We start from the raw sequence: 144,179 nt of genomic DNA on the forward strand, positions 1-144,179 counted from the left end.
AAGATAACAACGGAACAACAGAAACACTAAAGTGCAACAAAAACAAACGCCAACAAACATATATAGAAACGAACTATTTGATAACAACTGCCATATTCCTGACTTGGTACAGGACATTTGAACCTGGTTTTATGGCTAACCAAACCTCCCGCTTATATGGCAATGTTAAAAAATATCGCTAAAATGACAACACCATGTGACAGGAACACAGCACAAACAAACGCAAGAACACCAGCACAGAGAAACGCACACACAAATAATGTTATAGTCGTGACAACATGTAAACCGCAGAAAAAACAACGAACATCTTCCATTAACAACATCACAGGACAAAACAAACAGTGACGTATTTTTGAGACGAATATATTATCTTGAAATTCATACAATTATTTTCACAATACTAGTCCAAACAATTATCATGATTATGACGGTATTGAAAGTCTATTTTAAATAAATGCTGTGACGACGTCATAATTATTTGGACTAACACAATACTTATCCATGGAAAATGGAAATTAACTCGACTATACTGACAAATAAGACATATGTGAAATGTACCGAAAATACAGAATTCAAGCCACAAACGATAAGACATAACACAATATCCAATCAAACACACAACAGAAACATCATAACTAAATACATGAATGTTGGATGTATTAATACCGAGACACGCTGTAATCCAATGCAAATTCACACTCGGCAAAACAGTCATATTCGGGAATAGTTCACGTTCGGTACTTAGCAGACAGACGACATAGATGTTAAACTACAATCTAAGACGTGACAAGGATTTGTATAGTTCTTGCTTATCAAATCCTTGGACGTGGTAAAATGTCGTTAGTTAGATTAGACACAGACACATCGTATAGATTAACCAATTGATGATGGTGTTCATAAAATTTACGGAGTGTCATTTTTAATCTTCCCTCCTCATAACTTTGTTGGAGCAGAGTCTTACCGATATCACCATTTATTTCAAAATGTCGTTAGTTAGTTTAGACACAGACACATCGTATAGATCAACCAATTCATGATGGTGTCCATAAAATTTACGGAGTGTCATTTTTAATCTTCCCTCCTCATAATTTTGTTGGAGCAGAGTCTTACCGATATCACCATTTGTTTTTGAATTTTACCATACATGTTTGCATTAAGGCTTTAAACTTAAAACTTCTGAAATAGCCTCATTTTGAAGTCTTTTCATTATTAGCTCACCGGGGCCCGAAGGGCCCCATGTGAGCTTATGCTATCACTTGGCGTCCGTCGTCGTCCGTCGTCTGTCGTCGTCTGTCATCGTCTGTCGTCGTAAACTATTTCAAAAATCTTCTCCTCTGAAACTACTGGGCCAAATACCTTCAAACATTAACTAAATGTTCCTTAGGGTATCTTGTTAATAAATTATATCCGAAGTTTTGATCCATCTACAAACATGGCCGCCATGGCTAAAAATAGAACATTGGGGTCAAATGCAGTTATTGGCATATATCTCAAAAACTAAAGCTTTTAGAGCAAATCTGACATGAAGTAAAATTGTTCAATTGGTCAAGATCTATCAGCTCTGAAATTTTCAGACGAATCGAACAACCCATTGTTGGGTTGCTGCCTCCGAATTGGTAGTTTTAACAAAATTTTGCAGTTTTTTGTTATTATTTTGAATATTATTATAGATATATATATAAACTGTTAGCAGCAATAATGTTCAGCAAAGTAAGATCTACAAAAAAGTTAATATGACCAAAATTGTCAATTGACCCCTTAAGGAGTTATTGCCCTTTAAAGACAATTATAAACAATTTGTTCATCAAGTTTGCTAACATTTAAAAATCTTCTCCTCTGAAATACAGGTGAGCGATTCAGGCTCTTGAGAGCCTCTTGTATATATATCTAGATGTGAGCAACGGTTTTACATAAAAAGATATATTGCTACAACATTTATCTTACAAAGATCTTTATTTGTGTTCAATATTTGTTTTGAGTTCGGCTATTGCTCGTATCTATTTTGTCCAACAACTGTGTGTAAAATGACCATTTTTGATCAGATATGTCAATTTCGACATATTTTAAGACACCATAGTGACATCATAAGTGACCTTTTTGCACCAAAGTGTCAAGATTATATTACCCCGTTTGTCTATCCGGAGCACCTGTGATCACCCCAGTTTTTGGTGGGGTTCTTGTTGCTCAGTCTTTAGTTTTCTATGTTGTGTTATGTGTACTTTTGTTTGTCTGTTTGCCTTTTTCTTTTTAGCCATGGCGTTGTCTGTTTATGTTCGATTTATGAGTTTGAATGTCCCTCTGGTATCTTTCGCCCCTCATTTTTAAATTACATGTACCACAATTGTTTTAATCTGACATAATTCTTGAATTAAGTTTTCTTTATTGTGTTTTGTGTACTGTTTGATTTTTCGTCGTTTTCGTTTTTTGCCATGGCATTGTCAGTTTGTTTTCGACTTGTGAGTTTGATATCTTTCGCCTCTCTTTTCAAGGACCAAATAATTGCTATTATCATACCTCTCTATTTTTTTTTAGCTCACCTGGCCCAGAGGGCCATGTGAGCTTTTCTCATCCCTTGGCGTCCGTCTTCCGTCTTCGTCTGTTAAACTTTTACAAAAATGTAATCCTCTGAAAATTTAACCAAACTTGACCACAACCATCATTGGGGTATCTTGTTTAAAATATGTGTCCGCTGACACCGCCTGCAAACCTAGATGGCCAACATGGCTAAAAACAGAACATAGGCGTAAAATGCAAGTTTTGTCTATTATTTTGAAAACCGTTATAAATAGAGAAAATCTGACACATGCAGATGTGTTCAGAATGTTGAGCTCTACCAATTGTCCATATACGTCAGAACTGTCAGACGACTTCTTTTAGGAGGTATTGCCCTTAAATGACAAATTTTACCATTTTTTTCATTTTTGCCTATTATCTTGAAAACTATAATAGAAAGAGACAAACTTTAAATTGCAAAAATAATCAGCAAGACAAGTTCTACAAATAAGTCTCATGTTCAAAATCGTCAGTTGACTCCTTATTAGAGTCATTGCCCTTTGATGACGATTTTTACCATTTTATTTTGCAGTTTTGCCTTATATCTTAAAAATTATAATAGATATATAGAAATTTAAATAAGCATAAATGATCAGCAAGACAAGATCTTCAATTAAGACAATAAGAAGGAAATCGTCCGACGACTCCTTATTGGAGTTATTGTCCTTTAATGTCGATTTTTACCAATTTGTTTTGCGTTTTGCCTTATATGATAAAGATTATAATAGATAAAAAGACACTTAAAATCACAAAAATGATCAGCAAGGCAAGATCTACTAACAAGTCAAATTTAGCCGATATAGTTAGTTGACTGCCACTCTTTAAAGCAGTGATAACCCTTTAATGAGGATTTTTTTACCCTATTTTGTGTTTTGAGCAAAAGTTAAAGAAGATAGAGAGAAACTATACAGACTAAATGATCAGCAATACAAGATAAAAAAAACCCAGAGATTTGTGTCATGAATTCTATTCTCGTCCACAATGTTGGAGAGTGTCCTTTGTTGAATATGCACATAGACCAAGGTGAGCGACACGGTCTCTTTAGAGCCTCTAGTTTCAAAGAGTGTCAGAAGTAAATCTAACAGTTTATATAGTTTAATACGAATTTGTTCAAAGTTTGTAAGTTCTGACTTTGGTGAAGGTAGAATTAAACTCATCACGTCAAAAGTAAAATGCAATTGCTGATTTAAATTTTTAATGTAACAAGTTGGAGTTTTAATATTTATTAAAATGTCTGGATATTTCCGAAAATGTTGTCTAACTTTGTTTTTCACATTTCGAAATCTTTAACAAAAATACTTGACACAAATGTGAAATTTGCATGAACAGATCAATGTGAAAGTCATTTGAGAAGATAAAAGCCTTTAAATGCCCCAGTCACCTGTTCTAGTTACACCTGACTTAAATGAAGAATAAATTTACAATTGATGCAAATGGTGTTGCCATTTGTTCAGTACTCTTACAAAATTATGAGGATGACATTGGAAATCTTGTTTCAAATTTGAGAACACCTTTTTACGAACGGGGTTCAAACCTACAACCTCAGTGTTGACCAGTTAGTGGTTACTGTAGATAAAAACTTAGACCACTCGCCACTAACGAACTTTATTGAGTTTAAGCTTTTCTTCTTTTAATGTAAATCAGGGGGAAGATACAATGAAAGCATTCAAGTTTAAATTAAAATATATGTAAATCAAGGCGACAGTAGTTTACTGATGTTTAAATTTCGTATATCAATTGAGAAGAGACCAATCAAGTCAACAAACAAAAACTGAGGGAATGGGATGGACTCTAAACGGAACGAGACCGGGTGCGTCGACAGGTTAAATACGTCTCCTGCTATGCATGTATCACTCGCCATTCGAATTCACACGCAGTCAATATATGTCACTATCGAGAATAAGGTAAAATCGGGTTAATTATAGATCAGACGACTATTGTGGTTTCTATGGTCATAATTATTAATTACCTGTTCACAAAACCTTATTTTTTTCTCGAAATTCTTAGGATTTTCTACCCCAGGAATAGATTAACTTAGCTTTATTTGGCAAAACCTTTCGGAATTTTGGGTCCTCAATGCTCCCCAACTTCGTAATTTATTTGGTCTTTTTAACTTTTTTTTATTCGAGCGTCACTGATGAGTCTTTTGTAGACGAAACTCGCGTCTGGCGTACACATGTTTAATCCTGGTATCTATTTTGAGCAACCGACACATCGTATCGGTCAACCAATTGGTGATGGTGACCGTGAAACTTGTGAAGTGTCGATTTCAATATTTTTTCTTTATATCTGATTTTGTCTGGCCTGCGACGAAAGTCGCGGAAAGCGAGACATAGGGATTGATTTTCTGACGAAGGCGATGACGACGATGACGGCGTCAACAATGGTTAAGTTGTCTGCTTAAGTTAGTTTGATATGAACTACTTGTGATACTAGTACATCTTTGATATTTAATATGAAATTGCATTACTATCAGTATAAATCAATTTGACGACTACTTGGAGGCCCTGTCCCCTAGGTCATGGTCCAGTGACTTGACTATTTTGAGCCTCTGTCCCATAGGTTATGGTCCAATTACTTTGACTTAATTAGCAATTTTCAATGTAAAGTTTTCTGCTAAAGTTAGATTGATAGGAACTGCTTACTATAGACAACGATATTTTCTATAAAGTTACATTACTGTATGTTCATCTCAGTTTGTCGACCATTTCGAGGCCCTGCTCTCTAGATCATAACCCAACGACTTTAAATTATAAAGCAATGTTGCTGCCAATCAGATTGTCTTTTCTGAATTTTGCTGCCGACAGCCGAGACATATCTCTGTTTCAAAAGTTAATGGTCGAAGGAGCTTACCCCTATTACAACTTTTATGAGCCACATTACAAATTCCGCAGCTTTATTTGACCTAATACACGATGGAATAGTCTGGGACTGCCATTGGTTGTAAACAGTTTATTGGTGGCAACCATGTCCATGCGACACGAGTGATATTATTCTATTTTGTAGTAAGTAAATTATTTTGATAATGAATCGCCACAGAAGCCAAATACCCAAAATTGAATCATATTATTCTCTGTTATTGCAGGAACAAAGATCAATTTTGCACCTTATGTACTGTTATTGCTAACGTGAGTGACTATGTTGTTTGTGGAAGTAAATAGCAGATACGATTAACAAATCAGCCGTCTTTGGTACTCATGTGTCATCTTCAGACATATGCATTTATCTATATATTTGTTTACCTACAAAGCTTTATTTACATTACAAATGTTTGGCCTTTCTCTAGCTTTATATGCAAAATTGTATTTTACGTCTTTTTATTACTTCTCAGTTACTTATACTGACCTACAATCAACTTTTAAAACTGATTAGTGAGGAACAATTCAGCATCACAATGCAAAGACATGTTGTACAGGGACTGTAAATACGAACCCATTTCCCCTGTGAAGATCCCGAATAACATTTAATATCTAAGTGGTTATCATCTTTGTGTATTTTTTAAATCTAGTGTTTATTTTCCAACAATTAATCAATCTTTTCTGGTTTAATTGTGTACCCTAAATGACCTGCGTTGTTTCTCATTGACTTACACCCTACTTCTAATTTTATTTATATAAATTAAATCATGCCATTACCAAAGCATAATTTGTTACTCAAAACAATGAAAATTATTCATATTTTTTTATAATTTAAAAACTGTAGTCCACGTGATACAATAACTATATTTGTTTTAAATGAATATTATATATCATATCTTTGAGATCTGTATCACAATTCAATGCATTAGTTTATTACGACATATATTTGGCAATCAGCTCCTATTAACATGATTTCATATATACGATATAACCGGACAGAAGTTAGTTTAAATACCAAAATGGTGGCAAAATTTGTAAGTTATCTTTTACTTAAATTTGTGTATTACTTTGAATTTGTACTAAAATGTGTAAGCAACCCAAGATTCTACATCCCTTATTTACCAGGCAAGCTTATCAGTGTTTCAAACCTGCATATATACAAATGATTGTGATCTGTAAATAAAAAAAAGGCTGGAAAATTTTTCAATGTTGTAATTTTTAAGCCAATGCGTTAGCTGATACAATATGAATACTTGAAATGTCGGCATTGCACTATTAAGGAGATAAAGAATCTACATATAAAATAGGCGAAATTTAAATTGAACCGCAAATATTGGCGCTCTAAAGTACGTCCTTCTTCCACATAATTTTTCAGAACAAAATGATGAACAGAGAACGGGATTGAGGCTACGCAAATTGGAACATGATATGCTGAAGTTCGTCAAACTGTTTTTTTATTTACATATATATCTGACTTTTAGGTAATATTCTGTTTTGTTGCTGCTATTTCGGAAGTCAACGGAAGACAAGAAACAAGTAAGAAAGTTATATATTACAATTTCCAGAAATCAAGATTTGATTTAAGTTGAAACATATCCTGGTAATGTTTATACTCCTCTTGTAAACAGAACCATTTCTCTTTTTTAAAAAGAACCATAAATATTACTGCAATGTATTGAAAGTACTTTTAAAATCCAAAGACCAGGAGCAGTGAAGATGACAAAAATATAAATGTACATATAAGGCCAAATATATGTTAAATTTGTTTTTGTGGATAAATTCCGATTGTCAGGAATAATATGTTACGATGACATTCATTGTTTCCTCTGACAGGACTCAGCAAAGAAAATGCCTTGTCATTCCTCGGCCGGAAGATATTATCGTCTGCGAAACACGCAGAATACTCGTCCTGTGCTGATAGCTACTACTGTAGCATGCACCTAATGGAATGTTCGGTATGTAATTTTTTAATGACATCAACATCAATGCATGAAAATAAGCTCATCATAAATACCAGGATTAAAATCTTGTACTTCAGACTACAAAAAACTCACCAGTGACGCTAGAATAGAAATTAAAAAGGCTAAATAAAGTAAAAGAATTCTTTGGTACATTTAGAACAAGGTCGACAACACATACTTATGAGAGGAACAGATCCGCGACAATGATATAAATAGTACAAAATGAAAGAAGGAAAGAATGAAATGGTGTTCTGTGTTCCCACAATAATAATTTTTTAGGCCAATATTCATTATAAGTTTTATAAATATTGAAAAAAAAGTAAGGATACAAAGTAAGGGCGGAAATGGGATCAAACACAGTTCAACCTGACCACCTTTTAGGAAAGGAATCCATGTTCCATCGCCTTAAAACTAAATACTCACTGAACCGTTACATTTCAACAAGGAGCGTCTGATTTGGTGCAGGAAAAACAAGATGTTTTCTCCCAGTCTTGCTACATATTTATTCTGAACCTAATCACATATTCAACAAACTATAGTACCTTATATTGTTCATAATATAAAGGCTTGATTAAATATGTTTTAAAATAATTATTCGTGTGTATGATCCGTATATTTTCAACATGATAGCAGTATACAGTTATCTTTCTAATAACTTAAATGGTATTAAGGCGAAGTGTACGTAATTGCACGCCTCTAGCGGAATTCAGGATAAAAAACGTGCGTCGTTAGTTACGCGGGTTATCTCCCCTACTCCAAGAAAGGAAAAATGGGCACATGAAAGAAAAATGACTTCGTGCGGTCTATCATGAATCCAAACAAGTATTCATGTGCTATCTCAAAACTTCAAAGAAATTTTTATAATGACTCCAATCAGAAATCTGAGTATCCTATTGTGAGTTAGTCTGACTCTATTACCACTGTTTTTGTTTTAGACACGCAGAAGCAGGTACACAATACGACTCGTGTTTATTTCAACAGAAGGTAAAAACGCCTAAACAACAAAATTATAACCAAATAAACAAATAAACCAGTGACAATTCTGCTTCTATTCGTACCAAATTCATTAAAATCAAACCAGAATTGACCCCACAATATTTTTTGAAAAACCATAGTTTTGAATGAAATTCAGTGTAGCGTAAAATTGTAGGTAACGAATAATCATATTGCATGTGAATTTGTGTGTTGAACAAGAAAGACGTTGGCATGTCCGATTTTATGCAATTGATGTTTTATATTTTATTATTTATGTAAAAAGTATAAAAGATACTAAGGGTAATCGACCACTAGTACAACATTTATAAGCCGAAGAAAAAGCCAACAGCAAAAAAAAAACCCATCAGATTCCGTCCACAAAACATTTCACACTCAAAAACTAAGAATTGAGCACTATTACTTTTATCTCAGAATAAGTAAAATCTATGTCATCCAAATCTCAGTTTTCAAGGTGCAGAAAATAAACAGGTGTTTTCTATTCCGTCCGCAATTTTTGGGGAAAGTAAAATCTAAATTTAGAACCATGGTTGAAACTGAAACTACACATGTATGATAAAAATAGAACGTGTTATTTTTTCTTTATCAAATTCCAATTTCGAAGGGATAGCGAAATTTGTTTTCTTTTGTTGTGGTTTTGTGTATCATTCAGCAGTAGTATAAGGTAGGGGAAGAAGGGGGAGGGGGTGAAGAAAATAGGGTCTATAATGTCGGGGCTTTTTATAACCGACCATACGGTATGGATTTTTCTCATTGTTGAAGGCCGTATGGTTGCCTATAATAATTACATCCACATGATTTAAGGTAGCTGGGGTGTCTAAATATTGGACGATAGATTTTTCTTCAACTTCTGTAAAAGACTTCGGGGTCAATGTAATTTCAAATTTCAATACAAAAACTGGGGATCACGGACCTTGTTTTTTGTAATAACACATTGAAATTAACGAAATTTGGGTTATTTTATATTGTTAATATAGAGGAAACTTAAGTTTTCCTTATTGCGGAAACATTAAACGATAGAATTGGCTAAAATTCGATGAGAGAATTGCTTTTCATTAATAACTCCGAAATATCAAATAAAAAAAAGGGGTCACGGGCCTTATTTTCTTGAAAAAATCCCCAAAAATTTTAAATATACTTTACGACACTTAATGTTTTGATAGTTCAATCTTTAAATTTCAAGTTTAAGGTATTTTGTTGTATATTAAATGATACTTGGTAAAATATTTTTAAAACAAAAAAGTATTTTTGCAACATGATCAGAACGGACGCTCAGAAAAAGACACCCGGTCTACCTTAAACTGTGGCAGATAGTTGTCTAATTTGCAATCATACCACATCTCCTTATTTTCATATTATATTAAGAAACTGCAATTCATTTGCATTATATACAGGAACAATTTGTATGGCACTACACTAGGTAGACTCGTATAGCATCGCCCTTGGTACATTCTTATAGCATTACACCAGTACATGTATAGTATTACACCAGTACATTTATAATATAACACCAGTACATTTATAGCATATCACCATGCACAAAGCTTTAGCATTACATTATACACAATGCTATAGCATTATACACAATATACACAATGTTAAGGCTAACACTGGGAATGATCTGTGCTACGGGAAGTTATATCAAAAACTCCGATCTGTTTTACTTTGCTAAAATTCATATGCGTGTTCTTCTTTTGACCTTATTACAGCCATAAAAATTCTAAAGATAATATGCAGATGCAGTTTTCTTATTTTTTGGGAGTCATGCATGTGGATATTTAACAAATAATGGTACAAGAAATTATTTCCTTTTTTACTTAAAATCTCAAGCAAACATTATATCATGCTTTGTCGTGTAGTAAAAGAAAAGGGAAAGCGATTGAGACAGGAAATTTTAAAAATAAAATTGCAGAGTTGTGTCACGTGCACGTGTGTGAACCTGACAAATAAAATATGTTTTGTGCGCAATACCTCGAATAGCGCCGGTAATGGCGAGGATGAAAAGAAGCAGCAAATTATATTCACTTTTTTAAAAAACAAACATGCAGAAATAAGATTTTAAAAAAAGACGTGTATACGCGATAATTATAACCGATTATTTAAATACATATAGAATCATTCTGTCAACGCTGTGTTAACCGGGACAATTTCGAACTTGATATTTGATTCATAATTATTACTATATATATAATAAAATATTAATTTTCGCGAACCATTTAGGTCACAGAAATTCCAAAAAATGGCATCAGTAAGGAGAGTTGTACAAATGATGTGAATACACAGAACCCGGATCCAAATTATCTTTTACTAAAAGTATTCATCATTTTCTGTTTTGTATGTACTAACAACATTTCATTTTTCTACAATTTCGATTAAAATATTATAAAACCTGCAGTTCAATAGGTCACATGCCCCAAATAAACATTCCCCGATTGGTCGAACTACTGTGGCCTCGGTGTAAAGCAACGCAAGCCTCGATGTAAAGATCACGCTTCCAAAAATAGAGGTATGTCCCAACTTAACATTCCCCGATTGGTTGAATTGCTGCTGATGTAAAGCAACGGAAGCCTTGATGCAATGAAGAAAAGGGGTTGACAGGATAAACGTAATCATTATAAATTTTAACTTCATGGTTCTTATGCAAGCAAATTTAATAAACAATGATTTTATACAGTTGTGTTATTGTTTTCATTTTACATAGGGCTTTATTTCTGATCTTATTTCTGTGTACACAATTCTGAATCTACATATTTCACCTATATCAATATTAGGTAATCCGTTTGGACGATTCCATATACTATTATGTTATAGGTTTTTTTAACTTCAGTGTCGAGTTGGTGTATAGTATTGAGGGCTATCTGCGAGAAATAAATCCTTTTTTCCGATAGATTAACTAAATTCAAAACCAATATAAAAATAGTTAACACATATATTTTATTTAACTGAGTAAATTGATCGGAATGTGAATGATACATAAACCTAAAATTCGTTTTGGTCTATCCCAGTGATGACATTTGCGCGGGAATTTAGTCCATTGACATCGTAATATAATTTACTTTGGATTATAATTATCTTTAGATGTAATGTTACAGGATTTAATGTGAAATTATTTGTCTCTTCTTTTATAGTACACGAGTTTGACGTCAGGTTTGTACACATGAAGTCTCTAGTCTAAAAAAAAGCCAGTGACAGAACGATAAACAGATAAGCAACTGTCTAGGGCCAAGTAAGGGAGGTGAAAAAGCCAGTATTACGCAGAACGATAAACAGTTACATAGACGGATCCAGGGGATGGGGAAAATTTGGTTGATTTTATTGGGAAGCAGGGGCGGATCCAGCCATTTTATAAAAGGGGGGTTCCCAACTCGGGACAAAGGTTGGGGGGGAGGATGTGCTCCAACTATGTGTCCCCATTCAAATGCATTGATCGTCCAAAAAAGGGGGTTTCCAACCCTCGGAACCCTCCCCCCGGATCCGCCACTGGGGAAGCATGACGAGAGTGGGCAACCCTTAGGTCAGTCAGCGGCCACCCCCCTTTTATGAAAAGTTGTGGATCCGCCACTGAGATTTATATAAGCAGGTTTTCTTTGTGTAGATACCTTAAAATATCACCAACTATGACTGAGTTCACAATTTGATTCATTTTAGCTCATTAGCTGGGGTCACTCGCTAAAAAAGTTCATTGCGGGCCTGCTCACTGGCTAACATTTTACGATATTCATGACTCGTGTAGAAAAGCCAATAATCTATACATGTGTGTGAGGAGTAGTTATCAAGCTTGCTTTCGTCTGTAAAAACTGTCTTTGGCCAAGTTAGGGTGGTGAAAAAGCCAGTAATAGAACGATAAACAGATGATCAGGTTTTCTTCATATAGATCCCTTAAAATATCCCCCACTGAAGACACAATTTGATTCATTTTAGCTCATTAGCTGCGCTCACTCGCCATAATAGGTTCATTGCGGCTTACTGGCTATTATGTGTAGAAAAGCTGATAACCTATACATACATGTACATGTATATGGTCAGATCATATGTTTTCGTACGTCATATGAATTTGTACTATGCATGCCTTTTCAATGGAAATTGTGACGACAGTATGCATTCTTAATAGCATGAAAGATGATGAGAAGAGGATACATATGTCAACCAAAATTTTTCAGCAACGTCAAAATATGTGAGGAAAACCTATCAAGATCTATTAAGCTTGCGTTCATGTTGCGTTAAAACTGTTTTAGGAAGGTGAAAAATACCAACAATATAACAATAAATAGCTATAGATAATCGATATTGTAAAACCATAAAATAAAACTGATTTAATTTGCACCACAACTGTTGAAAAAAACCTTTATGTTTATATAATTTATCTCATTCTAGTCCATTCAACTGACAGAATCGGTGTACATTTCATGAACTCTTTAATAACAATAATCTTTATGGACTATTCTTTATAGCAATATCTGTTGACCATTTAGGGGTCTTTTGCATTCAAAGTTTAGTTTCAGTGGGTTTATTTTGCGAAAAAGAACTCAATTTCCAGATCAAAGTTAACATTTTCTATATATTTTGCTGTGTCAAAATGACCTAATGAATATAAAGGACAGTACCCATATAGACCCAAAAATGGTATATCACATTCTACACATGACATTTTAGCAGGAAAGACTGCCATTGGAGTATATAACTTTTAACCTGTGTATATATAATTAAAATATGATAATAAAATTCATGTCTTTTTCAGGACTTCTGATCGAACCATGTAGTATGGCATGTTTGTGAGATATGGTTTTGGTGGATAGGATGTTCATGAAGGACCTGTAGTACAAAGTATATCACTGGATTGAGCTCTTTGTCTAAGTGTATTATTAAAGTGCTTTGCTTTGAGCTCAGTTCATTGTTATGCAATTCATTCTTTGTGAAATAAAGATTTGACAGACAACTCTCATGTACAAGGATTTGTCAGGGTAGTATCCATTCTATGTACAATGTAACAGTAAGTAATAAGGAGATAAAAGCATTTTATTATGATTTGAACCAAACATTTTTTGTCCATTAACCAAATTTAAAAAAAAGAACAAATTTACCCGACAATGCTACACTCGCTACTAGCAATATGATGCTAGGTTGTTTTAGTACATCTGTACTGCCTACTGATGACTCGGTCCTGAGTGTAAATGGTCATTCAGTATGTTAAAAAAAAAATAAAATTTATAAGGCCTATCTGGCCTAATTGATTTCTAAAACTATATTTCATTGTACATGTTCAACATTTTTCATTCATTTGTTTATTTCTTAATTTGTGTGAATTAACATTGTTACAGTCATGACAGTAAATGTTAATCACTACACTTTCATTCCACAACAAATACTGTATTGGTATCACTTATATTTGTATCCATATAAAAAAAAAATTGAAAGAATAATTTTGCAATACCTTTTTCATATTGAATACTATAACTTTTTTGATATTAAGACATATTAAGTAGATTTTCATAATACCCACTTGACATGCTTGAAATTCTATCAGATTATTTTTGGAGCAGTTATGAGTCTTTGAAGCATGCTCACAAAGGTTTTTTTGTTGATATCGTTTTCATATTGGTCAAAACTTTTTTTTGCTTCGGCCAGCTTTGGAGGAGATGTTATCAAAGAATTGATAAAAAACAACACAGAAGTTTACTTTCTAGCTCATCTAGCCCCAAGCATCATGTCAGGCATTTTCATTACTAAAAACCAATAAATGTCTTCTAATCTGAGAAACAATTTCGACATTTTAACAAAATATTTTACTAATGATACTGACAATCCACCACAAAGTAATATAAATAGAACCATACAAATAGTGAGCAAATACATATAAAAAAGATGTGGTATGATTGCCAATGAGACAATTCTCCACAACAGACCAAAATGACACAGAAATTAACAACTACGGGTCACCGTACAGCCTTCAACAATGAGCAAAGACCATAACGCATAGTCATTTATGTTATTTATGTACACAAAATAAACGAAAAAGAAATATTATGCAACACATAGACAAACCACAACCACTGAATTACAGCCTCCTGATATCATGTTCTCAGATATCATCTCCCATTTAAAAAAAAATCACATGAAAAAATGAACCTATTATGTGTTGCTCTCCTAGCTACAAAATGTATCCAAAATCAAAGATGTGGAAAATATTCTATCATAATCATTTGGTCATTAATGCAATTAGTGTCTCTTCAATGCCCTCTTGAACATAAAATCTAAATATTAAATAAACAACACTCCTCATGCTCAGGTTGGTTGTCATCGTGCAACACAGTTAATAACACCATATAGGAAAAACATAGAACTCCTTTTTTCATATAAAACACTGTCAAACATCCAAACATACTATCCACATTCATCTGTGTCCACACTTGTTAGAACAATACAATATAAAAATAAGAAGATGTGGTATGATTGCCAATGGGACAACTCTCCACAAGAGTCCAAATGACACAGAAATTAACAACTATAGGTCACCGTACGGCCTTCAACAATGATCAAAGCCCATAGTCAGCTATAAATACAAGCATTTCAAAAAAAGATGTGGAACCCTGTCAAATTAAGAAAAGATTGAGTTAAAGTCTATACAGTAACTTTCTTTCACTTGCAGTATATTTATTTGCCAATTTGCTTCTTTTTTTTTTTTGGCAGCAGAAATATCCTTAAAAAATACTCAGTTTATTTCCTTATCAATTGATTACGCTTGAGCATTTGCAATAATTAGGAAAATGGGTTATAAATCATTCGTAAATATAAATCAACATGACATGTAGACATCTTATACGTTCAGGAATTTCACATCCAATATTTTATGGTAATATTCTTTACAAAGCACAAAAATGTCGGCATTCACCTCAAAAGCCAACCAAACCTTTAAACAGACTTATTCGGAAAGGATATAGTTACGATACTGTTGTCAGGTCATTAAGGATTGCATATTTTGGTATTAATATTGATTCACTCATAGGGTCTTTGCATCGGAAATAAACACTATTATTCTAAAACCTGTTGTTGGCATGATACGGGTTATGTTCTTCTCATATATTTTATGATTGTATGATACTAAACCCCTAACGGGAGGGATTGTTCTTGATTTTCATAAGATGAAGACATAATCTATCAATCAGTTTAACTGAGGTCTGGAGCTGGCATGTCAGTAACTGCTAGTAGTCCTTTGTTAATTTATGTATCATTGTCTTTTTGTTTATTTTCTTTTGTTACCTATTCTGACATCGGACTCGTACTTCTTTTAAACTGAGTTTTACTGTGCGTATTGCTATGTGTTTCTTTATTCTACATTGTTAGAGGTATAGGGGGAGGGTTGAGATCTCACAAAACATGTTTAACCCTGCCGTATGTTTGCGCCTGTCCCAAGTCAGGAGCCTCTGGCCTTTGTTAGTCTTGTATGTTTTTTTTTAATTTTAGTTCATTTATATGTTTTGGAGTTTAGTGTGACGTCCATTTTCACTGAACTAGTACACAATTTTATTTAGGGGCAAGCTGAGGACCACCTCCGGGTGCGGGATTTTCTCGCTGCGTTGAAGACCCATTGGTGGCCTTCGGCTGTTGTCTGCTCTTTGGTCGGGTTGTTGTCTCTTTGACATATTCCCTATTTCCATTCCAATTTTATACACACTCACGATTTTGTTACGACACTACATACGGTTTAATAGCGTTATAGAGTAGAAATTGTGATGACGTTACAGTAGACATCAATAACGTCGCCGAATGTTTTTATTTTTTCCGCTAAAAATCAAACTTCCACAGGATATAGCTTGAAAACTAGCACGGTTGCTAAGGACTTTCTTTGCACCAATGGGTTCGTTGTTCATTTTTGAATCGCATATCGATTTTTAAAAAAAATTCTGTGGACCAACGAATTAGAAAATCTTGATAAAGTAAAAATATCAGCTGATTTTTATGATTTTCCCTATATATCCTTTGTATTTTTGGCGTATCAAGCTGTTAATTTCAACAGCTTGTATCTGAAAAACGAAAACGGTTACCCCCTTTTTTTATTTTATTGTCTGATGTATTTTTACAAGCAGAATCCACATGTAAAATTTTAAAAAATTCTGTGGAGTAGTTAATTACGTACACTTCGCCTTAATTAAAAGACACACTTTAATTTGAAAAATAAGGTAAATCACATCCACAAGAAAATGAGCCAGATCATGTTCATGGACAACGTAGGCATCTCCTTCTATGCATGTATCACCCGTCATGCAATTCGGCCTTAATCATGATAAGTGGCAATGGTCAAGACCAAAATCAATTCAAACCGATAATAAATCGTAATGGACAACATTGAACATATTACTCTATGATCAATGACAGAGTAGTTTTAGATACCAAAAAAAAAAAAACCCAGTAGCATTTAATAAATTCCTTTGTTCTATTTGTGTATAAAACTATCCGGATGTGATTAGACGTATATCCGCCTTTTCAATTTAAGGAGGACGTCCACAAAATACAAGAGAACGTACAATTTAAATATGACAAATTTTTAGTGGAAAAAAAAATATTATGGATTTATCAAACTATTTGATAAGCATAACAGTGAAGTAAATGCCTATACAACGAAACAGTGAATCTTATATGATTTTACAGGCCTACACATAGTATCAAAAATGTTCAACCGAATTTTATATTTTCAGTCTGAAAATTGGGGTTGTAATTGATTTTTCATTCCCATTTCCTCGTATATGTCAGTTTTAATTGATGGTGCAATCTTTCAAGGCATACATAAAGAAACATTAACTATTATGACCGTAACCAGGATTAGAAACCTTGAACTAGTCGAGTTGGCGTATTTATAATTTTTACAGGAAAGTATGTTAATTGTCTGTTATTTGTCTTTTTATAGACAGAAGAAGCTAAAGAGGACGTTTGCCAAGATCAATGTTCCTATTTCCAGACTTGTTTTTTCCACTTAAATGGAGCTGATTGCTGGAGTCAAAATACTCACTGTAGCAGTACGTACAATTAAACTGTAAAATAAGAAAAAAACCATATAGTTTTAATGGAGGCACAAAATATAGCATATATATAAATCCGACAAGCTATGGACTCAATAGACTGAAATTAAATTATATTTCTTCCTATAAAACCCTTGTCCCTACTCATAGCCTAATCATTTCATGTTCTGGAGGTGGGACTAATCAGATAATATTTGTGTGGAGCAAGCCGCTGTTAATATTCATGAAGCCTGCGATTATAATTCATTGGAAGGGAATCCGTTTCCTGAAATGTTGTTTGCAACTATCGATAATACTTCTTAATACTAAATATTGTTCATAAAAATAGTTTGGTGCTTTCTACAATTAATATGCAGGATTTGTGAGTGAGAGCAATACCTGCTGTTTTATTAATCAAATAGAGATTTGAGTGTTATATATTTTCTCCCGAATATTTCCGAAAATACACACTAGATGTATAAAACTCACTAAATCTTCGTCTTAGATTATTTCCAACATAAGACTATATGTACATGAAGAAACACGAAAAGAAGCAAGTACATACCTATTCTTTCTGCTCTATCATCAGTTTAATGTCTTAAAGTATTTACTTTATTTACATTCTGTTTATCAAATTAAAAAACATATAAAAGATATATATAAAATATGGTTACCCATGTATATATGATAAACACTGTATACATTTATATATATTATAGAAAAAACATATAAAAATATATTTGAAAATATCTTGTACGTTTAGATTGACAAAATACTAAATATTATACATGTTGATGTAAGGATAGAAAAAGTCACAGTTGTCGTCCTTCTTATACGAAATATCTAAATACACGTTATTTTACAGTAGATATTCATTTATTAAACATTCTTTTATGTGAAATATTCTTCAATACATATTTTCAGTAAGAAGCTCGAAAAACGATATAAATAGAATGAGAAGAGACTGCTTGACAAATACTGGTTGGGATAACTAATGCTTTGGATTAAATACACATAGATGGTTTGGTAGTCTAGCTCTCATCGCTGTAGAAAAGATCGCAAATGCACATACAAATGTAGTTGGCATATTTATCAATTCATTAGTCAAATTCACACAACCATGCATATCAATTTTGTTTTGTATAGACAATAACAGAGTTGGCTTTCACTGTTGTTACATTGGTAATTACAATTCAGTACATGGATTCGTCTTGTAAAATCATCACTTTGTAATAATTTGTGATAAAATGGTATACAGTACATCTCTAATTATGTAATTTTTCAGAAATAGAACCTTTCAAACAAGGTAAAGGAAGCTTTGCCTTCTTGATGATACTCACCGTAGTGTGCATCAGCTTGAGTATTGCCCTGGTCGTCATATGTATAAGGAAATGCAAGAAGAAGCGGTCAACATCTCCGATGAGATCCTGGCCGACATATCAAAACAGTTACATTGGACATGAACAATATGTTCAATTTGTCAACCGATATCCAGGTACATGTAATATTTAACTGACGTCTTCTGGCAAAAGACAATTCCCTATATTTATCGTATATCATTTAAGCATAAACTTACAACAATGATTGAAATCGTCCCTGTTTACTTTGAGAAAATACGTTTATTTATTTAATTATAAGCAACTGCAAGTAAATTATCGCAACACGAACACAGATGTTTTGATAAGATAACCATTGCTTTTCGAAACAATGATAATTATTCGGTTTTGTTTGCAATTGGTTTCATTTAATTTAATAATACAGAAAAAAAACTTTTTCAGAACAAAAAGATCTTTATGTCTTATTCCTGCTATTAACACTGATTAGTTTTTATACAAAAAAGTTCAAGTCCAAATGTTAATAGGGTTTTTGGATTACGTGTTTATATGGCATATTGTTTTCTTAAATATACCACAAAATAGTTAATCAATATTATATTGCAATACATTTTTGATAGAAAGATTTAGCACACATGCTTTATTTTTATATCTGATGTTAGTGATTATGGAGTTATCTGGTATAACCCCCTTAGGACCTCTTTAGATGACAATATCAATAGTGATAAAACATGTACCTAACTTCAAAGCATTTTCTAGATATTATGTACATGTATACCGGATAGTCTTGGAAAAATCTTTAGAAAAGATCATTAAGGAGTAATTGGTTACGTAGAACAGGCATTTTCGTAAGAAAGTAAATCAGGTTATACAGCACGCAAAACCATCTACTTGTATGACAGCCATTTCAGTTCCAATTACGTATCTTGGTGTCATCAATGTCCCAATTAGGGTGTGGTTGTTTTATTCGCACAACTAACCGGACACGACTATTTACACATCCCATACAGTCAATTCTCCCCAGAGAGTACATTTGTGCGTCTAAAAGGAAAGGATGGTGGTATACTATCACATATGCATTGGGTTTAAAGTCCCAAATAAGCACTGGAAGTAAGCCGCCACACGTATAAAGGCTACGAACATATCAAGTTGGAAGATGTAGAATAAATTTTTAGAACGACGAAAAACTAAAGGCAAAATAGTTTTTTTTCGCATTCATTTTATATACTTTCATTATTTTGATAATTCATGAAATTAAGGACTGACAATTTTTAGACACTGTTTTTATTTAAATCGTTTCTTTGTATATTCAATTGTTATAGGTTGCTTATAAGAAAATGTTTTATGGGAGTGAGGGGGCCCTGCGTTTTTCATTGTTTGTCAGGTTTTACAGCTATTTGGTAATCATTAAATCACATGGGATCACCCCGGTTTTTTGGTGGGATTCGTGTTGCTCAGTTTTAGTTTCCTATTTGTGTTTTGTATTCTGTTATTTGTCTTTTAATCGTTTTACGTGTTTTGTTTTTGCCATGGCCTTGTCCGTTTTTCATCGACTTACTAGTTTAAGTACCCCTTGAGTATTGTTCGCCTCCATTTTGATTTTGATGATATGTTGAAGGCTATTTAATGTTGGTGTTTCATGTGTTGCTTTTGTAGTCAGCAACAATCTTGGAAATCAGCAAATACCTGGAAGCAGTGGAAACAATGGAAACAGCAGAAATCTGCCCACATATGACGAGGCGGCAGGTGAGTGGATTTTTAAAGTTCATACGTGATTAGCTTCAAACATTTTCAAAAAGTAAAAACAACTAAGAAAATGCATTTTTGCAGGTTATTATCTTGCTTGTTTTTATATTTGTTTACATGAATATATTTTAAACTTGAACAATCCCAACATAAGTTAGTGCAATTTGTACAAAATGTTGATGAGGTTATAGGGTTTATGTCAAAGGTTCTAAATTTCCATGTAAGTTATGAATATACGATCAAAAGAAACAAATGTTTCATTCGTTTCAATATCAAAAAGTCACTTCTCTTATTAATGAATTCGAAGATGCTTACTACTAATTTTTATGTCCCTCGGAATTTGAGTTGCATTATTTGTACACCTTCCACTAATAAATGTCAGGTGAACTCGTTTTGTGAAAACTTAACCAACCTTATATTTAATCAATTAAATCGTTTTTCCTGACAAACTAAATTACCCGAATCACATGAATGAATATTATCGTGTCGAAGAATATTCATAGTTACTAAAGGCAAGCACATAATTTAGATACTTTTTACCACCACAGTGCCACTTTTCATGCTTGTTTTCCTAGACTTTCGACATTTTTCAAGACACTATCCGGAATATTTTTGTTATTTGAAAAGATGTCCATGCCATCCCTAGTGTGACCATCTACATTGATGATACTATAATACTTCTTGTTATCATTTAGGAGCAAAAAGGCCCGAGGTGAACGTAAGAAATAATCAACAACTAAGAGAAACCCCGACTGCACCTGGTCATGGTAAATATGTAACTCATTATTCATATTATAATCCAAGTCAGAATACTGTCTTAGCCACTAATTGTTTTAGTTTGATAGTTATTTGCATAAATCAGGTCGTTGTTTTTAGCTTTTTAAAATTGTTTCATATTATTCATGTCGGCCTTTCATTGCTTAATATTTGGGTTTTGATCATTGCTGAACCTGTCCTCGTCCTGTGGTCTATGCTGGATAATGATCTTATCGACAATCCTAGCACATCTCCTAATTTTTATAAAAGTAATAGTAAGTATTAAAAAAAATAAACTTACCTAGCTAATTATGCCTTTTCAAACATGATTTGATTTAAATTAATTTGTGATCGTATATACAGCTAGTATAACTGGAAGGGATAATTGCTGAATCACTTTTTTATGGTTGTATAGAATAGAGAATGGAAACGTGGAATGTGCCAAAGAGACAACAATACGACCAACGAGTAGAAAACAGCTCAACGCAAACAATGGGTCTTAAATGTTTGCAATGTTGCAAACTGGTGTAATTTTGGCAACGAGAATGACCGATGAAGACTGTATTTCTAACAAAAACCTTTATTTTCGAATTTTTTTTATCTACCCTAATATAGTGTATTTATATATTTTATACGGTGTACATAATACCCAGAATGTCAAATAATTACTGAACTGGATGTGCAGTGTAAACATATGTGTGCTTATAGGGGAGATAACTTCAATTAGTAGTATTTCTCTTCGATCGGTTACTTTATAGGATCGTATTATAGTCTCACACTTATATATTACTTGGAGAGGAGTCTGTACCTAGTTCGGCTAAAAAAATGTTATTGCAAACGTTACCAATTTTTTACTATGGTGTTTGTGGTTTTCAACAACTGTCTTTTGCAATACGTTATAATTACAATGACAATATAAAAAAGAACAACCTCACATGATGTGAGTTTCATTGTAGTAATAGAAAAAACAAAGGATATGGTTTATCCACCATGACACAAAATCAGTACATGCACGGCAAAAACACACAAATTGCAAAGGAACAGCGCTTTTATTGCGGTTCTTCATCTGAAAGAGCGAAATTCTTTGCAAAATGAGATTCAGATAGACTTTGTAAGCATACTGGTCCGGGTACACAGTTATCGTCCTTTGATTTTCGTTGTCCACGAATATAGTCCCTAGTGTGGACAGTGTGTTACTTGTCGATTTTTTTGATACCCCTTCCGAATTTATTTCTCTATGTTTTATGACTCAAATAGTAAGTAGGGGGGTGAAATGACACTGTAAAAAAATTTGGGTCATGAATTTTAAAGTAAAGTAGTGATTTGGTCCAGCTGAAAAATGTTAAAAATTAGCACTTCGGAGGCTGTCAAAAGATTTGAAGACCCCCTCAGCATGAAATTGTCCATATTTTGAGTTAGAGCCGATGAAGTTTTCTATAATTTTGATATAATTTGTCCCAAAAGTAGTACAACACACTGTAAAAATATTATTGAGAAAGCGCAGGTGGGATTTTTTTAATTTTCATTTATTGTCTAAAAGAAATGCACTACGAAATAACTGTGTACTCGGACCTAAGAGGTGAAATCAGGAAATATAGAATCTGTACTTTGGCAACTTCCCTGAATGATTTGATGGTGTCAATTTATCAAATAGCATAAAACTAAAGGATTAAAACTTTTATTTGATAGAATTTCTGCAAAAATGACCAATTTTGGCATTTTATGGTCAAAATAAGCATTTCATAGCTTTTTCAATTTTGATGCATAAGTGGCATTCTGACTTTCTATCTGACAGGTTTTTATGTGTCAATATTTGTGTTTCTATGCTTCAATCCAGTTGTATTACTCATTTGTGAACTCTGAATCTACAGAAAAGAAGATTATCTCAGACAATATGTTCAAAATGTGTTGTATATATGGTCCTCGTCTAACGCCCTGTTTGGATCGAGTTAAATGTGAGGAGCTTGGAACATAAAAGTTGAAGTCCATTATAAAGACCTCACTAAACTTGTATAAAAAGCACTTAACAATGTCTTTTGTACCTGTTTTATGTCACATAATATCTTTTTTTTCTTCTGTAGGATAGCAAGTGGTTCAAATATAAGCCTGTTGAGACTAAAATTGCATGCATGTTTTTCACTAAAAAGTGAAAAATCTTTGTATCAGACCATACTGTTTGCAAAAAAAGTTGAATTCAAGAGTCTTTTTGTGCTCAGATTTATTGTATCATGTCACCTGAGTATAGAAATGATAGAAAAGACACAAAATTTTATTTCATATAGCTTCAATATGCATTTTTAAATGTAAATATGTGATACGGCCTAAATTGACCCTAAATTATTTTCAGTCTTACTTGGCCTAAGACCCTTTTAAACTAATGTGATATGTTATTTGTAAGTTTTCTTTCCATTTAAAGTACATTAAATACATATATAAGGATTATTTATAACCAAAAAGCTTTACAAATTTAAAATTGCTGGAAAATATTACATCTTCCTGTAAGGCCCCCCTTCATTGGAAAACCTCCATTTTTAGCCACAGGCTCATATAAATTTGACTTTTTAATAATTATGATAAGTCTGATAAATCAAATGAGTACTCTATTGCTTTTAATACATAATATATTATATATTAAGGCATTTCAAAAGTATTTTTTTGCAATATTTAAATTTTTTAAGCCCCAAATGTTGATAGTTGAAAATTTTCAATTTTAACATCTAAATTTAACACTCAAAGTTGAATATAGAATTAGTCATATTGTCTATAATATATATCCTATTGCCATGAAACTTTGTAAGCAGTCTTATAATTTAATATGCTTTGGTCATACCAAGTTTCATTAAGATTGGTCAACTTTTTCTACCCTATTAGGTCCGGGTACACAGTTATCGTCCTTTGATTTTCGTTGTCCACGAATATAGTCCCTAGTGTGGACAGTGTGTTACTTGTCGATTTTTTTGATACCCCTTCCGAATTTATTTCTCTATGTTTTATGACTCAAATAGTAAGTAGGGGGGTGAAATGACACTGTAAAAAAATTTGGGTCATGAATTTTAAAGTAAAGTAGTGATTTGGTCCAGCTGAAAAAATGTTAAAAATTAGCACTTCGGAGGCTGTCAAAAGATTTGAAGACCCCCTCAGCATGAAATTGTCCATATTTTGAGTTAGAGCCGATGAAGTTTTCTATAATTTTGATATAATTTGTCCCAAAAGTAGTACAACACACTGTAAAAATATTATTGAGAAAGCGCAGGTGGGATTTTTTTAATTTTCATTTATTGTCTAAAAGAAATGCACTACGAAATAACTGTGTACTCGGACCTAAGAGGTGAAATCAGGAAATATAGAATCTGTACTTTGGCAACTTCCCTGAATGATTTGATGGTGTCAATTTATCAAATAGCATAAAACTAAAGGATTAAAACTTTTATTTGATAGAATTTCTGCAAAAATGACCACTTTTGGCATTTTATGGTCAAAATAAGCATTTCATAGCTTTTTCAATTTTGATGCATAAGTGGCATTCTGACTTTCTATCTGACAGGTTTTTATGTGTCAATATTTGTGTTTCTATGCTTCAATCCAGTTGTATTACTCATTTGTGAACTCTGAATCTACAGAAAAGAAGATTATCTCAGACAATATGTTCAAAATGTGTTGTATATATGGTCCTCGTCTAACGCCCTGTTTGGATCGAGTTAAATGTGAGGAGCTTGGAACATAAAAGTTGAAGTCCATTATAAAGACCTCACTAAACTTGTATAAAAAGCACTTAACAATGTCTTTTGTACCTGTTTTATGTCACATAATATCTTTTTTTTCTTCTGTAGGATAGCAAGTGGTTCAAATATAAGCCTGTTGAGACTAAAATTGCATGCATGTTTTTCACTAAAAAGTGAAAAATCTTTGTATCAGACCATACTGTTTGCAAAAAAAGTTGAATTCAAGAGTCTTTTTGTGCTCAGATTTATTGTATCATGTCACCTGAGTATAGAAATGATAGAAAAGACACAAAATTTTATTTCATATAGCTTCAATATGCATTTTTAAATGTAAATATGTGATACGGCCTAAATTGACCCTAAATTATTTTCAGTCTTACTTGGCCTAAGACCCTTTTAAACTAATGTGATATGTTATTTGTAAGTTTTCTTTCCATTTAAAGTACATTAAATACATATATAAGGATTATTTATAACCAAAAAGCTTTACAAATTTAAAATTGCTGGAAAATATTACATCTTCCTGTAAGGCCCCCCTTCATTGGAAAACCTCCATTTTTAGCCACAGGCTCATATAAATTTGACTTTTTAATAATTATGATAAGTCTGATAAATCAAATGAGTACTCTATTGCTTTTAATACATAATATATTATATATTAAGGCATTTCAAAAGTATTTTTTTGCAATATTTAAATTTTTTAAGCCCCAAATGTTGATAGTTGAAAATTTTCAATTTTAACATCTAAATTTAACACTCAAAGTTGAATATAGAATTAGTCATATTGTCTATAATATATATCCTATTGCCATGAAACTTTGTAAGCAGTCTTATAATTTAATATGCTTTGGTCATACCAAGTTTCATTAAGATTGGTCAACTTTTTCTACCCTATTAGGTCCGGGTACACAGTTATCGTCCTTTGATTTTCGTTGTCCACGAATATAGTCCCTAGTGTGGACAGTGTGTTACTTGTCGATTTTTTTGATACCCCTTCCGAATTTATTTCTCTATGTTTTATGACTCAAATAGTAAGTAGGGGGGTGAAATGACACTGTAAAAAAATTTGGGTCATGAATTTTAAAGTAAAGTAGTGATTTGGTCCAGCTGAAAAAATGTTAAAAATTAGCACTTCGGAGGCTGTCAAAAGATTTGAAGACCCCCTCAGCATGAAATTGTCCATATTTTGAGTTAGAGCCGATGAAGTTTTCTATAATTTTGATATAATTTGTCCCAAAAGTAGTACAACACACTGTAAAAATATTATTGAGAAAGCGCAGGTGGGATTTTTTTAATTTTCATTTATTGTCTAAAAGAAATGCACTACGAAATAACTGTGTACTCGGACCTAAGAGGTGAAATCAGGAAATATAGAATCTGTACTTTGGCAACTTCCCTGAATGATTTGATGGTGTCAATTTATCAAATAGCATAAAACTAAAGGATTAAAACTTTTATTTGATAGAATTTCTGCAAAAATGACCACTTTTGGCATTTTATGGTCAAAATAAGCATTTCATAGCTTTTTCAATTTTGATGCATAAGTGGCATTCTGACTTTCTATCTGACAGGTTTTTATGTGTCAATATTTGTGTTTCTATGCTTCAATCCAGTTGTATTACTCATTTGTGAACTCTGAATCTACAGAAAAGAAGATTATCTCAGACAATATGTTCAAAATGTGTTGTATATATGGTCCTCGTCTAACGCCCTGTTTGGATCGAGTTAAATGTGAGGAGCTTGGAACATAAAAGTTGAAGTCCATTATAAAGACCTCACTAAACTTGTATAAAAAGCACTTAACAATGTCTTTTGTACCTGTTTTATGTCACATAATATCTTTTTTTTCTTCTGTAGGATAGCAAGTGGTTCAAATATAAGCCTGTTGAGACTAAAATTGCATGCATGTTTTTCACTAAAAAGTGAAAAATCTTTGTATCAGACCATACTGTTTGCAAAAAAAGTTGAATTCAAGAGTCTTTTTGTGCTCAGATTTATTGTATCATGTCACCTGAGTATAGAAATGATAGAAAAGACACAAAATTTTATTTCATATAGCTTCAATATGCATTTTTAAATGTAAATATGTGATACGGCCTAAATTGACCCTAAATTATTTTCAGTCTTACTTGGCCTAAGACCCTTTTAAACTAATGTGATATGTTATTTGTAAGTTTTCTTTCCATTTAAAGTACATTAAATACATATATAAGGATTATTTATAACCAAAAAGCTTTACAAATTTAAAATTGCTGGAAAATATTACATCTTCCTGTAAGGCCCCCCCTTCATTGGAAAACCTCCATTTTTAGCCACAGGCTCATATAAATTTGACTTTTTAATAATTATGATAAGTCTGATAAATCAAATGAGTACTCTATTGCTTTTAATACATAATATATTATATATTAAGGCATTTCAAAAGTATTTTTTTGCAATATTTAAATTTTTTAAGCCCCAAATGTTGATAGTTGGTCCGAGTACACAGTTATTTCGTAGTGCATTTCTTTTAGACAATAAATGAAAATTAAAAAAATCCCACCTGCGCTTTCTCAATAATATTTTTACAGTGTGTTGTACTACTTTTGGGACAAATTATATCAAAATTATAGAAAACTTCATCGGCTCTAACTCAAAATATGGACAATTTCATGCTGAGGGGGTCTTCAAATCTTTTGACAGCCTCCGAAGTGCTAATTTTTAACATTTTTCAGCTGGACCAAATCACTACTTTACTTTAAAATTCATGACCCAAATTTTTTTACAGTGTCATTTCACCCCCCTACTTACTATTTGAGTCATAAAACATAGAGAAATAAATTCGGAAGGGGTATCAAAAAAATCGACAAGTAACACACTGTCCACACTAGGGACTATATTCGTGGACAACGAAAATCAAAGGACGATAACTGTGTACCCGGACCTAATAGGGTAGAAAAAGTTGACCAATCTTAATGAAACTTGGTATGACCAAAGCATATTAAATTATAAGACTGCTTACAAAGTTTCATGGCAATAGGATATATATTATAGACAATATGACTAATTCTATATTCAACTTTGAGTGTTAAATTTAGATGTTAAAATTGAAAATTTTCAACTATCAACATTTGGGGCTTAAAAAATTTAAATATTGCAAAAAAATACTTTTGAAATGCCTTAATATATAATATATTATGTATTAAAAGCAATAGAGTACTCATTTGATTTATCAGACTTATCATAATTATTAAAAAGTCAAATTTATATGAGCCTGTGGCTAAAAATGGAGGTTTTCCAATGAAGGGGGGCCTTACAGGAAGATGTAATATTTTCCAGCAATTTTAAATTTGTAAAGCTTTTTGGTTATAAATAATCCTTATATATGTATTTAATGTACTTTAAATGGAAAGAAAACTTACAAATAACATATCACATTAGTTTAAAAGGGTCTTAGGCCAAGTAAGACTGAAAATAATTTAGGGTCAATTTAGGCCGTATCACATATTTACATTTAAAAATGCATATTGAAGCTATATGAAATAAAATTTTGTGTCTTTTCTATCATTTCTATACTCAGGTGACATGATACAATAAATCTGAGCACAAAAAGACTCTTGAATTCAACTTTTTTTGCAAACAGTATGGTCTGATACAAAGATTTTTCACTTTTTAGTGAAAAACATGCATGCAATTTTAGTCTCAACAGGCTTATATTTGAACCACTTGCTATCCTACAGAAGAAAAAAAAGATATTATGTGACATAAAACAGGTACAAAAGACATTGTTAAGTGCTTTTTATACAAGTTTAGTGAGGTCTTTATAATGGACTTCAACTTTTATGTTCCAAGCTCCTCACATTTAACTCGATCCAAACAGGGCGTTAGACGAGGACCATATATACAACACATTTTGAACATATTGTCTGAGATAATCTTCTTTTCTGTAGATTCAGAGTTCACAAATGAGTAATACAACTGGATTGAAGCATAGAAACACAAATATTGACACATAAAAACCTGTCAGATAGAAAGTCAGAATGCCACTTATGCATCAAAATTGAAAAAGCTATGAAATGCTTATTTTGACCATAAAATGCCAAAAGTGGTCATTTTTGCAGAAATTCTATCAAATAAAAGTTTTAATCCTTTAGTTTTATGCTATTTGATAAATTGACACCATCAAATCATTCAGGGAAGTTGCCAAAGTACAGATTCTATATTTCCTGATTTCACCTCTTAGGTCCGAGTACACAGTTATTTCGTAGTGCATTTCTTTTAGACAATAAATGAAAATTAAAAAAATCCCACCTGCGCTTTCTCAATAATATTTTTACAGTGTGTTGTACTACTTTTGGGACAAATTATATCAAAATTATAGAAAACTTCATCGGCTCTAACTCAAAATATGGACAATTTCATGCTGAGGGGGTCTTCAAATCTTTTGACAGCCTCCGAAGTGCTAATTTTTAACATTTTTCAGCTGGACCAAATCACTACTTTACTTTAAAATTCATGACCCAAATTTTTTTACAGTGTCATTTCACCCCCCTACTTACTATTTGAGTCATAAAACATAGAGAAATAAATTCGGAAGGGGTATCAAAAAAATCGACAAGTAACACACTGTCCACACTAGGGACTATATTCGTGGACAACGAAAATCAAAGGACGATAACTGTGTACCCGGACCAGTTGAAAATTTTCAATTTTAACATCTAAATTTAACACTCAAAGTTGAATATAGAATTAGTCATATTGTCTATGGTGAAATCAGGAAATATAGAATCTGTACTTTGGCAACTTCCCTGAATGATTTGATGGTGTCAATTTATCAAATAGCATAAAACTAAAGGATTAAAACTTTTATTTGATAGAATTTCTGCAAAAATGACCACTTTTGGCATTTTATGGTCAAAATAAGCATTTCATAGCTTTTTCAATTTTGATGCATAAGTGGCATTCTGACTTTCTATCTGACAGGTTTTTATGTGTCAATATTTGTGTTTCTATGCTTCAATCCAGTTGTATTACTCATTTGTGAACTCTGAATCTACAGAAAAGAAGATTATCTCAGACAATATGTTCAAAATGTGTTGTATATATGGTCCTCGTCTAACGCCCTGTTTGGATCGAGTTAAATGTGAGGAGCTTGGAACATAAAAGTTGAAGTCCATTATAAAGACCTCACTAAACTTGTATAAAAAGCACTTAACAATGTCTTTTGTACCTGTTTTATGTCACATAATATCTTTTTTTTCTTCTGTAGGATAGCAAGTGGTTCAAATATAAGCCTGTTGAGACTAAAATTGCATGCATGTTTTTCACTAAAAAGTGAAAAATCTTTGTATCAGACCATACTGTTTGCAAAAAAAGTTGAATTCAAGAGTCTTTTTGTGCTCAGATTTATTGTATCATGTCACCTGAGTATAGAAATGATAGAAAAGACACAAAATTTTATTTCATATAGCTTCAATATGCATTTTTAAATGTAAATATGTGATACGGCCTAAATTGACCCTAAATTATTTTCAGTCTTACTTGGCCTAAGACCCTTTTAAACTAATGTGATATGTTATTTGTAAGTTTTCTTTCCATTTAAAGTACATTAAATACATATATAAGGATTATTTATAACCAAAAAGCTTTACAAATTTAAAATTGCTGGAAAATATTACATCTTCCTGTAAGGCCCCCCTTCATTGGAAAACCTCCATTTTTAGCCACAGGCTCATATAAATTTGACTTTTTAATAATTATGATAAGTCTGATAAATCAAATGAGTACTCTATTGCTTTTAATACATAATATATTATATATTAAGGCATTTCAAAAGTATTTTTTTGCAATATTTAAATTTTTTAAGCCCCAAATGTTGATAGTTGAAAATTTTCAATTTTAACATCTAAATTTAACACTCAAAGTTGAATATAGAATTAGTCATATTGTCTATAATATATATCCTATTGCCATGAAACTTTGTAAGCAGTCTTATAATTTAATATGCTTTGGTCATACCAAGTTTCATTAAGATTGGTCAACTTTTTCTACCCTATTGGTGAAATCAGGAAATATAGAATCTGTACTTTGGCAACTTCCCTGAATGATTTGATGGTGTCAATTTATCAAATAGCATAAAACTAAAGGATTAAAACTTTTATTTGATAGAATTTCTGCAAAAATGACCACTTTTGGCATTTTATGGTCAAAATAAGCATTTCATAGCTTTTTCAATTTTGATGCATAAGTGGCATTCTGACTTTCTATCTGACAGGTTTTTATGTGTCAATATTTGTGTTTCTATGCTTCAATCCAGTTGTATTACTCATTTGTGAACTCTGAATCTACAGAAAAGAAGATTATCTCAGACAATATGTTCAAAATGTGTTGTATATATGGTCCTCGTCTAACGCCCTGTTTGGATCGAGTTAAATGTGAGGAGCTTGGAACATAAAAGTTGAAGTCCATTATAAAGACCTCACTAAACTTGTATAAAAAGCACTTAACAATGTCTTTTGTACCTGTTTTATGTCACATAATATCTTTTTTTTCTTCTGTAGGATAGCAAGTGGTTCAAATATAAGCCTGTTGAGACTAAAATTGCATGCATGTTTTTCACTAAAAAGTGAAAAATCTTTGTATCAGACCATACTGTTTGCAAAAAAAGTTGAATTCAAGAGTCTTTTTGTGCTCAGATTTATTGTATCATGTCACCTGAGTATAGAAATGATAGAAAAGACACAAAATTTTATTTCATATAGCTTCAATATGCATTTTTAAATGTAAATATGTGATACGGCCTAAATTGACCCTAAATTATTTTCAGTCTTACTTGGCCTAAGACCCTTTTAAACTAATGTGATATGTTATTTGTAAGTTTTCTTTCCATTTAAAGTACATTAAATACATATATAAGGATTATTTATAACCAAAAAGCTTTACAAATTTAAAATTGCTGGAAAATATTACATCTTCCTGTAAGGCCCCCCTTCATTGGAAAACCTCCATTTTTAGCCACAGGCTCATATAAATTTGACTTTTTAATAATTATGATAAGTCTGATAAATCAAATGAGTACTCTATTGCTTTTAATACATAATATATTATATATTAAGGCATTTCAAAAGTATTTTTTTGCAATATTTAAATTTTTTAAGCCCCAAATGTTGATAGTTGAAAATTTTCAATTTTAACATCTAAATTTAACACTCAAAGTTGAATATAGAATTAGTCATATTGTCTATAATATATATCCTATTGCCATGAAACTTTGTAAGCAGTCTTATAATTTAATATGCTTTGGTCATACCAAGTTTCATTAAGATTGGTCAACTTTTTCTACCCTATTAGGTCCGGGTACACAGTTATCGTCCTTTGATTTTCGTTGTCCACGAATATAGTCCCTAGTGTGGACAGTGTGTTACTTGTCGATTTTTTTGATACCCCTTCCGAATTTATTTCTCTATGTTTTATGACTCAAATAGTAAGTAGGGGGGTGAAATGACACTGTAAAAAAATTTGGGTCATGAATTTTAAAGTAAAGTAGTGATTTGGTCCAGCTGAAAAATGTTAAAAATTAGCACTTCGGAGGCTGTCAAAAGATTTGAAGACCCCCTCAGCATGAAATTGTCCATATTTTGAGTTAGAGCCGATGAAGTTTTCTATAATTTTGATATAATTTGTCCCAAAAGTAGTACAACACACTGTAAAAATATTATTGAGAAAGCGCAGGTGGGATTTTTTTAATTTTCATTTATTGTCTAAAAGAAATGCACTACGAAATAACTGTGTACTCGGACCTAAGAGGTGAAATCAGGAAATATAGAATCTGTACTTTGGCAACTTCCCTGAATGATTTGATGGTGTCAATTTATCAAATAGCATAAAACTAAAGGATTAAAACTTTTATTTGATAGAATTTCTGCAAAAATGACCAATTTTGGCATTTTATGGTCAAAATAAGCATTTCATAGCTTTTTCAATTTTGATGCATAAGTGGCATTCTGACTTTCTATCTGACAGGTTTTTATGTGTCAATATTTGTGTTTCTATGCTTCAATCCAGTTGTATTACTCATTTGTGAACTCTGAATCTACAGAAAAGAAGATTATCTCAGACAATATGTTCAAAATGTGTTGTATATATGGTCCTCGTCTAACGCCCTGTTTGGATCGAGTTAAATGTGAGGAGCTTGGAACATAAAAGTTGAAGTCCATTATAAAGACCTCACTAAACTTGTATAAAAAGCACTTAACAATGTCTTTTGTACCTGTTTTATGTCACATAATATCTTTTTTTTCTTCTGTAGGATAGCAAGTGGTTCAAATATAAGCCTGTTGAGACTAAAATTGCATGCATGTTTTTCACTAAAAAGTGAAAAATCTTTGTATCAGACCATACTGTTTGCAAAAAAAGTTGAATTCAAGAGTCTTTTTGTGCTCAGATTTATTGTATCATGTCACCTGAGTATAGAAATGATAGAAAAGACACAAAATTTTATTTCATATAGCTTCAATATGCATTTTTAAATGTAAATATGTGATACGGCCTAAATTGACCCTAAATTATTTTCAGTCTTACTTGGCCTAAGACCCTTTTAAACTAATGTGATATGTTATTTGTAAGTTTTCTTTCCATTTAAAGTACATTAAATACATATATAAGGATTATTTATAACCAAAAAGCTTTACAAATTTAAAATTGCTGGAAAATATTACATCTTCCTGTAAGGCCCCCCTTCATTGGAAAACCTCCATTTTTAGCCACAGGCTCATATAAATTTGACTTTTTAATAATTATGATAAGTCTGATAAATCAAATGAGTACTCTATTGCTTTTAATACATAATATATTATATATTAAGGCATTTCAAAAGTATTTTTTTGCAATATTTAAATTTTTTAAGCCCCAAATGTTGATAGTTGAAAATTTTCAATTTTAACATCTAAATTTAACACTCAAAGTTGAATATAGAATTAGTCATATTGTCTATAATATATATCCTATTGCCATGAAACTTTGTAAGCAGTCTTATAATTTAATATGCTTTGGTCATACCAAGTTTCATTAAGATTGGTCAACTTTTTCTACCCTATTAGGTCCGGGTACACAGTTATCGTCCTTTGATTTTCGTTGTCCACGAATATAGTCCCTAGTGTGGACAGTGTGTTACTTGTCGATTTTTTTGATACCCCTTCCGAATTTATTTCTCTATGTTTTATGACTCAAATAGTAAGTAGGGGGGTGAAATGACACTGTAAAAAAATTTGGGTCATGAATTTTAAAGTAAAGTAGTGATTTGGTCCAGCTGAAAAATGTTAAAAATTAGCACTTCGGAGGCTGTCAAAAGATTTGAAGACCCCCTCAGCATGAAATTGTCCATATTTTGAGTTAGAGCCGATGAAGTTTTCTATAATTTTGATATAATTTGTCCCAAAAGTAGTACAACACACTGTAAAAATATTATTGAGAAAGCGCAGGTGGGATTTTTTTAATTTTCATTTATTGTCTAAAAGAAATGCACTACGAAATAACTGTGTACTCGGACCTAAGAGGTGAAATCAGGAAATATAGAATCTGTACTTTGGCAACTTCCCTGAATGATTTGATGGTGTCAATTTATCAAATAGCATAAAACTAAAGGATTAAAACTTTTATTTGATAGAATTTCTGCAAAAATGACCAATTTTGGCATTTTATGGTCAAAATAAGCATTTCATAGCTTTTTCAATTTTGATGCATAAGTGGCATTCTGACTTTCTATCTGACAGGTTTTTATGTGTCAATATTTGTGTTTCTATGCTTCAATCCAGTTGTATTACTCATTTGTGAACTCTGAATCTACAGAAAAGAAGATTATCTCAGACAATATGTTCAAAATGTGTTGTATATATGGTCCTCGTCTAACGCCCTGTTTGGATCGAGTTAAATGTGAGGAGCTTGGAACATAAAAGTTGAAGTCCATTATAAAGACCTCACTAAACTTGTATAAAAAGCACTTAACAATGTCTTTTGTACCTGTTTTATGTCACATAATATCTTTTTTTTCTTCTGTAGGATAGCAAGTGGTTCAAATATAAGCCTGTTGAGACTAAAATTGCATGCATGTTTTTCACTAAAAAGTGAAAAATCTTTGTATCAGACCATACTGTTTGCAAAAAAAGTTGAATTCAAGAGTCTTTTTGTGCTCAGATTTATTGTATCATGTCACCTGAGTATAGAAATGATAGAAAAGACACAAAATTTTATTTCATATAGCTTCAATATGCATTTTTAAATGTAAATATGTGATACGGCCTAAATTGACCCTAAATTATTTTCAGTCTTACTTGGCCTAAGACCCTTTTAAACTAATGTGATATGTTATTTGTAAGTTTTCTTTCCATTTAAAGTACATTAAATACATATATAAGGATTATTTATAACCAAAAAGCTTTACAAATTTAAAATTGCTGGAAAATATTACATCTTCCTGTAAGGCCCCCCTTCATTGGAAAACCTCCATTTTTAGCCACAGGCTCATATAAATTTGACTTTTTAATAATTATGATAAGTCTGATAAATCAAATGAGTACTCTATTGCTTTTAATACATAATATATTATATATTAAGGCATTTCAAAAGTATTTTTTTGCAATATTTAAATTTTTTAAGCCCCAAATGTTGATAGTTGAAAATTTTCAATTTTAACATCTAAATTTAACACTCAAAGTTGAATATAGAATTAGTCATATTGTCTATAATATATATCCTATTGCCATGAAACTTTGTAAGCAGTCTTATAATTTAATATGCTTTGGTCATACCAAGTTTCATTAAGATTGGTCAACTTTTTCTACCCTATTAGGTCCGGGTACACAGTTATCGTCCTTTGATTTTCGTTGTCCACGAATATAGTCCCTAGTGTGGACAGTGTGTTACTTGTCGATTTTTTTGATACCCCTTCCGAATTTATTTCTCCATGTTTTATGACTCAAATAGTAAGTAGGGGGGTGAAATGACACTGTAAAAAAATTTGGGTCATGAATTTTAAAGTAAAGTAGTGATTTGGTCCAGCTAAAAAATGTTAAAAATTAGCACTTCGGAGGCTGTCAAAAGATTTGAAGACCCCCTCAGCATGAAATTGTCCATATTTTGAGTTAGAGCCGATGAAGTTTTCTATAATTTTGATATAATTTGTCCCAAAAGTAGTACAACACACTGTAAAAATATTATTGAGAAAGCGCAGGTGGGATTTTTTTAATTTTCATTTATTGTCTAAAAGAAATGCACTACGAAATAACTGTGTACTCGGACCTACTGGGCTAAATTGTTTAGTATAATCCATGTTTTTTTCAAAACTCTTCATCTCTGAGATTTTCATAATTCCACTGCATAGCAGTACACAGAACCCCTAAGTTGAATTATCAGGTAGACAAAATATCTTCAAATTAATTTTCAAAGATAATAATTATTATGTTTGGTAAATTGTTTTTTTCCACAAATAATGTCAATGTTTTCTGATGTTCACAAATGTTTACAGATATAAACAATAAGGCTGATAAGTTCATTTATTTCATACATTTCAGATCCAATGCAAAACATCCCACCGCTGCAGTTTAATTATACCTCATCATAGTGAAGAATTGTATGCTAAAATTCCGCGTTGTTGGAATTTGTTGACAAAAAATTATTATTGTGTGTTTTAAATGAAACAACTGACTATAAACGATTAAAATGCTTGTAGAGATATGATGTAAACATCACAGTATCTTACATCTGTGTTTTAAAACCTTGAAATTGATTTTTTCCCATTTCAGTTTATTTTTTTCGATGTACGTGATCATTCTGTGCTTACATTTTTGAAAATTAAGCATAAGGAATCTATATTCATTTGGTACCTTAAACGCTTTAAAACTTTCTCGATCGTTAAAAATTATTATCTGTGTACATGTATACCATATTTTCTTGTTATATGCACACTATACAGATGAACCTCTTTTGCTAAATAAACATGTGACAAGGCTTGTGTCTTTTATATTAATCTAATATTCAATGATATAAGTAGAAAAAAAAACCTGTATAAATCATTGATGGATTCTATAGTTTTGTTTTGAATAAAACAACTGTTGGAAATAGAGGACATTGAACTCATATGAATGTCTATATCAATAACCATCTTTGATAAGAAAAGATCAAATGTAGCATTTGTTCTGACAATTACTAATCACCGTACAGCCTTCCAAAACCAGTACAGTCCTTTTTGCATAGTAAGCAATAAAAGGCGTTGTGATGTCAAAGTGTGAAAAAACTTCTCAAAGATATAATGCATATATTGAGTTTGCATTAGGTTTTGGATTTTTCAAATATTTTTGCCCGAGCATCACTGATAAGACATTGATTGTCAAAACGTAGTGTTTCCCCTATCACACAAAAAGGGCATGGTAACTTTAATGAAAAAGGGAACCTACAGCACGCAAAAGATTAACAAAAGGGCACATAGATTATGCTAAGAATTAAAGAAAGGGCAATGCATGGTTATATTGCATTGGTAAAGTATGGACTGACAGTTGTTGATGGAATCAGAGCTCAAGATAGCAATCAATAAAAGTGTAATGTTTTAAGATATTTCAAGTTTTTAAATTTCCCAACTGTATTTGTATTAAAAAGGTCCCTGTAAATATGCCATGCATGACACTTTTATTGTTTATTTATATGTGCTGTACATATGTTGGATAATTTTTTTTTCTTAAAATTTTAAAGTTAAGGTAAAACTCCATATGGAGGTGCTCCTAATTTAAGGAGGCTTATTCTAAGAAAAATAAGTTTACTTCCGGTTTACTGGTTAACTATTTTTGAATGCATTACAAGGAAATTAGTTGAAGGACCAGTTTAAAATCTATTCACAAAATGGCGTCTTGTCAAAATCGATTCAAAGAATTTAGTATTTCCATCGATTTTGTTTATTAAACAGAGTAAAACGATGTCGATCTATAATAAGCAGGTGAAATTGATAATCGGCGGTACTGAGAAATGCTTACACACTTTTTGTTCAAATAAGTACGATAATTTTTACTGTTCATATTTTTGAAAGATTTGAATCACCATATGAATCGATCTTTTAATCGTTCAATCCCTATTGAGGAGAATTATGATATCGAAATAAATATCATCAAGTGAAAATAATAAACAAGAAATAAGTAGAGAAACACACCCAAGCCAATTTTGGACTTTATACATCCAATTTCTTGTATTCAATCATTTACGAGACCATGGCGTTATCCAAAGAAGTGAAAAGGGGGCATGGCGTCATTTATTATGACATAAAAAGGGCATAGCGTCATTTAAAAAGGGCATGGCGTCTATTCATGCTAAAGATGCCTGGGAGAAACACTAAAAACTTGAACCATTATTGTTATTTTAACTGGAAATCTTCCATTGTTCAGTAGCAGTCTAAAGTTATAATAAAAAAAAAAAGACAAACCAAAAGCTACTAGTCCAACAAAATAGACATATACATGATATATCGACAGTGAATAAAGTGGACATTACATAACTTAAGTGAAACTTAGATACGGTTGCGCACATTGATCTTAAAACTTGCCGATGTCATTTATATAGCGTTCTCAGTTAGGTTATTTCAAGCGTATATTAAAACACTGATGCATTAAAAGACGCTCTGGATTTAGATTTACCGTGTCTGTAATATTGGAAAAGTCTTAAAAAACCACACTGTCTTGTGGAGTTTAATCTCTCCATTAATCCATTTGCACGTGTTTGCAATGACGTCTCGGATTTCAAAGAACGTAAAGGGACTCGGTGGCCAAGTGGTCTAAGAACTTCTTCTAAAATTATCACTAGACTGTCAACGATGAGGTTGTGAGTTTGAACCCTATCACTGTTAGACTTCTATTCAATTGCTTAGGAATGCCATTTTTTTGCTAAAGTTCAGTGGTTTTCTCCGGACTCTCCGGCTTTGTCCACGAATGAAAAAGAAATACTCCAAACGGAACGAGTCGTGTTTCGACAACAGGGCAAGCGTTTTCTTGCTATACATGCATCACCCGCAATGTGATTTGGCATTCATTCGAAAGTAACAATAGGGAAAAGGACACAATCGGTATATTTGCAGTGGGTGTGTTACTGCTGATTGATGGGAAGTTTACAATTGGAAAGTTGAAAGCTTCACGTTTGTCATAGATAACAGCTAATATCGAGGTTAATATCGAGGAAAGATCAAGAAATAAAGCATACCTTATGGTTTCGGTAGTATCTTTAATCTCAACTTCAATGGGATATATGAGATGCAAGCACTCACTGAAATGACCATCATCAATATATCAAAAGGTGAAATGCATGGACTGTGCAATATGCTTTTTTATGTTTGTCTTCGAGAAAGCTCTGTATGAATTATGCTTCCTACTTTAAACTTTTGTGACATCAGACGAGCTATGAAGATATCGTTTAAGCATATTTCTACAAGAAATATATAGGAAAATTGTATTTTTGATTGACTGAAACACAAGCTATGACATGATATTGAACGTTATTAGCCATGTTTTTCATACACATATATTTCAAAAAGGTTCTGTATGAACATGATGAATTATACTTCTTATTTTAAGCTTTTGTGACATCAGATGGGCGATGGAGATATCGCTTAAGCATATTTTCACAAGAAAAATATACAGGAAAATTGTATTTTTGATTGACTGAAACACAAGCTATGACATGATATTGAATGTTTTTAGCCATGTTTTCTTTCATATATATATATTTGTGCTGTATTTAGACCCCTCTTACAAGAAATTTGTTTTGCATGCACACGTATAAAAATTGCGGTTTTTATCCAACGCAATCATAGGTTTGAACGTTGTTTTCAATTTAGACTTGTATATATATATATCTTAGAAATACTTTTAAAAAAAATGTTCTTTAAGAATTGTTTTGAAACAAATTCCGTAGCGAAAGTATTTAATTTACCGTGTTACTTACAGTTTGATCTAAAACAAACCTGGATATAGATTTCACCCTTGGTACCAAAAACAACTGACCATATAAGAGATGTGACCGTTGAATTAAGGTTTAAAATCATTTGATATATAACAGTATAACACAGAGAACACTATAAGACTAATGGTGAACATTCAAGACAGCGTTTGAATTAAACAGAGGACTTTTAAAGCAAGTTTAACTATAATTCTACATTTACTTAGGTTTCAACTCTATCAGGCAAAGTGAACCTTGGATGGATTTTGCTATTATCTTTATGTCCTTTTGATCATATAGCTCTTAAAATATTTCGGTCCTTATACATTCTTCGCTTTCTAAAGTTCTATTTTTAGCGTTCCGGATGAAGATCAATCAAGAAAAGGGCTTTGCACGCATGAAATTTGTAAAATATTGTTTTCATTGTTTTTTTTTACTTGTTTTCATCTTAGGAGACTTTACGGTCTTAAATGATTGTCTTTAATGTGACCAGTTTCCGCTCTCCATAATCTTTTAGAGAAAATAAAAAAAATAACAGAAAGAGGATCAGTCTTCTTTCTAAAACATTTGTTTTGGTTTTTCTTTCATTCTTTACAACTGTACAACAAAAGGAATAGAAAAGAAAATATCAGTCATTTTTTCCTTTATTTATCTTAATCCATAAGCTTCAAGGTCTTTTTAAACACATGTTTTCTGGACTCGTGTTAATTTTTGTAGATATTATGATATTATTGGCGCGACAGGAACAGCCGTTTACTCCATCCAGACAAGGAAAATTTTCATTAATTTGATAGATAGCTCCTCCGTAACTGCAAGTACCTATTCAATATAATGCATATACTAGTATATTTGAAATTAATAAATACAAAAAAATAATGTGCTTTAGTTTCCTAGTGTATCTGAAATCCTCCCAATTTAGGCACACTTCATTATTTGGGGTAAAAGTTAATATGTAATAACCGCAATAGTCACTGAAATGCACAGCTAGTATATTTGCAGTTATCATACATTTATAGAGTCATCGGTTTTTCCTCTGCTGATTGTTTTTGTCTATATAAATATAAATATGCATTTTCTTCAATACCTATTGATTTAGAAGAAGAAGGGAAGTGTGAGATAAACACCATTAGTTTAATCCTGTCAAATTGTTCTTAGTCTATCCGATTGCATGAACCTCACCAGTGGTTGTCTTTTTTTTCATATCTTAATTATTTCATCGTTATTTGAAGATTTTAATGTTGATTATTAATCTCAGATAATCTTTGTTAAAAATTTTGGAAACAACTATCGACTCGTAGAGTTTTGAACTGTTGCATAGACACCTATTGCTCTGTCAATTGTTGAAGACTTAATTTTGCCCTATCAATCTTATTTTGTTATTTGAATTGTTGAGTTGCTTTTCGTATACAATTTTCTAACATCTTTTGTTTTATCATATATAATTATCATAGGTACGATACTGACCGGTAGTATGACCAATCTTGATAAGAACTATGTTTTATCTTACCTTTACAATATGGGCATACTCCATTGTTAGGAACTACAGGTCTCATGCATTCTGTGATAGGACACTTAAATTCTTTACAGTACACATATCTTCCTTCCGTTATGCAAAATCTGTCTCCATTCGTAAGCCTAGGTTTGATTTCCCCAACTGCATACTTTATACAATTTCCATATGGGTGTCTTCCTTAATAGATACAATAAATAAAATCATTTATATAAATGCAATTATTTCTTATCAAATATACTAAAAACTTATAAAACGCACATACACATAATCTACGTCGTTTAGTATTTGGATAGTTGTCCCATTGGAAATCACACCTCTTCTCCTTATAATGTATTCAGGTATCGAAACATGTACATCCTAGTTATAAGCTGTCAAATGAATGGCTTTAAGGTAAATCTGGAAAACCGTTTCGGACGCACAAAAGTAATAAAGTGTTATTTTCAGTTTTGCAGTTACTTTTACTATTTCGTATTGAAAATATTAGTAATAATAATATATCATAAATTGTTAAAATATCTCTTAATTATCCTTTCCCAGCTACACATACACAACTTTATTGGCATTGTTCCTTTATAATAAACATACTTTCCGTTTTTCTCGTAAGTAAAAGTGCAACCGTAGAACATTGGATAGCATAGGATGCAAGTCAACTCGAAGCATTTCGGTGACTTAAAAAAATTCCCATGACCAACTTTCAGCACTGATCAGAACTGCAGTTACTGGGCATATGCATGTTCAGTAAACAATACTTTAATCGATAGAATCATAAAGGAGGAACTTTGATAAGGGCCATTTTGTTTTCATGGTTGGTCCAATGTCTGTCATCATCCGCAACTTAATCTATAAGTATTTAAAAGATGGGTTCCGCTTACGGAATCTCAACCGTTTGACAGACACACTTCGTAGGGAAGTGTTTTTGACAATGTCTAGGCCACCAGTTATAACGTCATCGAATTACAAATGAATGAGAAATTGCATCATTGCAATCAGTTGATTAAGATATAAATCAAAGATAATTGGTTCAAGGATGGCCTATGATACTTTTCATATCTTAACTCTTATAATAAAGTTTTATTAATACTCTTATTATAAGGTTTTTATTAATGTGGTGTCTGAAAGTTGGAAAGTTTCCATTTAAAGTTTTTCAAACTATTTTAATACAAAAAATGTAGAAAGTGCATTGTTTAACATCGCTTTGAAGCTTTTTTTCCGGGACCTTGCAAGTAAGGAATATGTAAAAGATTTGATACAGTAAATTTCAAAGAGGTACATATTAACATGATTATGTGGTTTTGTTTTTATCAAATTTTGATTTCATAGTTTTTCAGAAAAAAGAATATATTTTTTTTTCACTCAACATGCACATATTTTGATAATAAAATATTAACACCCTTTTTCGACTGTAAGAATACTTTTACAAAGATTCCAGTAATACATTGTTTTATATACTTTTGCTTGAAGTTAGGAATATAAGTTGCTACTTTTGGTATGAAAAATGTCACTTCTTGCTTTATATGATAGGTTTCTTGACACTGATTCCAACAATATATGATTCTAGTAGTTTTTACATGAAAATGAGACAAACAAGGCTTCTTTCGGATTACAAATGGTTACTTCTGGTTGTCCTTTTTCAAGATCAAATGTCTGCAACCTTATTCAAAAGACCCTTTGAATTGATCGTGTACCAATAAGAAGTTACAGTAAAGGTAGAAATTAAGTATGTCAAATTAAGCTTTGACGTTGAACTCAATTTGAAGGCCATTAATCAAGGACCACAAATAAATAGACCCTTGGTCTTTACTATATATTGTAAATGAGTTATATCACCATACAGCTTATTCTAAATATCAGTGGGTAGAAAACTATCATGTAATGTCAACGTACCCTTTTATCTAAAATCTATGACCTGTGACCTTGACCTCGTTTTCTTTTTGGTGGACCAATTGCCTCATATCAAAAGACCCTTGGTCTCTCACTTATGGTTTTCCAGTCACAAATAAATTGGACATAAATAATTTCACAAGGGGAAATAACTCTTATACGGAGTCTCTGGATCGATACGGTCAAAATGTTTTTGAACATGCCGATGATGTGACGATTAATTTGGAAAACAATGACGCTTTCTTATATGCTTGCAAAGGAATAGCAATATCAAGCAAATCTAAAAATCTCTTACAAAGATAATTGGTCGGTAAAGCAGGGTTTAAAAGCAGATACACTGTACACTATCACAAACCAAATATTTAAGCGACATGTTGCGAAACAAAAATTACGCGCAAGAATACAATTTGGCCGAAGAAAAAAAAAGAGGTGAGATGAGTCAGAACAAAATCAGAGGTCTTTCCACGGAAAATAAAAAGACCTAAATAACCTTAATCTTTCACCCTGAAGACATTATTTGTACAGTATTTGTTGCTGTGAAAATCAAAAGTAGTTCCAGGACACAAAACAAGCTATTGGTAACGCCAAAGACTACTAAAAGTGTCAAATGCTTCCGTGCATTTATACCTCTTGGTGTTAAATCTCTAGGCTCTATGATATATACTCAGTATAGTATTTAATAAAGTCGTAAGTTAAGTGTGTGCATTAAAACCCTCAACTTTTTTTTAAAGGTCACTCGCCAATTGAGATTAGTTTACGTTGATTATAGAATATAGTGACTGTCTTATTCATGTAATATCGTTATAAAAAAATAAGAAGATGTCATATGATCGCCAATGACACAACTCTCCAACAGAGACCAAACGACATGGAAGTTAACAACCCTTGGTCACCGTACGGCCTTGAACAATGAACAAACCCAATAGTATAGTAAGCTATAAAATCCCCGAAATTACAAATGAAAAACAATCCAAATGGGAAAACTAACGGCATGATTTATGTACAAAACAATAAACGATAACAAATATGATAAAAAGCATCAAACGACAACCACAGAATTACAGGATCCTGACTAGGGACAGACACATACAGATCTTGGCGGGGTTAAGGTAGCACTCCACAGTTAGTAGTTCAATTTTGCATTTTGGCCCCGGTAGATTTTTCAAATATGAAAGCTTGTGTATATTATAATTCATTTTGGGATAGCTGAAGATTAAATATAGCCTTCAAAGTGGGTTTATTTGAACACGAAGATTATGTAATGTATGTTATATTGTTTTCCGTATCCCAGTTCGTATTTTTATATCTATACCAGACATTGGTCCAGAAATTATTGTAATGTTTTTCCACCTGTTGTCGTACGAACTTTTTGAATCAATTTTACGAAAAAGACACCCAATTTTTATTTGATAATTTGAAAGATTAATGTCAGTAGTTTCAGAAAAGGTATCACCTTAAGGGATTGAAATTCTAGTTTGAACCAAACTTTGGAGGAATATGTGACATTTCCAAGCCCTTTTAACATCTCTTTATGATAAATAAATGCAGAATGTTGCCATGGATACACAGGGAAGGAATTTTATATTTCATCATTTTAACTGTTGAAAATCAAATCTCTGGAAGATACTGATTACATACATAAAAAAACAAATTGAATGTTGAATGTTGAATGTTGAATAATGAACCAACTTAACATCCGTTATGCCCATGTTTGACACAAAAATTGCTTAATGTATTAGGAAGCCGGGAATAGAAAATCAATTAACATTTTTGTCAACTGTGGAGTGCTGCATCAGCATATTTGCTGGCGCCAAACTCTTCCCATAACCTGGGAAAGTGGCGGTAAGGTACAATATCAGAGAAAAAATCTATAAAAATCAGTTGAAAGAGCTTCACTCATCAGATCGGTATAAATGACTTAAAATCCTAACAAAAACACTAAAGACACAAAGTACAGATCTGAGAGAACTCGCAGTTACTGAAAGCTAGTTCAAAGCTAATAATAACTAATAAAAAATCATTTGTTAAAGGCTTAGTTATAAGAACATTACACATCCAACATCCAATAGATTTAGTTTAAAGACGTCATTAATAGTCAGAGAAAAATATTACCTGGTGACATGCAAAAATTTAGGTGTAGAACCATTAATGTAGATATGTGTATAACAATACTGTTTAGAATGGTTTTAATTTACTGACAACATAATCAATATTATACCGACAAAAACAATACTTTTATACGCAGTAAGGTGTTCAGAATGTCTTTTTATGTCTTTTCCAATTTCCAAATCATAACGCGACTCTTTCCGAAGATAGAAAGTAATTACTAGTAGTAACATGTTAAAGGTTTGAACGTTCAATTTTTTTTATTTCGATGCCCTCAACATGCTCAAGCATTTTGAAAAGGTAAATTCTTCTAATATTTTTCTCAAATAGGAAACGTAATTACTATTAATCAAATACCACAACTTGGACGTATATCACAACAATGACTTTGTGATGAAGAATAGCAATAAAAGCGCTGTTCCTTTGCTTTTTGTATGTTTTTTGTTGTGCATTTACTGATTTTGTGTCATGAATGGATACCTCATATCCTTTGTTTTTCTATTATGTATTTTATAAAGTATCAACTATTATCTCTCAAAATAACGTTGGTTATCACAGAAAAGATAGCGAAACATTACACATACAGCAGTTTTTTCATGCTCTCGTATATATAATTACAACGGCAAAGGCGAGTTCTTTCCTAATTTCCAACCCTTCATCCATCACACAATTATTCCATATTGCTCATCATAACAACATCATACAAAAGAAATAACAAAAAAGTACTTTAAAAACATATTTACCGAAAGATCCTCCTATAAAACTGAACATGTACATGGCAGCAAATACCAACACAGGGAATACTCTCCACTGTAGCATTCTGAATTTCAGTTTCTGAAATTTATTTATGAATTAAAACGTAAAAAGAATGAAACCCAATTAAAAATCAAATTCACTATTTTTAAGTAAATATATCAATACAATGGTCAAGCAACAACGCCAGTCTATCATTATAACGGTCTGAGTTAAAGCTTCAGTATTATGTTTGAGTCTGGTTAAAAACACCAGTCCAATTACATTTTTTGATAAAAGAGCAAATACAACTTACCAATTACGCAGTGTCATGTAGAGTAGTCCAAAATAAACTTCTGTCATTTATATACATGTTAAATATATAGTACCAAGGCTCCGGTAGATACATCTATCATTTTGAAAGTCGAATGATTTTTAGTAATTATTGATATCCGGATTTGTGTTGACACATCCTATTTACTGTTTTTGTTGACGCACTGAATTTTATTTCATTTACATTAGGTACATGTAACAAAGAAAATCTGAATTGCACGACATTTGTACACTTTAGTATTTCATATTCAAACTACAAACAATATGCGAAAAATCGATACAAAGATCGATATACACGTACTGTACTTGTGAATTCGAAATTTATCCATTATGTGTTTTCCTGTCTTTCGAACATGCGCAGTACACTATGGTAGCATCGAGTCCTTGCTAACTGCCCGAGAGAGAGAGCCGGGAGTGATAGAACGATATGCTATCATTTGAAATCGATGCAATACTTTTTGCGACGAATTTCCTGAAAATTATTCATGACCAGGGCTGAAACGTTGTGACTTTTTTGGACACCTGTCTCCGATATTATATTCGTTCCGAAAACGTTGCAAATTTGATCGTTTGGCAAACAGCCATTGTAAATCATGAAAATAATCATTGTTGTAATCTTTTAAAATTCTATAACAATAGACACAAAACAATATGTTTAGATAAGAGAACAAACAATTATCTGACGATGTTGAAGATTTGGAAAAGACACATCTTAAGATGTTACAGGCATTCACAATCTTTTTTTGAACAATTTTCCACTCCACATTTTTTATTTCGCTCAACGTAAAGCTGCTCAAGATAACAGCTTGTACATGTGCAAGTTATTAATGAATAAAAGAGACTTACACCGCTATTGGCCTTACGGTCCTTGTTAAATGCAAACCTTAAATATTTTTTATCGAATTTATTTTTCGTTTGATTGGTTCGAAATTATTCCCTTATAAAGCAATACCACTTTATATATTATCTTGTCAAATGTAAATCATAAGATCATGAAAGCTTAAAATATACATCTATGCAACTGTTTTTATTTCTAAAAAGAGGGAACAAATTTCTAACTACCACGTCATGAAGGTCATCTTTAGCCAATACTAAACTATCCATTTTGTGGATATCGTAGATATCGTATTTTGTGATACTCCAAGTTCCACAAAAAAGTTGGATTCGTTTTATATACTTGGATGGCTAAGTTCTACTATAAAAACGTGTAAATAGACTTTCTTTTAAAACATGTGAAAGAAAATCCTTTATTTTATTCAAATCGTCAGTATCATGTTAAAGGGTATAACATTTTATTGACTAAAATTAAGAGATGAAAATATTTACCAAAGTTTCTGAATAATTTATGATATAAGATTTCACTGAATGTAATACAAATCAACTTTATAATTGAAATATTAAAGGGGCATCAGCTGTAACATTCCTGTCTATCGATATGACCAAAACTCTGATATTGAATTTATAGAATACTAAAACGTATATCTAAATTACAAAAAGTCCAAAAGAAAAACAAATAACAAGTCATGGGCTCTCTACAATGTATCAACATTTCTGACGTATTTTAGACCAGACGCCACCTTGCTATCAATCAAGATGACCTGCGAACGGTCATATCACCCGATATAAAGTTTTTATGAATATGAATATAAAATGAAAATAAGTAGCGAGCACGTACGCATGCAATCGGGTTTTTCTAAGTCTGCTTGGTTTCTTGTTGTAGGTTAAAAATAGATGTAAATTATCATTTTACATGTATCAGAATGATTTTTGTAGGCCGGATCAGTCAACAAAATGGTTATGCACGGTGGCTCCCTTATTCCACTTTTCAATGATGACATGTTTTTCTTTTAATGAATAAACCACACAACGAACACATGCGCACCATCTGTACAAAAGGTCAAATAAAAGGTTCCATGAATACGGATTAAAATGAGTTGAATTATTGACTTGCAAGCCAATAATATATCATCGATGTTTTTCAAGCTTATTTTGACAAAATTGAACCAATTTGACTGCATATTGCGGAGTATTATTTCTATAATCCGCTTGATAAAAAGTAAAAAAACAAAAATACCGAACTCCAAGGAAAATTCAAAACTGATAAATGTTTGAAGAACAAAAAATCGTATTATATGTTTAATTCGTATCTAATGTCCCTTTAATGAACTATTAAAAAGTATTTACTTACCTGGAAATAGACAGGCGACTGAAATAATGAAGTTTATTAATTGAAGGTTACTTTGCAAATGACTATAAATGCGACAAAACATACCAAAGTCATGTGACTTTGTTTCCAGGTGAGGTACAATACAGGTTTATTACTATATTTGGCAAAGATCGAAATAGTTAAGACCCCTCAACAGTCCTAAAGCGATTTGAGATCACAAAAATCTGTCGCATGATTTGTACATTGTATAAGCGCTTATTGAAATGACTGAGGATTAATCCTTGTTACGTAAGAAAAGCTTAAGAGCTATTTTCAGCTGTGAATATCTTTTATTTATCAAAAGTATTATTTTAAAACAAATTTCCGTCTTTGTGAAAATGCATTGACATATAATGGTTATTTACAACATAAACAGATTTGTATACAAAAATCTGTACATTTTAATAAAATCGAGATATTTGTTTCTTTCATCAATTTGTTATTAGATTATTAAATTTAGCCTTTGCCCATCAATTCATTTGTAAATTTATAAGTTAGATAAGAAGAAGTGACGCATACAGTTACCCTATAACATTATAACATATATCTCTCCCGATATAATCATTATATATCTGGAGCAATGTTTCCAAATCGTTGATCTGTCGTAGACATATAGGATGACAGCATTTCATCATAATCAGCAATGGATTTGGCTAATTTATAAATGTTTCTTGATACAAGTGTTCATATGACTTGCAAAGCGATTGAAATCTTTAACTGTGGCAGTTCCAAATACAATATTTGAAATAGAACCAATTAAAACTTAAACGTTGAATCTTTGATTCAATATGTAGATTATCTCTTGGAAGTTGGTGAATGGTATCAACAGTTAACATTGGATGATAAATGTCCCCGTACTGCAGATAGTGGGGACATATCATGATTGAGAATATTACAAAGCCATATTGTCTGATCCAATCTCATCATAATGGTCATAATTTCAAAAGTATAGCAAGTCTTGAGCCATTAGAATCTCGAACTTTTATCGACATCATTTTAAGTTTTTCTTCAAAGTTATTAAATGATCAACAGGTACCACCACGTGATGCATCCCACATTAAAGTAATAATACATCATAAGTCATACATTAACTCTAAAATTAATCGTCATAATCAGATTTGGTCGATGCAGTTCATAATTGTAAACAACACTTGTCAGAAAACAATGTTTTTTTTTGTTGAATAAGCTTATATTTCTACTTTTCCTAATTTAGTATTTTCTCCTCATTTGTAAACTTTGATAGTTTATCAATATAATGGCATATTTCAAAACACTTAAGCATCAACTGGTCATTAGGTACCGTTCTGCCACATAGGTACCTTTCAGCCACATAGCTCCCGTCTTCTGATACTTATATATCATCGGTTTTCGAATACTTGGCTTTAAGCGTTCTTGATGAGAAATCCAGAACAGCCTTTGGGACGAACGAAATTTGTTATAAGTTTAATTTCAAGTTTTGTTACCCTCTTATTGAAACAAATACAAGGACTTTATGTGCATCGCAATGAATAAACAATAATATTGAAAAACACGATACCTTTAATTGTACATTATTTTTAATGCCAGTAATCAATTTAATTACATGGTTATGCATAAAGAAATCGCAAGCATGTGTACCAAGCTACACAGACATATTTTACTCAAACTACATTTGAAATAATTAGAGAATTTGTAGCTCTTGTTGAAAATGGTTTATGTGACTATACCTTCTTACTGCCATCTAGATATTTTTATTTCCTAATGTTAACGAGGCTAAAATAAGATGTAGTTTGTAATAGTAAAGACTACTGTATCATACAAAATATGTTGGCCATCTTTTCTTCTATATACAATATTCGTACAGTGTAGGAAAATAAAACATTAATTTGACGAGCTTAAAAAACAAAGAGGAAAGCGAAGATCGCCGAGCTTTTATCCTGTTTCGTAGTGAGTACAAATGAATTTTATATTTTCTACATTATGAATATTGTTTTTATCCTGCAATTCAAAATTTAATTGAAACGTATAGTTTGTATCCATTTTCGAATGAAATCGACATGACTAAAAGGCGGACGACCACGATGAGGACTCCAAATTGAACTGTTATGTCAACAGTTATTTGAAGAAAACAATTCGCTTGATCCATAAGCAAGATACCAGGAGACTATAAACGTACATCATACGTTTATCGCTTCATGTTATTTGTCAATCTGTATTTGTATAATAGAAAGGTCGATTGCATGATACATTCATTTTTTCTATTTTGTTCCAGAATTACATAAAATTCAAAATGTTTGGCTATTCCGTTAGATGCAAAATAGTTAACTGATGTTCAAATCTCATAACTACAACTAAACAATACAAATCGAGATAAAAAAACAAAAACTCAGGAAATCCAATAGGATCGAACCCGGGTGGATCTATCTTGTAGCTAATGAGCATAACTCCCGATACATAAGCTTTAACATTTCACATATGGTATTTGAAAGATTAACTATTGATCTGAGTGTGTCCATAACTTAAATACAGTAACCGGTATATTTTAGTGTCGGTCAAATATTTTTTTGTTCGATTACATTAATCTAAAAAGGTTATTGAACTTATGTTTTCTAAATTTCCTTTTGCTTGTTTCAAAATCATGATAATGATTAATATTAATAACAGTACAAACAAACAAAATCTAACAATCCACTTCTCCTTAATTTTGAATAAACATAATTGTATCCAAATTAACACATTGGAAATAAAAGAAGAAGTACTTATTTCAAGATTTTTTCTTTGTCTAGGCTAAAAAAGATGAAACCGAATGAGAGCTATTTAGATTCTAATTCAGTGGTACTGTCAACATCAGGCGTGAATTTTCGGTATAAACATTATATTTTATAAGGCATTGTTAGATAAGTCTTGTCTTGTTTACAGATGCCGGGTGGTCTTCCATTTTCAGAAATCAACTATAACCTTTCCAAATGCATCCTCTGAGATTTTCTTGGGATTTATTGTTCATTAGCAGATTATTGGATATTTTCCTTTTCGCATGGTATTAAATGTCATTTAATTGTACCTACCTGGAACACCCGAAGGTTGACATGTAGACAGATGGGTATTTAACCTCCCTAAAGGTTTTAGTACCATGACATCATACATTATACGATAAAAGTTTAGTTTTCTCGTTTGAATTGTTTTACATTTGTCATTTTTAGGTCTTTTATAGCTATGTAGTCGAACTACTGTATCACTATCCAGTCAACACTGAGGTTGTGAGTTCGAATCCCACACGGGGCAGGTGCACTCATATTAATTGACTAGGATTGTCGATTTTCCTACCGAAGGTCGGTGGTTCTCTCCGGGCACTCCCACTTCCTCCACCAATAAAAACTGACCGCCACGAAATAGCACAATAGTGTTGAAAGTGGCATTAAAACGCCAATCAATCAATCAATCAATCATTTATAGCTGACTATGCGGTATGGGTTTTACTCATTGTTGAAGGCCGTACGGTGACCTCTAGTTATTAACTTCAATGTTATTTGGTCTCTGGTGAAGAGTTGTCTCCTTGGCAATTATACCTCATCTTCTTATCTTTATATATATACAAATAAATCTGACAAAGTCGACAAATAAAATTTAAAAGTTGATAGTACATACAGTATAGTGTAATGGATGTGATTTTGGATAGTCTCCCCTTTTAAGATCCAGATTAGTTTTTCCTTGAATAAATGTTTATCTTATGATTCATTTGATATAAACATGTTAAAATATAAAGTAGCTTTACTAATTTAGATATAAAAGTATTCAATTTTCCAGTCACTTTATATATCTAATCAATAATCATTTATTCGACATTTCTTAAATACCATATCATTATTTATATCTTTGAAAGTGATGCGTTTTTCCTTAAAAGTTGACCAGGAGTTGCTCCGGTGGGGAGAACACACACTCTCCACGTGTATATATGAGCCAGCAGTGCAACACTGCCACCCATCTCTAATACAATTTAAATTCAGTATAAATTAGACTACAGCTCGCAGGAATCCTTAATGACTTTGATTCCACTCGAGTATTTAACAGCAACTACATTGGCATTATTTTGATACGATTTACTAAATACTAAAAGATAACGCGAAGTATTCAAATACAATTAAGTTTACTTTTTGAACTGAGCTTTCGAATATTTGTTTTCTTATTTTGTTTGTGAACTATAACTATTTCATTACATTTCATTTTTGAACTAAACTTTTGATTTACTATTTTTATTTTATTCCATTTGACAATGTTTTACTTGATGGTTGTACAATTGTAAATACATTGTTGAGTTACATTTTATTTATGTCTCTGTTCAGTCAAAAACTGATATCAGGAAAACCAATGATTGAATAGGGACGAAGTACTAGCCACTGCACGTCCCAGGAGGTGTCGACACTGATCCCTTCCTATTATAATAGTAAATAAAGGCAACAGTAGTATACCGGTGTTCAATAGTAATAGGTCGATTAAGCAAAAAACAAATCCGGGTAACAAACTAAAACCGAGAAAAACACATCAACTATAAGAGGAAAACAACGGAACAACAGAAACACTGAACTACGACAAAAACAAACACCAGCATACATAGTAAAACATAATTTAGTATACGCTTTCTTTATAAAGTACAAAGTAAGTAAAATATGAATACAAGGGTAAACAGAATAAAAGTAACGTTTACTGGGACATACTTACAGAATACAGTTATGCAGAAGTTTAGCCGTAAACAATGGATATCTATCTTTCTGGTATACTAATTATAGGTTTCATCACCTATTTATCTTATGGTCAATACTCTTTTTGTGCTGAATTAAAAATTCGGCGAATCATTAATCTAGTTTTTTGCACATACCATGAGTGACGTCATATGTCTTTTTCCGGCGTCAAACTTTAACATCAGACATTTTAAAACTTTTTGTACATTTCAGAATGTAATGAAATTTGACAACAAGTAGATTTTCAGATGAAAAGTGTGAGTGTTTTGTATATTATTGAAGAAATCACATAAGTCCGTTGCCATGGACGAAATTTACATCGTCTTAACCTTTAAAAGTTATCAATGACCTAACGTATAGCCAATGGAAATGTCATAATATCGTCTCATGATGCTGGATTAGCCAATCAAATTAACGCAGTTCTTGTATCACTTTTTTTGTCTCACACTCCGTGCAGTGTGATACGAAATATATATCTCTTCATGCTAGAAATAGATAACAGACCACAACCATAAGAGAATTTTAATTAATTGACATTTAAAAAATGAAAAACTAAACACAAAATTTAACCGCGTTAGATAATTTCAAGAAATAATGATTGTCACGACTTAACATTATACATTTTTTCCCGGGCCTGAGGGAGATATGAAGATTTGTTCATCCCTGAAAATCACATTTCCCGAGGTCTATGATTTTCATGGGTGAACAAAACTTCATATCTCCCTAAGCCAAGGAAAATTAATGTTTTATTCCACTGCCTATACTTTTTATAACTTCATGAACATAAAATATTAAGTCCCATACAATGTTTCATATCCGCTTTTATAACTAACCAACATAACCATTAATAAGCAATACAAATCAAAGTAAGACATTTATTTTATGACAAGTTCATTTTTTTCTGTATTATGTTCCTCCGTCTGAAATAGTTTTGAATGCAATAATGACTATACTATCGCTTTAAAACAAAAAGTTCAAAACGTTATGTACGTTAACTGTGCACAACGTCACACAAGGTAGTCCCGACATTTCAGATGAGAATATGATACTCAGAGGGGAATATAAAGTTTTGTTCAATGTCACGAGGGATAGTCCCAACCAATCAAATGTTGATATCGCTATCAATATTTACAAACAGTGGAATACTATGTCTTATATTCCTAATTTTTGATAAACTGTTTTCAGGAAATTGTTTTGATAGTAGATGTTTACACTAACTTTAAAGCAAAGCCTTCTCACTCTTAATAGAACAAAAAAAGATATGGGATATCCCTCCATGACACAAAAGCAGTACAAGCACAGCAAAAAACACACAAGAAGCAAACGAACAGCGCCTTTATTGCTGTTATACATCTCAAAATCACAGTGACGTCTCCAACACGGAGAGAAAACACTCTCACCTCACTGCAAGTTTAAGACGGCCCCTATCACCGCTTTTAGTGGAAGAAATAGTTGCAAAATATAGACTTTGTAAGATGTAACACTACCAAATCGGGCTCGGTCAAAAAGAACATAATGGAAAGTAGTACATATCTTAAACAAAAGCGTTCCTACGCATAGGTATAAATATCAAACAATGGATAATAATTTTTGGTAATCTAGGTATCAAACTGAAGGTGTAGGCCTAGGACTGGTGAACCTTGTCGAACACATTTTGACTGATAATTTTGAATAATACAAAAATGCATGATTGAATTCTACAATTGAGGGCATATATTGCCTCAGATATGAAGGAGCTGGTTTGGTGCATCAAAAGTTCTGATAACCATTACGGTCTGATGTGTAAATAAAGGTTTATTGATCCTGCCCCTATAGATGTTTGAAAGTAAAAACATTAACTTGGAAAGGAAAGGGGCTAAGAGTAGGTGGTGTGCGTGTAATCAAAATTTAAGCATACAAACTGTTTTTAAAATATATGATGTGTGAAGTTATCTCGAGAATAAATACACAATAACTTTAAAAATAACATAGTTAAAACATCGATTCACACTAAACGGCAGATACTTTGCAAAAACGAGTAGTTAGCTTAATATTCGCAGAAAACAGAAAACAGAAAATCTGATTAACTATACTTAAGAGATTTGTGAGGCAAAAAATACTAAGAACGTTACAAAAATGCTTATCAGAAAGCCGAAGTAAAAATTAAAACATTCAAATGAGACAAACCAATATAACAAGACCAACAGAAAAAAAGTAAAATAACAAAAATACCGAACTCCAAGGAATATTCAAATCGGAAAGTCCCTTATCAGATGACAAAATCAAAAGCTCAAACACATCAAACGAATGGAAAACAACTGTAATATTCCTGACTTGGTACAGGCATTTTCGTGTTTTATAGCTAGCTAAACCTCTCACTTGTATGACAGTCGCATAAAATTCCATAATATTGAAAACAATGTGTGAACAAAACAAACAGACATGATAGGTAAAAATGTCAAAAACAGGGGTACAGCAGTCAACATTGTGTTATAATCTTAATCACTATAAAGACAAACAAACAAATATGTCAACAAAAAAACCCCAAAAAAAACAACAAAACCAAAAAAAAAAAAACCACCAATATGGCATATACACAAAGCACATAAAGGAAAAATGAATAAAAAGAATACAAAAAATAACCAAAGCACAACAACACAATGGCGGGATGCGTAAGTACCGAGCCATGCCAAAAGGATATCGCTAAAAATTGACTAAACAGGGAGAAGGTTTGGTACCATTAAAACGTTTAATCCTGCTGCAAATGTTTGCACCTGTCCTAAGTCAGGAATCTGATATACAGTAGTTGTCGTCTGTTTATGTAGTTCATACGGTGTTTCTCGTTTCTCGTTTTTATATAGATTAGACCGTTGGTTTTCCCGTTTGAATGTTTTTACACTGTCTAGTAATTTTTGGGGCCCTTTATAGCTTGCTGTTCGGTGTGAGCCAATGCTCCGTGTTGAAGGCCGTACCTGGACATATAATGGTTTACTTTTATAAATTGTTACTTGGATGGAGAGTTGTCTCATTAGCACTCATACCACATCTTCCTATATCTATAAACAGTAAAGGTTAGTAATTTACAAAGACAAATAAAAGTACATTATAACAATATACCGACAGTGAATGATAACTCACCAATCGTGCTTGCATTAAACTAGGATACGATTGTGCTCATTGGTTCCTGTTGATATTTTGAATTACGCTTTGGCATTAGAAGCGGAACTGGCATGTTTAGGGAAAATCCATTTAATAGACAAATCACAAAAAAAAGTGAACAACTCCAAATGGAGCAGGACCAGTTGCGTCGACTGTGTTACCTTCCAATACTATATGCATCACCCGTTATGCGAATCAACACTCACTCAAAATTGAGCAGTGAATAGTACACAATTAGTAAATGTGCAGATCAGACGACTTTTTTTGCATTTTATGATCTAGTACCAGGAAAAAATATTTCGTGATTTGAGACACGGACATGTCGTATCGGTCAATCAATTCTTGATTGTGGTCGTCAAATGTGTGAAGTGTCGATTTGAGTCGTTCTTCCTCGTGACTTTCGGTGTTAGGCGAATTGATGACTATTAAACAGCGGTATACTACTATTGCCTTTATTCAGGGGCATTCCAATAAACAGACAATACACAGCAAAGATACTAACATAAATTATACGAATATTTCTTACATACTTACTTAACTACAAAAAAGAAACAGGAGTTCGTTTAATTCCTGTTTAACGCTTTAACTTCTTTATTTTTGAAGTCATTAAGAAAAATCTTAACAACAAATTATCAGTTAGATATAGATTTGAATTACTAGAAATAGTGTGCTTCTTACATAGAAAGCTATACGTTTTGATCTGACAGTGCCTTAATGTCAATATAACAACTATTGGATAGTAAACTGTTCAATGTAAGAACATTATAAAGTTATATTTTAAACAGCAAAAGGACATAAAGGATAGCTGTAATTTTTAGCCTCCTTGAAATGACAGAATTATTGATGCAAGCAGCAATTCTCTATAGTTTATTTTATTCATATTATCAAAAACGGAGTGGGGTAAGGGGTTAAAGTTAGGGTAAGGGTCAAACACTATACCAAGCCTCAACAATATATCATGTTTAGGAAATTAAATCAAAATTTTTTTTTTTGGCTTGATATACTTATTGAATAAAACTTTTATGATATCTTGCATTTTAGGCAATTAATAGATTACACAAATAAGTGACCGTTTTTTCCACTTATTTCACTAACAATTAAATAAAAATATGCATTTGATTTTGTACATAGAGCATCTGACTGAATTCAATGTAGTTTCACCACGCACCTTTTAGACTCGTGTTATTAAAGCTATCATAATATTAGAAGGGTACTGGAAACACCGTTCTTAATTTGTTTTAGAGAAATTTCTACAATTTCAATAGTAATCATGTATTTTGTGAGTAACTGAAATACAAGCCGAGCATATTTTATCAAAAATGATGTTTTTTATGATGAACCGGAGAAATTCACCAATGAAATGTTCACACGAAAAAATATCATAAAAGTCATGCGAGTCTTTTTTTATAGATATTAATGAATCTGAATAAACACTTTTGCTGTGTATATTCAATACTGTTCTGGACATTCGTTTATTGCTTTCTATACTTAATTAGCACATTAATTTTTGAATTATTGTTAATCACCTTAGTAAGAGACTTACTTATAGTAGGCGAATCAAAATTACGAGAATCCTAATATGAGCTTTTTTACAATTATTTCATAAATGGTGGTTGGACTTTTATATATTTCGTGATTACATCATTTGAAAATTAGGCATGAAGTATCTATATCAATTTGGTACCTTAAACGCTTTAAAACTTTCTTGATCGTTTTAATCTAATATCTGTGTACGTGTATACCATATTTTCTTTTTATATGCACACTTTACAGATGAACCTCTTTTGCTAAATAAAAATGTGACTAGGCTTGTATCTGTTATATTCACCTAGTATTCAATGATATAAGTAGAAACAAAAACCTGTATATATCATTGACTGATTCTATAGTTTTGTTTTGAATAAAAAAACTGTTGAAAAATAGAGGACATTGAACTCATATTAATATCTATACTAATAACCTTTTTCAATAAGAGTAAAGCAAATGTTGAATCTGTTCTGACAATTACAAGTCATCGTAAAGACTTCCAAAACAATTACAACCCATTTTGCATAGTAAACAATAAAATACGTTGAGATGCCAAAGTGTGAAAAAATTTCTAAAAAATATTATGCTAATGAGTTAGTTTGCTTTAGGTTTTGGATTTTTCAAATATTATGACCCGACATTAAATGTCAAAAGGCCCATCTAATGCAGTGAAAGTTATATCATTATTGTTATTTTAACTGTAAATCTTCATTTGTTTAGTAGCAGTCTAAAGTTATAAGAAGAAGACAAACCAAAAGCTTCTGGACCAACAAAATAGACATATACCGACAGTGAATAATGTGGACATTACATAACTACTATGCTAACAGTAGAAACTTGGATACGGTTACATACATTGATCTTAAAACTTTCCGAAGTCAGTTATATAGTTTTCTCAGGTAGGTTATTTCAAGCGAATATTAAAACGCTGTTTCATTGAAAGACGCTCTAGATCTAGATTCATCGGATCTTTAATATTGGAAAAGTATTGAAACATCACACTTAGAGTTTTCTTTTCTCCATTGTACAAGTTGCACGTGTTTGCAATGATGTGTCTGATTTCGATGAATGTTAAGGGACTCGGTGACCAAGTGGTCTAGGGACTCCTTCTAAAATTAGCACTAGACTGTCACCGATGAGGTTTAGAGTTTGAACCCTAGCACCGTTTGACTTCAATTGTGATTAGTTGGATTGCCACTTTTTTTTTATAAAGTTCGGTGGTTTTCTCCAGGCACTCCGAACGTCTCCACCAATAAAAAAATATCCCAAAACGGAACGAGTCGTGCTTCCACAAGAGGGTGGACAGGGCAGATGTTTCTTGCTATACATGCATCACCCGAAATATGAATCGGCACTCAGTAGAAAGTAACAATAAGGAAAAGGACACAGCCGGTATTTTTGCAGAGGGTATGTTTTTGCTTATTAATTAGAAGTTTACAATTGGAAAGTTGAAATCTTCACGTTTGGTATAGATTTTAGATATGTCAATATTGAGGAAAAAATCAAGATATCAAGTATTTCTTATAATATCTTTAATTTCAAGTTCACTGGGGTATATGAGATGCAAGAAGTTACTGACATGAACATCATTAATATATCAAAAGGTGAAATGAAAGAACTGTGCACTATGCTTTTTTATGTTTGTCATCGAGAAATGTCTTTATGAATTCTGTTTCTTACTTCAAGCTTTTGGGATAATACGGGCAATGGAGATAACGTTTAAAAAAATTTGAACAAGAAATTTATAGACAAATTGTAGTTCATAGATATATACCACAGTGGGACAATACAAGACTTATGCTGACCTTTCAAGACAGTGTTTCGATTTAATAGAGGACTGTTATAGTAAGTTCTACAATTACTGACGTTTCAACTCCCTCATTTGACCACGATGGATTTTGCTTATCTTTTTCTCCCTTTTGATCATATAGCTTTTCAGCTATTTCGGTTCATATACATTCTTGGCTTTCACAAAATCCGTTTTGAGTGTTCCTGATCATTATAAATTCAGAAAAGCGATTCGGACGCATGGAATTTATAAAATATTGTTTTCACTGTTTTTATTACTTGTTAGCATCTTAGGAGACTTTAGGTCTTAAATGATTGTCTTTAATCTGACCAGTGTCCGCTTTCCTAAAACTTTACAGGAGATAAAAGCAAATAACAGAAAAAGATACAGTCTTCTTTTAAAACATTTGTTTTTTTCTTTCATTCATTACAACTGTACAACAACAACAAAACAAAAAAAAAAACAGAAAAAAGCACATCATAGTCATGTTTTTTTCCCTTCATTTATCTTTATCCATAATCTTCAATGTTATTTGAAACACATGCTTTTTGGACTCATGTTAATTTTTGTAGATATTATGATATTATTGGCGCGACAGGAACATCCGTTTACTCCATCCAGACAACGAAAACTATCATTAATTTGATAAATAGCTCCTCCGTAACTGCAAGTACCTATTCAATATAATGCATATACTAGTACATTTGAAATTAATAAATAAAAAAAATAATGTGCTTTGTTTTCTCAGTGTATCTTTATCAAATGAAATTCTCCCAATTTAAGCACACCTCATTATATGAGGTAAAAATTGATATCTATTAATCGCCATAGTCACTGAAATCCACAACTAGTATATTTTTATACATTTATAGAGTCATCGTTTTTTCTTCTGCTGATTGTTTTTGTATATATAAATATACATTTTCTTTCAGTACCTATTGGTTCAGAAAAAGAAGGGAAGTGTGAGATAAACAACACCAGTATAATCCCGCCAAATGGTTTTTTGTCTGTCCGATTGCATGAACCTCACAAGTGGTTGTCTTTTTTTTCATATCTAAATTATTTCATCGTTATTTGAAGATTTCATTGGTAAATCTCATATAAATTCTGTTAAATAGTTTGGCAACAATTTTCGACTTGAAGACTTCTGAACTGTTGTATAGAAAACCTATTGCTCTGCCAATTGTTGAAGACTCTGTGTTGCCCTATAAATCTTATTTGTCATTTTAATCGTGGAGTTGCTTTTCCGTATACCATTTCCTAACATCTTTTTTATCCTATATAATTATCATAGGTGCGATATTGACCGGTCGTATGACAAATCTTGATTAGAACTACGTTTCATCTTACCTTTACAATATGGACATCTACCATAGTCTGTAACTACAGGTCTCACGCATGTTGTGACAGGACATTTAAATTCTTTACAGTACTCATATTTTCCTCTTTTTATGCAAAATCTGTCTCCATTCGAAAGCACAGGTTTGCTTTCCCCAACTGCATACTTTATACAATTTCCATATAGTTGCCTTCCTATATACATGGAATAATTAAAAACATTTATATTAATGCAATAAGTTCAAATTAGATATACCAAAAACTTATTAGAACACGTATACACATAATCCACGTCGTTTAGTCTTTGATGAATAGTTTCATTGGGAATCACACCACTTCTCCTTATAATGTATTCATGCATCTATAGATCTACATCCTAGTTATAAGCTGTCAAATGAATGGTTTTAATGTAAATCTAGACAACCGCTTCGGACTCACGATATAAGGAAGTGTAATCTTCAGTTTAGCAGTTACATTTTCTATTTCGTATTGAAAATATTAGTAATAATAATTTATTATAGATTGTTAAATTATCTGTTAATTAACCTGTCCCAGAAACTAATACTCTGGCTCCACAATTTTACGGTGACGATGTTCCTTTCTTATAAACATGCATATCGTTTTTGAAGGAAACGTGTAACATTAGAACATTGGGTAGCATAGGATGCAGGTCAACTTGAAGCTGTTTTCGATGACCAACTTTCAGCACTGATAAGAACGGCAGTTACTGGGCAAATGTATGTTCAGTAAACAGTACTTTTATCGATCGAATCATAAAGAAGGAAGTTTGATAAGGGCCATTTTGTTTTCATGCTTCGTCAAATGTTTGTCATCATCCGCAACTTAATAAGTATTTAAAAGATGTGTTTCAAATTTACGGACTTTGGCTCACAGAATCTCGTCCGTTTTACAAACACACTTCGTAGAGAAGTGTTGTTGACAATTTCTAGGCCACCAGGTATAACGTCATCGAATTATAAATGAATGGGAAATTGCACCATTGCAATCATTTGATTAAGATATAAACCAAAGAGCATTTATTCAAGGATGATCATGGTACTTTTCATATCTTACTCTTATTATAAAGTTTTTATTAATTTGATGTCTGAAAGTTGCAAAGTTATCAATTAAAGTTTTTCAAATATTTCAATATCAGAAGTAGAAGTTGCACTGTTAAACATCGCTATATAGCCTTTTAAGACCTTGCCAGTAAGTAATATTTCACTGGTTTGATGCAGGAAATTTCAAAGGGGTGCACACATTTTTTTTTATTATTATTACATTTTGATTTCATAGTTTTTTCTGAAAAAGGAATTGATTTTTTTTCCCAAAATAAAAAAACCCTAAAATACTTGTTTTGATTAAAATATAGTGTTATCCTTCATTGGTATTATATATTTTTTTCTGTAATCAAATTATACAAATGTCTTATTTAGGTGATAGACAATACAGAAGTGAAAAGAGACATACACATTATATTGCATTTTTCATATATTAAACTCAACAATGAACAATATACTATTTTGCAATTTTGATAATTGTCTCAGGTAAATCGCGAATAATGTTCAAATTAATATTGATTATATACCTATAAGGTGGTATTTGCTTTCAGAACAATAGGTCATTCTTTGGAGGAACTATCCCAGGCGATACTAAGTTTCAATGAAATGTGCTTGAAGGCATAAAATAAAGACCTGTTTATCTGAAACTTTCGACAAAACATAATGTGAAGTTCGTTCGCTTTAATAAAGGGACTTTATTTGCTATCAAATTATGATATATTCTATTCTGATTCACAGTGGTTTAGGCAAGAATATACTTCCAGGCAAAAGAAAGAAAACAAGTATTCTGAATAAGGCCCTTATGAATTGTTAAAAAAGGGATTTGCTTTTCCGCGGTAACCAATTCAGAAAGCCAGAGATAAAACATAAGGTGAATATATTATTTATTTATATTCCTCATTTACCAAAACAAATGTTTTGTTTCATGCTTCACACAATTAGAGTAACATTTTCATTTAACTGGACAATGATTAATAAAATTTACATATATATTAGTTAGTTTTATTGCACCTTATAATTGAGCCATTGGGCGTTGTTATGCCTAAACGCCTAATAAAAGAATATCCCTCTTTGATATAGTCAATCGAACGGGATACAATTTCCTGCAAATCTTTGATGAAAATAATTTTTTTGACGTTACGTTAGTCAGATAATGCATATTTTGAGGTCTTTCATTCGAACAATCCTGACGACCCCTCAGTGTGTTATACAACAAGAAACACTTAAGATATACATAACATGTAACATAATTAGTGGTCATTATTGCACAAATTTGTAACCTCGTATTTCTTTTTTATCCTACTTTTTTGTTTATAACAAAATCATTAAGAATTAAGGTCTTTCGACTCCTAATGCACCTAATTTGATAGAAAAATATCAACATCCGGTTTAAAAAATCATTAACGATGTAAAATGGTAGATTACTGTACGAGTATTTTTACAAAGATTCTAATTACTTTTGCTTGAAATTACGGATATAAGTTGCTACTTCCGTTTGAAAATGTCACTTCCGGCTTTATATGATAGGTTACTTGACATTGATTACAAAAATATATGATTCTAGTAGTTTTTACATGAAATAAGACAAAAACCTTATTTCGGTTTACAGAAGGTCACTTAGGGTTGACATTTTTCAAGATCATATGTCTGTAACCTAATTCAAAAGAATCTTTAACGTTATCGTGTACCTATAAGAAGTTACAGCAAAGGCATAAATTTAGTATGTAAATTCAACATTGACGTTGAACTCAATATTGATAATCATAAAGCAAGAATTCAATTAAATAGACCCTTGGTCTCTATTACATATGGTTAAACGTTTTATCAATATACAGCTAATTTCAAATATTAGTGGGAAGAAAACCTTCATGTAATGTCAACATACCCTTTTAACTAAAATCTATGTGTTATGATATGTATCAACTAACAATTTAGAAAACATTTTTTGTGGATATCTTCTACGGTTACTGAGAAGAAGTAATAATAGACATAATTCAAAATTTAGAACATGACCTTGATCTGTGAACTTGACCTCGTTTGTTTTCGGTGACCTCAAATTAAAAGATCCTTGGTCTCTGGCACTTATGGTTTGCCAGTCACAAATACATTGCACCTATATAAATTCTCAAGGGGAAATAACTCTCATATGGAGTCTCCAGATCGCTTCGGTAAAAATATTTTAGAGTATGCCGAGAATGTGACGATTTTTCTTTTTTCCGTGTTTATAATCACAACGGCAAAAGGAAGTACTTTTCTAATTACCAATCCCTCATCATCACACAACTAATCCATATTGCTCATCATGCTTTTCAATATCATACATAAGAAATAATAAAAAAGTACTTTAAAAAACATATTTACCGAAAGATCCTCCTATAAAACTGAACATGTACATGGCAGCAAATACAAACACAATGAATACTTTCCAATGTAGCATTTTGAAGTTTAGCTTCTGAAATATATTTATGGATTCATTAAATATTGAAAACCAATTTCTTTTAATCAAAATCACTTTATATGAGACAGTATATCAATACAATAGTAAAGCAACAGTGCCAGTCTATCATAACAACGGTCTAAAATTAGTGTCAATATAATGTTTGAGTCAGTCCAATTTCACTTTTTGATAAGAGAGTACATACAACTTACCAGTTACACAGCCTCATGTAAAGTGGTGCAACAATAAATTTTTGTAATTTATATACATGTTAAATATATAGTACAAAGACTCCGGTAGATACAACTATCATTTTGAAAGCCGGATGATTTTTTGTAATGAATGATGTTCGGATTTGTGTTACCACATCCTATTTACTGTTTTGTTTACTCGCTGAACCTTATTTCATTTACATCAGGTACAAAAATTCAAAACGGAAAGTCCCTTAACAATTGGCAAAATCAAAAGCTCAAACACACCAAACGATGTAATAATAATATTTCAAAAGTCATACTTGTTAAAATTACTTGTCATAATCAGATTTGATTGATGCAGTTTATAGTTGTAAACAACACTTGTGAGGAAATAATGTTTTTTGTTGAATAAACTTATATCTCTCCTTTTTCTTTTAATTAATCTTAATTATAAACACAATTGAGTGTGTTATCCTCATGTGTGAACTTTGATGGTTTATCAACATAATGGCATATTTGATAACATTTAAGCATCAGCTGGTTATTAGGTCCCTTTAAACTGCATTTGAAATTGAAAGAAAAATAGTTTATGTGAATAGATCTTCTTACAAATACTATTATCCACATGTGTTATTGTGTAAGGTAAACGAAGCTAGAATAAGATGCGGTTTGTATTGACTTAAACTACTGTATAATACAAAAATATGGCGTCCATCGTCGTACAGGATTGTTTTATCTTATCACCCTTGAAATCTATTCTGAAATATGACAGAGTATTATTCATTTATCCTTCTTAGTACATGCAATACATAAAATATAAAATGTTTAGCTATTCTATAAGATGCAAAACTAGTTGACGGTTGAATACATTTAACTTCAATAGGAGCGAGACCGGATGCATCTATAACGTATCAAATAAGCTTACCTCCTAATACATAAGCATTAAGAGGTCATATTTGGCATTTGAGCAAGGATTGGCTTTTGATCTGAGAGAGATTATTCCTGAACTGCAGTTACTGATATGCACTTTTTGTCATCTATCAGATATGTTGTTAGATTGCATTAATCTGAACAGTTTAATGAACTAGGTTTTCTAGATTTAATTTTGCTTGATTCAAAATCAATAAAAAAATAAATTCTATTTTAATACAAATGAAAAAACCTGACATACCATTTCTCCTTATTTTTGTATAAACATCATCGTATAAAAAAAAAACACATTGAAAATAAAACCAAAGTAGGTATTTCAAGATTTTTTTTTGTCGCGCCTACAAAAGATGTAATCGAATGTGAGCTATTTCGATACCAATTCGTTAGTGGTGACACAATCAGGCTTTGTATTTATTGATAAACTTATATTTCATATGACAGAGCTAAATAAGTTTTGTCTCGTTTACAAATGGTCTGCAATTTCATCCTCTATAACATATGTCATATATCCTCGACACAATCATGCCTATTTGTTAAGTACTTCATAAAACTGATTTTTGTTTATCACTTATAATGTTAAATTATTGTGAGCAAGAAGTCAATTGTAACTCTTTCCAAATGCATACCCTCAAGTTTTCTTACTAGGATTTATTGTTTATAATCAGAGCATTGAATGTTGATATTTTTTATTTCACATGGTATTAAATGTCATTAAATTTTATCTACCCATGAAGGGTTACAGATCAACCGATAGGTATTTATATATAGAAAAAAGTATCTATATTTCCGCATCTCCTTTTTATTATCGATGAAAGATAGAAATTCAAGGTCGCACCGTCGGCGTTGGTGTATAAAAAAGAACAATAACAAAGTAAATTAAAACCCAATTGTTCAGAGAACAATTGAAGGTCTTTCCACCAGAAAGAAAATATAAAAATCGAGTTTAAAATGTCATTTCCAGTGTCAGATGATAGCTATCTGTGCGCTGATTCCAAAAATATAAAGTTTAAATACACTTCTATTTGAAATAAGAGATAATTTGTTACTTCCGGTTTGAAAATGTCACTTCCGGTATAATATGATATTTTACCTGACACTGATTCACAAAATATATGGTTTTATATACTTTTACACCAAACAAGTACAAAAAATAGCTACTTCCGGTTCACACAAGGTCACTTCTGGTTGGCCTTTTCAATATTATATGGCTTGCAACCTAATGCAAGAAGTCCAATGGCTCTATCTTTTACAAATATAAGGTTAAAGCAAAGGTCAAAATCTAGAACGTCAAATTCACCTATGACCTTGACCTAAATTTCAAGGTCATAAATTAAGGACCTCAAATCAAAAGACCCTAGGTATGTACTATATATGGTTAATGAGTTATATCACCATACAGCTAGTTATAAATATGAGAGTAAAGAAAACTCTGATTTTATGTCAACGTACCCGTTCAACCAAAATGTATGTGTAACGACATGTTGCATATAACAATTTAGTAAATTTTTCTTTAAGGGCATACGATACAGTAGCAGGGGCAGATAATAACGTTTTCAAAACTTTTCGTGTTGTTTTCGCGACGTTGTTAATCAGAACGTTGTAATTTCGCGATGTTTATAATAAGAACGATTACATTTCGCGACGTCGCTTTAGATGTAGTCACATTTGCGGAAATCCACTGACGTCATAATCCCGATTGCGCGAATTTGAAAAAAGTACCTGCAATGAAAATCGGCCATATTTATTCATTAATAAGGAAGTCAACAATATTAACTTCGAATGGGAAAAAAATCAAATCCACATTCTTAATTTTGTATGTCTGTTATTTCATATAGGAAATGAATAAGAGATATGAAAAACATAAGACGTCGATGAGAGAGAAACCCAACTACACAAAAAAAAAAAACATAAGTTATTTATATAGTAACTTCACCATTTGGCTAACTATAGCCGGGTAAAATGGCGTTCCGGCTAAATTGAAATCAAGAAGGAATATTTCGCTCCTTAAACTTTTATTTAAGCAGTCCGGCAAGACCGAACAACAAACTCCAAACCAAATGTAAAGTAACATACAAACAATAATAATATATATAAGCACAAGCAATTATAAAATGTTGTTTAACACTATTTTCACACTGCACAGTCCAAATAGTCCGGTCATATATTTCCGCGGCCCTTGAAGACACGACCCGGGTCTTAATGTTCATCTAAAATTGTTCCGAAAGTTTCTTCTGTGATTGTGGCGTCCTCTGTAACGATAATTTTGGTTTGGATGATTATCTTCTCTTGTATTATTTCGAAAATTGTCCAATTCGTCTTCTAGTTTAGTGATTCGATCCCGCATATGTTCTTCGCGCGTTGTAATTGGTATTGCTGGTCGATTGCTTCGCATCTTTGATCGTAAATCCGAAAATTAGCTTCTTCAAGATCAGTAATGCGTTCCCGTAATTTTTCCATATCTTTTTTATCATCTGCACCTTGTTTTTGAAGTTTTTCTAGATTGCTAACAACACTGGTATGCTTTTGATTTAACTCTTTAAACTCCTTCTCATAGTGTACACTTTTGATTTTAAATTTTACTCTCTCTGAATTCACTCGGTCGTGCCTGAGTCTTACGTTATCTATAAATTCCCTATTATAATCTAAGGTTGGAAAGAAGTCCATCAGTTCAATAGTATTGAGTTCCGCACAAGGAAAAATTGACATAGCTTTCTGTTCTTTGAATTTTCTCATTCTTTCTGCGTCACGACGTAACTTGGATTTCGATTTGACCTTAACAACTTTCACGTCCGGTTGTCTGTGAAAATTACACATTCTGGCGTAATGTCCAAAACTTCTGCACTTATAGCAAAATGACGTTTTTGCTATACATTGTCTAAAATGAAATTGATTGTTCACAGTCTTTCCACAAAACTTACATAGGTAGTTGTCCATATGTTGAAAATTTCTTGTCTGAAAGGTAGTTCCATGATCAGACATCTAGCTGGTATCTCCAGTCTCGGCCAAAATTTCTGGCTCTCCGCGTATCCATTTTTCTGTTTGCTGGAGGGGGGGGGGGGGGGGGGGGGGGGTCAGCTTCACAGGTAGAGTAAGGTATCCGAAAGATGCGTTGCCCGGATGTTCTTACACCAGATATAGCCGGGTAAAATGGCGTTCCGGCTAAATGGAAATCAAGAAGGAATAGTTCGCTCCTTAAACTTTTATTTAAGCAGTCCGGCAAGACCGAACAACAAACTCCAAACCAAATGTAAAGTAACATACAAACAATAACAATATATATAAGCACAAGCAATTATAAAATGTTGTTTAAAACTATTTTCACACTGCACAGTCCAAATAGTCCGGTCATATAACTCTAAATCGTAATGAGAATTGTACGGATAAATTTAACAGAGACTATCAACAAAATGACAAAAAACGTAATAAATAATGACAGCGTATCTTACTGTTCCTGACTTTGAAAAGATACATTAAAGAGTTTAACGGCATTTTAACCCGTGGAATATATAAGTGTATGTAGAAGAATTGTCAGTTAAAATTACTCAGTTATAAGCCCCGTATTATAGACCAAAAACAAAAACGCACCCGTTGATGTGCTAATCCTATCCTCTATGTACATATTGAGAGAAAAAAATCGGCACACAGGAATTAGGTATTTGACAGACCAGAGTTGCAACTCATTGATGTTAAGTTACTGACCAAATACGAAGTCTTTTTGTAAAGTAGTTTCTCAGAGAAGAAACAAAATATTTGTTGGACCGGACAAACAATATGGTTGCACTCACTCCTAGATTGAAGGTATACATAATACAGATAAGTAATTCAATGATTATATGTACCGTAATAAAAAAAATACCCTGAAGACAAGCTTAGGTAACTTATCTATTGATACAGAATCATTAAATGTCGTGCTCTAATATCGACTGCTGTATGAAATGTTATACTACACTGCAATGGATTAAGCTGACCCGATTTAATGTGGGTATGATTTTGTGTTCATTTAATGCCTATAGAGTAGGTCGTTAGTTTTCTTGTTTGAATTATTTCACATTTTCATGTCGTGGCTTTTTAAAGCTGACAATATGGTGTGGCTTTTTCTTTTTTTTTTTTTTTGTGTTGAAGGCCGTAGGGTGACCTTTAATAGCGTTTATCTTCGTCATTTGAACTATGGTTGATAGTTACCTCTTTTGCAATCATACCAAATGTCCTTATTTTTATATCATCCCCCTTACTTTATAATTGTTGCACATTTTGTCATGTCGGGGCCTTTTGAATAATTAAAACTATGTTCAAGCTGTGTTGTCTACATGAATTGTATGTCTAATGTCGGACAGAGATGCAAATTAATTTTTTTATTATATATATATCTGTTTTGTTTCCGAACATTTCTTTTCTAAAAGTAATTTACTAGAATACTTTTTCTATCCAAGTTTCGTAACAATTCATAAAGGTTTGGCAAATATGATGCTATTTTACGAGGAGCCAGCTTTATTAATTTTCATGATTAATATCATTGGTTTAAAAAAAAACACCTTGGCTCTACCACTGAAATTAAGAACGTAGTAGTGAACGGCGGGAAAGATTTCACGACGTTGTTGCAAATAAAACTTATTCCAACGTAGTTTGGCGCCTTATTAGAAAATGTCCCATTTGCCAATAAATATTAAGGTTTATTGCTTTTATTGAAAAAACAAGCATATGGACCCCCAGTTTTTTCTTTTGCAATCGATCAAATTCTGTTTCAAGAACGCTCCGCCAAAATTTTAAGAAAAAATCAACGATAGAATTTTTTCTGCACTTCTGTGTAGACGCAAAATTATTTTCAACTTCTTTATTTCACTTGTATTAAAAGAATTTAGGATATAATTATTTATTTCAACCGTTAACTTGTTACAGCATGCTGATGCCATGGATCAAGGGAACATTTTACAAAAAACCCGGTTAAATTATGACTGTTCGTTCAAAAGTATTGGTACTTTCCTTAAAAGTCCTTATTTATGAAATTTCAGGGTTTTTCCTTCAAATATGCAAATTTAGAACCCAATTATCTCAAAAAGTAAGTCATGAAGGTATATTTATCTTTGCATATTTCAAAAGTACACATCGAAATTGATCTTCTACCAAAATTTCAAGAAAAAATCAACGAGGGATCTCTACTGTATCGTATGCCCTTAAGTGGACCAAGGACCTCAAATCAAAACACCCATGTCTTTATCACTTATGGTTTACTAGTTACAAATACATATCACCTTTTTTCAAATACATAAGGAGGAATAACTCTCATATGGAATCTTTGTAAGACTTCGGTCAAAATAAAACTTAACATTCTGAGGATATAACGAGCAATTTGGAAAAATAAATTTGTCGCTTTCTTTTACGGTTGCGAAGGAGATCTCATAACAAAAATAACAGTGTTAGGGGAGATAAATCTTACAAAGCAAAGTGTTCGATTAAACAGGGTCAGTTTCAAAAGCGTATAAACTGTACAATATCATATACAAAATATTTAAGCGACATCTTTTGAAACATCAATAGGCGGAAGAAAAAAAACACCTGACAAAATCAAACGCTCGAAAACATCAACTAAAGGAACAAATGGAAAACAACTCTCATATGCCTGACGTTGTACCGGCATCTTCTGAAGAAAATATTGGGTTAAACCAGTTATAGCTAACCACATCCCCCACTTGTATGACAGTAGTTTAAATTTCCGTTATATTGACAACATTGAGTGAGCAACCCAAATAGACATAAGGCCACACCAATTTGATTTGTAGTTCTTCGGACAAAAGCTCCAAAAAATATGGGGCGAGCGAGCGATTTTTTTTTTATTTTATTTTTTTCTTGAAAATTAGTTTTTTTTAGACGAGTGTTCTACAAGTGAAGCGAGCGGTATATTTTTTTTTTAAATTGTGGGATTTAGAATTTATGTACATGTTATACTTCGTCTGCGTGAATTTTCATTTAAATCCATACATGTTTATATTTGAGGATCATAGCAGATGCAGTTTTACAAGAGGAATATGTTAGATAGGTAAATGACATATGTTAAATAAAATTAAAATGTGTTTATGTATCCGAAAAAATCCCCCTGAAAGATATTAAATATTTTTTTATATAGTTTTATATGCTAATGATTGTTTATTGGCTGCTTGACATCCAGTTGGAAATATTTATCCATATTTAGGATCAACATAATGAGTGAGGTGAATATTTCTTGCTTTGTACTAAAACAACATCCTGAGTAAGATAGTTATATTGCTATGCATGTAGATCTCAATGTATTAGAATATTCCCTTAAAAAACTCTTTCCATTTGCTCCTGAACGTTGCAATGCATTTAAAACTCTTAAGCTTGACTAGAAGTGGTTGAACCAATTACACATCCCTATACTACCACATTGGTCTTGAACGTTTGAACTCTTAAATTTCCCCTTACAAAAGAGTTTTGCTTGCATGCCAATAGACTAACAAGGGGATATGGGGTTTCATCAAAATATTTTTGCCTCCTAAAACAGTTCTTCAAAGGTAAAACGAGATGCATTTCAGATAACTGTGTGTTCAATAACTACTTGTCCACGGCAATGAGCTGACACAACTGTTTGTTGGCATCCCCATTTTTTTACCTTTTATTTACAAATCGATTTATCACACGTGCGTTTGGACCGATCGGAGCAATATATGCAATTGATAAAATTGTGAGAAAATAAATTCAAGGAGAAACTAATTTTGGAGCGACATGCAGACCACAAATTTGCGGAAGCGGTAGTTATTTTTTTTATTGAAAAGTCAATTTCTCCAAAACAGGAGCGGGAAAATCCAAAGAACTATTAATCAAATTGGTGTGGCCTTACAGGCTGATTTTAAAATCCGAACAAACATACAAACAAATCTGACAAAGACGTCAAAAAAAAAGTTTCGTTATGGCTGATAGTATATACAGTATTATAAAACATATTTTCGTACAATTTCCAAATAACTCTTACAAATGTATTCCTATTCTAAATAAATTGTTTTTAGGAAATTTTTATGATAGTATGGATGTGAACGCAGGAGAAACATGTAGCTATTATTTATAGTTAACAAAATAATGCTGGAATAGACTGGATATCTGTTCATTGTTTTTATAACTTTGTTATGATTTTAAAAGTATGGACGGTCAAGTTATCAGATATTGAAACAGTAAGTCTCTAAACTTCAGTAACTAATACAGTTACACTTAATAGACACATTATGAATTGATTGTTTAATCTTAAACAGGTCTCGGTATTTGTACTGATTTCTCTTGCATATTCTTTTGATTTCCCTTATTTTAGCACATTGATCGAGAATAAACAAGAAAAGAGTTGAGATCTACAAAAAATGTCAATGATTATGTACTTGTCACAGGCCAGAAACTCGATATGACTGTCTTTTGTTTAAATTTTTAATAATTTTTTATCATTTTGAGGATTGACTGTTGATGTTAGATCTGAGATGACCTTTGTTAAATCTTATTTCAACTTAGGGACTTTTTACTTTTTATACACACACCTGTCGTCCTGAACACTGTACATGTATTTTGATCTCTTGTTGACTTTCTGGCTATATATGTCGTTTGGTTGATGTCTTATTTGCGTTTAATTCACACTTCTTTTTATTTATATCCATTTTTCAATACAAAGCAGTTAAGATATAGACCACATGTCGGAAATCTGAATTAGAAACTGAGCGATAATATATGGAAGTTTGATCTGACCTTCACAATATAGACATTTATCATTCTTGGGAACTAATGGTTGCTCACATGCAGTTTGAGGACACTAAAATTCCTTACAATACACATATCCCTTTTCTTCTAAACAAAACCGGTCACCATTTGATAAAACAGGTTTAATTTCCCCAACTGCATACTCTTTACAGTCTCTATATTTTTCACTTCCTAAACAAATACATGAATTAACGCATGTAAGTAAAAACGGGATGAATGAAATACATAAATGGCAATTACTTTCTTACAGTCACAGGGTGTTAAAGGGTATAAAATACTAGCCATTGATGTTTGAATTGAAATCAAAATTATAAATTCAAGACTTAAGTTACCCCGAGAAAAAAAGCCATTATTTCAATGTATTTTGAATTAAAACCCATGTAACTTATGTGTATACTTATATTTAGTTTCTTAGATAAAGTCCTTTTAGGATCAAGATATATAGAAGATCCATCTAAAAATCTCGCCTAGAAAATATACATTTACGGTTTAAACTAAAATTCTACTGATATGATGCCACGAATAAATGGTTAAGACACAATAACATTGACATTTCCGCATAGTAGATTAAAGTTGTTGGAATTTCATGATAATTGAAAAACATTTTGACAAAGTAGTTGGTATAAAGATAATGTAGTAACAAGGGAAACGTTTCGATATTTAAAGAATTTCTATGCATAGAAATTTAATGTTGCAAATAAAAACCCAACGAGTGGAGAAATAACACATAATTTCACAATAGCTCATAGGTCTTAGGTTTATAATCAGTTTTTTCGGACACCAGTTTCATATTCTTCGTTATTTAAATTCTCGGATTAGCAATTTTTAAATTAAATTGTATTGTAAGGTTTATAACAATATGCAAAAAGTAAAATAACAAAAATCCCGAGCTCCAAGGGAAATTCAAAACGGAAAGTCCTTTATATAAAATGGCAAATTCAAACGCTCAAACACATCCAACGAATGGAAAACAACTGTCATATTCCTAACATGGTACAGGCATTTCCTTATGTCTAAAGTATTGTATGTATTTTTCTACGAGTACTAATTTTGTTTTGATTCAGAAGAAATAGAAAAGACTTTTCGGCTCGGCCTATTACGAGCTGTTCAAATGTAACATGCACGGTAAAAAATGGAAACAGCTTGTCGGTCGAGTGCATAGCCTATGATGATGTTATGCTAACTAATATAATTAGAAATGTGCGTTTTGTCATTGGATGTTCAGCAGTTATCATTTAATGAACCAACGCTTCGAATTAACTTATTAAATATGTTCTAAAAAGAAAAATACCGAACTCCAAGGAAAATTCAAAACGAAAAGTCTCTTTTAAGTTTAATGTTGATGTTAGATAGTTGAATCTTGTCATTATTAATAAAATATAATTGTTATCTGATTTAATGCATTACTCAAATGTGACATCACCGTATATATTTGCCTTGCGCGAAATGACGATTCCATATGTAGAGCATTCTATTTTACTCATCATACATCACAATATCATACATTAACGATAGTGGATATAAAAGCAAAAAAAAAAAAAAGCAACGTATTTACCGGAAGCTCTTCCCATAATACAGAACATGTATATTACAGGAAGTACATACGCAGGAGATACTCTTCTTTGTAACATTTTAAATTTGACCTTCTGAAGAATAATCAAGAAATTCTATTGAAAATCCTCACTTATTTCAACCAAATTTACTTTAAGAGGCAAGTAGTGTCATGTCCATACTCACTGCAACAATTACGTTCAAAGAACTGAGAGTCAGATATTGTCAAGAGTCATGAGCTGCCATGTCGGAACAGACTGGTCATGGGGAAGTTACTGCCGTGTCATGTCTTATTGAGACAATTACAACCAAATTTGAAGCAACTACTATTATAAGAATACAGCTAGTTATAAATATGAGTGTAAAGAAAACTCTGATTTTATGTCAACGTACCCGTTCAACCAAAATGTATGTGTAACGACATGTTGCATATAACAATTTAGTAAATTTTTCTTTAAGTGGACCAAGGACCTCAAATCAAAACACCCATGTCTTTATCACTTATGGTTTACTAGTTACAAATACATATCACCTTTTTTCAAATACATAAGGAGGAATAACTCTCATATGGAATCTTCGTAAGACTTCGGTCAAAATAAAACTTAACATTCTGAGGATATAACGAGCAATTTGAAAAAAATAAATTTGTCGCTTTCTTTTACGGTTGCGAAGGAGATCTCATAACAAAAATAACAGTGTTAGGGGAGATAAATCTTACAAAGAAAAGTGTTCGATTAAACAGGGTCAGTTTCAAAAGCGTATAAACTGTACAATATCATATACAAAATATTTAAGCGACATCTTTTGAAACATCAATAGGCGGAAGAAAAAAAACACCTGACAAAATCAAACGCTCGAAAACATCAACTAAAGGAACAAATGGAAAACAACTCTCATATGCCTGACGTTGTACCGGCATCTTCTGAAGAAAATATTGTTTTAAACCAGTTATAGCTAACCACATCCCCCACTTGTATGACAGTAGTTTAAATTTCCGTTATATTGACAACATTGAGTGAGCAACCCAAATAGACATAAGGCCACACCAATTTGATTTGTAGTTCTTCGGACAAAAGCTCCAAAAAATATGGGGCGAGCGAGCGATTTTTTTTTTTTTTTTATTTTTTTCTTGAAAATTAGTTTTTTTTAGACGAGTGTTCTACAAGTGAAGCGAGCGGTATATTTTTTTTTTAAATTGTGGGATTTAGAATTTATGTACATGTTATACCTTGGTTACTTCATAGAAAAAACGAGGAAAAACATGATCTAATGCATATAATTTGATTTATTGGTGCCTGTACCATAACCGACTTTCTTGTCTCGCTGTGGTTTAGTTAAGTTTGAATATTTTCGTCAAATAAGCTTCGTCTGAATGAATTTTCATTTAAATCCATACATGTATATATTTGAGGATCATAGCAGATGCAGTTTTACAAGAGGAATATGTTAGATAGGTAAATGACATATGTTGAATAAAATTAAAATGTGTTTATGTATCCGAAAAAATCCCCCTGAAAGATATTAAATATTTTTTTATATAGTTTTATATGCTAATGATTGTTCATTGGCTGCTTGACATCCAGTTGGAAATATTTATCCATATTTAGGATCAACATAATGAGTGAGGTGAATATTTCTTGCTTTGTACTAAAACAACATCCTGAGTAAGATAGTTATATTGCTATGCATGTAGATCTCAATGTATTAGAATATTCCCTTAAAAAACTCTTTCCATTTGCTCCTGAACGTTGCAATGCATTTAAAACTCTTAAGCTTGAGTAGAAGTGGTTGAACCAATTACACATCCCTATACTACCACATTGGTCTTGAACGTTTGAACTCTTAAATTTCCCCTTACAAAAGAGTTTTGCTTGCATGCCAATAGACTAACAAGGGGATATGGGGTTTCATCAAAATATTTTTGCCTCCTAAAACAGTTCTTCAAAGGTAAAACGAGATGCATTTCAGATAACTGTGTGTTCAATAACTACTTGTCCACGGCAATGAGCTGACACAACTGTTTGTTGGCATCCCGATTTTGTAACCTTTTATTTACAAATCGATTTATCACACGTGCGTTTGGACCGATCGGAGCAACATATGCAATTGATAAAATTGTGAGAAAATAAATTCAAGGAGAAACTAATTTTGGAGCGACATGCAGACCACAAATTTGCGGAAGCGGTAGTTATTTTTTTTTATTGAAAAGTCAATTTCTCCAAAACAGGAGCGGGAAAATCCAAAGAACTATTAATCAAATTGGTGTGGCCTTACAGGCTGTTTTTAAAATCCGAACAAACATACAAACAAATCTGACAAAGACGTCAAAAAAAAAGGTTCGTTATGGCTGATAGTATATACAGTATTATAAAACATATTTTCGTACAATTTCCAAATAACTCTTACAAATGTATTCCTATTCTAAATAAATTGTTTTTAGGAAATTTTTATGATAGTATGGATGTGAACGCAGGAGAAACATGTAGCTATTATTTATAGTTAACAAAATAATGCTGGAATAAACTGGATATCTGTTCATTGTTTTTATAACTTTGTTATGATTTTAAAAGTATGAACGGTCAAGTTATCAGATATTGAAACAGTAAGTCTCTAAACTTCAGTAACTAATACAGTTACACTTAATAGACACATTATGAATTGATTGTTTAATCTTAAACAGGTCTCGGTATTTGTACTGATTTCTCTTGCATATTCTTTTGATTTCCCTTATTTTAGCACATTGATCGAGAATAAACAAGAAAAGAGTTGAGATCTACAAAAAATGTCAATGATTATGTACTTGTCACAGGCCAGAAACTCGATATGACTGTCTTTTGTTTAAATCTTTAATAATTTTTTATCATTTTGAGGATTGACTGTTGATGTTAGATCTGAGATGACCTTTGTTAAATCTTATTTCAACTTAGGGACTTTTTACTTTTTATACACACACCTGTCGTCCTGAACACTGTACATGTATTTTGATCTCTTGTTGACTTTCTGGCTATATATGTCGTTTGGTTGATGTCTTATTTGCGTTTAATTCACACTTCTTTTTATTTATATCCATTTTTCAATACAAAGCAGTTAAGATATAGACCACATGTCGGAAATCTGAATTAGAAACTGAGCGATAATATATGGAAGTTTGATCTGACCTTCACAATATAGACATTTATCATTCTTGGGAACTAATGGTTGCTCACATGCAGTTTGAGGACACTAAAATTCCTTACAATACACATATCCCTTTTCTTCTAAACAAAACCGGTCACCATTTGATAAAACAGGTTTAATTTCCCCAACTGCATACTCTATACAGTCTCTATATTTTTCACTTCCTAAACAAATACATGAATTAACGCATGTAAGTAAAAACGGGATGAATGAAATACATAAATGGCAATTACTTTCTTACAGTCACAGGGTGTTAAAGGGTATAAAATACTAGCCATTGATGTTTGAATTGAAATCAAAATTATAAATTCAAGACTTAAGTTACCCCGAGAAAAAAAGCCATTATTTCAATGTATTTTGAATTAAAACCCATGTAACTTATGTGTATACTTATATTTAGTTTCTTAGATAAAGTCCTTGTAGGATCAAGATATATAGAAGATCCATCTAAAAATCTCGCCTAGAAAATATACATTTACGGTTTAAACTAAAATTCTACTGATATGATGCCACGAATAAATGGTTAAGACACAATAACATTGACATTTCCGCATAGTAGATTAAAGTTGTTGGAATTTTATGATAATTGAAAAACATTTTGACAAAGTAGTTGGTATAAAGATAAGGTAGTAACAAGGGAAACGTTTCGATATTTAAAGAATTTCTATGCATAGAAATTTAATGTTGCAAATAAAAACCCAACGAGTGGAGAAATAACACATAATTTCACAATAGCTCATAGGTCTTAGGTTTAAAATCAGTTTTTTCGGACACCAGTTTCATATTCTTCGTTATTTAAATTCTCGGATTAGCAATTTTTAAATTAAATTGTATTGTAAGGTTTATAACAATATGCAAAAAGTAAAATAACAAAAATCCCGAGCTCCAAGGGAAATTCAAAACGGAAAGTCCTTTATAAAATGGCAAATTCAAACGTTCAAACACATCTAACGAATGGAAAACAACTGTCATATTCCTAACATGGTACAGGCATTTCCTTATGTCTAAAGTATTGTATGTATTTTTCTACGAGTACTAATTTTGTTTTGATTCAGAAGAAATAGAAAAGACTTTTCGGCTCGGCCTATTACGAGCTGTTCAAATGTGAACATGCACGGTAAAAAATGGAAACAGCTTGTCGGTCGAGTGCATAGCCTATGATGATGTTATGCTAACTAATATAATTAGAAATGTGCGTTTTGTCATTGGATGTTCAGCAGTTATCATTTAATGAACCAACGCTTCGAATTAACTTATTAAATATGTTCTAAAAAGAAAAATACCGAACTCCAAGGAAAATTCAAAACGAAAAGTCTCTTTAAAGTTTAATGTTGATGTTAGATAGTTGAATCTTGTCATTATTAATAAAATATAATTGTTATCTGATTTAATGCATTACTCAAATGTGACATCACCGTATATATTTGCCTTGAGCGAAATGACGATTCCATATGTAGAGCATTCTATTTTACTCCTCATACATCACTATATCATACATTAACGATAGTGAATATAAAAGCAAAAAAAAAAAAAAAAGCAACGTATTTACCGGAAGCTCTTCCCATAATACAGAACATGTTTATTACAGGAAGAACATACACAGGAGATACTCTTCTTTGTAACATTTTAAATTTGACCTTCTGAAAAATAATCAAGAAATTCTATTGAAAATCCTCACTTATTTCAACCAAATTTACTTTAAGAGGCAAGTAGTGTCATGTCCATACTCACTGCAACAATTACGTTCAAAGTACTGAGAGTCAGATATTGTCAAGAGTCATGAGCTGCCATGTCGGAACAGACTGGTCATGGGGAAGTTACTGCCGTGTCATGTCTTATTGAGACAATTACAACCAAATTTAAAGCAACTAATATTATAAGAATTTTAGCACTGCCATGTCCTGATTGACTTACAATCTTTGGCTCAGCGCAGGGATAATGCTTTTTGCTTGCCGTATATTTGTTCTAGGTTAGGTTGAATACAAAATTATCCCCGATTTCATTAAAATTAGGCATGATGCATAGCTTAATAATATTTGTTTTGTCATGTCAACATTCATATAAGTTAAACATGGTTACAAATAAAAGTTCCGACATCAGATTGTCTATAAAATATTTAAAGACATAAAAATAGAAAATTGGACACACAGCTCATAATATAAGTAGATTTGGGAATTTTAGATTTGCTCCCTTTGTATCTGTTTTCTTTTTGTGTCCGTTCAATGTTAACATACGCAAGAATACATTTGTTATTTGAATCTCGAGTTTATTGACAGACAATTCGTTCTATGCGTATTGCTGTGTGTTTGTTTATTTTACATTGGCTAGAGGTATAGGGGGAGGGTTGAGATCTCACAAAACATGTTTAACCCCGCCGCATTTTTGCACTTGTCCCAAGTCAGGAGCCTCTGGGCTTTGTTAGTCTTATATGTTTTCTTTAATTTTAGTTCATTTATATGTTTCGGAGTTTAGTGTGACGTCCATTTTCACTGAACTAGTACACATTTTTGTTAAGGGGCCAGCTGAAGCCCGCCTCCGGGTGCGGGATTTTCTCTCTGTGTTGACCCTTTGGTGGCCTTGGGCTGTTTTCTGCTCTTTGGTCGGGTTGTTGTCTCTTTGACACATTCCCCATTTCCATTCTCAATTTTATTTTATTGCCAAAAATTGTAGCATTGTTAACCGCAAGTTGTCGACATAAGATCAATATAACAAATTTACCACAAATGATTTGAACAAGTTTAAATTACTCTTCTATCTAATATTGAGGAGTTGTTTCTTAGAAAATTCGATACTATAAGCTTATAGAAGGAATTAACATTCATGTTTACACTTCACATTCATCAAGGTCCAGAGTCTGTGGAATATAATTGATATTAATATTTCTATCAATTACACTTGAAAATCTTAATTTAATTAAGCATTTTGTTACACTATATATTATCAGTAAAATTTCTAAATCAAAAGTGTTAACTTTACAAATAGTCGTGTTTTTTGGTCGAAAAAATATAAAAATGTATGGATGAATACTACAATTTAGGGCACATATTACCTGTTTCTCAGATATGAAGTTCCTGATTTGGTGTATCCAAAGTTAAGGTAACCAGTACGGTCTGATGTGTAAATAATGGCATAGTCATCCCGCCCGCCATAGATGTTTGAAAGTGAAAGGAATGGGGACAAGAATAGGTGGTGTGCGTCTTATTAAAATGTCAGTATACAAAATGGCCTAAAATTGAATGATGTGTGTCACATAAGAGAAGTTATTTAAATAATAAATACACACATAACTTTAAAAATAACATATTTTACAAAATCGATTCACACTAAACGGCAGATACTTTCATAAACGAGTAGTTAGGTTAATATTCATCGAAAACAGAAAACAGAAAATCTGATGTACTATACTTCAGAGTTTTGTGAGGCAAAAAAGTACTTCGTCAATGTTACAAAAATGCTTATCAGAAAGCCGAAGTAAAAATTAAAAAAATTCGAATTAGACAAACAAAAAGTAACAAGACAAGCAGAACAGACAGAGTCGGAGAGTGAATAATTACCCACCAATTGTGCTTGCATTGAACTAGGATACGGTTGTGCTAATTGGTTCCTTTTAATATTTTGAATTACGTTTTGGCATTAGAAGCTGAAATTGTAATTTGCATGATATTTCACGTAACGAACTGGCATGGTTTATAAAGAAATCCATTTTAATATGCCAATTCCGAGAAAAAACAGAGCGAATAACTCCAAACGGAGCAGGACCGGGTGCGTCGACTGTGTAATCTTCTACTATAGTATGCATCACCCCAAATACTGTCAGAATTGGATAGTGAATAGTACACAATCGGTAAATCGGCAGATCAAACTACTTTTCTTACAATTTATAATCTAGTACCAGGAAAAAGTCTGCCGTGAGTCGAGACACGGACATGTCGTATCGGTCAATCAATTCAGAAAGATACCAACGCACATTAAACGGATATTTCTTCAAAAAACCTACTTTACTACATAAGCCAAACAAGCTTTAGTTTTTTTTTCTATATAAAGATGTTCGCTGATCCTGTTTTTGACTTTTTTTTAAATATTCGGAATCCTCTGGTCGTATCCATGTAGTACAATTAACAAATTTTGCCTGCTAACCCCTTTTTACTTTTCATAATTTTATTACATATAGTCTAAAATCAAGGATCATAGCTTTTGAAAGAAAAAAGGTAAAATTGAAAATTCGAGAGAAATACATTTCCGCCAAATTTTCAATTTCTTATATCTCAAAATCAACCATTCATTTTTTTCTGCTATTTTAGTTCTGTTATTTTATATACTTTCAATTTATAAAATTTATTTCAAAAGCTTGTTTTTAACAGAGTAGCGAACATCCTTAAGGCATAATTTTCTTTATATTTGAAGCCCATGTAGAAAAATCATTAGTACAAATTGACAGTCTGAAAACGACTTGAATTACTAGAAAAAGTGTGCTGCAAACATGAAAAACTAGATGTGTGTGACTAACAGTGCCTTAATGTCAGTCAAAAAAATATTGGAAAGCAAAAGAAGAGACTGAAAACATTTCAATGTAAGAACATTATAACGTTCCATTATATACAGTAAAAGAATGTTAAGATTAATTGTGTATTTTAGCATCCGTGAAACCATCATCATATCGAAGCCGGTAACTTATTTTATTCCCCTTATCAAAAGTTGAGTAGGGTAAGAGGGTAAGGGTTGAATACTACACCAAGCTTTATATGATAATATCATTCAAAAAGGTAAAAAGTTTAAGAAATTATTCCAAAATGTTTCTTTCTGGCCTGATATACTTCTTGAATATAACTTTAACTGCCATCCTGAATTCTGGGGACTTGATCAATTGCATGAAAAAGTAACTGTTGTCCACTAATTGCATTAACAATTAAATAAAAGTATGTTTTTGATTTTATACATAGAGCATCTGTCTAATGCAGAGACTTTTCAAATTAAATGTAGTCTCATCAGTCACGTTTAAGACCTGCGTAATCAAAGCTATCATGACATTAGTAGGGTATTGGAACACTGTTCCTATTGTTTTAGAGATTTTCTACAATTCTAATAGTAATTATGTATTTTTTAAGTTACTGAAATAAAAGCGATCATATTATACCAAAAGAGATGTTTCTATGATGAACCGGAGGAATTCACAAATGAAATATGTTTACACCAATAAGATCAGCAAAGACATGTGCGTCTTCATTTTAATAGATTGATTTTCTTTCATTCATTCCAACAATAAAAAGAAAAGTCAAGCAAAAAAGTCTTCTTTTCCAAAGATTTCTTTTTTTTCATATTTATCGTAATCCATTATCTTTAAGGTTTTATCTTCAGGCACATCGATCTTGAATTTTGGGCTATTTTGGTAGATCCTATCATATTTCTGTCGCGACAATTACAGCGGTTTACTCCATCAAGGCATTGAAACCCAGAACCAACTTTATAAACGGTTCCTCCATAGCTGCAAGTTCCTATTTAATGAAATGAATATACATAAAAAACGAATAAATAACGTAATTTAACGAAAGTTAATAGTACTTACAGTCTTAAGACTAGAAAAAAAATAATCATAAAGAAATATCACCATTACAGAAATATCACAATTAACAAGAGGAAAAACATTATTTTATTACTAATACACAACGCTTGAAAATATCAGAGTTAGAATTGCATACGAATGCATAATTTACCACCTATGCTAAATAAATCAAGCATTATCTTCCGTTTTAAGTAATATGTATCGTATATATTTATTTTTAAATTAAAGAAGAGAGAGAGAGAGAAGAAGAAGCAAAGAGGGTAAAACGAAAACAAAAGACTAAAGGACAAACAACCAACGACAAAATATTACACAGAAAAGTAAAACTTGCAAAACATAAACCCAAGGAAAACAGGGGTTGAAATTCAGGTGTACAAGAGGAATAAGCATTCCTCTACTAATGTCACCCATCTTGTTGCTCATGGCAACTAAATATTTCTAGATTTTAGTCAAGACATGAAGCAGATTTTACTTCCTTAACTGTGTCTGTTGTATTTATATATAAAATCAATATAGTATTGTTTCTAAGGACACTTATATAAATTGAAAAACTGGAAGAGTAAAGGATAACTGAGATCTTTTTTTGGTTGAGATTTCAAGAAAATATAAACAGATAATATGATTATCAAGGATTAACTTTTTACTAAGTGTCTTTGAAGTATATTTTTGGGTTCTAAATGATCTATTAATACCTGCTTCCCTCATCAAACAGTTTATATAATGCTGTCTTGATTTTACTCACTACGTTAAATGTTCGGATGACATTATATAATTTGAGAACGAGGTGGAAGTGGACACAGGAGATACATGAAGCTATTAAATACATAACAAAATAAAACCGGAATAGACTGGGTATTTTTTCATCGCTTCAATAACTTTGTCTTGATTTTAAAAGTATGAACTTCCAATTGATGAGATTTTAAGCCTTCTTAACTTGTCCATACTGTAACATTAAATAAATGCATCATGATTTGATTGTTTAATCTTCAATTGGGTCTTGTTACATATATAATTAAACATACAAAACGTGTAATTTTGTTATCTATTATACCGTGCTTAGAAATGTAAGTGCGTTTCATGTACAGATTGTTTTGCATATTCTTTTATGTACCTTTTTTAGACCATTGATTGAGATTATAAATGGGGAAGGTTGGATCTACAAATATGAGAAACCCCTCTGTATGATTATGTACTTATCCTAGGCCAGAAACCTCAACATGGTTGTCTTTTGTTGAAATCATTTTTTTTTATTATTTGAAGAATTGATTGTTGATGGCAGATCATTCATATATTTGTGAACATTTATTTACAACACGTTTCGACTAAGGGTCTTTTGACTTTTTATACAGACACCTGTCGTTCTGAAGAGTGTTTGTTGACCTCTACGTGACTTTTTGGTAATCCTATGTCGTTTGGTTGAAGTCTTTTTGACGTTTGATGCACACTTCTTTTTATTTATATCCATTTTTCAATACAATACAGTTACGATATAGACCACATGTTGGAAATCTGAATTAGAAACTGAGCGATAATATATGGAAGTTTGAACTGACCTTCACAATATAGACATTTATCATTCTCGGGAACTAATGGTTGTTCACATGCAGTTGGAGGACACGTAAATTCCTTACAATACACATATTCCTTTTCTTGTAAACAAAACCGGTCACCATTTGATAGCACAGGTTTGGTTTCCCCAACTGAATACTTTATACAGTCCCCATATGTTTCACTTCCTGAAAAAATACATAAATTAACGAATGTAAGTACAAAAGGGAAGAATGAAATACATAAAAACGCATAACCATACACTATAAGAAACAATGATATAAGACACAGTTGTAGTGTAGTTACCCAGTTCGGTGGATTGTTAGATGATGGTAATTACTGAAAGTCAAAGGGTGTTGAATGATCTAAAATACAAGCAATTTATATTTGAATTGAAATCAAAATATTATAAATTCAAGACTTATCTTACCGCAAAAAAGCCATTATTTCATTGTATTTTAAATTAAAATCCATATAAGTTTTGTGTTTACCAGTATCTTGTTTCTTAAGTAAGGTCCTTTTAGGGAAGATCCATCAAAATCTCCCCTATAAACTATACGTTTACGGTTTAAACAAATAAAAATTCTTCTGATAAGCCACGAACAAATGGTTAAGACACAATAACATTGATGTTTCGTGATAATAAAAAACACATTTTTAAAAAGTAGTTGGCATATAGATAAAACAAGGGAACATTTTGATATTGATGGAAATTCTATGCATAGAAATGTAATGCTGCAAATAAAAACCAAACGAGTGAACAAATAACACATAAATTCTCAATAGCTCGTAGGGCTTAAGTTTATAATCAGTGTCTTTTGGACACTAGTTTCATATGTTTCGTTACATAAATTCTCGGATTAGTAATTTTTAAATTATTGTATTGTAAAGCTGATAACAATATTGAAGGGATTTTATATAATTTTCTACGGGTTCTCATTTTGTATTAATTTAAAAGAAATAGAAAAGACTATTCGGCTCGGCCTACTACGAGCTGTTAAATATAATTAGAAATGTATATTTTGTCATTGCATGTTCAGCAGCTATCATTCAATGATTCAACACTTATAATTAACTTATTCAATATATTATAAGTTAAACGTTGATGCTAGATAGTTGTACATTGTCATTATCAATAAAATATAATTGTTATCTTATTTAATGCATTACTCAAATGTGTGACATCACCGTATAGGTTTGCCTTGAGCGAAATGACGATTATGACTATAAATATGTAGAGCATTCTATTTTACCCATCATGCATCACAGTACCATACATAAACGATAATGGATATAAAAAAAAAAAAATAAAAAGCAACATATTTACCGGAAACTCTTCCCATAATACTGAACATGTATATTACAGCAAGTACATACACAGGAGACACTCTTCTTTGTAACATTTCAAATTTGACCTGAAAAAAAAATCAAGAAATGCTATTAAAAATCCTCATTTATTTTAACAAAATTTATTTTAAGAGGCAAGGAGTGTCATGTCCAAACTGACTGCAAAAATTGCATTCAGAGTACTGAGAGTCAGATATTGTCAAGAGTCATGTGCTGCCATGTCGGAACAGACTGGTCATGGGGAAGTTACAGTCATGTCATGTCTATTTGGGACAATTTCAACCAAATTTGAAGCGCATGGATACTGTTATTATAAAAAGGTTAGCACTGCCATGTCCGTATTGACATAGAACATTTGACTCAAAGCAGGGAGAAAGCTATTTGCTTGCCGTAAATTTGTAGATGGATTAGGTGGAATACAAAATTATCCCCGATTTAGTTTACATTATAATTATGCATGATACATAGCTTAAGAACATTGGTTTTGTCATTTCAAGAGAGAGAGACGAAAGATACCAGAGGGACATTCAAACTCATAAGTCGAAAATAAACTGACTATGCCATGACTAAAATAGAAAAAGACCAATGGACAAACAATAGTACACAAAACACAACATAGAAAACTAAAGACTGAGCAACACGAACCCAACCAAAAACTGGGGGCGATCTCAGGTGCTCCGGAAGGGTAAACCGATCCTGCTCCATATGTGGCAAACATGATGTGTCTCGTGTTAATACAAACCCGGTAATAAGTCTCCTTCTGTAGGTCACATTCGGGAAAAGGGGACAGGATTGTAGTTGCGGCATTCAACATTCTCATAAGTTAAACATGGTTACAAATAAAAGTTACGACATCAAACCTGTCTATAAAATATTTTAAGACATACAAATATAAAATTGGATACACAGCTTATAATATAGAAGATTTGGGAGTTCTAGATTTGCTCCCTTTATATCTCTTCTCTTTTTGTGACAGTTTTACGCTAAAATACATTTGTAACTAGAATCGCGATTCTAGTGGCGTTGCATTTATTGCAGGCATAGGGCGAATTACATTCCAATGTAACGCATTATATTACAATTACTTTGACAAAACTATGCATTTAATCACAATTACAATTACATGCATTTATCAAAGTTATACATTGAATTACAATTGCTTTTGCAAAGTAATGCATTGAATTACACATTACATCAAAAAAAAATTTGTAAATTTCATTATCAAGTGAAAAGAAAAAACAAACATTTTGAAAAACAACATGCAGTATCAAAAGATTCTAGCTTATGCAGTAACTATTCCATGTATTGAATATAAGTATACATGTAAAAAGTCTATTCAATACAACTATTTCATTTTAACATCATAAGGGTTTCGAAGGTTTCATCCTTCATGCACATTCTATGTTTCAAGGTATACATCTCTGTGTTTACTCTAAAACAATTTACAAAGATGAAGTGTAATACTTATTTTAACTAATGTTAACTTTACTTTTATAAATATACATTTTTTTTTTTATTTCAATCAAAATATTTACTGAGAATTTCATTCTTAATTATATAATAAACATAGAGTTTAATCTATGACCAAGTGTCAAAATAGTGAAAAGATTGATTGTAAAACAAACTAATTAGTGTTTTATGGTTATTTAATCATGACAAGGTATTCATTGATCTTTTGACAACAATGGAACGCTTTTACAGTAATTCTTTTCAAATATCAATCTTTTTATGCAGGAAAATGTATGAAATAAAATGAAATAAAAAACAAAAAGAACTCAATCTGATATACAGTGTTGTGTTTATCATTGTAATTTGGTCATTCTAGTATTTATACCATTTTTTTCAAATTCTACCTGGGACAAGGCTTAATCTCCAAATTCCATCTAGTGATTTATGCAAAGTGTGAAAAATAAATAGAAAATAGAAAATCAATATTCAAATGATTATGTTCTAAGTTAATCAAGAAATCTCAAATTCTGCTTTAGTTAAATCGCCAACAATCTGTTAAAGATATATAGTATTTGAAAAAAGTAATGCCATGTGATGCAATGTAATGCATGGAATTACTCAACTTTTAGCTAAAGTAATGCATTGAATTACAATTACATGTAATGCAAAAATTGCTGCATTACACAATACATGCAATTACTTGGAAAAATGTAATGCATTGCCATGCATTACAATTACAAATTTGCATTATCCCATGCCTGATTTATTGGCAGGCAATTTGTTCTTGACAAACATTTAAGCATTGTTAACCGCAAGTTGTCGATAACATAAGGTCAATATAACAAATGTACCACAAATGGTGTGTACAGGTTTAAATTACTCTGCTATCTAATATTGAGGAGTTGTTTCTCAAATGTTTCGATACCACAAACTTAAAGAATGTTTACAATTCCACATTCACCAAAGTCCATAGTCTGTAGAATGTAATTTATATTAATATTTCTATCACTTACACTTGAAAATCTTAATTTAATTAAGCATATTGTTACACAATATAGTATCAGTAAATTGTTTGAATCCAAAGTAATAACTATACAAATAGTCTTGTTTCTTGGTCGGAGATGCTTCTGATATTTACCCTTACATATGTTGATCTGTTAAATGAGATGTTTTGTATGTTATATCTAAGATTTTTTTTTTCGTTTTTAACATGAGATTTCGAATAAGAAGTTATTGAGACAATTGCTCAGTTTGATGGAAAATTAAAATTCATGCAAAAATAAAACACAGAAACCTGCACAGCCTAATAATAATACATTTCACGTTAATTTTACTTGGTTTGGTACATTGCTACCTTGAAAACGCAGTTTTCATATGGGATATAATTTCATGTTTGACTAGACAATAACAACGTGTTACAAAAAGGTATATTCTCGACGCTGAGGTTGACAATTTAGACTTAGAATGTAGGGACTGTGTCAAAACATTGATTATCGATTAAAACCGGCAAAATTTATTTCCTATGCGTGTTGTTGACCAGGTATCCTACACTTAAATTCTTAATTTAGAACATCTTGTTTTTCGTCAAACATATGATTTTCTTTATGATAACATTGCTCCCGAGTATAGAGCGGGAAAGATGTACGGCTGTGTGTATGTGCGCGGAGATTGGGGTAATGGTAATATAGCTTTTCACTTCTAAATTGATAAAATGTTTTATTACAGATTTTGGAAAAGTTTAATCTGTCGCCCCACTTAACCCGTAAATAGCAGTCAGGTTGACTTTTTTTGGAGCTCTCATATTGCTCCATATGCTTTGAAAATATTAAAGCGCCTACGTATGCCCGACACTCCGATAATTGCAATATTTCATTTCTTTTCATCTAATCTTTCTGCCTTGTTTTAGCCTTAAGCTTTTTATTTTTATTTTTCATGAAAATGTTATGGGACTTTAGTCTTTATGTTAGTTTATGCTTCGTGTCGATCTTATGAGTCAAGCCATTTCCAAATGATTTTTACAGTTCCTTCTTCCGTTGTCATGTCACACTACTGCCTAAATGAAGTTTATAGCCTGTAAGTTAGTGATTGACGTGTGTTGGTGTCTATCATATTTGTTTTCTGTAAATTTTTTTGTCACAATCAAGCCTTTAGTTGTGCGTATAAATTGTTTCACATTTTGGCATGTCGGGGCCTTATTTATCTTTTGTTTTTGAACGTTGTACGGTGACCTTTGATTGTTCAAATAGGCTTCATTTGGACAGTTGTCTCATTGACAATCATACCACATCATCTTATTTCATATAAAAAATGAAAATGACAAAATATGGTTTCTTCCACGTTTTGAACGCTAAGATGAGAGCTAAGGATGGAAGAACCGGGTCGAACAGATTAGAGGAAAAGGCCAATAACGAGTGTTGACCAAGAATAAGGGAAATTAAGAAACAAAGAAAAACAGAGGTAAACAAACGAAAATTCTACACTGAGACTAGAGACAAATGAGAAAACTGACCACGTAAAAACTGGAACAGACATTCTCAGAAATTCTATTCAACTGCAATGCACCAAGTTTGAGAACAAAGATCCATTAAAAGCTGGAATCTAAAATATTATCTGCCATGCGACATATTTCACGTGAAACTAGATAAGAAATATAGCAGGTCCTTAAACAAAATATTGATGATAGTAGAGATGATACTTACATATAATCAATTATTTCTTGTTTACCCTATCAACATATGTAGTTAATGGAAACACACATTGCAGATATACTCCCGAGTAGGTATTAAACAGGTTTTATACTCAGTTAGATGATCGACAAGGTATAATAAGGACTCAAGGCCCTCATGAATCAATTAAAGGAGGAGGAAACTTTATGAATATAGTACACAGATTGTGCAAAGTTCGAAAGCCATTAGGGTAAAAACTGTGACGGAGTTTATTATACAAAATGAATACCCTCTATTACCTCTCGCCTGAATGTCAAACTACCCACCCGCAAGCTCATCATGATATAAAATAAATTTGAATTTTGTGCAACCTGTCAAAAAGTTCTGTCCTAAAGTTACCACCTCTTAAAATTAAAAGGTCTGCTTGATTTGAAAATCGTAACATATTCAAAAAAATACCAAGTATACATGTATATATAGTTTAAATTCACGGGTGGGAATGGGATTTGTTTCTCTCATATCGTCCCTTCTATTTTTACATGAAGATACATTTCCTTACTGCAATCTTTACTGCAATCCAATTGCACCCTCTCAGTGTTCAAAATGAAAGAAATATTATGAAATTTATAATATGTATCCTTACGAAATTAATGTCATGGAATCATCTTTCCATGAGGAATATTTATAACGAAATTATCTATAATAATTTTTCCAAGGGGACGTCTGGTCTGTTATAACAACTATATAATGACACCAAGATTCAATTCAACAAATGAAATGAAAAATATCTTTGCTAAAATAAGACCAATAACTTTGCTATTTTACACGCAAAAACACACATTTAATATGTACACTCACTTAATGAAACACTTTGTTTTATGTTAACGTATTTAATTGAACATTTCAAGGCAAGCTGAAATCATAGAAGTGAAATATACTTTATTACATGCAGAATCTTTTGATTATTTAAACCATTAATGTTACTTTTGGGATGTGACAATACCGCGCTACTTATGTCATGTTAAAGGGCATAATAATTAATTGACTCAAATTAGGAGTAGAAAATATTTACCAAAGTTTCTGAATGATTTCTGATATAAGATTTCACTAAATGTAAAATAAATCAACTATATACTTGAAATATTAAAGGAGAATCAGCTGTATCATTCCGGTCCACCGATATAACCAAAACTCTAATACTATATTTATAAAATACTAAAACGTATATATAAATAAAAATAATTCCAAAAGAAACAAATAACAACTCATGAGTTCTCTACAATGTATCAACATTTTTGACGAATTTAAGACCAGATACCACCTTATTATCAATCGAAATGATCTCCGAAAACACGTGCAATCGGATCTTTTAAGGTCTGCGTGATGTCTTGTTGTAGGTTAAAAATAGATTTAAATTATCGTTTTACATGTACAAGAATGATTTTTGTAGGCTGGATCAGTCACCATAATGGTTATTCACTTATTCCACTTTTCAATGTTTTTCTTTTAAATGAATAAACCACATAATTGACACATGCGCACAATCTGCACTTAAAGTCAATTTATAAGATTCCATGAATACGGATTCAAATGAGTTGAATTATTGACTTGCAAGCCAATAATATATCATTTATATTTTTCAAGCTTATTTTGACAAAATTGAACCAAATTGACTGCATATAGCGGGTTATTATTTCTATAATCCGCTTGATAAAAAGTAAAATAACAAAAATACCGAACTCCAATAAAATTCAAAACTGATAGATATTTGAAGAAAACAAATCTTATTTTAATCTGTTTGTTTCATTCGTATTCAATGTCCCTTTAATGAACTATTAAAATGTATGTACTTACCTGGAAATAGACAGGCGATAAAACTGATGTAGTTTATTCATTGAAGGTTACTTTGCAAATGACTACAAATGCGACAAAATATGCCAAAGTCATGTAACTTTTATTCTTGGTGAGGTACAATACAGGTTTATTACTTGATTTGACAAAGATCAAAATAATTGAGACCCTTTAACAATCCTCAAGCCATTTGTGATCACAAAAATCTGTCGCATGGTTTTTACGTTGCATAAGCGCTTATTAAAATGACTGAGGGTTAATCTTGTTACGTAAGAAAAGCTTGAGAACTAAGTTTAGCTGTGAATATCTTTTATTTATCAAAAGTATTATTCTAAAACAAATTTCCGTCTTTGTAAACATACATTGACATATAATAGTTATTTACAACATAAAAAGATTTGCATACAAAAATCTTTATATTTTATTAAATATGTTTTAAATCGATTTGTCATTAAATTATTAAATTTATCCTTTGCCCATAAGTTTATTTGTAAATTGTATAAGTTAGATGAAAAGAAGTGACGCAAAAAGTTACCCTTTAAACGTTGATCTGTCGTAGACATATAGGATGATAGCAGTTCATCATGATTAGCTAGGGATGTGGCTTATTTATAACTGTTTCTTGATAAAAGTGTTCATATGGCGTACAAAGCGATTGACATCTTTAACTGTAGTAGTTCCAAGTACAACTTAAGCTTTGTATCTTTGATTCAATATGTAGATTATCTCTTGTAACAAGTTGGTGAATGGTATTAATAGTGTTATTTACATTGAATGATACACGTGCCTATCGGACGAACAAAATTTATTACAAGTGTAATTTTCAATTTTGTTACCCTTTAATTGAAACAAATACAAGGACTTTATTATTTGCATTGCAATGAAGTAATAACAAATAATAACGACAAAAACTATACCTTTAATATTGTACATTTATTCTAATGTCGATAATCTATTTAATTACATGGTTATGCATACCCATCGTGCTTGCATTAAGCCAGAATATGGTTGGGCTCATTGATTCCTATTGATATTTTGAACTACTTTTCGGCATTAGAAGATGAGATTGTAATTTGGATGGAGCTTCACTTCAGAAACTGGCATGTTTGGTGAAAGCTCATTTTAATATGCAAATCATGAGCTCAAATTGGAGCAGAACCAGGTATGTCGATAGGGAACTTCTAATACTATATGTATCACCCGTCATGCGGATCCAAACGCAGTCAAAATTGAATAGTGAATAGTCGGTAGATTTGAAGATCAGACGATTTTTCTATAATTCTTAAATCAGGAAAATGTCTCTCGTGAGTAGAGACAGAGACATGTTGTATCGTTCAATCATTTCTTGATAGTGGTCGTCGAATGTTTGTAGTCCCGATTCCTCGTGACTTTTGGTGTTAGGGGCATTCCAATATTCGTACAATAGACATCAATAATACCAACGTACAATATCATAAGGATATTTCTTCCATACTTACGTAACTACATACGAGAAGCAGGTGATAGTTTTAGTCCTGTTAAAGGCTTTGTCTTCTTTATTTTTAAAGCCATTTAACAAATTATTAGTCAGATAACAACTTGAATTACTAGAAATAGTGTGCTAAATACACGGAAAACTATACTTTTTTATGCAATAAGTGCCTAAATTTCAGTCAAACATTTATCAGAAAGCAAACGAAAAGACAGTAAACAATTTAATGTAATAATATTATAAAGTTCTATTATAAACAGTAAAAGAATATAAAGGAAAGTTGTGATTTCTAACCTCTTTGAAACGACAGCATTATTGATTCCAGCTACCAATTTAAGATTGTCTTTTTTATTTCTATGATCAAAAGCGGAGTGGGGTTAGGGGTTAAGGTTACGCTTAGGGTTAAACACTATACCAAGACTAATATAGAAATATTATTCAGCAATGTATCCTGTTTAGGAAATTAACTCAAAATATTTATTTTTGAAATGATATACTGATTGAATAAACCTTTTATGGTATTTTTCATTCTAAGGAATTTATAAATTACATGAGTAAGTATCCGTTATCCATTTATTGCACTTAGAATTAAACAAGAGTCTGATTTTGATCAGAGATCATCTGTCTTATGCAGATACTTTTCATATTAAATTTTGATTCATCAGACATGTTTTAGATTAATGTTATTAAAGCAATCATGGCATTGAAGGGTATGCAAAACAGTTTTCTTAATTTTAGGGATGTATCTACAATGTAGGAACCTTTTTTTTCAATTTACTGAAATACAACCAATCATATTATAGTTGAAAGATATCAACCGGATGAAGTCTCTCATATTATATATTTACACCAATAAGTTAAAAACATAATGAGAGTCTAAATTTTTAATTGATTGTTGTCCTTTCCTGCAATCTAACAACAAAAAGGAACGGCCAAGATAAATGAAAAAAAGTCTTCTTTCCAACAAATTCTTTTCTTTTATTCATCCTAATCCATTAAGGTTTTGTCTTCAAGCACATCAAACTTGCAAATTGGGCTGCTCTTGTCGATGCAATCATATTTTTGCCACCACATCTACAGCGGTTTGATCCATCAATGCAAGCAAACCCGGAACCTACTTGATAAACGGTTTCTCCATAACTGCAAGTGCCTATCAAATGAAATGGATATAAATCAAAAACAAATAAATATCACTAGGTAACACATGTCAACTGTGCATGAAGTCTCAAGATTAGAACAAAATAATAATAAAAAACTACAGATAAATATTACGACGAACAAGAGAGGGAATATTATTCTATTACCAATACACATGAAAATACTACAGTTAAAATTGCCTACATCATACAGAATTCACCACCTCGAGGCGACGTAAATCAAATTAAGGCATACATATACAAATTCCGGATAACATGCTGAATAAACCTTCGTTTTAGGTTATATCTATCGTATATGTTGTATCATGAATTGAAAAAAGAGAAGAAGAAACCAAGAGAGCAAAAATAAAAACAAAAGACTAAAGAACAAACAACAATTGAAAGACCATTACACAGAAAACTGAAACTTGTGAAACATGAACTCCGCGAAACACCGGGGGTAAATAACAGGTGCACAATAAGGATAAAATTTCTCTACTAGTGAAACCTTTCTTGTTGCTGATGGCAAGTAAAGATTTCTAAAGTTTAGTCAAGACATGAAGCGGAACTCCCTCGACTGTGTCTGTGTTAATTATATCAAAAAATCGATATAATAGTGTTTGCTAGTGACACTTATTAAATTTGGAAATCATGTAGAGAGAAGGGACCTCGAGTCTTTTTGGTTGAAATGTCAAGGAACCATCATCAGATAATATGATTGTCAATATTTACTTTTACCAATTGTCTTTGGGGTATATATTTGGGTTCTAAGTGAACTGTCATTACCTTATTTCTTTACCAAACAGATGATATAATTTTTTTATCTGTTTTATTCATCACGTTAAAAGTACGGATGGCATTTTATCATTTGAGAACAAGGTGGATGCCAACACAAGAGAAACATGTAGCTATTAACTTTATAACAAAAAAGCCAGAATAGACTGGATATCTTGCTATCGTTTTAATAAATTTGTTTTGATTTTAAAAGTATGAATGGTCAAGTTATGAGATGTTTTTTTGGGAGAATAAGTCACAAAGCTTCCGAAACTCATACAGTAACACTAAATACACACATTTTGATTTAATTGAGTAATCGTCATCAGTGTCTTGTTATATAGGTAATAAAAACAGACACAATTTGTAATTTGTTGTCAGTTACACTGTTCTTAGAAAATTAAGTGCTTTTCTTGTACTGATTTTTCTTGCATATTCTTTTGAGTACCCTATTTTAGCTCATTGATCAGGAACAAGCATGAAGAGGATTGAGATCTACTAACAACGCAAGTCCCTCTGTATGACTATGTACTCGTCATAGGCCAGAAGACTGTACATGTATGTTGACTTCTTGTTGACTTTTATGCTAACTATGTCGATGCGTTGAAGTCTTATTTGCGCTTAATGCGCTCTTTTTTTTTTATTGATAACCATTAATCAATACAATATATATAAGATATCGACCAAATGTCGGAAATCTGAATTAGAAATTAAGCGAAAGTATATTGTTTGCACTGACCTTCACAATATAGACAGTTGTCATTCTTAGGAACTAATGGTTGTTTACATGGCGTTGGAGGTCACTTCAATTCCTTACAATACACATATCCTTTTTCTTGTAAACAAAACCGGTCACCATGGAGACTTATATAGTAAGGCATGTAGCATGGCCATGCCACGACTGACTGAGAACTTTTACTCTGACAAGGGAGAAAGCTTTTTGCTTGCCATGAAAAATTCCGATATATCATTGGCGTAAGTGGTATACGAAATTACCCGCAACTTTATTCAAATTCTTGTGCACAGTTGAATAACACTGGTGTTGTCGCTAAAGTACACTTCAACCTTCTCATAATTCACACAGGGATACAACCAAAGGCCATGACATCAAACCTGTCTATAAAATTTCTTAAGACATACAAATACCAAATTGGTGCTTACAGTTTATAATATGGCAGATTTTGGAGTTCTAGATTTGCCCACTCGGTGTCTTCTTTCTCTTTCCATGCCATTTCAATGTTCACATGCGCAAAAATACATTTGATATCATATTTGTGAGTACAGTGATGTTCCATCTATTGACCGTAAATTTGTTCTTGTCAAAAGTTTAAGCCACAAGTTGTTGACATAAGTTAAATAACAAAATTAACGTTTAAAAACAACAAAGAATTTGTAGATGTTTAAATAACTCTTCTATCAAATATTTTAGGGTTTTAGACGATTTGTTACTACTACCATAAATCTTATCGAAGGTTTTAACACCCATGTGTCCATAAACACCTTGGCCAAGATCCAAAGACTGTTATATACATTTAATCTTAGTCTTTCTATTCATTATAATTGTAAATCTTAATCAAATTTAGTTTTTTTTTTTTTTTTAAACAATTAAATCATCTTTATTGCACTAAATGCTGTTTAACAATTTACTTAGCTTACAGCATTGGGCTAAGTTTCCCTGTGTATTTAAAATTATTATATATCCAGGGAGAATATATAATAAAATATATATAAATGTTAGTATTATACAATTAAACATAATACATAATATAAATAAACGTCAATATAAACTGATTCATTGATTTTTTGTCTGCTTACAAATCGGAAAAAATAACGGATCTTCACCGTTACATTTTGTGATTATTATGTGTGTTTACTTTCTCACAGGATACCTGTGTAATTGGAATTTACTTATTCTTTTATAATTTGAAGGATTTATTTTTCAAACTTACATGCTTGACCATTTTAATGGAAATACATATATAGGTAGGTGTATATAGTTATGTTAAATACAAATCAATAGGTTATTTGCGATGCATTTTTTTTTGGCTCCTCGTGGTATATTATTTATAGACTGGAAGTAGCATGTGTTGATTTGTCAAACATACTCATTACCTACAGATATCACTTACAAGTTACAATATGTCGATGTCTTTAATAACATTTTTCCGGTTTCGATATTTCTTATCGCATTTAATTTTATAATGTCGTATATTTCCGTTTTGAAAATTTTGAAGATATCTATCTTTGTTTCTTTTTTGTTTGAAATAAAATGTGCTTTATATATAGAGAAAAATATAACTGTTATAAGGGTGTTTATATCAAAATATTTTATATCTGATATTTTATAGCCAGTTATTAAATTTTCTAGCCTTAGAATGTGTCTGTTTATTTGAAGATAAAGTAGTAGTTTATATATTTCATGCCAGTATTTAGTATTATAAGGGCATGTTATGAAAAAATGTTTATAGTTTTCAATTTCTTTGCAGAAATTGCATGAACTGTTTTCTAATACTTTCCACTGAACTAATAATTCATTGCATGGAAGGATGAAATGGAGTAATTTCCATTTAAACATTTTAAATTTGTTGTTATCTAGGTATTTAAATATAAAATTAAGAGTGCTTTTTAAATTTATGTTAAAATTTTCTTTGAAAATTCTTTCCTACTTAAGATAACCTACAGGTTTTTCTTGTTTATGAGGGGCAAATAATATTGAATATATTTCTTTATTACTCATTTCTGGATAGATATTATGATTGAGTAGAATTTGCAGATTTTTGGTATTCTTTATATGTACTTTTGTTTTAAATGAGCTTTCTTGCTTTAAAATATTCTGCCAATGTTTTGGAATAGCTTTCTTTATTAAGGATAATTCTCTAATCCAATCTCGTTTATCTTTTAGTTTAAGTAATATTTTATTTTCTGATATATAACCTCTTTCATCTAGTATGTCATTTACATACAGAATATTATGTTCAATCCATTTAGTAAACAATAAGTGTTTTCCTTTTGTTTGTATATTATAATTGCCCCATAAGATCTGCTTTCTTATATCTAGAAAAGTTTGTGGGATCTTTGTCTGTCCACCCTTTACATTAATCCAAGTTTTAATCAATTGCTGATAGAACTCAGGGATGGATTTAAATGATTTTTTGTCTAACATATTAACATTTTTAATGTTCATTTGGAATATCAAAAGGTTCTTACCAAATTTGTTTAGATAAACTTGGGGTATGATTGACCAATTATCGCCAGAGTTTTGTTTAAGTTTTAAAATCCACCGTAATTGAAGTGCTTTGAGATGCAAGTCTATGTCGATCATTTTTAACCCACCTTCCAAATAGTCTTTACAAAGGGTTGCACGTTTAACTTTATCTTTTTTCCCATTCCATATGAAATTATAGACTAGAGTTTTAAACTTTTGTATAATTTCCTTTGGTATGTACATGTTTGATGCAATATAAGTTAAATTTGGAAGAATTAATGATTTTACTACTATTATTTTACCTATTAATGTTAAGTTTCTTTTCATCCAATTTGATAGTATCTTTTCACATTTTTTTAGCTGTTTATCAGTGTTTAGTTTTTGACAGTCTTGATTGTTATAACCAAAGTAAAAGCCGAGACTTTTAATGTTATCTGTTTTCCAATTTATGTTTTCAAATTTGTCTCTACTATGTTTGAGTTTTCCTAACCAAAATCCCTCTGTTTTATTTCTGTTTAACTGTAATCCTGAGAAGCTTCCAAAAGTTTCAATTATATTCATTGCTAAACTAACATCTTTTGTTGATTTGAGAAATAGGGTTGTATCATCTGCGAGTTGACATATTTTCAGTGAGCAGTTTTTACCATCTAATTTCACCTCTAAACCCTTGAGGCTATTATTTTGTCTTAGTTTAATTGCCATAATTTCAACTACCAATACGAAGGCTAACGAAGAAATTGGACATCCTTGTCGAATTCCGCGAAAAATATTAAAACTGCTGGACACCCAACCATTGTTGAGTATACAGCCTTTTATGTCTGTGTACATTGTTTGAATCCATCTTATAAAACTACTTTTGAAGCCAAATTTTTCCAAGGTTTCTGACATAAAGTTCCATTCAAGGGAGTCAAATGCCTTTGAAAAATCAACAAAAAGTATAGCTCCATCTACTTTAAAGTTCTCTGAGTAATCAATAATATCTTGTATTTGCCTGATATTGAAGCCTATGTATCTATTTTTTATGTAACCTTTTTGGTCAGTATGAATTATTTTTGGTAATACTAGTTTTAATCTTTGAGCAAGTGCATAAGCTAACAATTTTACATCATAATTTAACAGAGTTATTGGACGATAATTATTTAAAGAAAGTGGATCTTCTTTTTTATATATTAATGATATTGCTCCAACTTTTTGTGAATTTGACAATTCTCCTTTTTCATGGCAAACATTGAATACAGATACAATTAATTCTTTTATTTTTTCCCAAAATCTTCTGTAAAATTCAACATTAAGTCCATCTAAACCTGGAGCTTTATTTAGTTTCATTTTGAATATAGCATCTGTACATTCCTGCACTGTGATTTTTCCTTCACATAAATTACTTTCACTGTCACTTAATTTTGGACATTTTGTAATATCGTTTAAGTACTTTTTGGTATCTTCAACATCTGGATTAGTAGAGGAATATAAATTTTTATAATAGTTAACTTCAAGGTCAAGTATTTTTTCTTGATCAGTAATTATATTATTGTTTACATCATACAATCTAGTAATGGTTTTTTTTGCACTGCCTGGCTTTTTCAAGACCTAAGAAGTATGAGGTATTTTTTTCTCCCTCTTCAATTCATTTCACCCTTGATCTTATTTGATTGCCTTTTATTTTTTCATTGTACAGATTTCCTAATTCTTGTTCTACTTTCTCTATTTTTTCAATCAGGTAGGTATTTGTTTCATTAACTCTGATGTTATTTGTATGAATTTCATTATTTAGTTGTATTAGTTGATTTTCTAATACATTCATTGAATCTTTTTTGTTTAGGGCTTTCAATTTACAGAACTGAATTGTACAATCTCGAACCTCTATTTTAAAATTGTCCCATAAAATAGCTAGATTTTTTGAATCATTTGCTTTAATTTTATAGTTGTTAATGAGATTGTATATTATTTTTAGGTAAATTTCATTGTTTAAAACACTACTATTTAATTTCCAGTAACCACGTCCTTTATTATTTCTTGACATTTGAAATTTTAAAGATACACTATTGTGGTCAGTGTATTGAATAACAATTGGTCTAATATCACAAGAGGAGAAATTTTTTTTAATTTCAGTACTAACAAGGAAGTAGTCAATTCTTGTGGCTTCTGTTTTATTTCTTTTACACCAGGTGAAATGAGTTTTATCTCGGTTTTTTTCAAGCCAAATATCTGTTAATTTAAGAGATTTAATTAAAGTTTTAAGTCCGGATACTGGTTTATCAAATTTTGTTCTTTTATTTTTATTTTGTGTATCTTTTTCAGATAAGATATCGTTAAAATCTCCTCCTATTATTAATTGTCCAAGACTATATTTGTCTATAAAAGTTTTAACTGATTTAAAAAAGGTGTTTCTTAGTTTATTGTTATTTGGTGCATAAATGTTTGCAATTGTAAGTATGCTTTCATCAATTTCTATATTTATCAGAAGAAGTCTCCCGTCTTTATCCTTATAATAGTCAATAAATTTGTAATTAAGCCTACTTTTTAACCATATGGATACCCCTCTAGCATTGCTCTGACCATTGCTGAAGAACAATTCCCCTTCAAATTCCTTTTTTAAAGATTCTTCTAAGCTGTCAGTAAAATGTGTTTCTTGTATTAGAAGGATATCACATTTTTGTTGTTTTGTCCATTCAATTAGTCGTTTTCTTTTTTTCAGTTTGCTGTAGTCCCTTAGAATTGACTGTACAGATGTGAAGTTTTGGATCAGCCATGATTGTTATTATTAAAAGGTAAGAATTAATTTAGCTTTATGATTGGGAAACCCCCATCTATTTATAGTATCAATTATCGATGTTGTGCCTTCTGCTACTGTTTCACGCAGGTTAACTTTAACTAACAGGTGAAAAATTATCGGCTGTTTTGTTGTGTTTTTAACAATGTATTCTTTATATTTTCTACATAGTGCACAATGTTTTACTATACGTAGTGATCCTATATAAAAACATATTAAATAGTGTTCACATTTTATCACATTATTTAGATATACAGTATCATTAATATATAACGTAACAGTATTATGTAAAACAATATTACACAGTGTTGTTTTCAAGTTAACAATGCATACAATTTTTACACAGAATGACCTCGCCTTACGGGTCTTTATTTGGGTCAACAGCGTGACTTTGTTTACAAACTGAGCTGTGACAAACGTATACCACACACAGCTTGTGAATACAATAATTGAGAAATAAATTTTACTCAAAACAAAAAATATACATAAATTGCAATGCTTCTGTTGAGAAAAATATTTACATGAATATATTATACAAAAGTTATATTTACAAAGTTTACAGTAGATTAACATAATGAGTAATTTACATAAATATGTACATTTTTTTTTATCAGTACTATATGTGTTGCATTTGTCAGGACTAGATCGTAATGGTTTGTTATCCTCATACTTCTTTGCTTTTATTTTGGTATATTGTTTTTTGTAACTATTGAATGCTAAAAGAGTTATTATTTTTTCAGGAAATATATGCTATGGTTTACTGTATGAGCTGCACTATTTCTATTTTCCAATTTGGACTCAAGACTATGCAAATCATTTAAATACGAAATATGAGCATATGTGCAGCTGCATACGTGATTCTGGATTTGTACACCGGTTGTCAATTTACTATTCATTTTTGGTGTACAAAAGTGTGTTCTTTGCATATCTGTGTACAGTATTGAAAAGTGATATATGTAATTATTTTGTGATCTAAGAAGAATCATTTTAAGGCACATCTGGATCAATTGGAGCTGTGGTGAGGAAAGTGCAAACTTTAAATAAAATATGTAATTCACCAGAGATACTAATTGTGGAATGTATGTGAACTTACTACTACATGTATATAGAGTGGTACTTTGTTCAACTTTGCTGTGAATGAGTTTTGTTACAAGTGTCATCATGATCATACAAAAAATAAATATCACTGCACATGTATTACAGTATAATATTAAATTAGTGTTGCATTTATTTGTTTTCATATGAAGTTTCTGCAAACTGTTTGTTTTTACAGTACTGATAAATACCATTGGGTTTCAGTTGATATGATTAAGTTGCCAAAGTTTTTGACCGTTTTACTGTGGTATCACCCTCATTATCGTGCAGAACATGGGTCGGGGTAACCGGAGACCGTTCCACGTTTCTGTTAGCTTTTAGTTTTGCAGGAGTTGATACAGACTCCTGTTGTTCTGATACAAATGAAGTAATTTGAGTTTGTGTTGTCTTTTTCTCTTTTTTCTCTTTTTTTGTTTTTCTTTTCCTTTCCTCCTGAGTTGGTACGGACTGGGGCATATCACTGTCGTCTTCATGTACGCTCGTAGATTCATGTTCACTAATTGTTGGTGGATCATCTGTGTGACTTGGTTGTTGTGTAGCATCAGTATCTACAGAAGTGTCATCATCAGCATGTGTGTTTTCATTTGCATCATTTGTGCTTTGATGTACATCAGATTGTTGATTGGTATCAGAAAGATCATTTTCCATACAGTCCATTTGTTTATGACCTTCCTTACCACATGATTTACAAACCCAGTCATTAGGGCAATTGCTTATATTGTGGCCATCAGCTAGACATTTTGAGCACTTTTTTGGACGACTTTTGAATCAAATTTAGTACTATTTTATACAATGTAGTATCACTCGAGTATTTTAAACTGCCGTATTATTTTCTAATCGAGAAAGTAATACATATACAAATACTTGTGAAATATACCGTTACGTGTGTTGATCTCTTGAATGGGCTGTTGATAGATTTTGACATGAGATATTGTAAAAGATATGATTTGGACATTTGCTCAGTTTTATTGATCAATAAACTTAAAATAGAATACAGAAAATTGTCATAAGATGGCATTTCGAAACTAAGAGTAGATGTAATGATTGTGTTCCTCGTGGAAAGGTTTTATGTCTCCTTCTTTTCAAATTATATATAGGCAACATGGCAAATAGTTCACTTTTTTCCATTATGATTAATTAAGTAATCATAGAATGTAATGACTATGATCACTGCTTTATAAGATACGAAGATGTCGTTTGAAAGGATGAGACAACTATCCAATTAAGGGGGATTTAGGCAACTATAGGTTACCGGACGGCCTTAAACAACCATTATCCCTAATAACGTATACTCACGTCACCGACATGATAAAATGTGAAAACAGCTGAATTGAAACACCAGCCTGATTTAAGACTAAACAACAAACTACGAGCGCTCACAAATATGTTTAACCCCGCCATATTTTGTATGTGACTGTCCCAAGTCAGGAGCCTGTAGTTCAGTGATAGTCGTTGGTTCATGTCTGTCATATTTGTTTTTCGTAAATTGTTTTGTTATAAATTAGGCCGTTAGTTTTCTCAATTGAATTAATTTATGTCGGGGCCTTTTATAGCCGACCATACGGTATTTGTTTATCTCATTGTTGTAGGCCGTACAGTTGCCCATAATTGCTTACATCCAATTCATTTGAACTTTGGTGGATAGTTGTCTCATTGGCAATCATACCACAATCTCCTTATTTTTAAATTAACACAAATATGACAGAAAAGAAACAACGATAAACAATCATTCCCTTACATGGGACAGTGGTTGGACATCACAACATATAAAAACAAAAAGTAAAAATTCAGTAGGAATTTGCGTGATTCATGAGATTTTAACGAAGCAAAAAAAAACAACTAACATTACAAAGACACAATGTAAATTACCGAACTTAGAGTACTCCGGAAATCGATAGCTTGTTCAAAGCCAATAATAACTTATACATAAATCGTGTTTTCCCAGACTAAAGAATATGTAATAGCTTCAATAAGTAGTATATTTATTAGCGAGGTAGTTAACTGTGTGAAAAACAGGTTTTAAAACGAGATATCAAATTGGAAAAAATGAAATAATGAAAATATGGCATGTATAGAAAGACACAACAGCTATTTGTAATTATAGAACTATCAATACATTTATTAAAAAAATGATACTTAACGCATTTCATTAAGAAACAACATGTAAGATATATTACTTTAAATCTGAGTACACTTCTATCAGCTAATAAATTATGGATTATTTCACAGTCCGATTTTCGGAATTTACAAAAACTCGAAGAAGAAAATACCCTGAAACAAATCTCACGTTTACTCTTTAGGTAATCGATATCATGATATGTTTCATTCAAGATTTCGTCAACGACACAGATAGCTAATATCAGATCAAGTTATTACTACTACTAGGGGTGTTTAACTACCTTGACTACCCAAGAGGTTCTAGCACGATCGGTATTTTTTCCTAAACAATCTAAATACCGGGATTTAAGTGAACACACATAACGAATGACTATATTTGAAATTAGAACTCGTGGAAATTATTAGATTATAACGTTTGTATATAAATACACTGTATACGCATAAAATAAATTCTCTCAGTTTTTAATATTTTTATATGTTTTAAATATGTTAAAGATAAACAAATCAATTTTTAAGATTTTTACCAAGAAAGCAAATTTAACTTATCTTGTACGAATTGTACGTATTGTTTGACAGTACTACACTTACTTGAGTCATTTATAACACCTGTTATACAGTATCAAGGATAAAGTAGTTACATATCTAAATACGAACGAGGATTTTTTTTAAATTTTAATTACTGATGTCCGGAACTTTGACACTACATCCTGTTTACGTTTTCTGTTTAGGCGAATAGTATTATATGTCATCTAAACATGTTGTAAAATTTATCTCGTCCTATGGACGTTTCCTGTTTATGCGCTGAACTTCATCTATCGTCAAGATGCATGTAGTAAGCGTGAAATGAAAATTGCCTTGTGAGATACAGGCATATATGGCCTTGGATACTTTTACTGGAAATTAAATATCCATGCAACTTGTAACTGCACATTTTCTTACCGAATACGTTATACATATCTTTCTGTGACGGACAGCCATGATGAATTTTGTACTATTTTTTCCCTTCTTTTGAATAAATGAAAGTAAATACAATAGGATGATATAAGTGATTTTTTATAAATTTCTGTGCGGATTTAGAAATTCATCTGAATAGCGAAAAATAATATATGTAGCATTTAAACTTCAAGTGATGCAATCAATTAATATTTCTGAAATATATCTAAAAATGTATGTTATGTCCAAAAAGAGTGGTGAAAATGCCCCTTTGTACTTAAAATTGCATCTTTTGAAAATTCGTCCACATCATTTTATTTAAAAATGATATGTTATTGCTCCGATATTAATGATACTCAAATGAATAGAGTGTTACCGGATTCGTTTGTTTTAGAATCAATCAATTTATCTCGATATGTAGCTTGAGATAAAGTCAAAAGAACAAAATAAACGTAGCATCGCGAGGATATCACGCATCCAAATTCCGACAATTCGAATTCCGGAGCACCTGAGATCTCCCTGCTTTTTGGTTGGGATCGTGTTGCTCAGTCTTTAGTTTTCTATGATGTGTTTTGTATACTGTTCTTTTGTCTTTTGTCTTTGGTCTTTTTCTTATTTTGCCATGGCGTTGTCAGTTTATTTTCGCCTTTTTTTAGTTTTAGCTTTCGCCTCTTTTTTCAAGTAAAAATATTGCTTTTTCTGTCTCCAATTACGTAAGTCTTTATTTCATTTAAAATAAAAGCATTTAGCGCGGGAAACAAAAATATCCTTGTATTTATATTTTACATAATTTGTAATTTTTTGGGAGTGTGGGTATATTTTATTATGTTTTGCTATAGTGAACAATCAACTTCAAAAAACTTTTTTGCTAGATTTAGTTATACGTTTCTTTGGAATTGTTTAAAGTCAGTTGTATTGTATATTTATTATGCATGTTTACAGAATTTTGGCTGCTGGATCGAGTTAACCAATTATGTCTGTTTTTTGTTTCCCCTTACAATTTTGTCAATTTAACGACACTATAAACAACTGTCATACAAAAGGGGTGTTAGCTAGCTATAATCACAGGTTGAGAGTCTCATTTTCTTCTGAAAATGTCTATACGAAGTCACGATTATGACAGTTGTTTTCCTGTCATTCCGTAGGTTGATATACTCGAGTGTTTTGTTTGTCAGGTTTTAATATTTCCCCCTATTTGAAAATATCTTGGAGTTCGGTTTTTTTGTTTATAAATTTTTGTGTATACATGTATAGACCTATTTAGCCCATTTTTGATTGATTATATCTCTTGAAGTAAAAATGTCACGTATACAATTTATTGCTGTTTAAATGCAGTTATTACGGATATTTCGCCTTACTATTAAAAATTTGATAACAATTATTCAATATTATCCAGTATTATCATTGACAATCATTTCATTTAATTAACAAAGAAAACATCCTGAGGAGGTTCCTACTTCAGACAGACACATGTATATATAAATAAAGGATTATTTAGTTTTCAACAGCTTAACTCTGCCTTCCTATGTTCTATTTCGGTCTATATTTGCTCTATGTTATCAGTTTACCATTGTACAAGTGTAATTTATTGACCAAAAAAATGTCCTTTATTGACAAAAGGGTTCGTCTTTCATGCCAGTCCTAATATTTTGTATTTTCAACGAACAACTGTATCGTTTAATAAGTGCAAAATAGTTTATTATATGTAATAATCCCCTGTGTATGCCATATGTATTTGATGTATTTAGTTCAACGAGCTCTGAATGCACACAAAATATAAAAAATAATCCTAAATACCACTGAAATTACGTTTACGTTGCATTATTGTTAAAAAAATCGTAGCTATAAGTTGTATGGAGATACAATGTCCTATAAAATAACAAAGGGCGTTAAATATCACCAGACCATTTTCATTGCACGTTAATTAATTACATGCATCATAATTGTTAAATGGATGTCAATGCAAAAACAGGAAACGCCCGTTGGATTTTGTAGAAGCTTTGCAATGTGTAAACATGGAACATATTACTATTTGCAGAAATAGAAAACATCAACAGGATGTGAAGGACATCATTAATTAGAATTTGAAAGAGACCATCGTTCTTATTAAATAATGTATCTAAGTTAGCCTTGCTACTATTTTATACATATTCAAGACGCTATATAAATGAAAGAGCCGAGTGTTATACTACTTAACATTACACTTTGTCAAAGGTAAGTTGTGTTTGTTGTCTTTTTTAAATAAATGTAACTGAACGGTTGTTTTTGGAAAGTCTAAAATATAAAAAAAAAAAATAAAAAAACTGAAACTCGATAGAGTTCCAATAATTTATAGTGTATTTTCATGGGAACTTTGTATTTTGTCAATTTCCACGTCGTACTAATTGTATATATAGGTATTATAGATACAATGAATAAGCGTTGATTCTTGAAAAAGAAATCATGAGCGCGGCTACCAACTTATAATATACGATTGTCTATTATGTATACATAAAGGTACAAGCCCTGTGTGCCCGTTGTACCGATGTGTATCATATGTTCATTTATGTATATAATATAGACATTTAAATTGGTAGCCGAGAGGTTTCGTCGATGCGTTAATGTCAGTCACACATAACAGATTTCAAGGAGGGGTTCGATTCCCAGTGAAGGCATATAAAGATTACAAAATCAAAGGTAAGTTTTTAAATTAATTCCATAAGTGAACGGAAATCATTTAATTAGCCAATTCAAACTTAATGAAATTAGGCACACACAGGAAATAATTGAATATAGTTTGGTGAATCCATTTAAGCGACAGATTTAGGGAGCTTTGATTCTAGAAAAAGAATACACGGTAAATGAATAGGCTGACGTAATGACAACGGTTTAATTATTTATAATGTATGTTCACTAAAATATCGGTATATAAATTGTTGGGGAATTGTCTTTATAAGATGTGTCCTAATCGTTCTATTGAATATGCTTAATCTAATCTCCTTTTCATGTTCCATTCGCTTTTGAAATTCAACCAAGGGATGTTCTCCTATATATGTATGAACTATTTACATATTGAGATCAACAATCGAAAAAGAAAATTATGAAAATCTGCTACATTTTCTGTTTGCTTCTATTCATCCTGAGAAGAGATAAATTCTTAATATCTGATAATACATAAAGGAAATGATAAGTGTGTTTTATGTCAGATTCAGCATAGACGAGTTCGTACGCCTAATTATCAGTAACAATATATTTGATTGATTGATTGATTGATTGGTGTTTAACGCCACTTTCAGCACTATTGGCTTTCCATGGCGGTCAGTTCTTATTGACGGAGAAAGCCGGAGTGCCCGGAGAGGACCACCGACCCTCAGCAGGAAAACTGACAATTCTAGTCAATTTAGATTGGAGTCGAAAGCATCTGCCACGTGCGGGATTCGTCCTCACAACCTCAGTGTTGACAGTGGTTGGACTACTTAAACCACTCAACCACTAAGCCTACCCCCCTCCAAACAGATTTGAACGAGAATTCCAAATATGTTATCTGTATAAATTCTCCGTATGAAGCTGGGTGTGAAATACCATTCTATTAAAAACCTGCAGAATCTATATTTGAGAAAAATAAAGACAACAGTAGTTTACCAATGTCTAAATATCATAATTAGATGAAGATGGCAAATCAAGGGAATCGAGGGTTAAGGGTTGAGCGTTCTTGGGCCCGTATGCATAAAACATCTTAACTTAAGTGTTCCTTAAACTAAGATTTCACTAAGAATTCCGTTAGTTAAGTAAAATTCGTAAGTCGTATGCATAAAATTACTTAAGTCTTCACTTAACTAAGGAATACTTAAACCGGAACCTTTCTCTAATTACCGTATGCTATATGTTAGCTCATCGCATTTCCTCATCCGTGTAAAAGTTTGTTTTGATTAGTTACATTGATTGAACAATACATAATTGTATAAAGCACTGGGGTTAAATTGGTGTTGCTGTGTAAAACAATTAACAAATACGTAACCAACTTAAATAACCAAACAAATTGGCGCATAAGAGAAAAGATTGTTTTGGTGGACGAGCGTGGGAAAATATTTATAATGCAAAACTTCCCCCTACTGTTACTAAAGGGGATTGGAAGGAAATTTATTGATTTATCGATGTTTGCTTAAAGTCCAGTGGCAAATATGTCATGCATGTTCAGGACGAGAACACATTAACAATAGATAAAATAAGTGGATCTTGTAATAGACGCTTTCCGGGATGAAGGTCAAGAAAATTTGTACTGCCACTGGAAAATGAAGGTATATAGGATAGGGACAGAATTCTTCCCTGCAACGGCTCACCTACGGACCCCAAAGAGTTGTTGTAGGTGTTCTTAACGTTCAGAGTGTGTAGCACTCTCTATACACACGAGGCATAGGATTTAACGCCCTATTCAGACCGGAAGTGGTTGCGTACTTATACATCCAGCACAGCCAAACGAACGTCCCGTTTAGGCAAGAGTTTTACTGCTGGTCTGAAATAGACCAAATACCGTATTTCTGGTCGCCACTCACCCTTAGGGTGAAAAAAAATAATAAATATATAACAATATAATAAGTAGAAAAACAAATCCCTCAGGAGAGATTCTTAAGAGATACAAAAGAATTGGGACAACTTATGTATGGCGTGATAAATGTAGAATATCAAAAGATTCCGAGTTATCCACTTGCAATTTATTCTTTTTGGAAAACAAAACTTCAATCACCCGAGGAGTCGCTGAATGAAAACTCAACATTATCTTGTATCAAACCATCCAGCTTAATAATGGTATATGCTAATTAAATCTTAATTAAAAGATAAATCCACGCCATCATATCTATAAACAGATTTGTACCACCTCTAAGGCACCGACCATTCATCTTTCATAGGAGATGCTGGATGGAAGGGCAATATGTTTATTTTCTAGAGACAACAATATATGTTTTAACTCTAACAATACATGATAAAGATTTTTTTTTTAATTTTGATTTAAAATAAACTGTTTTGTCACTTCCCTTTTACAACAATAAAACAGGGGGTATGTTGATTTTCCATGAATTCATATCAAAACAGGGGGATTTTTTCAAAAGTCCTTCAATCTTTTACTAAATAACACATTGTTAGATTCATGTGTTTACTGTTAGGTACGTTTTGATTTTGTCTCAGTTAGTGAAACAAAACAAATTCAGGGGAAATTTGTCCAATATATGTAGAAAAAAACCCAATATAATTGAAAATTATACCGATGCCCCCCCCCCCCCCCCCCCAAAAAAAAAAAAACAGGATTTTGCATGCCTATAGGTCCTCATCGCTTTTATCCTTCATACAGTTTGGGTACTTATCTAACTGTTACAATCGACACCAGGCGGTGTATTTCATAATACTTGTGTAAGCACGCACGAACAAATCAAAAGAAATATAATTGCATGAATTCCATGCGTGTAAAAACTGTGAGTACTTTTTGGAATACACACTAACGAGTTTGAGAAATAAGGGTAGAATGAAATTATAGAACTACCCTCTGTTATCTCTTGATTTTGTTAATTATAGGTGAATTTACGAAAATTACAATGATCGTTAATATTTAGCAATAAACAAACGAAATATTACTGAATATAATTATTATTCAATTAAATGGGAGCTAATCTATCCATGTTCTGCGAAAAACGCATACATTCGACTGATTTTATATATATTAGAAAAGTTAAGGTAGCTCTATAGGTACCTTATACTTAAGCATAATCTTAGGCCTTTTCTTAGTTTAAGGGGTTTTATGAATGCCACTTAAAATTTGTGGGCGTGACTTAAACCAACTAAAATTTTACTAAGGAAATACTTAGTTTAAGATTTTTTATGCATACCACTTAGGTAAAAAGGGCGGAGTTTCCTTAACTTAAGTGTTTACTAAGGAAAATCTTACCTTAAGTAGCTTTATGCATACGGGCCCTGGGGAAGGTCAATCTGTCAAAATTAGCTTACTGTATTGCTGACGGATTTTCGTATTTAAAATATTATGATATCGACTATCCATAGAGAAAAAGGGGGATTTTTTTTATGAATATCTTTTAACTTCCATTGTATGTACATTTCGAAAACCTGACGGTAGAATATTCCACAATTTAATAGCTGATGGAGGAAATAAATAAAAGTTTACTGGTTAATATATATATTTTCAATGGGTCGTTATTAGTGTATTCTAACAAAACAAGCACATTTTCTTTTTTTGCCTTTTTGAGTGTAAAGATTCACAACTCGTTTCAAAATGTAGAGATTTATACCGTACGGTAGTTCAATTGTACAAAAAAGCCTCAAGAACGGGAAGTCTGTTATTTGAATTTGATCAATGAAGACATTGGCAATGCCATTATAGACGTACTAGTGGCATTTTTATTTGTAAACTGATCTGAATATTAAACATTAATGTTTTGGTTGTTCACTCAGTTGGTTTCTTCTTTTTCTACTTTTCAATTATAAAATAATAGATTCAAAAACCTGACTTATAAAATTTTGTGTAAAATCATTTTTAAAATATTTTAAAGTATAAAAAATAGAAATATTAAGATCATATAAAATGTATTACAGTTGTTTTCCATTCCTTTGACCTGTTTCAGCTTTTGACATTTGTTAAGGGACTTTCCGTTTTAAATTTTCCTTAGAGTTCCTTATTTTTGTTATTTTACTTTGTACTGCGGGCCTTTACCATTGAGTACATGGAAACACTAATGTTGATGCATTCAATAGGTTTTATAATAACGAATTGTCTGAGGAAAACCCAAATACCTGACAGACTTTTGGCTTATTAAACATGGATAAAGTTAAATGATTAGCAAGATCAAATTGCATGCCAATAAATGCATCGGCACTATATCCACAAATCTGATTTGAAATGCAATCTGGCATATGGGAACCATAAGTTGGCGCAAAAAAGAGAAGTGGACAAATCTAGTGTGTCCAAATTCGTCGTATTACAAACTTTCTGCAAACTGTTTAGTTATTATGTCTTAACATGTTTAATGGACAGGTGTCATGTCATGATCATCATTGGTAACACCATGTTTACCAGGTAATGAGAATAAAATTAAAGTTTTTATATTATGCATACGAATGTAAGAGAAATTGCGGACTATTCTGTATGCCTTGCACGATAAGTACATGACGGAAAGTTGTCAGGGCAAGCATATAGCATACTTCCAACACGTGATTTGGGTCTAAGGTTCTCATTCAACTCGGACATGCAAGTACTTAACTCCTCACAACATGTACAATACCGGTGTCCATCCACTTTAACTTTCGATGTAATGTTCCCAATAAGTTTTGACATGGAGGTAATGACTCTTTGCAATATCAATCTCCGTGCACTTTAAGTTCTGATGTACTTTTCCCATGGTCAGACAGGTTTTTATTATTAAAAGTTGGAATGAAGCTTTTGTTCTTCCAACTGTTGTAATGATAGGCTGACGCTGTTGTTACACATTCAAAGATGATTCTAATAATATTTTTTAATAATTCAATTTCAAATAATTTAAGTCGGGTTTTTATCTATACACATTCTTGTATATATTTCAGAAGATAAAATTCAAAATGTTACAGAAGCTAGTATTCCCAGCGTATGTATTTGCTACAATATACATGTTCAGTATTATTGGAAGATCTTTCGGTAAATATGTTGTTCTTATTACTTTTTTTCTCATTTATATCAATTATTGTTAATGTATGATATTGTGATGCATAATGAGTAATATCGAATGGATGTTGGGGCACAAGAAGAGTCCTCCTATAATATACATAATAACACATGTGTGCGAACGATCGCATGTGCTTGTAATTTTTGCAATGTTTCCTGTGAAAATTCATCGTGGTCAACATCCTTTTTTCCTTGCTGAGATGGTAGCTTCTAGTTACACTCGTTAAGTACTTATATTTGTGTCTCGAAAAACCAATTTGTCCTAAAAAAAAAACACTTTAGCTATTTAAGAAGATGACTATTATTATTGGATTAAATACATTTTTTTCTAGAGGTTATTGATGTGTTGACTGAGGCGATTAACTTACAAACTGAATAAATTTATGTAAAGTTTATGAGTCAGCGACCTAGTTTACTCTCCTCTAGAAAAAAGTGGGTTTAATCCTCAGAAATCTTAATAACATTTAGCTTGAGAGTTTCCATTCATATTTTGTCATGACGTAAATATGCCAAGTTTATTCACGGAATTTCGCGGAATTCTAATTCATTTTAAATTTATACATTTTCCATGCTTCAATGTGATATTTTTTTTTTGTTATGCATTAGAATAGATATAACAGTAACATGTATTTGTTTTATATCTCAATTTGCTTGGAAACCCTGGATCCCATGCATGTGTATCTTGCATGAATAGATCGCAATGATGGTTACAAAGTAGTTTTGGCAACATGGTCTATCGAACTTTAAACCAATGAGAAAAAAATACCGGACCAATCCGGTCCCATTATTTGTAGATATGCAAATCATATATGAGTTATTAGGACATCATTTATTTTTCAAAAAGTTACGTCAAATTTAATACTCAAGTTATAAAAGAAAAATAAACGATAAGATCATTTCATTTATGAAGCCACATATGGTTTTGAAATAATAATTATATCATTTCATGGAGGGGTATTTATAAAAAAAATCCTGAGACGTCAGGCAAAGGTATCAGAACGGGACATAGTATATCGGTTTCATTATACCGTATATAATAAGTAAAATAACAAAAATACCGAACTCCGAGGAAAATTCTAAACGGAAAGTCCCTACGCAAATGGCAAAATCAAAAGCTCAAAGACATCAAACGAATGGATAACAACTGTCATATTCCTGACTTGGTACAGGCATTTTCTTATGTAGAAAATGATGGATTAAACCTGGTTTTATAGCTAGCTAAACCTCTCACTTGTATGACAGTCAAGTAGAGATTGCAAAGTTAAGACGGTTAAAATTTACTTGCCTTGCTTTTTTTTCTACCAACATATTATCAAAACAAACGCTGCATTTAATAAGCAAACTGAAGCGTCTTCGTAAAAGGCAAATTCATTTTGGGAAATATCACCGTACCGACAGAAAGAGTTGGAAAAGAGACATCATTTTGCAAATGCCAACGCGGTGGTCAAAAAAGAACAAAATTCATCTTAAAAATAAAATATATGAAAAACAAATTACCTGTCAACCAATCAAAATCAAAGATATTTATACTTAGTCTGATTAATTTACTTTAATCTTAATGTGTGTGTGTGTGCTTATTTGACATTTCAATGTGCTTTTTGTGCATGTGCTGTTTGTTTTGAAGCGTATGCGTGCTTAATTTGTCTTTTTGTGTGTTGGGATGTTTTTTATGTATTTTGTAGTCAGGTTTAAGACCTTTCAAAAGTTTATGCTAATGTTAAATGTAAACAAAACTCATCAAGGATACCAGGCTTATTATTTTTGTACGCCAGGCGCGCGTTTCGTCTACATAAATGACGCTCGAATAAAAAAAAATCAAAAGACCATATAAAGTACGAAGTTCAAGAACATTGAGGACCATAAGTTCCGAAACGTTATACTAAATACAACTAATCATATATGTATATATGTGATGACTCTTTATTGAATGACCCTACTTACTATCTTACTTAATCATAACTGTATAATAACGAGATAACAAGAAAACGGCCAGACAATATAGTTTATAACCAACCAAATAGTGCCCAATGAAAAATCTAATTTCAACAACAATTAATATATTTGTCTCGATTTGGATGTTTCACCTTTTTAATTTTCCATTTTTGGGTGGTGATGTTCTCTTGGACTTCTTCTTGTGTATATATTCCTATATTTGTTGTCTATGCCCGTTTCTGAAGTGGTGTTTTAAATTTTAACGGTCGTAATCTATATATAACGAGTAAAATATTAAGTCGTAGATTTCGTGACTACAAAATATTTAAAAAGAAAATTTTATTTAATTATTTCATAGATACAAATATTTGGTTTGAAAGTTTGGCTGCTCCTTTAGAAACTTTTTGTACAAACGGGATAACACATGCTACTTTTTAGATTGATGTTCTATATAAAGCCCGTAAATTTAGAAACAGTTGGTGTAAACTTATTGATCCATCGAATAAACTTATTCTAAAACTGTATTTTTTAACACTGTACCAATATCTTTGAATATTGTCTTCAACTGTACTTATATTGAATATGTTTTAAACATAAATATAAAATATCTAAATATGCATAGCTAAACAATTATGTACACTTGTTTTGTCCTAAACCCTGTCATTACATATACTTTGGTATTGCACGTTTCTTGGACTGTTTATGATGTCTTAACACTTCATCCATTGGATTTGTAATTATTAACATTATTGTATGGTAAAACTGGGTTCATTTATTACTTAGAATTGACTTTGAACTAACTTTCAGTAAGTGCTAGTACTATTTAATTTGTACCTTGTGTGTTTTGTCTTTTTTGTTATGGGTTTTTGTCTGCTTAGTGATGAGACAAACCTTTTCGGATTGGTATGAATAGTTTGTTCTTATGCCGATGCACCACTGTCCAAGGTAAGACAAGGATTAAGTCACAGAAAAATCTAAAGTTTTGATATTACTTAACGTTGTAAACATTGTGAGTGAAAACTTTGGAGTACATCTTCAGAATTTTTAAGCATCTATATCTGATTGACAACGCTGGTTAAAGATAACTCATCACAATATATATGATTTTTACAGAGTTAACTCCCTTAGGTGTTCTGTTTCCATTAAATATTGGCCTCTGTCCTTTCCAAAAGATTTCATACTGCAACATCATAAATGGTGCAGAACATTTTTTTCATATCACAAATCGATGTTTGTCAGACTTCAGTAAAAATAGCATGTTCATTGATTTCCAATCTTTATGATAATACAAATGTTTAACTTTCATGGTTAATAATTTGAATAGTAATGATAAAGAATTTATTTTTTACATGGGTAACATTTGAATTTTTCAAACATCAATCGCTTGTACTCTAGACCAACCAATACCAGCTGACTTTAGCTTGCACTTTGTAAATACAGCTGTTTCTCAAACCACGCCTCTTTTGGGGAGATATAGAATATTCATAGATAATTAATTTTGTTTACAAACTTGATCCCAGTTATGATCTCTATTTTTCATCTCATAGAGACATAACTTGGGAATGTTACCAGTAATTATACATATGCATATTGTTTATATTGAAATCTGTGGTAATCCTACTGTTAAGGTAGAGGGAGTTAAGAAATTTAGTGTTAGTTTAAACTCATAGAAGTTCGGGGCATATAAACGTTGAAAATATGCCGCACAGCCCTATATTTTGATCTTTGAAAAAAATTGTAGTGCATATGAAGTTTCCATTCTAGGATATGATTTTTTTCAAAACTTCATAGTTAAAGTGGTACATTTTAGCCGTAAAAGGAGTTCCTATGGGAAATTGCATTGTCAATATTTACAGAAATGCAACCTATATTGGGTGAAAAAAAGAGAACATACAGAATTTATCCAAATTTGGTTTATCTCACAGATTTTAATGAAATTAACTCAAATATGAAGTTTTATAAATATTTCATGAAGATTGAGAAAATCCTGGGCAAACATTTGCAGCGGGATTAAACGTTTTAATGGTACCAAACCTTCTCCCTTTTCTGAAACAATAGTATAACATCACAACATAGAAAAACACACTATAAAATATCAATTGGAAGGCTTAACTCAATCAAAAAACGTAAATTAACACACAACGAACGAATAAATTTGACCTGAGACACCTGAATGCAAATACACAGTTAATAAAAAATTACAAGGGATAAGTCAAGAGTTAATAAACAGATTTAAACAAAGTTAAAGTATGATATCATTGTGAAATAACAAACAATTTTTAGAAAATCATCACTTTTGAAGAAACCTGCGTCATATTATACACAGGTAAATGCAAATAATTTTGTTGTTAAGTATACTTCTTCTTCTGTGTGTATAAAATCTTCCGTTTAGGAATACCAAGAAATTTCTTTAATATCAATAAAACTAATCTAACACTTGGTACATATGGGATGAATATCAACAATAAAACTATACAATTAGTGCTAGATAAAACTTCCTGTACAGGTCCAAGAACAGCATCTAAGGAAAAATGAAATAATTTTGATGTTCATAGTACGAAGAAGTGAAAATTTGTAGTAAATTACATACCAAATAATCAAAGCTGGTATGTAGACAAGATCCATGTTAACATTAAATAACAAAAAAGCATTACAAATAGTATCAACAGGTCAAATTAAAAAGAAAGTACGATTTGAGAGTACTCGCAGTTACTGACAGCTAGTTAAAAGCCAAAACAATTAATAATAAAACATCATGCATCAGAGACTAAAATCAACCAAAATACATCCCAGGGATTTAGTATTTTAACGTCATGAACAGTCAAAGAAGACATGACTTGTGCAATGCCAAAAATAAATGTATCGACAGGTAGTAGGATAGTTAGGAGTGACTTCTTTATAGATAAAAATGAACGTGTGTGTGTCTCTATACATCCCGTTTGAAAAGAAAATACAAATTTAGTTATGTTTTAATTTGCTAATGACAAAACCGATATTAGTGCCAATGTAAACTTTATTAAGAGATCTAATTACAACGATAACCCTTACTAATAAGTTTGTTTAAAGGTTCGATGAGTTTACACGGATCACATAATGATTTCCGCGCTTTAAGTACATTACCATAAAATTTAGGATGTGAAATACCGTTTTTAATCAGTTTTCTACAGGTACAGCCAAATTTAGTAATCAAATCTTTGTATCTATGATAGAATTTAGTAAACGTTATAGTAATTTATAGTTACGAAATCCCTGACTTAATAATTTACTAGTGATGCATTGATTACGTTCGTTAAAATCTATGACATCACTACACACACGGGCATACCGAACGAGTTGGGATATATAAACACCGTATGATGGAGCCAAAGGCACATCGCCGTCTAAAAAAGGAAAATTAACAATAGGGAATGAAAAATCGTCTCTTTTGTCGTAAATTTTAGTATGGAGTTTCCCTTTAGAAATTGAAATGTCTAAATCTAGAAAAGGACAACTGCTGCTGTTTATGTTAGATTTATATAAAGTAAGTTCTTTTGGGTAAATTTCGGTAGTATATTTAGAGAAATCTGGATTATTTAACGAAAAAATATCATCCAGATAACGGTAGGTATTGTTGAATGTATCAACCAAATGTAACAATGATGTGTCTCTACTGAGTTTGGTCATAAACTGAGATTTGCATACATACAACAATTGCAAATATGGCTTTGTTTTAACACTTCTAGTTCATATATTAGCTAAATTATGTCAGATATATGGTTAGAGATGATACTGTTGTGACAAGAATTCTAAACTGGCCATTTGAGGCAGAAATTGTGAACTTTCATTGACAAATAGGCATACAGTAAGATGTGGACTGGAGACAGAGGCAGGATTGGGTACTTTATAAATCTTGAATGTTGGAATGATTGACTGCTAAACATTACATTTACAGTATTCTGAAATGCTTTCAATTTGTTATCAGAACAGTTTTAAACAGATTCTAGGCATTTCATGTCAGAAACATGCAAATAGGGTAAGCTGGCAATAATTAAAGTCTTGTTTTCAAATTCTTTAAAAAACTGAAACTGGGGAGGGGGTATAAAATGTACAGTAAAAGAAAACTTAGAGTATATGCAGTGATTTCTTTAAGGCTATAAATCTGATAAATAAGTATAAATGTGAGAAAAAGTGTTTTTTGAGAGTTTTCTATTTGAATAAATGTTTGTATATGTTGCACTTTGTAAATACAGCTGTTTCTCAAACCACGCCTCTTTTGGGGAGATATAGAATATTCATAGATAATTAATTTTGTTTACAAACTGGATCCCAGTTATGATCTCTATGTTTAATCTCATAAAGATATAACTTGGGAATGTTACCAGTAATTATACATATGCATATTGTTTATATTGAAATCTGTGGTAATCCTACTGTTAAGGTAGGGGTAGTTAAGAAATTTAGTGTTAAATTAAACTCATAGAAGTTCGGGGCATATAAACGTTGAAAATATGCAGCACAGCCCTATATTTTGACCTTTGAAAAAAATAGTAGTGCATATGAAGTTTCCATTCTAGGATATGATTTTTTTCAAAACTTCATAGTAAAAGTGGTACAGTTTTAGCCGTAAAAAGAGTTCCTATTGGAAATTGCATTGTCAATATTTACAGAAATGCAAACTTTAAGACAGTTATTGTCAGTATCGGAAGTCATTACAACTGGTGATCTAAACTGCCATATTATCTTTGATTCTACTACTTGGACTTCATTGATTTAAAAATGTATTTATTTAGGGAGTGAAAAATATGGAGACTGTATAAAGTATAGAGTTGGGGAAATCCAACCTGTTCTAACAAATGGTGACCGGGAGTGTTTAACGGAAGGAGAACATGTGTTTTGTAAGGAGTTCAAGTGTCCTAAACCGACATGTGCACAACCTATCACCCAGGGTGGTAAATGTTCATATTGTAAAGGTTAGTTCAATCATTAATATAATCCCGTTCAGTTTTAATCGAAATTTTCTGACGTTTGGCCTAAATTAACTAAATGGTAGTATTTAATGAATATAAATGAAAAAAAGTGTCGATAAAACGCCAAGAATACAGCAACCCAACGATACATACAAAAGTGATCAAATGGTCAACATGCAGTTTTCAACAATTAAACGGACGAAGGTTTTTGTACAAAAAGGTGAAGAGTCCCAGAGTAGAAATGAGTTTTGCAGATATTATCTAAGATCTACCATCAACAGTCAATTCTCCAAATAACATTCAAAAAGAATTTTAAAGAATTGAAAAACGACAACCAAGTTCAGATTTCTGACATGCACTTATGACAAAACTTATAAAATTTGCGAGTGAGAAGTATTTAAAACATGCAAGATCCACATATATATATTTACATGAAAGGTGTTGATCGTATAGACAATCAATGTGGTAAATTATTAAGTTTGTACATGCATGTGCCCTACATTTGAGGCTAGTAAAACTATCTGAGAATTGACTAAAATATATGTTCTTTTCACGATAACACGTGGTTGCAATTGTTGCGTCATCAATTTAATCGAGTATTCCCTTAACGTAAATTATATCTTAATGGAAGGCTGAAATCCAAAGTTCTAATTTTAGAAAAGTCCCTTGTCGTATACTTATCTATTCACTCGTGTTCCTCCTCATATTTCTTTTAATAGTTACATTACTGAATCTATAGACTTGTGTGCCAAATCCCATTTGTTGTATATCATGAATAATGTAATTTATTCATTTTTCATTTGTATCCATTTCAATGAATAGGCACTTGCAGTTATGGTGGAGTCGTTTATCAAGTTGGTTCCGGGTTTCTCTGCATAGATGGAGCAAACCGCTGTACATGCAGCATTGGTAATAATATAGGATCCACAGCAATGGCCGTCAGTGCAAGAGGGATGTGCATAAAGAAAAGTCGTTGAAATAACTGTTTTGGAATAGAAAAGAAAATAAATCTGTGGAAAAGATGACTCGTGATTTTCCTTTCTGTTATCTTTGTCATGCTGAAATATCCAATAAAAAAGAAGACTGATATTTTTTTTTATATTTTTTGTTCTTCTTTCCACTATAGCAGGTTGTAAAGATTTTTAGACACAAAAGATTTTCAGACACAAAGCATAAACTTTTTTGTCAAGTGAACGTTTCTTCAATTTTTCAATATCAGATTTTAACGAAACTGTAAGGAAACAAAGTAAAAAAAAACGCTATCGGTACGGAATGACAAATGTTTTCATAGCTAATCTAAACTTAGATGTGTGTAAGGTATTTCAAAGCTATTAGAGAGAGAATGGATGCCCTTAGTTATAAAAAGTCACTTTTTGTATCATACGATCGCTTGTGTTTCAGTCAGTCAACAGATACATGGCTTCTATATTATAGATACTTCTCTTAGACATATGTGACGTCATGATAGCTCTAATCAAACTGAATTTTTTTTTTCTATTCACAGATTCAAAGTCTCCTCCTGTGTTATAAGATATATATATATATATATGAATATTCCAAAAAAAAATATATTATGAAATACCACTTTTCCTTTAATTCTTGCAATTTGAATCATATTTCAACAATAAATCTCTGAAATTGTGATAAAATTTAATTCAAAGTTGAGTTACTGTAAATAATATTTGTATTAATGTCGTAAAAGATTTTAGTCATATCAATATTGCGTTCATTGAAATCTGAGATGTCAATGCAAACACGTGCATTGTATTGGGGTAATTTGCCTATAATAATAGGTCTCTGATAAAACGTCGAATCCGAAAGTTGAAAAATTGTGTGAATGATCGACCAATGTCCGTATTCCTTGTATCCTCGGTATTTTTGTTATTTTACTTTTTACTATATTATTGTACATTTGTTAATAAATTTGTGTCTGATATCAGGTATCCCGATGATCGAATAGGGACGAAGTACTAAACACCAAATGTCGAGAGAAATGTCGACACTGACCCCCTCCTGTGACAATAGTAAAACATAATTTCATATACGCTTTCTCGATAAAGTACAAATTAAGTAAAAATGTGAATACAAGGGAAAATAGAATGAAATAAACACTAAAAAAAACCTTATGCGTCCGAATCGTACCTTTGAACCTACCCGCATCAGAAACGCTCATGGCAAAATCCCGATAGCCGGTTTCACAAATACCAATTAACGTCAATACGACAAAAAAGGAACATAAAAGTAAGTTAAAGGATAAATAAAAAGCGAAATGAACGTTGCAAATTTTCTTGATATAAAATGGATACATCTAATTAATCGACATTTAAAGAATGAGACACTAAACACAACATTTGTCCGCGTTACGATAATTTCTAGAAATAATGATTAAGACATAACGTTATACAATTATTTTCCGTGTCTGAGGAAGATATGAAGAATTTTTCACACAAGAAAATCATATGAATATGACTTTTTGATGGTGAACAAATCTTCATATTTCCCTAAGCCAAGAGAAATGAATGTTTTATTCCACTGCCTGTACTCTTTATAACTTCATGAAGATGAAATATAAATTTCCATACAATGTTTCATATCCGCTTTTATAACTAAACACGACATAAACATTGATAAGCAATACCATTCAAAAGTTAATCATTTATTCTATGACAAGTTTATTTTTTCTCTATTTTGTTTTTACGTCTGAAATAGTTTTGAACGGAATGATGACTATATACTATCGCTATTTTAAAAACGTGCAAAATGTTATGTACATTAACTGCGTGTAACGTCGAACGAGGTAGTCCCCACATTTCACAGGGGAATGTATGAAGTTTTTTTCAATGTCACGTGGGATAGTCTCAACCAATCAAATGTTGATTTCGTTATCTATATTAACACACAGTGGAATAATATGTCTTATATTCCTAATTCTAAATAAACTGTTATCAGAAAATTGTTTTGATACTATACTCACTCACCTGAAAGCAAAGTCTTCTCACTCTTAACATAGTTACAAACATCGATTCCCACAGAATGGCAGGTCTTTTGCATAAACGAGGAGTTCGGTTAATGTTCGCCGAAAACAGAAAACAGAAAATCTGACTAATTATACTTCAGAGATTTGAGAGTCAAAAGATACTAGGTAAACGTAACAAAAATGCTTATCAGAAAACCGATGATGTTCCACTTAAAAAACTGGCATGTTTTATGGACATTCATTTAAATATGCAAATCACGAGAAAAACAGAGTAAATAATTCAAAACGTAACTGGTCCAGGTGCGTCGATAGGGTACTTCTAATACAATATGCATCACCCGTCATACGAATCCAAACTCAGTCAAAATTGGATAGTGAATAGTACACAATCGGCAGATCAGACGAATTTTCTTACATTTAATGATCTAGTACCAGGAAAAAGTCTTTCTTGAGTTGAGACACGGACATGTCGTATCGGTCAATTAATTCTTAATTGTGGTCGTCAAATGTGTGTAGTATCGATTTTAGTCGTTTCTCGTGACTATTGGGGTTAGGGGCATTCCAATAAACAGACAATACATAGCAAAGATAACAACATACATTATACGAATATTTCTTCCATACTTACATAACTACATACGAGAAACAGGCGTTAATTTTATTCCTGTTTAGGGCTTTATCTTCTTTAATTTTAGCCACTGGACGTTAAGCAACCAACAATCAATCAATCAATCTTTATTTTTGAAGCCATATAGAAAAATCTTTACAACAAATGATCAATCAGATAACGACTTGAATTATTAGAAAAAGTGTGCTGCATTCTTGCTATATGTTTGACCTGACAGTGCCTAAATGTCAGTCAAGCAACTTTTGGCAAGCAGAAGAAAAGACAGCAACAGTTCAATGTAAGAACATCATAAAGTTCTATTATAAACAGTAAAAGAATATAAAGGATAGTTTTGATTTTATTAGGGTGAGGCTTAAACAGTACACCATGCCTTATATTGAAATATTATTCAACAATGTATGATGTTTAGGAAAAAAACTCAAAATATTTCTTTTGGCTTGATAAACTAATTGAAAAACACTTTTATGGTATTTTGCATTTTGGAGAATTAATAAATTATATAAATAAGTATCCGCTATCCGTTTATTTCACTTACAATCAATTAAACAGAAGTTGGAATTGATCAGAGAGGACCTGTCTTATGCAGATACTTTTCAATGTTAAATTTAGTTTCATCAGGCACGTTTTAGATTTGTTTTATTAAAGCAGTCATGACATTAGAAGGGTACTTGAAACAGCTATCTTATTCTTAGGGATGTATCTACAATGTAGGAACCATGTATATTTTAGTTACTGAAATACAAGCAATCACATATACCGAAAGTGATCAACCGGAGGAATTCACTAATGAAATATATTTACACCATTAGGATGAAAAAAGAAAAGAAAAGAAAGTTTTCTTTTTTAATTGATTTTTGTCAAACAAAAAGAAGTCAAGAAAAAAAAAACAATTTTATTTTCCAAATATTTTTTTTCTTTTATTTATCCTAATCAATTATTATTGAGGTTTTGTCTTCAGGCACATCAATCTTGTATTTTGGGCTACTTTTGTAGATGCTATCATATTTTTGGCACCACAATTACAGCTGTTTGATCCATCAAGGCATTCAAACCCAGAACCAACTTGATAAACGGTTCCTCCATAACTGCAAGTTCCTATTAAATGACATGAATATAAATCAAAAATGAATCAATAACATAATGTAACGAAAGTCAACTGTACTTAAAGTCTTAAGACTAGAAGAAAATAACCATAAAGAAATACTACCATTACATTACTTAAACACAACACGTGAAAATACCAGAGTTAAGATTTCCCACGCATCCATAATTTACCATCTTGAGGCGATATAAACGAAATTAAGGCATACAAACATAAATTCAGGATCACATGCTAAATGAATCTTGCATTATCTTTGTTTTAGGTTATATTGATCGCATATATTCTATCGTGAATTAAAGGCAGAATGGGAGATGAAGAAGCAAAGAGGGCAAAACGAAAACAAAAGACTTTATGCTGCACTTCTGTAAATATAGACAATGCAATTTCCCATAGGAACTCCTCTTACGGCTGAGATTGTGCCACTTTTACTATGAATTTTCGTAAAAAATTATATCCTAGAATGAAAAGTTCATATGCACTACTATTTTTTTGCAAAGATCAAAACATAGAGCTGTGCAGTATATTTTCAACATTTATATGCCTCGAAATTCTAAGAGTTTAAACTTATACTAAAACTATGTACTACCCCTCCCATCACTTTCGGTCTTCCTCAGAATTCAATTTGGCCGCTATCCATGTTCATTTATACTGGTAAAATTTCCAAGTTGTGTCTCTAGGAGATGAAACATATAGATCATACATCTGATAACCAGTAGGTAAACAAGTAAACATTTCTAGATTTTAGTCAAGACATGAGGCAGACTTTACTCCCTTAACTATGTCTGTGGTTTTTATATATAAAAATCAATATAATATTGTTTCTAATGACACTTATATACAATGAAAATTTTGCAGAGTGAAAGAAAACTAAGTCCTTTTTTGGTTGAGATTTCAAGGAAACATAAACAGATATATGATTATCAAGGATTAACTTTTTACTAAGTGTCTTTGGAGTATATATTTGGGTTATAAATGATCTGTCAATACCCAATTCCCTCACCAATCAGTTTGTATAATGCTGTCTATGTTTTACTCATTACGTTAAATGTTCAGATGACAGTATATCATTTGAGAACGAGGTGGATGCGAACACAGGAGAAACGTGTAGCTATTAATTTTAAAACTAGTTTAACCCCGCCATATTCTATATGTTCCTGTCCCAAGTCTGGAACCTGTCATTGAGTGGTGGTTGTTGTTTGTTGCTGTTTGTCATATTTGTTTTTCGTTTGTTGTTTTGTATAGTTTGTTCTTGTGTTGTGTTGTTGCACCACTGTCCCAGGTTAGGAGGAGGGTTTGGCGCCATCTAACTAGTTTAACCCCGCCACATTATATATGTGCCAGTCCCAAGTCAGGAGCCTGTAATTCAGTGGTTGTCGTTTGTTGCTGTTTAACATATTTGTTTTTCGTTCTTTATTTTGTACATAAATTAGGCCGTTAGTTTGTTCGTTTGAATTGTTTCACATTTGTCATTTCGGGGCCTTTTACAGCTGCCTATGCGGTATGTGTTTTACTTATTGTTGAAGGCCGTACGGTGACCTGTAGTTGTTAATTTCTGTGTCATTTGGTCTTTTGTGGAGAGATGTCTCATTGGCAATCATACCACATCTTCTTATTTTTATATGAAGAGGGTTGAGATTTACAAAAAATGTCAATCCCTCTGTATGAATATGTACTTGTCATAGGCCAGAAACTCGACAGGATTGTTTTTTGCTTAAATCTTCAATTATTTTTATCATTTGAAAAATTGACTGTGGATGGTAGATCTGTGATAATCTTTGTTAAAGTTTATTTTCAACACTGTTTGACTCGGACTTTTTACTTTTTATACAGACACCTGTCGTCCTGAAGACTGTACAGGTATTTTGTCTTCTTGTTGACTTTTTGGCTATGTATGTCTTATTTGCGTTTAATGCACACTTTTTTATTGATATCCATTAATCAATACAATATATATAAGATATCGACCAAATGTCGGAAATCTGAATTAGAAACCGAGCGAGAATATAATGTTTGAACTGACCCTCACAATATAAACATTTATCATTCTGAGGAACTAATAGTTGTTCACATGCCGTTGGAGGACACTTAAATTCCTTACAATACACATATCCCTTTTCTTGTAAACAAAACCCGTCACCATTTAATAGCACAGGTTTGCTTTCCCCAACTACATACTTTATACAATCTCCAAATTTTTCACTTCCTACAAGAGTACATTTTTATATTAATGCATGTAAGTCTACAATAGAAATATAAAATACATAAAAACATGTATAAACATACAATTTTAGAAAAACAATGATATACGATACAATTGCAGTTTCGTTCTGCAGTTCTTTTAACTGTGGGATTATGATAATAACTGTCTTTAAGTCAGAGATTGTTGATGGATTTAAAAAACAAGCAATTGATGTTTGGTTGAAATCAAAATTATAAATTTATAAGACTTAAGTTACTCATATAAAAACCATAATAATATTGCTATTCAAATTAAAACCCTTCTACGCTATGTGTATACTAGTATTCCTATAAATATTAGAAATCATTACCTTTTGACAATAATCAAATAGAGAGGAGGAAGATACCAAAGGGGTATTCCAACTCATGTCTACGGAAAATCGACTACGGCATGACAACAAAAAAACAAGGAAAAACTACTAAAAGATATAAAAACAGTCTACAAAACAAATAGAAGTCTGAGAAACACAAACCCTACCACAAAATAATTTAAGATATACAAATATGGTTGTAGTATGAAATCTGCTCGGAAGCACAGTGGTCGATATTTACGATTCGCAAAAGCATTAGTAATTTTGAGAATTTCTGTAAGGATAATATTATCTATAAAGGTAACAGTAGTATACCGTTGTTCAAAAGTCATAAATCGATTGAGAGAAAACAAATCCAGGTTACAAACTAAAACCGAGGGAAACACATTCAACTATAAGAGGAAAACAAAGGAACAACAGGAACACTGAAGTGCAACAAAAACAAACGCCAAAATACATAGAAACGAACTATTTGATAACAACTGCCATATTCCTGACTTGGTACAGGACATTTTAAGAAAATATAGTGGGTTGAACCTTGTTTAATGGCTAGCCAAACCACCCGCATTATGACAATGTTAAAAAAACATCGCTAAAATGACAACACTACGTGACAGAAATACAGCACAAACACACGCAAAAACATTCATCACAGAGAAACGCACAAACAAATAATATAAAAGTCGACAATATGTGTTCACTGTGCTAGAGACTTATACCCACATGAAGGTAAAACAATCATAAAGAATACCAGGGTTATAATTTTGTACGCCAGACAAGCGTTTCGTCTACATTAGACTCAAATACAATACATTTTCTCAACCGATTGCGCGTTCTTCTATGTTCTTTCTGTTTTTCAACGGATCAACATTTAAACAGTCTTTATTAAATTGTTATAAAGCAAGACGTTTCCGGTTACTCACAACTTTAATAAAATCTGGCAATTTATAATTTATAAATTATTTGTGAAGTAGGATTAGTTGATATTTCATTAAAATTTTGCACGCCAGACACGCGTTTAGTCTGTAAAAAACTCATAAGTGACGCTCGAATTAAAAACGTTAAACGCCAAATGCATTTCGTTCTTTTTTAGCAAACGTCTGGGTATTTGTATAAAGATATCTCTTTTATAATCTTTTCTGTTGGAACGATGGTATTTGCTAAACTGTATTTGCTTTTCTACCATCACGAAGACGTTTGACCATTTATTCGCTAATCAAATGCAGCTTTTGTCTAAAAAATGTCTCGATAGTCATAAAAACAAGACAATACAATTTTAAATGTTAACCAATTTATCTTAACCATCTCGTTTTGCCATTTAATTGATAAGGGACTTTTCGATTTGAATTTTCCTTGTCATTTTACTTTTTGATATTTGGTATAATGAAACCTATAAAGTATGTATCGGAGAGGTCCAGTACTGAGAAGCAATTTCCTTTGCCTGACAACTCATGAAATTTTACCTTCTCTCGATTATGTTTTTCATAATTACCATTCTAGAAAATGATTTATGTGTTCAAATCCATCTGCGGGTCTCAGTGTGTCCTTATTCTTATCGCGTATCCTTTCCAACTTCATAACCATCATACGATTCTTTATGCACACCAACGAGTTATTAGGTACTAGTTTAACGTTTATACGTACCATTAAATACATTGAGTATTAAATTTGTTGTCCTCAACCCTTTGAAAAGTATAATACTTCTTATACTCCTCAACTAGTCGAATACTTATATTTAGGTCAAAAGTATATTTCACAGAGTAAATGAAATTTCTGAACGAGTAGGGGAAGACAAAAAAGGGCATATATTTAGTTTTATTAAACCAGTAGTTATTATCTCAGCATAATCAATGATGTTGGCAGCGATGGATTTTCACATGAAATATTTCAAACATTACAAACACTGGCATTCGCTCATGCACATATGTATGCGTGTATATTATTAGAAAGAGAGGACCTTCCATGTGATGTTTCCCTCATATCTATTCTATTTTAATCCTACTTCATCACAATATCATACGTTAACGATAATGGATATACAGGAAAACACGTTAAATAACTACCGAACACTACTGTAACAACAGCCCATGAAAAGGCCGTGAAATGTCTGTGAAATATCACAGGGCGGTGAAAACCCCGTGAAAATACCCCGTGACTTTTGTAAAAAAAAATATTTCTAAAGGCCGTGAAAAATAATTGTTGTTAGAAAAAGGCCGTGAAATTTCAATATCCCGTGAAAAGGCCGTGATAACTTGTCCTTTCATGCTTAATAAAAAATATCACGGCCTTTTCACTGGTTGTTGAAACCAGTGAAAAGGCCGTGATATTTTTTCATGTCAATTTTTTCTTATCCTAATTCAGATTTAAAATATCCCATGTGATTATTGTAATATGGTCTAATTATTTCCACTCACATTTTTCTAAATATCCTATAAACTTTTCATTATAAATATATGTTTGTTTAAATATTATTATATGCAATACTACTGTACAGGACTGACTTTTAGATGGAACCATTCATTGTTATAATTAATGACTTTGTGCCAATAAATATTTTGTATTTAAAGAAAAGTATTTTGCTTCTCGTCTGTACATTATTATAAACAATGTAAACATTAATTTTAATTGGAACCGAAACATGTAAAAACGAGAACTTCCCGGAATATCAGACCGTATCCGGATCCGTGTTTCTTTTAGAGTAATTGTAACATTTCCGCACTTAGGTTGGAAATTTGAAAGACGCCGAAGGTCGATTAATATTTACTTTATAGATGCAAGACGAGTGACAGCAAGTTTGAGGTAAGTTAAGTTATTAATATTTTGTTCTTTTATGCATCATATCACCAAAATGTTGATGACGTTTGTGAGCATTTCCTGGAATCCATTGAACTGATTTTGACTGAATTTGCAGAAACCGCGCAAACATGCATGTGATATATTCACTTATATTTGAGTCTGTTGCACTTGATTCCTTTAATCATTTCGGTTAATGTTTTCTAAGACTATCCGGATCCTTTAAATACGATTACGGTTTTGTTTTGTTTATGTATTTGGGGAAAAAAAGGGGGGGGGGTCCTTTTTCCCCACATTGGCCACATAAAAAGAAATGACATTTATGTACAGTACACTACGTAGACATAGACATAGACATATATAATTGGAAATGATTATAATAGTAATAAATATCTCTGAAATGGAGTTCACTCTGATAATCAGAGGCGTAACCCCCTTTGAATGTGTCGGGAGCTATTTAAGTATTTTCTGACTTTGCCGTCGGGACACAGAGTTCAAAAGGGATTAATCAGAGGCGTAGCAGGGAAAGTATTTAATATGTGTACGGTAAATTCCCTTTCTAGAAGGGTTTGTGCCATATCATAAGAATAATTGATATGGCAATGAGGTGTTTAAAAAATAATTGGTATGGCGAACGTGCCTGCAGTAAAAGTTGCTACGCCCCTGGCCCCCTGTAAAATAAATAGCTGTGACTCATTACGGCCACTTAGTCTAGACAAGTTTGGCTTTAGCCATACATATTATTACTTCAAAGAAACATTTAAATTTAATAGTCTGTCTTAAAAGTGTCTTTAGTCTTTAAACAAATCCAAAATAAATAAATAATACAAAACAATAAGTTAACAATACAGAACTTCGTTAACTAATGATGCCATATATATTGGATAGGGGGCAGATTTTCTGGAAAATGGTATGAAAATATGGGAAAACCTATGCATGTTTCCAAGTGGCTGTTCTGTTTCAATGATGTTTTTTAGTATTTTTCATACCATTTTCACCTCCAGTATGAAAATCTGCCCCCTATTCAATATGGGGTCATTAACCGTGAAGTCCTGTATTGCATGGAATAATATTGTAGCTGTTTTAAGTACATGTATGTACATAAATGCCAAAAATTAATTTGAATATATAAATAGTTTTTTTATATACATGTATAATATATGTAATGTTTCTTTATTTATTCTAGGAATGAAGAGCAAAAGGATATAGCAGTCTTTATATAAAATAGTTCAGGAATCGAGTTGGAAAGAAGAGCTTTTCAGTTAAAAGTATTTCCTTGGAATTAACAGGAACTTCTATAAATGTTTTTCTGGAATAGTTATTCAAAGGGGCAGTGAAGTGAAGGATTACATTAGACAGATGTTGCTGAAGTGGTAAAATCAGACCCAAGAGATGTACAAAATTTTACAATACATGTTACAGCTGACTTTAGCTACTTAATCACATTGACATTTGTGTGCTTTTATGTTTTCTTTACATAATTACTACAGTTCTATAAAAATTAATATTTTTATTCTTTGTCACAATTATTACTAAAAAAATACAGCATTTTAATATGGTTTTTCATAGTCTTACTTGCATTGTACTTAAATAAGTTGTCTGTAGATGTTTACACTAGGTTTTCAGGCATTTCACTTCACTTGATTGAAACAGCATTTAAATTTTTTGTTAAATTATGGCCTGAAAAATACATTTAACATTTTACAGGAGTTTTCACAATCAGTGAATGGCTGTTTATCACAGTAGTACATGTACATTTCACGGTCTTTTCACAATGGGCACATAATTTATCACGACTAATTCACGATGTACATTTTTGTTTTCACAGGGTTTCTACGGTCTCTTTACCCAAGTCTTCAGTTGGCACCTTTTCACGGCCTTTTCACGACAAATAAAGGCATATACTGTACTATATCTACATTTCACGGTCTTTTCACAATGGGCACATAATGCATTATCACGACTTTTTCACGGTGTACATTTTTTTTCACAGGGTTTCTACGGTCTTTTCACCCAAGTTTTCAGGTGGCACCTCTTCACGGCCTTTTCACAAACTTTGCACAGCCTTTTCACGACAGTCATTCCACGGCATTGTCACGGATAAGTTTCACGGCCCACCGTAAATTAACCGTGACAAACACTGTAAAAATCACCAGCATTTTTACGGACATTTTCACGGCCAATCTACGGGGCATTGTTCCAGTAGTGGAAAGCTCTTCCTATAATACTGAACATGTATATTGCAGCAAAAACATACACAGGAGATACTCTTCTTGGTAACATTTTTAATTTCTGAAATATAATCAAGATTTGATCAGAAAGTGCACAGATTCCAATATTGTAAGGAGTTTGTTCTGCCGTTCCTGAACTGACTGACCATTACATCAAATCTTAAAGTGCACGGTGGCCGATATGTAAAAAGTCGTTTACTTTCACTTCAACACTGACTGCATTATTTCTATCCAAAGCACTGAGAGTCTGATATTGTAACAATTTAATTCTGCAATGTCCTAAACGACTATGTAAATTACAAATTGTTAAATGCATGTAAACATAAATTGTAAGGAGTACTTTTGCCATGTCCAAACTGTCTGGTTATGGGGAAATTGCATTCAAATACCGATATTGTAAGGAGTCATGTAATGCTATGTCATGTCTTATTGGAACAATTACACCCAAATTTGAAGCGCATGGAGACTGATATGGTATGGACTTTATCACTGCCATGTCACGACTGACTGAGAATTTTTGACTCTAGAAAGGGAGAAAGCTATTTGCTTGTCATGACAAATTCCGATAAATCCTTGGCTTAAATGGTATACAGAATATAATACATATTATGCATATGAACTCATCATAGATACCAAGATTAAAATTTTGTACGCCAGACGCGCATTTCGTCAACAAAACACTCATTAGTGACGCTCGAATAAAAAAAGTTGAAAAGGCCAAATAAAGTACGTTCTTGCCAAAAGTTTAAGCCACAAGTTGTCGACATAAGTTAAATAACAAAACTAACATTTAACAACCACAAAGAATTTGGATATGTTTAAATGACTCTTCTATCAAATATTCTAGGATTAGTTTTAGACGATTCGTTACCATAAATCTTATTGAAGGTATCAACACCCATGCTTCCATAAACACATTGGCCAAGATCCACAGTTTGTAGAATACATTTGATATTAGTCTTTCATTATAATTGTAAATCTTAATCAAATGTAGTATTATTTTATACACTATTGTATCATTCCAGTATTTTAATCTGGCGTGTATTATTTTCTAATCGAAAAGTAATAAATATACAAATACTAGTATCTAGTAATGAGGGTACTTCGGTCACTTAAGGTCATTTTTTATTTTATTTTTCTGTAGACTCAGCTTTGGTTTTTTTTATTACCATGTATTATCAAGCTTGGTTACTCATAATTGTTTCTCAATCTCTGAATGTACGATGTTATAACAAACTGAAGCAGCTGACCCCGTTTGTTTACCTTCATTTTCTAATGGCGGCAAACCACGTGACACATTGGATCGGTATAGGCAATCCAATCACACTTGGGCCAATTAGTGGAATTTTTAGTCTGAGGCAATTATATTATTTGTTTTATGATATTGCTTCGAAATTAATTGCAATGGATTGGGGTTTTATTTAACCGGAAACCTCATTATTTACCATGACATTTGACAGCAATGGAATTTTATTGAATTTTCACTAATGGTCAGAATATTGATCTCTTGATATTGAACCAAAAGTCTTTTTTGTATTAAATAAATAAAGTATTGAGATTAGATAGCATGTTGGTATACCAGTAAAGACTAAAATTCTCTCAATAAAAAATATATATTACACATATTAATTATTGAAACACACAAATTAGCATCTATAATCATGAACACTTTCATAATGTACACTATGAAAGTTGCCACGTCTTCTCACTACCTATGGAACTTCCTTAGAAGAAAGTAAATATTTCTCAAATGTACCCAATGCTATCACATAATGGCCACTTTGTGAAGATCAAACACACACTCTTACATGCCTATTCTGGCATAAACAACCTACATACACATCATTTCACCCATTATTTCCCAATATTGAGTCCTCAGTGTTGCAATTCTGATTTCTGGAAATCAACAACTTTTAAATATTCTTAATCTTAAATTTTTGTTTGTCTTCCTGTTCCTGTTCACCTGGTCTTTTACTTAATCTATCTTACATGTAATAATTTTTTTTATCTTCTTTCATGAATAACAATGTTTCTTAGACTTACCATGGGTACTTCTACTTTAAGATCCTTCATCTTATTAATAATAAATGTTAATAAAACAATACTCATAAAAAGAGAACTTTGTGCAGAAAAATCAAGTATTGTTGCCCATAACATCAACAGTAGGTACAAAACAAAGAAATTTAGTAGTATATGTACAAATGTAGCAGGATCAATTCTGTTGTGGATTCAAAAGAAAATGGAGCATTATATAGCTAATGATATGGGACATGTAAGTATGTTTTAAAATACACACAAAATCTTCTTTCTTAGATTTAAGATATAAGTAGATATATACTGACAGCCAGAAATGAGACAATGAATACTATTTGTGTAGGAGATAAGTTCTAAATATATGTACACAATAATTTTAAAGGGGCATTAGCTACGAGATATGAAAATAATTAGAATATGATTTGTTTTTGTTCAATCGTTAATAAAAGTTAAATAATGAAATAATAATTCGAATTTAGCAGCCAATTTGGTTCAATCTTATCAAAATTAGCAAAGTAATATCGCTGATGAATTATTTACTTGTAAGTAAATAATTCGACCTCATTGAATCCGTATTCATGTGACCTTCAATTTAAATAATTAGCTAGAGATTACTTACGCATGTATTAGTCGTGTTCAGCCATTAAAAGGAAAAGAATGTCAACATTGAAAGTGAAACAAAGGTGAACCATTTCGTTGACTGATTCGATCCACAAAAAATAATTATTATACAGGTAAAAACGATGATTAACTTATTTTTTTAACCTATAACATGAAATCAAACAGACGTAGAAAAGTCCAATTGCACGAGGTTGCTATCTATTTATATTTATGTTTATGTTTATATCGGGTTATGTGACTGTCGGCAGTCTTCTGAGGTCATCTCGATGGTTAATTAGATGGCATCTAGACTAAAATACACATGAAATGCTGATATATATTATCGAGTCCATGCATTGTTAACTGTTTATTTCAGACGTATTGTAATTTGGATATACGTTTTAGTATGTTATAAATCAAATATGAGAATTTGACATGCTAATGCCCCTTGAAATGTTTCAAGTCAAATAAATAAATTTCTAAATATGAATAAAAATATTTTATAAACAAATTGTGAATAGTAAAATCTATCAAATGTAGCAAATTGTGTGACTATCTGCCATTACATGAAATATTTATTAACAAATATGAAATTTGGAGTTAAACAAGGGAGATTACACTACATATCTAGAGGCCGGAAAAGGGGTTTTCTGAAGTCCAGAAATGTGTTTAAGTATTCGAAAGTCAGGTTTGTAATGGCCATTAGAAAATCTGCATTTTTACACAATTCTTCACAATAATAACGAAAACATATCTTCAGAAATCTCATTTTATTTAGAAGTGTATTAAAAACGTTTTCTGTACTAATTTTATACGCCAGTATTAACGTAGTGTCGTCAGAGCGGTGTTTACTCACGAGATAATTACAATAAAAAAATCCGACCGAACTGACATTATGACCGATTACAGACTACGGTAGGATATAATTTCTTGGTTGAACATTCTGCTGAAATATACCGTTACGTGTGTTGATCTCTTGAATGAGCTGTTGATAGTTTTTGACATGAGATATTGTAAAAGACATGATTGACACATTCAAACTCATAATAGAATACAAAAAATTGTAATAAGAAAGCATTTTCGAAACCTAGTAGATGTAATGATTGTGTTCCTTATGAAAATATTTTATGTCTCCTCCTTTTCAAATTATATGTTGGCCAAAAAGCAAAAAAATTACGTTTTCCGTTATGATTAATTGAGTAATCGTAAATGGCTATGATCACTGCTTTACAAGATACGAAGATGAAATAATGAGACAACTATCCAAATAAGGTGGATTTAGGCAACTATTGGTCACCGTACGGCCTTAAACAATGAATAACCCTTTTACCGCATATTCACGGCGCCACAACACAAATGTCAAACAGCTGAATTGAAAAAACAACGGCCTAATTAATGACAAAACAATAAACCTAACATAATATGACAGACAACAAACAACGATAAACACCCCCTTCCCTTGCACGGGACAGTGGTGCGACATCACAACATAAAAAAAGGTAAAATTCAGTTGGAATTTGCGTGACTAATCAGATTTAAACGAAGCACAAAAAACAACTAGGTTAAGAAAAGACACAAATTACCGTTCTAAGAGTACATGTACTCTGGAAACTAATACAACTTTTACATAAATCGTATTTTCCCAGAGTAAAGTATATTTAATAGTTCAATAGGTTGTATATTTAATAGCGAGGTAGTTAACTGTGTGAAAAATAGGTTTTGAAACGAGTTATCAAAAAGGAATAGAAACACACAACAAAAGCCCAATATAATTATAGAACTATCAATAAATTTATTTACGAAATAATACTTAACACATATTATTAAGAAACAACATTTATCATATATTCCTATAAATCTTACTACACTCCCATCAGCTATTAAATTAAGGGTTAGAAATTAGATAAGGGAAGAAGAAAAATACATAGAACAAATCCCACTTTTATTCTTTGTGTAATCGATATTTCTTATCATGATATTTTTAATTCAAGATTTAGACAACGAAACAGCAAGCTACAGTAATATCAAATCAAATTATCACAAATTTAAAGATTCTGCAAAAATTTAACAAAAAGTGTTATTTATAAAAAGATTTTTTATAAAACTAAAAAATTCGGAGTCTCCTTCAAATGTGTCCTTACGATTAAAAAGGCGTACAAAAACGTGTGTGCAAAAGACACGGAACGCACATTGTATTTCCGTCCTCTATCATTGGACAGTAAGAACTCGACTTGGTTGATTTCGAGAGGTTAATTAACCATGAGAATAAGATAATATTAAACATATCTTATAGAATATTACAACCCAAATATAAAGTTTTTTTTCTAAACAATATAAATACCGGGATTTAAGTGAACATACATTACGAATTACTATATATGAAATTAGACCTCGTGGAAATTAATAAATTACAACGTTTGTATAAAAATACACTGTTTACGCGTGTAAGTCAAAGAAATTCCCTCACTTGTCAGTTTTTAATATTTTTATATGTTTGATATGTTGAAAAACCAATTCAATTTTTTTCTTATAAGAAAGAAAACACAACTACCTTGCACAAATTGTAGTGTTAAATAGTACTACACTTACTTCAGTCATTTATAATACATGTTAAATATAGTATCAAGGCTAAGGTAGATACATATTTTAATACGAGCGATGATGTTCTTTTTTTTAATTTCAATTAATGATGTCCGGATTTTTATTATTACATCCTGTTGAAATTATCTGTTTAGGCGAATAGTATTATATGTCATATACACATGTAAAATTAATCTCATACTATGGACCTTTCCTGTTAATGCGCTGAACTTCATCTATCATCAAGGTGCATGTAGTAAGCGTGAAATGACAATTGCCTTGTAACATACATGGCATTGGATACTTTTACTGGACATTAAATATCCATGCAACTTGTAGCTGCACATTGTCTTACCGAACACTGTGCATATATCTTTTTTTGACGGATAGCCATTACGAATTTTGTACTATTATTTCCCTTCTTTAAAATAAATGACAATAGGGTGATATATGTGATTTTTATATTATTTCTGTGTGGATTTAGAACTTCATCTGAATAGCGAAAAAATAATATATGTAGCATTTATACATCAAGTGATGCAATCAATTAATATTTATGAAGTATATTTAAAGATGTATGTTATGTCCAGAAAGAGTGGTGAAAATGCCTTTTGTACTTTACATTGCATCTTTTGAAAATTCGTCCACATCATTTTATTTAAAAATGATATGTTATTGCTCCGATTTTAATGATACTAAAATGAATAGAGTGTTACCTGATTCGTTTGTTTTAGTAGCAATCAATTTATCTCGATATGTAGCTTGCAATACAGTCAAACAAACACAATAAACGTAGCTTTGTGAGGATATCAAGCATCCAAATTCCAATAATTCGCACACCGGAACACCGGAGATCCCCCTGGTTTTTGTTTGGGTTCGTGTTGCTCAGTCTTTAGTTTTCTATAATGTGTTTTGTATACTGCTCTTTTGTCTTTGAGTCTTTTATTTTTTTTTTGACATGGCGTTGTTAGTTTATTTTCGACCTTTTTTAGGTTTATCTTTCGCTTCTCTTTTAAAGTAAAAATATTGCTTTTTCTGTCGCCAGTTACGTACAGTCTTTATTTCAATTAAAACAAAAGCATTTTGATATTTAAAAAAACGAATGAAATTAGCGCGGGAAGCAAAAATATCCTTTTTTTTTTATTTTACATAATTTGTACTTTTTCGGGAAAGTGGGTATATTTTATTATGTTTTACTATAGTGAACAATCAACTTCAAATACATTTTTTGCTAGATTTAGTTTATTTGGATTTTTTTAAAATCAGTTGTATTGTATATTTATTATGCACGTTTACAGAATTTTGGTTGCTGGATCGAGTAATCCAATTATGTCTGTTTTTGTTTCCCCTTACAATTTTGTCAATATAACGGCACTATGAACAACTGTCATACAAAGGGGATGTTAGCTAGCTATAGAACCAAGTTGAAAGTCTCATTTTGTTCCGAAAATGTCTATACGAAGTGACGATTATGACAGGTGTTTTCCTGTCGTTCCGTTGGTTGATATACTCGAGTATTTTGTTTGTCAGGTTTTAATATTTCCCACTATTTGAAAATATCTTGGAGTTCGGTTTTTTTGTTTATACATGTTTGTGTATACATGTATAGACCTATTTAGCCAATTTTTGATTGATTATATCTCTTGAAGTAAAAATGTCACATATATCATTTATCCATATTCAAATGCAGTTATTACGGATATTTCGCCTTATTAAAATTTAATAACAATAATTCAAATTTATTCAGTATTATCTTTGGCAATCATTTCATTTAATTAACAAAGAAAACATCCCGAGGAGGTTCCTACTTCAAACAGACACATTTATATACAAATAAAGGATTATCTGCCTGCCTATGTTCTATTTCGGTCTATATTTGCTCTATGTTATCAGTTTACCATTGTACAAGTGTAATGTATTCCCAAAATAAGTCCTTTATTGACAATAGGATTCGTCTTTCATGCCAGTCCTAATATTATGTATTTTCAACGAACAACTGTGTCGCTTAATTAGTGCAAACTAGTTTATTATAAGGAATATTTTTCTGTGTATGCAATATATTTTTTATTTGTTTAGTTAGTTCAGCGAGCTCTAAATGCACACAAAATATTAAAAAAAAATTAGAATACCACTGAAAATACGTTTACATTGTATTATTTTCAGTAGAAAAATTAGTAGCTATAAGTTGTATGGAGTTGCAATGTCCTGTAAAATACAAAAGGGCGTTAAATATCACCAGGCAATTTTCATTGCACGTTTATAACATGCATCATAAATGATAAATGAAATTCAGTGCATAAGCAGGAAACGTCCGTTTGATTTGGTAGAAGCTTTGCAACGTGTAAACATGGAATATATTACTATTTACAGAAACAGAAAACATAAATAGGATGTGAAGGAAATCATTAATTAGAATTTTAGAGAGATCATCGTTCTTATTAAATAATGTGTCTAAGTTAGCCTTGCTACTATATTTTACATATTCAAGACGCTATATAAATGACTGACCCAAGTGATATACCACTAAATATTACACTTTGTCAAAGGTAAGTTGTGCTTGCTTTCATTTTTAGATAAATGCAATTGAATTGTTGTTTTTGAAAAGTCTAAAATAAAAAAAAATATATATTAAAAAAGCTGAAATTCGATTGGAGTTCAATAATTATTCTCTTATGCAGTGTATTTTTATGGAACCTTTGTATTTTTTCACGTCGTACTTATTGTATATATAGTTATTTATAACGTATGTTCACCAAAATACCGGTAAATGAATTATTGGGAAATTGTCTGTATAAGCTCTCTCCTAATCTCTCTAATAAATATGCTTTAAGTCATCTTTTTCACATGATTCATCCGCTTTCGAAATTAAACCAAAAGCTGTTCGCCTATATGAATGTATGAACTATTAACATAGTGAAACCAACAATCGAAAAAGAAAATTAGGCACTGCTACATTTTCTGTTTTGATTCTTTTCATCCTGAGAAGAAAAAAGTTCTTAATATCTGATAATACATGAAGGAAATGATAAAAGTGTTTTATGTCAGAATCAGCATAGAGGTTTTCGTACACCTGATTATGTCAGAATCAGCATAGAAGTGTTCGTACGCCAGATTATGTCAGAATCAGCATAGAGGTGATTGTACTTAGTTATCAAAGGTATCAGGATTATAATTTAATACGCCAGACGCGCGTTGCGTCTACATAAGTCATCAGTGACGCTCAGATCAAAATAGTTATAAAACCAAACAAGTACAAAGTTGAAGAGCATTGTGGACCCAAAATTCCAAAAAGTTGTGCCAAATACGGCTAAGGTAATCTATTCCTGGGATAAGAAATTCCTTAGTTTTCCGAAAAATTCAAAGTTTTGTAACAGGAAATTTATAAAAATGAACATTTAATTGAAATTCATGTCAACACCGAAGTGCTGACTACTGGGCTGGTGATAACCTCGGGGACGAAACGTCCACCAGCAGCGGCATCGACCCAGTGGTGTAAATGGTTATCAAAGGTACCAGGATTATAGTTTAATAAGCCAAACGCACGTTTCGTCTACATAAGACTCATCAGTGACGCTCAGATCAAAATAGTTATAAAACCAAACAAGTACAAAGTTGAAGAGCATTGAGGACCCAAAATTCCAAAATGTTGTGCCAAAGGTAATCTATTCCTGGGATAAGATAATCCTTAGTTTTCCGAAAAATTCAAAGTTTTGTAACAGGAAATTTATAAAAATGACCAAACGCCTGATTATGTCATAATGAGCATAGAGGTGTTCGTACGCCTGATTATCCGTAACAACAGATTTGAACGAGAATTATGATTTTATTATCTGTATAAATATTCCGTATGAAGCTGGGTGTGAAATACCACGTTTTATTTAAAACCTGCAGAATCTATATTTTAGCCAACAGTAGTTTACCAATGTCCATATCTCATAATAAGATGAAGGAGACATATCAAGGGAATCGCGGGTTTAGGTTTGAGCGTTCCTGAGGAAGGAAAAAAATTTTGTTACAGTTTAACCTGAAATTACCTTACTGTATTGATGATGGGTTCTCTTTATTTTTTTTTTTTGCCTTTTTGTTTGTAAAGATGCATTACTCGTTTCAAAATGTGGAGATTTTAACCGTTCCGTAAGTCAATTGTATAAAAAAAACTTAAGAATGGGAAGTCTGCTTTTTGAATTTCATCAATAAAGACATTGCCAATGCCATTGCAGACGTACTTGTGGCATTTTTATTTGCAAACTGATCTGAATAGTATAAACATAAATATTTTTGGTTGTACACTCAGTTGGTTTCCTCTTTTCTCCTTTTCTATTCGAAAATTATAGATTCAAAAAATAAATTTCGAAAGATTTTGAAGATTAAATAAATAGAAATACCAAGGTCATATCAAATGCATTCGACATACTGCGGGTCTTGACCATTTTGCACATTGGAAACACTAATGCTAATACATTTAATAGGTTTTATGGTAACGAATTGTCTGAGGCATTCCCAAAAAACTTGACAGACTTTTTAGTTATTAAACGTGAATATTAATTTCACCAATTTTCGGTTAAATTATTAGCAAGAACAAATTGCATGCCAATAAATGAAACGGCACTATATCCACTAATCTGATTTGAAATGCAATCTTGCATTTCGGAACTATACAAAAAATAGAAGTGGAACTGCAAACTGCTTAGTTATTATGTCTGAACGTGTTTTATAGACCGGTTTCATGTCATGATCATCATTGGTAACACCATTTTACCCAGATAATAAGAATGTTTAAATTTGCTGTTACGATAAAATTCAAGTTAGTATATTATGCATATGAATGTAAGAGAAATTACGGATAAGTTGTATGCCATTTAAGACGATTACATGACGGAATTTTTATGGTAAGCAAAAAGCATAATTCCAGCACGTGATTTGGGTTCAAGGTTCTCCGTCAGCTCGGACATGCCAATACTTAATTCTTTACAATACCGGTTGCTATCCCACTTTAAATTTTGATGAAATTTTCCCGAAGTAATGACTCTTTGCAATATCGAACTCCGAGCACTTTTAATTTGGATGTACTTTTCCCGTGGTCAAACAGTTTTTCTTTTAATTAAAATGAAACTTTTGTTCTTCCAACTGTTGTAATGACGTTGTTGTTACACATTAAAAGATTATTCTAATAACAATTTTTAATAATTAAATTACAAATAATTTAAGTTGGGTTTTTGTGTACACAAATACTTGTATATATTTCAGAAGGTAAAATTCAAAATGTTACAAAAGATGGTATTCCCAGCGTATGTATTTGCTGCAATATACATGTTCAGTATAATTGGAGGATCTTTCGGTAAATATGTTGTTTTTTAATACATCCTTTGTTTTCAAATATTCGCCTTTGTGCGTTCCTCATGAAGGTAAATCCAGAAAGCGCTTCGGACGCATGCAATTTATAACATGTTGTTTTCATTTTTTTAAACTTTTTTTCTCATTGTGTTTTCCTATAATTTACATACTAATGTGTGCGAACAATCGCATGTGATTGTAATTTTTGCAGTGTTTCCTGTGAAAATCCATCGTGGCCAACATCATTTTTTTACTTGCTGAGATGATAGCATCTAGATTTATAATGTCTTACAAGTTATTCTTTTTAGGTACTTCTCGAAACATACATTTTTCCTAAATAAACAATTCGTCTATTTTAGAAGAGTACTAGTATTAGGAGATTATTTACTTTCAAAAGACACGATGCCATCAAATTTAATACTCAATGTATAAAAGAAAAATAAACGATAAGATAATAACATTCATAAAGCCGCACATGGATTTAAATAAATAAATATATCATTTCATCATGTTCATTGAGGGGTATTTATGAAAAACACCAAATAGAGAGAAGGTAAAAATTTCCTGAGTCGTCAGGCAAGGGTATCAGAACTGGACATAATATATCGGTTTCATTATACAGTATATAAG

At 31.7% G+C, this 144,179-nt stretch overlaps 2 protein-coding genes across 2 annotated transcripts; one reads left to right on the forward strand and one right to left on the reverse strand.

Moving 5' to 3' along the window:
- Nucleotides 1-6,331: 6,331 nt before the first annotated feature.
- Nucleotides 6,332-36,898, forward strand: LOC127710469 (uncharacterized). Its single transcript, XM_052216343.1, has 8 exons — nucleotides 6,332-6,445; nucleotides 6,893-6,947; nucleotides 7,245-7,366; nucleotides 17,268-17,376; nucleotides 18,644-18,853; nucleotides 20,349-20,438; nucleotides 21,134-21,205; nucleotides 36,463-36,898. Exons 1-8 carry the CDS (start codon nucleotides 6,380-6,382, stop codon nucleotides 36,510-36,512), a joined length of 774 nt encoding a protein of 257 aa, XP_052072303.1. The 5' UTR covers nucleotides 6,332-6,379; the 3' UTR covers nucleotides 36,513-36,898.
- A 3,603-nt stretch (nucleotides 36,899-40,501) lies between these two features.
- Nucleotides 40,502-92,676, reverse strand: LOC127710470 (kielin/chordin-like protein). Its single transcript, XM_052216344.1, has 4 exons — nucleotides 92,664-92,676; nucleotides 46,106-46,196; nucleotides 41,370-41,552; nucleotides 40,502-40,681 (listed from the first exon to the last, which is right to left on the reverse strand). The coding sequence occupies exons 2-4, from the start codon at nucleotides 46,179-46,181 to the stop codon at nucleotides 40,530-40,532; spliced, it is 411 nt and encodes a 136-aa protein (XP_052072304.1). The 5' UTR covers nucleotides 46,182-46,196; nucleotides 92,664-92,676; the 3' UTR covers nucleotides 40,502-40,529.
- Between the last annotated feature and the right edge of the window lie 51,503 nt (nucleotides 92,677-144,179).

This window comes from Mytilus californianus, unplaced genomic scaffold, assembly GCF_021869535.1.
Source record: "Mytilus californianus isolate M0D057914Y unplaced genomic scaffold, xbMytCali1.0.p SCAF_8, whole genome shotgun sequence".
Taxonomy (NCBI): domain Eukaryota; kingdom Metazoa; phylum Mollusca; class Bivalvia; order Mytilida; family Mytilidae; genus Mytilus; species Mytilus californianus.

Excerpts from the sequence above, each read along its gene's own strand:
- LOC127710469 (XM_052216343.1), top strand. The coding sequence starts at position 6,380 with ATGATTTCATATATACGATATAACCGGACAGAAGTTAGTTTAAATACC. Across the intron at positions 18,854-20,348 it reads ATTTGTCAACCGATATCCAG|TCAGCAACAATCTTGGAAAT; the intron begins GTACATGTAATA and ends TTGCTTTTGTAG. Across the intron at positions 20,439-21,133 it reads CACATATGACGAGGCGGCAG|GAGCAAAAAGGCCCGAGGTG; the intron begins GTGAGTGGATTT and ends GTTATCATTTAG.
- LOC127710470 (XM_052216344.1), bottom strand. The coding sequence starts at position 46,181 with ATGCTACAGTGGAGAGTATTCCCTGTGTTGGTATTTGCTGCCATGTAC. Across the intron at positions 41,553-46,105 it reads TTTTATAGGAGGATCTTTCG|GAAGACACCCATATGGAAAT; the intron begins GTAAATATGTTT and ends GTATCTATTAAG. Across the intron at positions 40,682-41,369 it reads AGTATGCCCATATTGTAAAG|GTACTTGCAGTTACGGAGGA; the intron begins GTAAGATAAAAC and ends TATATTGAATAG.